This window comes from Mustela erminea, chromosome 1, assembly GCF_009829155.1.
Source record: "Mustela erminea isolate mMusErm1 chromosome 1, mMusErm1.Pri, whole genome shotgun sequence".
Taxonomy (NCBI): Eukaryota; Metazoa; Chordata; class Mammalia; order Carnivora; family Mustelidae; genus Mustela; species Mustela erminea.
The window spans coordinates 161,598,516-161,737,817 of NC_045614.1; the positions used below are offsets into that span (position 1 = coordinate 161,598,516).

The following is a 139,302-nucleotide window of genomic DNA, read 5'->3' on the forward strand; positions in this document are numbered from 1 at the left end:
CTAATAAAAACGAATGTTAGTTGATAAAAAAAATAAATTAAATAAATAAATAAATAAATAAATATCATCTTCAGTTAAAAACAAAAGGTGTTGGGGCTGGAGGGTCTGTTGTAGGAGGAAAAAGCAGAGTAAACAAGGGTCATGCTATTAGGCCAATTTTAATTGCCTTCTGTCTTACAACTTTTCTGGAGACTTAGAGTTCCCTCTTCCTGATAGCCTTACACGTGGAGATTTCCCCTGTCAACGAAAAAGTCTCTTAAAGCAAGGTAATTTCTATTTGATTTTCAGACCTTGTTTTATATCTGAAGTTTTTTTAAAGAAGCCAACTTAAAATAATCAATATGCCGAAGAGGCATATCTTGGGGCCGCAACAATTGTTCCCCTTTAGGGGCTCTGACATTTTAGGAAGTTGTGCACGCGTGAGTGCTTGCCTGCACCTCTGACTCTCCTCCCCCTGGGGTCCTCCTCCTGCTGCAGGGAGGTACTCTTCTTCTTTCAGCTCTCAGCACCAGTGGCCAGAGCAACACGCGGTAAGTCAAGAGCTGACCCCATTAGAGCACCAGGCTGGCTGAGGGGAAGTCACCCGGGAGAACGGAGAGAATGGGGAACGCTCCGCTGGGGGAAAACAGGTGAGTCCAGACTCTCCAGAGGCAGGCAGGGGAGATGGGACAGAGCATTGCAGCCAGAAAGAGAAAAAGAAGTCCTTGGGTGAGGGGAGGCAACTGGGTAAAGAACTGAAAAAAATTACGTTCCTACTGATGGCCATACACTAAGTTCAACTCCTTATAGAACTGGCCTTCTCCCCAGAATCAGAGTGAGCCAGCAGCTGGTGGAGAACTCCTAAAAGGCAGAAGGACTTTCTCAAGGGATGTCAATTCAGTAAACTCTGACTTCAGAAAGGAACACTTTCGGGGGGCTGGCAGGGCCCTGGGGCTGGGTGCAGGGAGGTCTCCTGAGTTCCTAATGCCTGTAGGGAGCTGAAAGACATCACTACTCCTTTACTTACTATTTTAGTTCAAAATAAATAACAAGCTTCTGCCCACAGTGAGGCCTCTTCCTGTATACATTCCCTGCGAAGGGTAAGCAAAGTTCATTAAAATCGGTCAAGAATTTGACTTTTTCTAGAACTCAGTTTCCAAATTTTAAGAGGACATGCTAATACAATGCCTATCTTGGCAGTTTCTAGTGTGTGTGATGCTAGCACAGTGCCTTACAGTAAGGTTCAATAATAATAAGCTATCGTTTTGGGGAACCATCATCTTCATTAACATCAAAGCAGTCATTATAAAAATTAGTACCATCCAAAACAAGAGAATCCCTGGTGAGCTGGTCTAGAGAGGATGAACTCAATGGGACAGGGAGAGGGAAAGATTTTTAAGGATTACATTCGGCATTCCAAGGCTCAGTTCCTGCCACTGGGAGCAAAGACACAGCACTCAAAATGCCACCTGCCAAAAGGAGGCTTGGTGGGCCCATGGAATGTGTCCTGCCCCTCCCTGAAACCCAGTGTTTCCTAAAACTCCTCCCTGGTTCCTCACAGGCCTTGAGCCATCTGCAGCTAGGGCATGTCATCAGCTTATAAATCCTTATTCTCATATCTATGTGTGACTTCCTTAAACGTAGAGACTGTTTTTTAGTCATCTTTGAATTCCTGTTTCCTGGAATTATTTCTAACAAACAGTAGGCACTCAAAAAAGAGTTTGATGAATGATTGGAAATGTGCAGAAATCACTGTATTGAAAAGAAAAATTAAACAAAATACAGGTATAATGTGACTGAGAAAGTCATGATTTTTATGACATTTGTAGGATTTTTTTTTCTTTTTTAGAATTTTGGTGTGCAGGTGAAGGATTAGGACATCAATACATGTTAGCTGTAGAAACATTGAAAAATACATAAAGTATAAATAAAATGGTAAATCACAGCTATAACTATTGACAACATTAGATACATTTTCCTTATTTTTTAAAAGATTTTATTTATTAGAGAGAGACACAGCAAGAGGGGGAACACAAGCAGGGGGAGTGGGAGAGGGAGAGGGAGAAGCAGGCTTTCCAGGGGAGCAGGGAGCCTGATGCAGGGCTCGATCCCAGGACCCTGGGATCATGACCTGAGCCAAAGGCAGACACCCAACGGACTGAGTCACCCAGGTGCCCCAGTAATATTTAATGTTTAGTTTCTTTTTCTCTGTATTCTCAAATCCCCACAAGTGAGAAAAATGGTTACCAGAAACCCAACCTGAGCAAGGAACAGATTTATTTTCTTTATCTAGTCCTTTCTTCTCCTCTTATCCCATGTTCTTTGTCTTAGTGCTGTGAAAAATGATGACTTACACGAGACAAGCAGTACCCTTCCCCGTCCCTGTGCACCATCCCAAAGACTGCACCAGTGGCTAGGCCTCTCCATTCACTGATAGTCTCGTGGTCATCATGAGCAATCCCAGCCATGTGGGAACAAATGATTTAGGACCAGTTGTGTGTGGAGGTTGTCGGAGAATGTTGGTGGGCTGTTGCCATGGCAATGGAGGAACCATCAGATAAAAGGTTGCCATGTTTATTAAAGAGAAGATGTGAACAGATCTGAGAGGAACAGGTGGAAGCTGAGGCGACACACAAATGGAAGAAATGACAAAAGTTGGAAAAATTGGGAACTGAGGGAAGAAGCCCGAAAAGGAAGAACTTAGCTCATTCCTGATTATGTTGGATTTTAGGAGGCAGCAGAACACTCAAGAAATACCCTGGGCTCCAAAAAACCAAAGCTTCAGAGAGAGGACACCCAGGTGAGAACAATTCCAACAAAACTTCTTCCGGCCTTTGCCTATTAAGAGTAAAGTCTGTCAGGTCCTAGACTTCACATACACCACAATGGAACATGCTGCTTTGCCCACCAGCAGTTGTAAATTACAGTAAATGTGAAGACAAGACAAAAGACAAAAACACTTCGAACCTTGGACAGGAGAGGTGCCATTTTGCTAGGAGCCTAGTGTAACCCCCAGCAACCAGAAATAAGGCTGCTAGTTCCTGCTATCTCTGTTCATTTAGTTCAAGTATCTTTGTGCTCCAGCTCCATCCTGACCGTTCCTTTTTAAACTCTACGTTTCTATTTCTGAGGTGACCACATCTCACATCATCATGATCATTGAAAGGTTTATGGAAAGAGACTCTTGTAATTACCCTGATGCTGTTAAACCAAGACTTCCTCATTAATCCTTTCTGACTAGTCCCTTTGAGTGCCAGGGAATCAGTAGACTATGGAACTAGGGTCTTACAGTCCAAGAATTCCCAAGAGTGGCAAAGCTGGGTGTTCTGTGGCCTATAGAATTATTTTCCTTTTTCCCATGGTTTCAGGAGAAGCTCTTGAAAGAATATCAATTAAATTAAAAAGCAACCACTGAGCCAAAGTTTGTGTCAGGAGTTGGGGACACAGAGATCCCCCAACACGGTACATGTCTTCAGGACAAGTGAAGGTTCATATATTTGGGGGACATCCCTAGACATGTATGAACGCATACAATGCAAATGATGAAAGAGACCAGAGCGGTCATGGGCCTTATAACAAGGGAGAGACTGGGTGGACTACAGGACCAAGGAAGCTTTGCATTAAGAGAGAAGAACCTGGAATTGCTATCATAGAGATGCATCTGGTATCCCGCAGAATGCACTCCAAACCAAAACATCTGAGTTGAAATGCAAGAATACGTGGAAAAAAAATGCATGGAACAAATAACCAGCTTAAAAACAGTTTTTGCCTGAATTTAACTTTACATGACCCTTACAATGTGGGTAAGCCGTGTAAGCATCCTTATTTTATGACAAAGAAACTGTGGCTCAAGTTTTCCAGAGATCCTGGTCCAATCAGTAATTCAAAATTGGCTAACTGTTTTCATCACCTGACTCTCCTCAGAGAATCCAGTTTCTTAGCACTAAGGAGGTTCAGTGGTTTCCTTGTGTTTCTTTAGCCACAGAAACAGGAGATAGAAACAATGGCTGAAAGTAGCACGAAGAGGAGCCATGCCTTTTAGTCCTCAAACTCTGGGAGTACAGGGAGCCCCTGTAGCTATCAGAACACTCCACCATGCCAGGGCCTATGACCTCTCCTTCAGAGCTCTTTGCAAGGGAACTCCCTGGGAAGCTCACTGGGAGGGATATTTCTGGGTGGTATTTTCACTGATGCTTTTACATAGTGTTATAGGGACATGGAAGGCTTTCACATTCAACTATGACTCAAGTTCAGAAAGATGCCCGGCATGATAGACCTCAGCTTGGATGCCTGACCGCAGAAAGATCAGACCTTTTCTGCTTGCCACAAAAGAGATCCCAAGTCCTGTTAATTTACCTGCCCGTTGGGTCAAAGAGGCAGATATGATGACCTGAGTCAGTTAGAGTTGCTCTGTCCTCGGCTACTTGTTCATTTATCGAGGATTTATTGAAAATAGATTTACCAGACACTCTGGCACAAGCTGGTGATCTCTGCTGGAGTTGAACAAGATAGGTCTATAGGGTCCCTAACTTTATGAAGCTCTAGTGTAGGATGTGAACAAATGAATTCCATCCTACACTAGAACAGAAAGTTCCTTCCCCCATTAGGAGTTGATAAGCAACGTCTTCACTTTTCCTAAGGGGCAGTTAAAGTCCTAGGAGGAAGGAGTCATTGTAGCATGATAGATGTGTCCAAGTCCTCTAGAATAAATACCATCTTTGGGGTTGTGGGGAGAAAAGAGGTTTTTCACAGAACCGGCAAAAGGAAGGGAGTCCCCCTACTCAAGCTGTAGAAACCAGCATGGTGATTTGTGTCATCTCTCGGTTATTTCAGATGCTGCGGCTGCGTTGCCCAAGGGTGTTTCTGCCTTCCATGGTGAGTGAGAATCATTTTCAAGAGTTATTTCCCTAAGTGTGGTTTCAATGTGGTATTTACTGTAAATCACCTGTAACTGCCCACTGTCTGTGGCCACAGGGGAAGCCTGTGACTCCCCAGACGCTCATCTGAAAGTCAGTCAGGGAAGTGATAATTGGAGCCTGTTGAGAAACAGGAACAATAGTCTTGATGGTGGTCCTTGAACCAGAAAGCCTCAGAAGCAAGGATGAAATTGGCTCCAGTGGAGAGAAGGGACCGCTTCCTCACAGGGCAAGGGCCAGACTCCATGTATGGAAGCGCACGGTTCTGTCCCTTGCACAGAGAACTCACAGCCGGGGTGATCATTCAAGTCATCCACCACAGTGGGAAAGCGTTGAGAGTGAAACACATGCTAAAAATAGTTCAGGGTCCCGAAGTGACTGGTAAGGACATTAACTAGACTCCCTAAGCCAAGCGAGACCTATGGTCATGCTGCTTGGCGCACATGACATTGTCTCCTGAGGTGATAATGAGCTTCCTTTATATCTAGACTGTGTTCCTCTGGAGGACTCATCTCTACAGAATAGTTACCCCTGTGCTCACATGGGCTGTGTTTGCTTGCTTGCTTGCTTGCTTGCTTGGAGATCAGAGAGGGGGCTTGGGGTTGGAATTGGAAATAACCTTGACTCCTTATGTCACATGATATAAAAGAAATTGATATTTTGTTAGAAAAAAATCCCCCCAAATAGTTACCAATGATGTCACTATTGGTTCTCCATTTATAAATCAATTCCACCTCAGCCCAGAAAGGGGAGAAGGGAGGACACACACACACACACACACACACACACACACACACACACACACAGGTGGAGATTTCTACCTGTCTTATCTTTCATATTTCCTTTTATCCATCTTCGTTTTCCTTGATGCTAAAGGAGGTATAACTTTAACAAATGAAAGACTTAAAGATAAGGTTTTAGAGTTCAGTGTCATTTTCTCGGAGAGTTTCAGAATATTGAAACCACCAATTTTCCTTCCTTTTCTTTTTTCAGGAAAAAAGGACATATTTGTAAAGCAAAGCCAGATTCCTCAGAGGAGAGTAAGTCATTGCTTTCTCATCTTTTCTACTTTGGACAGACTTACATTTCCACACTGTCCCTTCTCTGGGCTTCGCAAGCTCCTTGGGCATCCTTCCAGTGTCATACTTACACATGAATCTGTGTCACTCGTCCAGCTGCTTTTCTCTCTCTCCACGGGACTGTGAGCTCATCAAAGCAGGAACTGGCTACTGATCTCTGTGTCCCTCCCTAACGTCTGGAGGCCAGAGGAGTGAACTGGAAACAATAACTGGAAAGGTGGAGGGGCGCAGAGAGCAACTGGGAGGGGCAGGCTCTTGGGGGCAAGCTTAAGATTGGGGTTTTTGTCTTGAAAACTGCAGAAGTATTGAGGGCCTTTAAACAAGGGGCCAGTATGACGTCCTTTGCATGAAAAGATGCAGCGTGGGTTGCTGTGTAGTGAACACGCTGGACTCGTGCGTGGCAAGAGTGGATGCTGGAAGATCACTTAGGAGGTGAGGCGGTAGTCTCTGGAGACAGAAGAGTACTGCAGCTAGGAAGGACTTCGAGAAGGAGAGGGTGCTGAATAGCAACACATGTAAGAAAGAGAGAAAGGAAGTATAGGCGAGGACAGCCCACTGTGTTTGTAAAGAAGAAAAGGGGTGGAGTTTTGCCTCTGCCTTCCTGGGTCTAAAGAGCAGAGCCTAATTCATTCACTCTGAGTCTTGCAAACTAGCTCTGTCAAGTGTGTGAGGGAATAATCCGGCCCTCCCACCCCTAACGTCTCCTCCGGGAATCGGGAATCATGGATCCCAGGAAACCCCAATCTCCATCAGAGCAAAACACGGTTGAAACAAAACCTTTAGGGATGCCTGGCTGGCTCAGTATGTTAAGTGTTTGCCTTCAGCTCAGGTCATGATCCCAGAGTCCTGGGATGGAGCTCCACATCGGCTGCCCAGTGCGGAGTCTGCTTCTCCCTCTCCCTCTGCCTCTCTCTCTCCAGCTTGTACTACTATCTCTGAAAGAAAGAGAAAGAAAGAAAGAAAGAAAGAAAGAAAGAAAGAAAGAAAGAAAGAAAGAAAGAAAGAGAGAGAGAGAAAGAGAGAGAGAGAGAGAGAAAGGAAGGAAGGAAGGAAGAAGAAGAAAGAAGAAAGAGAAGGAAGAAAGACATCTAATGGTAAATCCCACAGACGTTCCTTATAGTGATACTCAGGGACGTCATAGATGGCCATGGGAATTTATGGAGTTGTGAGAATCTGGGATGTCAGTCCTTGGGGAAGGTAAACCCGTAATATAATAAACTAGAGGGCCTGCAGGGGCACACCCACCTCCTGTGTGGGAGGGCATCCTGGGACTTCCATATGAAAGCTTACGTTGGCGTATTGAGTTGGTGTGTTTGCGAGGGTTTAGCGAGTGTGTCCGTTTGTGTCTTTGCTGAGAGACTAGAGCCAGTTGCTTTTAAATAAACTGGCTTTTGAAAAACTGGCCTGCTTTTGTGTGTCTCTGCTAGCAAATTCAGGAATGGGATTGCTCAATTTAAGAATTTCGTTCCCTTGAGCTTTTCCTGAGCACTGGCCCGCACGCCTACCATCCCCTGTCGCCTGCAGTAGACAGACAGTCCTCTTTCGCACTATGGATCCGTGGGGTCCTTGTGTACTGCCTATGCTAGCCTGTGAGCCCCCCACTAGACGAGAACTGTTTCTGATTTTTCTTTGTCTCCACAGTGCCTGGTACAGGGTAGATGTGCAATGAATTTTGCAGGAGGGCGGGCGGGGTGAGGGGATGGAGGGAAGTGTGGTTTCTCTTCCAAAGCCCCACCGAATGTGTCTCCCTCCACTCAGACTCTCAGCCTGCACAGCTCTGCTGTTTCTTTAGATGGTCCTGTCACTCCTCAGGGATGTGTCACAGGTCATGATAACCTGCTCCGCTGCTGTTTGGGTCTCCGACTGCTCCTATCTTAGAGTCCAACCCTCCCCCCCACTCTCCACCCTCTCTCCTCAAATCTCCCCATGATCTGAAATTGATTGTATTTTCTTTCTCCAGATGAAAGAATGTCATCTGCTCCCATGCAGGTAATGCAAACATCTCTGAGCCTTTTTCCGAGATGCCGGTGGCAATGCAGATACCCCAGATGGCAGAAGTTGGGCTCCAAGACCCCTTCAAACCTCGATATGAAAGAAGGACCTTAGATGCCAGTGCTTGTTAGCCCAGGGCCCTGTACGGGGCCTGGTGGCAGTGGCATCAGCCACCTCTGTTGTACATCTTACTGAAAGGAGCTAATATATATGGAGTCTTTTGCTGATGCTAGGCAGTATGCTGGGAGCTTTGCCTGTAGTGGCTAATGTCACTGTTACAGCAACCCTGTCAGACTGGAACTATTATTTCTCCTGCAGTACAAATGAGAAAACCGAAAGATTAAGTGATATTCTCCCCCAAGTCAGACAGCTGACAAGAAGTCAGGGACATGATTCAAAAACCAAGTCCCAGTTCCAGATCCAGACTCTCCCTCTTGGACTTTGCTTCTTTGCTTTTTACCTTCTGAGATTCCATTGCCTGGGAGCTTCTCTTGAGGGCTTCCTTTTTGAATAATGCCAAAATCTCTAGAATAAGTGTTAAATATCATAAGTCATCTGAAGGTGGCCTCAGATTATTCTCTTATATAAGAATGGGCTGCCCTCAGGACCTGAGATTTGGGAATTATATGTATGACTGGGGATAGTCAGGGGTCACTCTGGAACATGGACCAGAGAGGACATGTCTGGGTAGGCTGAATACTCTGGACAGCATGAGCTCTCTGGATGTCTGGGCTAGAGGTTAGGGTAGGGGCAGTCATTTAGGAAAAACAGCCAGGGGGTGGAGGAGAGATGGTCATGGAAGACAAACTTTGGCCAGGGTTGGGTCTGTGTTGAGCCTGGAGCATATAAAGAGAATGGCACAAGGCCCACACTTGATCAGATTCTTCTTTGACCAGCAGGACAATGCTGACCAGAACTCCTCGGATGATCTCTGCTACACCCTCATTAGTCACAGCGTCCTTGGGAGAAGGCCATCAGGGATCTCTGCCGAGAGGTGCTATGAGAATGTTTCCCCTAAGACCGAGAAACCCAGGAATTACTTGAGAGAAACTGAGACTTCGTATGCACTTCTCCGGGTGCATTCCTCTCCAAGCAATTTGTCTTCCCCAGAAGATGAATATGAACTTACCTAGTAGAATCTCCTTCCATGCCCTGCAACAGCCACATCTACCTCTGCTACCTTCGAAGGCTCAGGTTTCCTATTTATGATGAAATAGTTGGACCAGCACTTATCTAATAGCAATAAATAAAAACCGGGGGTGCAGGGCTCTGGTTGAGGTAGGTGTAGGGTCTAGAGTCTTTCAGGCTTACCCCCACTCCACACACACAACAGCCTTTGCTACAGGGGTCTCTGCAGAATCTGATTTGCCAACCACAGGACCTCTTAGATCCAGCTCAATATTCATCATCCAAAGACCAACCATCTATCCTGAACACCACTCTTTGAGAACAGAGTGGCCATCTTTGATTCCAAATGGCTTTGGAAATGGGTTGCTTTGCTCAGTGGCAGATGGGGGGAGGGGCAGTGGGGGGGTGGGGGGGATTCTTGGTGCTCTACAACTTTGAACATCACAAAGGCAGACCCTTCTCCATAAAATGTCCACATGATTGTCTCCTAGAATCACAAGGAAGCTTTATCTATTATACTAAGTGTGCCAAGAGAGGGGTCCACTGGTTCCACCATGTTCGAAGGCCTAACCCCTCACTCTGAGCCTTCCAGGTGGGCACCTGTGTGTTCCTCTCACCCTGTGCCACTTTGCCATGTCCTTTGCATCATGTTCTTTGACTCGTTGACCCTCGTGGCTTTGTTGGTTATGTGAATGGAATCACTAAGTTCTACATCAGGTTTTTATATAATTTTTCATATAATTTTAATCTATATTTTTTAATTTTGTATTTCTCTCTAGAAATGTTAACAAGAAAATCATAGCATTAGAGAATGGTAGTGTAGAAAGACCTGTGGAGACACTCTAATCCACTATCCTTTTTGCTCAGAGAGAAGTAGCACAATGTACATTGCAAGTTATTGACAGAACGTTATTTAGAGCCTGATTTCCCGGCTTCCAATTCAGCACTCTTCCAACATACTACATAGAAAAGGCTCTACTCAACTGTATGGTGTATGTCTGGATGAACTAACATGTCATGTATAAAATTTGGGGGAAAAAATGTCCACATGGGGAAAGTAACACCCCCACACCTCCACACCATACCCCTTCTCAAATGAGCCTTTCTCCATATGTTCTGATTATTTTTCCTAAAGTTTTCTTCATTGTTCCTAGAATTCCATCTATCCCCTAAAACAGGGGTCAGCAAACTGTGACCCACAGGCTAAATCTGACCTACTGTCTTTCTTTGTATAAATAAAATGTTATTGGAACACAGCCAGTCTTATTCACTTACACTGCATACATGTTCATACTGACGATGGCTGCTCAGCCACAGAAGAGTTAAGTAGTTGTGACACACACTGGAGGTCCTGCAAAGCCAAAAATCTATATATATTTTTTGCCCTCTTCAGAAAAAAAAAAAAAAATTAGGCACCCAGGCCTAAACGATGATACTTGGAGATAACGATAACAGAAATGTGTTTGAGTATTGCAACTCTTAAGAGCTGGTACCAATAAACTGGCAGGAAAATATTAAACCACAAACGATATGAATGAGACCAAGAATAATCAGCAAATTAGACTATTTCTATCCTTTATTTACACCTGTGTTCTCCACTTCCTGTTTTATTTAACCCGTGGTAACTGTCTTAATTTTAAGGATGTTAAAATAGTAGAGGTTTGTTGATGAAGTAGTAGATAACATTATGTGTTTAATTACTGTTTTGTCCCCAAAGGCACCTAACATTAAATAACTGTTATTTAAAATGCACTAAATGCCAGCGAGGAGAAATGTGGTGACAAGAGGTTGGATGAGTCCACACGTGTTTGCTGAGACTTCAGGCAATCGATGGTCTTCAGCTAAGAGCCAGTCACATCTGGGTATCTTGTCCTCTGCCAACATTCCATTTTCAGCCATGGAACCCTGTGGAACTCTAACCTTCACCCTTGGCCAGAATTCACTTAGGGGAAAGAGTGTGGACATGAGAGTCAGCCTGTGATTGATTCCAGTCCTGGCTCTATCCCTTCCTCCCTCTGTGACCTTGAGCATATAAATTGAAGGTTAGGCTTTATCACGGGCAAACGGGAGGGTGGCATCTAGTGTATGTAATTCTTTTACTGCGGACCTTGAATAAATGATATCAAGGAGCAAAGAGGAACGAACACTTTCGCGACACGTGGAGGAAAACGTGTTGACGGGCGTGATGACCAGGGTCATCCAGCGATCTTCAGTGGGTTAGAAATGGCACCACTGGGTTTTAGACTGGAGTTTTTCATTTGGACAGTGAACCCTTGCTGGAGTTGACTGGTTTAAATACCTTTAGTACAATATAAGTCATACTAGTTTGAGTCTTCGCCTGTGAAAATATTACTTGTCCCAAATAGTATATGCCTCTTTCCTGCAATGTATTAAATACAAATGCTTAGCCAGGGACATTTGTTCTTATAATGAAAGCCAGAGAGCTGAGGGAAGGGAATGATTTTTGAGCAGGAGAGCCCTTCGGGAGTGCTCTGTCTGCATATAATGCTAATCCTGTTTTCCAAACACTTCAGGATTTTGGTGAAAGCCCTTTAACCCTCTTCACAGAAAATGCACATTCACACACACTCACACACACAGTATTTTAGACAATGGCTAGTGGTCGGGGATGCCACCCATCCGTGGAAGAATTCCTGGGTTCTTTTTTTTTTCTTTAAAGACTTTATTTTTTTTTTATTTTTTATTTGACAGACAGAGATCATAAGTAGGCAGAGAGGCAAGTGGGAGGCGGGGGGGGGGGGCAGGCTTCCTGCTGAGCAGACAGCCGGATATGGGGGCTCCATCCCAGGACCCTGAGATCATGACCCAAGCTGAAGGCAGAGGCTTAACCCACTGAGCCATCCAGGCGCCGCATAATTCCTGGGTTCTTGATAAGAAATGGAGGCTGAGGATTTAAACTGCTCCCTTGGGACATAGATACAATCAGGAAACTCCCCTCCCCCATGCTCTCCTTACACCTGTACACAGCCAGTTCACAGAGGCACACTTCATGCGGCAACGGCAGGCTTTGTGGTTTCCGTTTTACCTTCATCGTAGCATCTATAAATAATCCCTTAGCCTATGCATAAATTCCTATTCAGAACAGAAGAGAAGTACAAGAAAAGGGCAAAGCTAGGTCAGAACAATCTACCAATGATAACAAATAAATTCAAATGCTGGCGTTTTTAGGACAACCTTGGGTGACAGGTGCTTCGAATATTCTCAGGAATGGAATGGAAGGGCATAGGCAGAACAGGGCAAGATATCACAGGAGCCTTCAGACAAAAGGAGATTCTGTTTACATGTATCTGACTCTGTCCTATTTCCAGCCAGCCTCTTGTGTTCAGAAAGCACCTGGAAAGTCCCCGATCTGAGTGTACCTCAGTTCTGCCATCTGTTAAATGGCTCAGTGTAAGTTCTTCCCACTTTCCCGCTTTTGTAAGGCACTCGGGGGGAGCCCTGCGTGATCATTATCATCCAGGGAGCCTTCTACAGTCTGATGATGACGTCTCTTAACTCACCCCGTCCCCTCTCACCACCTGTGCTCTTTGGGGATGGAGTCAAGCCTGATCTGAACATGACCCTAGGGTGCCTACCAAAGTCAGAGGCCATTGATGGTATGAGTTTGCCTAGTGGGCTGGACATTGCTCCCCAAGACGGTGGAAATCTAGACTCATCGTTTCACTTCTCCAGACCTCAGTTTCCTAATATGAGAGGAAGGGACTGCTTGTGGACACCACCGCCAGTGACGCAGGAACAATGTGGAGGAGCCTATTGTAAGGCAAGGAACCACAGTGGGAGCAGGGAAGGGAAGACATCCAGAGACTTCTCTCATGTTTCTCAGTACTGATGAGACTCTGAATGGGGCAGGGATCCATGCAGAGCCCACAGCTAAAAGGGAAAAGAGTGGCTCAGTCGGTTAAGCATCCAACTCTTGATATCAGCTCAGACCTTGATCTCAGGGTCATGCAATCAAGCTCCACATTGAGCTCCACATTGGGCTCCACACCGGGCATGGAGCCTACTTAAAAATAAAAATAAATAAATGAATGTATGAATGAGAAAAGAAAGAACATGATCTTATCCTAATCAGACACAAGTGTAAAGGAAAGCAAATCTATTTATTCCAACCCCACCACAGCTTCAGGCTCAGCTGTGTCGTCCTTCCTAGGCAAGGCCTTCTCCAATGAAAGGACACTGACCACTCTCTTCTCTGACTACCCACACCCCCACAGTCTGTCTCCATGTTTACACCAGGCTGTTTTTTCCTGCTGTTTCCTATCTGCTCTGCACAGTCTCATTGCCTAACGAGACCAGCAGCTTTTCTTTTCTTTTCTTTTTTTAAGATGTTATTTATTTGACAGAGAGAGAGTACAAGTATGCAAAGCAGCAAGCAGAGGGAGAGGGAGAAGCAGACTCCCCGCTGAGCAGAGCACCCGATGCGGGGCTCAATCCCAGGACCCTGGGATCATGACCTGAGCCAAAGTCAGCCACTCAACTGACTGAGCCACCCAGGGAGCCCTTCTTTTCTTATTATTGTCCTCCCCTTCACCATTTTTCCTGGACTCGTTGCAAAACACATCCTTAAAATGATCTATAGAGCTAAGTTAAATTGAAAAGTAGAAAAGAATTGGATGCATGGACAGAATTTCTCTGGGGATGACAGAAGTGGCACATGCCACTATTCTGACTGTACCCCTTCTGCCTGAATCTAACGGACTTCCAGAAAAGACCAGTGTCTCTTCTCAAATCCTTCAGTGATATCACAGAGAGCTGCTGAGACCTCATGATGCACCAGGCATTATGCTCATCATGAAAACGTATGACGACCAGTAAACTCATCTCCTACAGCAGAACAGTGTAGACACGAATACCATTTTTTTTTTTTTCCAGACACCTCAAAAGGCTTTAGGCACAAAGTTACAAAGTTCAGCTCTTCCCACAGCACCAGAGCCAGAGTCAAACCTATGGAAAGTCTTCATATGACTTGCAAGGGGTCAAGATAGTTGTGTTTTAGTGCTTTCCAAAGGAGAAGGGAAAAGCCCACTGTCCTGGCACTTCCTTCCAGCCCAGGCCCTTCGTACACTTGGGCCTGCCAGGAACGTGCCCTGGAAGGAAGCAGAGGGGAGGAAGGAAAGACCGGGGGGGGGGGGGGGGGCGCTCCCTGCTCTCCCTGCAGCAGAGGAGGACCGAGTCCACTCCAGCCCCTCCAGCTCAGTCTTACTCAGAAGGGGAAAATGCCCTCCAGGAAATGAAAAATCAGTTCCAGCACCATGCCCTGCAAGAACATGCCAGCCCCCATCACGCCGCAGAGACTCCACACCGTGAAATCAATGTGACTGTGACCATGCCCGCACAAAAAATAATTTATTGTAAATAGTTTTAAATCCTTCCCTGTGAAAGTTATTCGTTACATTCTAAAAAGTACACACACACTATGATTTACATTGGACACATAAAAAATAAAGAGGAAGACGGGAAATGCACCTATTTGGCTAGTTTGAGGAACCGGCCTCAAAATGAGACACCAGGTTACAAAAAACAGATCCTCTAGTTAAATAAGAAAGCAAATTCACATTATCCAGAGTCCTGGTTCACAAAAAGACCAGGGCAAATCTAGCCCGAGACTCACGCTTGGACAAGTCCCCATCCACGGCAGCCCCTCATACTGACGTCCACCTACGACCCATTTAACTGAGATCCTGGGGCTAAGAATCTCTTGTGATAGGACCACCACACTCTCCCCTGGAAAATTCCCAGCAAAACAATTTTCCCAACGAAACAAATCCTCGGTTTCTTCATGCTAGGCCATTCTGTGTCTGCAGATGATCAATACAGTTTCTAACATTATAGCCCCTCCTGTTAACAAATTGGCATCAAGCCTCCAACAAGAGAGCTGCTCTTCCTGTTTCAAACCCTCTTCAATAGGATACACATCCGGGCGCCTGGGTGGCTCTGTGGGTTAAGCCGCTGCCTTCGGCTCAGGTCATGATCTCAGGATCCTGGGATCGAGTCCCATATCGGCTCTCTGCTCAGCAGGGAACCTGCTTCCTCCTCTCTCTCTCTGCCTGCCTCTCTGCCTACTTGTGATCTCTCTCTCTGTCAAATAAATAAATAAAATCTTTAAAAAAAAAAAATAGGATACACATCCAATGCCTGAAGACACTGAGTTTTAGAAGAAGGCTAGTCACATGAGACAAGAAAAAGCCAGGCACCAGCGTGCACATGGTTAGCAGCCTTAACAATCCTCTGATGAAGTCTAGAAACTCTTAAAGGTCAAACCATCCCCAAGGACAGCAGTGTGTCCAAAACTCAAAACACACAGGGACCCATGTTTCCAAAGGCAGTGTTCAAGAGTCACCAGAGCAATGAGGTGATGAGAAGTAAGAAACACACACCATATTTCTGTAGCCACATGTGACACAGTAATATTGGATGATGTGCCTGAGGCTGGTTTGCTAAGAGAGGCAGCTCCAGTTTATGGAATTAGACACAGAACTTTGCTGCTTTGTTGGGTAAAGTGCCTTTCTCACAGTCTTGCTCAGAGGTAGATCAAATACCACAATGGGAGTGGGAGGAGGCCTTCATCGAGAGATTGGCTCAGTTGTCCCTCACCTCCTGCCTGCCCACTCTTTCCACCAGCACGGGTTGGGGGATCCTGCCTGAAAGGTCACCTTCGCCCTAAAGAGAAAGTATGCACCTGTGGGTGGAGGCAACTGGCAGTGATCCCGCACTGCAAGGCCCACCCACCTTCCCCGTCACCCCCAACCAAACAGGCTTCCTGTCTTTGCCAAGACTAGACCCCGCGAGGGGAGCTCACAGAGCTGGAGCTCACAGAGTCCAGACTTCAGAAATGCAGAGTCAGGAGAAAAAGGATGGTCTCCACCCCTCCAGGCATTGCCAGGCCTTCTGTGGTAATTTTCAGGATCTTCTCTGGAAAACAATGTAAATTCTCTCTTCCCCAAACTCAGTGGAGCACTGCCTTTGGACACACACCAACATCCTCCCTTCATTCTGAAAAGAGAAGACAGACAAATGGAAGTCACTAATTTTTTAATATCATGATTATTTTAAAGATTTATTCTTTCATTTTGTTTCACTGGGTTTCAATATAAACTATTCTGCAAAATTGAAATGCCTGTAAATTCTTAACAGAGTTAAATTTCTTTTCAGTCAATATATAAACATACATGCATACCTCTGAATGCTTTTCAGAAAGCAAATAACACAATGGTCATTTGTTTTGGCATAATTCATGATAAATAACATTTTGATGAGGTCTGTTGGGTGCCGAGGACATTCAATATTCAGTCCTTCTTCATAATCTCACTACTAACCTCTAAATTTTCAGTTTGTTAAAACATATACAGTAGCTTCCGAGAAAGTCTGCTGAGGGAAATGGTGTGGACCTGGCCTGACTGAGGAGAAGACATCTGTGCAAGGACCTAGGGACACCACACCACAGACAGCCCATGCTCTACCACAGGGTCCTCGTGGTTGACATTATGGGCTGGATAATTCTGCATAATAGAGAGCTGTCCTGTGCTTCGTACGATGTGCAGAAGCCTCCCTGCTCTCCACCCACAAAATGCTAGCATCTCACGTACACACCCAGTCTTGAGGACTACAAATGTCTCCAGATGTTGCCAAATACCCCAGGGGTGCGGTGGGGGTGCAAAACTGCCCCACTTGGAAAGTAGTGGTCCTTGGCTAAATGTTCCAAGTTTCCTGGAGAATCTATAAACAACCCAAATCATTTTCCTTGATACCAAGTAGTCCTTTCAAGGACAGAACTCACACATGGGTTCCTCTACCAGCAGGCAGCTCATCGGTTCACCACAAAAATGTGCAAGCAAGTTTCACTCTTCTCTCCGCCTACAAGTTCTTCTCCTCTTTTCTCTCACACAAATCTGGTGTTTGCTTAGTTTCTCATTTAGTCTACAAATTGACTCCTTCCCATATGAGAACACAGCACAAAATAACGAACTCAGGTCAAGATGTTTAAAATTAACTCATGCTGCCATTTTAAATTTGTAAAACAGAGCTCCCCTCCTCATTCCTGGGCCTCCAAACATCCATGAGGTGAAGTAGCACAAAAAAACAGGGGAAGAGGGAGGTGAGATCTAGTCCAAAATTCCCTGAACATTGAGGACTTCGTGCTGCATGAAATTAGTCTGACAGAGGGAGACAATTGTTGCATCATCTCACAGGTGGACTCGAGAAAAAACAAACTCCTAGAAAAAGAAATTGGACTGGTTGTGGGGCAGGGGGTGGGGGAGCTGGGTGAAGGTGGTCAAAAGGCACAAACTTCCAGTTATAACATAAATAAGTTCTGTGGATGTAGTGTACAAAGTGATGGCTGGTGTTACCATTGCTGTTTGGTACAGCTGAAAGTTGCTAAGAGTCAATCCTAAAAGTTCTGAGTATATGGAAAATTTTTTAATTTCTTAAGTCATTGCTCTTCCATTATCAACAACAGCCAAACTATGGAGAGTCTAAATGTCTATCGATGGATGAATGGACAAAAATGATGCGCTATATACAATGGAATATTATGCGGCCATGAAAAAGAAGGCAATCTTGCCATTTGTAATGACATGGATGGAGCAGGAGGGTATTAGGCCAAGTGAAATACGTCAGTCAGAGAAAGACAAATATCATATGATCTCACTCATATGTGGAATTTAAGAAAAAAAAAACAGATAAACATATGGGAAGGAGAAAAAAGAGAGGGAAGAAAACCATAAGAGACTCTTAATGACAGAGAACAAACTGAGGGTTGATGGAGGGAGGTAGGGGAATGGGCTAGATGGGTGATGGGTCTTCAGGAGGGCACTTGTGATAAGCACTGGGTATTGTATGTCAGTGATGAGTCACTGATTCTACTCCTGCCACAAAGATTGACTGCTTAACTAACTAGAATTTAAATTTTAAAAAAAAAAAAATCATTGTTCTTTGAAAAACTGGAATATTATCTCTGTAGAAAACTACCTGCCAGGCTCACCACTAATTGCCCAGATGACCACAGCGCGGGGTAGGGGTGGTTACTGGAGGGGGAGGTTAACCCTCAGGCCCACACTGCATATGAACATGGAAGACTGGCCTAAGGGTCTCACCAGGCCCCTCCCAGGATCCTCTACCTCTCCTGCCTATCCCTGCCTGAGTGTATCCCCTCCCTTGGCCTGCCTGCCTTTTCTAGATCTCTCTTCTTCCTTCCACATTTCCCAAATGGTGACAGTGTCCTCTTCCATTTGACTGATACTCCTAGTCCTGAAATTACCAAATGGCTCAAATATTTCACAAGCATGTTCTAGAAAGTGGACATCGGGTCATAGAAACACTCTCTCCCCCAAAGCAGAAACGTCTCAGAGGAACAGTAAAACCTCCTATTTAGCTCTCGGATACATTCCTGGGGCCCGATGCCGCGTCAGGGCCTGGGCAAATGTCTCCAGGGCCATCTGCTCAAGGTCTTCTCAAGGTCTTCTTGAGTTCTCCCCGGGTTCACAGGCCACCTGCCTTTCCGAACCCCATAATCTTATCAACCTTTTCTCACCATCCTCCTCTACCTTCCTCACCTACATTTGGAAAAAGCTGGTAACCACCGTAGGACAGAAGGGGCTCAGGAAATCAAGACCAGTCACAACACAGCAGCTGCCACCACACCCAGCTCAGGCAGAAGCACCTCCCCTCTCTCACCTCTTTACACAGGAGGGGGCCGAAGGGCTCGCTTGCTTTCTTTTCTTCTTTCTTTTTCTCTCTGGCCTGCCTGCCTTCTTTCCTTCCTTCCTCCCTCAGCCCCTCCCTCTTTCCTTCCTTCTTTTCTTTTCTTTCTTCCTAAAATTCCTGTAAGGGGAGGTGTAACCTCTTCACGTTACAGATACATGCCCTCCATCTGACCCACAGGCGCGATTTATTTAATTGATCTGTGAGGAAAAAAAATTTATTCCCAGCAAACTAAGATTTGGCCTTCTGAACATCATCCTTTCTATCTATTTGGGAAAAATAAAGGTTTCAGAACGGCTTTATATAACTCTTTGCCTTCTTAGACAAGGATTAGCCTACTTTCACTTCCCATCATAAATAAGTGTCACTATAACAAACTCCTTCTTCACATAATGTGGTAACTGGGGTGTTTTCCAATCTCTCAGGTCTATCTTCCGATGTGAGGCCGGCTGGCACTGTGCCTGTTGCTAACCCATCCCCTGACTGGTCTTTTTCATTCATTCAACTAGCATTTACTACTACTAGTGTAAGAAGAGTATTTCTGATGGATCATGGATAACGGAATATCAGAGACGGTTGGCATCAGCGGCGGCTGACATGCCTCTCCCAGCGAGGAATCAGGGTGAGGCACGAGGCCAGACACCCAGCCAAAGTTCTCGTGCAGACGCAAGGGAGGCACCTGTCTGAAGCTTGTCACCAGGTTTTGCGTGAAGTCTTAAAAGTTCTCAGATTCTAACAAGCGGGGTGTCCTCCAGGCTTATTATATGATGTGCCAATTTTCTCATTGCTCTCTTGGTTTCAAAAGTAGGTGGGTGACTTTACAATACCTTTCTAAAGAAAGAGGCTGCTTTGCCTTATTCTGCCCTCTACTAATGTAACAGACTCAGTGGCCTTCAACATAAAAAAAGATGGGTTCCCCATGTTGGGATCATTATTTGTTTCAAATTCAATACTTACTTCTCTTGTGAAACCAAGATATTTCCATGCAGCTTACAAATGATATTGCCAAGCTTCAAATGTGGGTGAACAGCAACAAGGAAACATTTAGTCATCCTCATCTTTACAATTTAATTGCTTTTTCTCCCCCCGCAAACACTCTGTCGGCTTGTGGAGGGCAGGGGCTGTGTGACCTCTACAGAGCGCAAATCTCACCAGCGCAGGCAGCAAACCCCACCCAGCTGCCCTCAGTCTGGCTCACGTGCTGACACCACAACCCACTGTCCTGACTTCCCCCACTTACCATAGAGCAAGAGGGATGCTGGGTCCAGTCCCAAAGTCTCACAGCCAGACACTCCCTGATCATGCAGATTCTGTAGTAAAACGCCCCGCACCAACTCCTTATTCATCCTGTACTTCATAAAATCGTCATCTTCCGAAGGAACCCCAAATTGCAGGTGGAAGGCTACCGTGGCATTTTCACCGCTGAAAGGCACGCCAAACAGAGAAGCCACAAAGATCAACAGAATCCCACTGCAACTCAGGAGACGGACTTATGTGGGACCATATTTGTAGTTCCTCGTGTTCTTTCAGGACAAAATAACAAAGTGTACACTGTTCTAGGAGAAGCTTCTTCTGTAGTTTCCTCACAGAAAGTTGAGGTGACCCTAACTTCTTCCTTCCACCTAAAACGCAGCCTCTAGGAGTCCACCAGAAGAGGCCACTGAAGGGAGAGTCACCACCCAGCTATTGTCAAGGAAGATCCAAGGCTGGCCCACCACTGGTCCCCAATGTCAGCCTTTTATTCTCCCCAACTCCCCTTCCCCAGGGCAGGAAAGCCTATTGTCCTCTGTATTCCCTGCTCCTCTCCCTGCCCAGACAAGCCCGTCAGAGCTGTTGGGTTCAACCAGTTCACTCCTTAACCTATAAAATGTTTAAGGCAGGACGCAGCCCTCCCTACAACTCGCTCCTTGGAGAACTCCTGAACTCCCACAGACCTTCCTGTGTAGCAGCAGCGAATCAGATGCCCCTGCTTTGTCTCTAGAGTGAGAAACTTGTTCTGTCCCATTTCCACCTTCCAAGCCTCTCAGTTTTGCAACTCTCAATAAAGGGACCTAAGGAAAAGGGGTTTTCATCTTCCCAGAACATATTTTTCATTTCCAAAATAAAAATAATCATAGGGCTATCCTCAGTTAATTAGCAGCTTATACTGTTCTTTAAATGCTAGCTCAGCATTTAGGTGTTTCAAAGCTATCCTGTTACTTTGGTTCAAGGAGGCCCAGATCAAAAGCCAGCAATAAAATAATTAAGAAATGACCACATCTGACATTCCCCCTGAAGTGGTTTTTGAAAGACTGGACACACTCCCAGAAGCCAGAATCAGGCCGCTGTTCCTGCTAAGGACAGGGAAGGAGCTCCCTCTTGTGGCCGGAGGTCACATAGGCCAATATTCTGGTCAATGGGGGGCCGACAGTCCCTTTGAGCTCTGCGACAGCCAAGCCCTTTGTCAAACCCTGCCTTTCCAATGAACAATATACCACCAAGACTCTGGAGAGATTCTCGGATTACGGTTGCATCCACAAGGAGGCTGGAAGTGTAGGTTCACACTGTTAGCAGGTGTCCTCATTTGTTCCCTGTGCTCCACCTTCCATTTATGGCTGCCCATGGTCACCATCTAGACGCGCAGCCACCCTGTACTTCCACAGGTGGGTGGCCAAGGGCTCAGGTTGCCTTATGGAAATGACCGGAGGCTGACTTCCAGAAGACAGGCCAGAAGGTGAAAGACAGGGCTGCCCTGCCTAACCCAGTCCCGCTAGCCCAACCTAATCCCACTGTGTCTGGTCACCCACCAAGGGAGTTTACATTACGGCTAGATTTTGAGGGGAAAGGGGGGATTTTCAAGAAAACAGAGAACCCAACAGGCTTTGCCTCCACCGCCCACCATTAGAGTGGGCCCAGCAGCTGATGAACCAATGGGCATTTTGACAGGTTCCTGTAGTGAGATGGCTGAGGCAGAACGGAGGTCCATATGCCCTGGGGACACAAACCCAGCCGCCAGGGGTCTGGCGGTCTCCTGTCCTCTAGCGGCAGCACATTTTGCGGGGGCAATGGCTTTTGCTTCTCAACTCAACATTGTTAAAACTCTACCTGCACCTCTTAACATGAAACAAAATCCTTCCTGGACAGAGCTTCCTCTATCCCAAATTCTAAAACCCTTTGATTTTTCTTTTAAATAACTTTTAAAAACAAATTCTCTAACATTAAGTCCTCAGCTTTCTAGCCATGTTTGACTCAATTTTCGGAGGTTTTCTCCCCCCATGTCAATCCCAACCCATTATGCAATCCCACCTCCCCTGGACCCATAATATGGGGCTGGATTCTTGGAAAGACCCTTCTGGTTGAACGTCTTCCCTTTCTCAGCTCTGTCTTGAAATTGCACATTGGGGCAAGTATACCGAGGAAACTGTGTTGGGCTTTTTTTTATTGGCAATTTAATACCAGTAATTTGTGACTAAAATGAGCAATGTCAGAGACATTACCATAAGCACAGTAGGGGGTCCATAAAAAGGATGAAGAGTGTTGTTGCCAAGGCAACCTGCCATTGTAGGCAGTTTCAGACTTCAGGGCCCTTTCAGTCCCATCCCACTGGGCTACTGCCTGCTTTCCATGCTTCCTCTCTCAGATATATAAAGATCATGGTCTGGGAAATGCATAGTTTGGGAGGAGGGATTGCAATCCAATACTATCTTTGATGGACACAGTTAAAAGGTATTTTAGGAATAACGGATGATAAAGCTTTGTCATGTAAATCTTGTCCTAACAGTACAAAAAGACAATCAAATGACTCCTCAACACGTATACACCTTTGATCTAAGTTCTATAGACAGGGACAAGAACATTTAAGATTAAGAGATGTAAAAAGAAAAATCATATGCATATGTATAAGCTACACATATTTAGTATATAAAGTCTGGGTGGTAAATACGCATATAAAAAAATCACACCAAACCATTGATGGCAGTCCATTCATTCAGTAGAAGGGAGTGAAACGTATTCTGTGTATGGAATTGACTGGAACCTCCAGCATCCAGGGGTAGTAGGCTGGGGAGAAGGGAGAAGGTAGACTTTTCCTGCACGCATGTCTTTACATTTTTAATTTTATACAAGGAGCATGGACTCCTGTATTATGTTCCTCAAACGCAAAAGCTAGTGTATGAATTATATCATTTACAGCACATCACGATCTGAGAACTGTTTTGTTTTTTTTTTTTTCAAGCAAGCTCTATGTCCAGCATAGAGTCCAATATGGGGCTTGAACTCATGATGTAGAAATCAAGATAATGGAGACCTAAGCTGAGATGAAGAGTCAGATACCTAACTGACAGAGCCACGCAGCCACTCTCTGAGATCTCTTTCTAGTCCTACCCCTAGCTTATCTGAGCATCTGCTGTGAAACAGGAATGGTGTACCTGGGACTGGCTTTTCCTCTCTTCCTTGTGACCTTGTTGCAGCATTTGATTAATCTGGGCTTCACTCTGCTCCTTTGTAAAATCAGGGAGTGGAGCTAGTGGGTGTCCAAAGACCTTTCCAAAGCCAACAATCTGTGATTCTATCATCAGATCCTTCTGTGCTCTGAAACTCAAAAGTCCTTCTAGATAAACGGTGATGGGGGTCGCGTCCCAGGGAGAGAGATCAACACGGAAGGCTCCACACTCTTACCTGAAGTCCGTCATTTCCACTGAAGTAAAACAATGGCTCAGCGATGGGGATGACGCATACACATGGGTCAGCTAAAACAAACGGCAACACATCAAACACATGGGTCAGCTAAAACAAACGGCAACACATCAAACAACCACACGCATCACAGATGGATTATCTTGCATATCACGTGACAAAGCAAAACCATTCATAGACAGAGATTCCCAGCTAGCTCGGAATTCACTTATTCGGAAGCTCTAAATGGAGAAGTAGGAAGGTGTGGGTCTTACCTATCCCAACAAAAACTCAATGTTCATTTAAAAGAACCTCATTTCTAAGGAGCAGGTGAGCAGGCTGAGAGTTTTGACATCTCTCACATATCATGTGGACACCTGCAGCCTTCGTGGTGAGCATGGTCACCATAGACCCTGGAGCCCCCATAGACTCCGAGGACCCTGGGAAGGAGACAACACGGAAGTAGCTTGGAAGGCAGCACAACAGGCTCCTCAGGACCTGGCCCTTCACCAGACAAGGGCTTGTTCTCTCCTTTCCGTAAAGCTTCGTCGTAGGGAGACATGGCCATGGAAGCCCCGGGTATGGCACTTTCCCCAATGAAGGGACCGAGGGGGGGCTGGCCTGTAATCACAGAGTTCTTATTTTATGCATCAGATTCTGCAGACACACACCAAAAAGGACACCTGTGTACCCAGGTTTCACACCCACATGTTCTACCGTAGTTAGTTCAGCCTTCTACTCCAAGAAACAAAGCAAAACTAAAGCTACTCCTACACACTATTTTTCCTCATTTTTCTCCCCCCTCCCCGGCACTAGCCATGGTCCTGAAGTTGGCACGTATCCTTTTCATGCAGGTTTTTATAAATGTAATACTCCCTCGTGTAATCACAACAACTCATAGTTTGTGTTTTTATTCAAATAAAAGGTGCCATATTCTGCATTCTTCTGTGGCTTGCTTTTTTTTTTTCCACCCAAAATTACATTTGATAGTTGCTCACAACAGTACGTCGAGACAGAGGTCATTCCCTAACTACTGCAGAGATCCTATGAAATGATTACACTAAGTTTTCCATTCCCCTACTCTAGTGATGTGCAGCATTTGCAATTTTCTCTTATCACAAACTATGTCCAAGTCATCTTCCGGGAACATTTCTGTGCCTCTCTTCTGATACTGTGACAGTTTCTCTTGAGTATGTGCAGACAAATGGGATCACTGGGTCCAAGTATGGGTGCATCTCCAATCCACCTAACTCATGCCAAATTGTTACCTCAGCACTTGGCAGTGTTCCATTTCCCACAGCCTTGCTGGCACTTCCTGTTGCCAGATTTTTAAAAAATTACTGCCAACTTAAGGAGTATAAAATTGTTTTACATTGTTTCAATTTGCATTATTATAAGTGGGGTTGAGTATCCTTTCAGATGTGTTGATGAACTCCTTTGGGATTTTTCACCTTTGATTTGCCTCTTGATTTCCTGTCTTTCTCTCAGGTTGTCTGTTCCTTCTGTATCTGAAGTGTTTGGTGTTATATTCTGGACACTAGCTGCTCTTCTGTTACCGGTCTCTTGTTATCTTTGATTAGCCTTTTCATCACCTTTCGGAGGTGGGAATCCTCGCCTGGTAGGACTTGAGGAGAAGTAGTTGAATGTACTTACATTGCACTTTTGTGAAACTAGCATTTGAAGGTTAAATGCCTTGGTCTTCTGCACACAGCTTCTAGCATAAATAAGGAGGACTGCTCTTGGATTTGACTACACTCTCTGCCAGGGACCCAGCTCTGGGGCTGGAGTGAGCCCACTGCCAGGCTGACTCCTGCCTCGGCTGCAGTCAGTCAGCCTTAAAGGTGTTTTGGAAGGTTCAGTGGCCTCCAGTGGTACCGTGGTGCTGAGGTGAGTGGCCCAGCTGCACCCATGACGGCTCAGTGCCCTCTCACCCCAATGAGTAGCAAGCAGCAGACACACCCCAAAAAGCAGTGCCTGAGGGCACCTCTGCTCATTTTGTTTCCCACCCAATTCCAAACAGAATCTCAAGGAGCTTCCATTCCCACAATACATTCCCACTGAATTCACCTGGAGACAATTCAGTACCTTTAAGGTGGAGTAGAGGGGCTCAGAGGACCTACAGTAAGTACACTTTCAATCTTAAATTTTTGCTGTGATCCTTATAAGAACCTGACATAAGAGGCATTACCACCCCTTCCCTTCTTACTAATAAAGAAAACAGCATGCGGGAACTGTATGAAACCTGCTCAAGGTCACTCTGCTCATAAGGAATTCAGTCCTAGGGGTTATAAACACTAAAATCCACTTTCTTTACATTGGAGGATGAAGTGAGAAGGAAAGTGCCCTGAATATCAAAGAGGAAAGAAGCAGAAAGTGGTAAGAACTTTAGGGAAAAAAATGACTGAGTCATCTTATAGTTTTTGAGCCCCCGAGAAAAGAACCCTGCCAGAGGCGATGCAGGAATAAGAAAGTGGCTCTCACAGGGCTGCTGAGAACATCGGGGAGGAGGAGGAGGAGGACGTTATAGATGGGATTTATTTTCCCAAGCACTTCCCTACATACACACACATACACACATATACATACACACACGCACACATACACACGTACGCACATACGTACATACGTACATGTGTGTACATGCACACAGACATATACATACATACATTTGCTTACATAAACAAATGTGTTATGGCAGGGGTGATGTCCTTCCAACCTTCTCTATTCCCATTCTCCTCTCCTTTTTTAACCTTTAGGGTCTAGTATTGTTTTGCACATAGTCCTAGTCTCTCAGGAAAAAAAAAAAATTTAAGCTAAAATTTAACATTAAGAGCTGGAATGACAAACCAGATCACTTTCAGTGTCCACTCTGATTCTTTTCAGTGACACGGTCCCCTGCTGTCTTTGAGACATGTCCACATACCTGGGAACAGCTAACCACACTACTATGGGCCCAAAGACATGAAAAGGGGGTCTTCTCTCCCCTAGCTCTGGAGTCCTACGCCGTGCCTACAAGGCTGGATGCACACTGAGCTAGGCACCCGTTGAGTTGACTACTGGAGTTGGGCAGAGTGGCTAATTTGAGACCGTATCTTCCTGGCGTTAGCAAAGGAGTGATTGTTAACGCCTCCATCAAGCACATGGGCCAGGGTAACACAATCCGCAGCTAACCTAACCGACTGGTTTAGCAGAGCAAGTGCCCCAGTGGGAAGAGAAAACTGGCAGTGGAATAAGGGAAGGGCTAGGAAAACTGTTTAGAAGAGAGGTGGGGTGGGGGTGGCGAAAGCCTGGTGGTGGGTATTAAGGAGGGCACGTACTGCATGGAGCACTGGGTGTAGTTAGTGCATAAACAATGAATTTTGGAACATTGGAAAAGAAATAAAATAAAATAAATTTTAAAAACAAAACAAAATACAATGGGAAGGGTATGTGCTATGGTGAGTGCTGTGAAGTGTGTAAACCTGGAAATTCAGAGACCTATACCCCTGGAGCTAATAGTACATTATATGTTAATTAAAAAACATTTAAAAATTTAAAACAAAACAAAGGATTTCACACTTAACTATTAAAAAAAAAAAAAAGGCAAGACAATAATGCAAAAGCGAGGACATGTGTTCCACCATCCACTCCCATTTACCTTCCATATCCAGAAATTCTAGAAGTTGGCCTGAGTGAATGAAAGAAAGGGGCTCCTGACCCGACAGTAAGACTAATATCCCTAAGTTCTCACTTCTGTTTCTGAACATATTTGGTTGGGATCCCAGAGGGCAGAATCTTTGTCCCCTCTCTGGGCCTTAACTTTTATAATCTGTAAACTAGGCCATTCTTTAAAAAAAAAAAAAATGTTGTACAGAGTTCTTTATATGCATCCCAAAGGCACTTGTGGATATACAGGGAAAGTGTAGCGATTTCCATTTATCAGAGAAGGAAGCAGCTCGAACAGGCCTGTGCACTTGCCTCAGGGATCATGCCATGCCTTGTTCCTTTGCCACTCCACACCGATGAGCTAAAAATACCTACAGGATCTGCTCCTGTCAGGCTCTGAGCAAGAGATAGGGCTCTACAGTGAATGATTAACCTCCACTCCCCTTTGACATAAAGAACTCAGTCTGGAACACGTGACATGTGTGAATGTTGAATCATCTCATTTCTGCTCAGCAAATGCAAAACCCTGGGATGAAAAAAGCAATCAAGAGGGAAAAGGCAAGAGGCTATTCACTCAGCAACTTGCTCCGGAAGCAGGTGAAAAAAAGAGGAAAAGGGGCTCACAGGTAAGATTTAAACACGGAAAAGAAGGAGGAAGAAACGCCCAATAATCATCCCAGAACACAAACCCCTGTGACCAAAGCCGCAATCAAATAACACGCCTCTGGGTGTCCAGAAACTAACTCCGGGGTGACCGAGATGGACTTGACTCCTGGCGAAGCTTTCATAGGAATCCGATGGAAACCAGAAGGTGACTCACACCAGTCCACCTGTCAGCTGCAGAGAAGGCTATAAGAGATGGCAGGCTGGTCTTGCTTAGACCCTTACCAAATACTTTTCTGGGTCTGGCTGTGAACCCAACCAGCCCTCATGCAGAGGCTGCATGCCCTCATCTTGCACCAAGGGCATTGTCCTACATTTCCTGCTCTAAGAATGAAGCCACCATCTACCCATTCACCTACCAGGAGCCTGGAGTCGTATTCTCCTGCCTCCCCACATGCAATCAGCCATAAAGTCCCCTTGAGTGAGAAGACCTCTTAAATCTCGCTGGAATCTTCCTTATCCACCCTGCCATTGCCCTGGGTCAAAGCCCCCCATCTATCACTGGAACTACTGCTGTACCTTCTAACTAAGCTCTCAGCCTCCAGTGTTTCTCCACGACCACCAGGAAGGGCTAACGTGAACAGCTGACCATGTCAACAAGATGAAAATGTTTCAGTGCCTTACCAAAGAGTAGGAAAACCTTCATGCCTCACCCCCGAAAGGACCCACCACATAGTAGGCAAGAGGCAACTGGACACTGCAGGACAGATCCCCTAGTATTACCAAGAACACTCCTACCTCATATTTTAAGACTCATCCTGAGTATCACCTCCTGCAAGACGCCCTCCAAGCTTCCAGCCACACCTCAGGTAGTGTAGATGACCCTCCTTTGAGCTTGCAAAATATTCTGTATGCTTCTCCTCTAGAGAAGTAGATAGTAGAATATACCCCACTGTCTAGAACTGTCTATCTATCCACGTCCTCTCCTGCCACTGAGCCCCACTGATGGCCCAGACTCTGTGACTGTGACTTTCGGCACACCACCAGTCCCCCATGACATGACAGGTCAAATCAAACTTAATACCAGAGTGAGGGGACCCAGCACTGTCCTCCAGGATGCATTTTGCTGGAGGGCAGGGCTCCTTTCTGATGCTTGGCACCACAGAAAATCCATTTCTAAGCATCAGTTTCTGCCAAAATGCAGACAAAGAATCCAAGCCTGAAGTTACTTACGTAATCATTCGAAGAGCCCACATTCTACTGTTAAGAACTCTGTAAACAATGCTTATGATATAATTACCCTCTCCATGAGCAGGTGAGGCCATTCTTCCTCAGCAGCGCACTCCTCCGGAATCTTGAGCACGACCAAGAAGGTTTTATTCGATGATAACTCAAGTATTTCATTTTCATCTTCATCAATGTAAGTTACTAAAGGGCGGAGGGAGACAAAAAGTAAAAGTAAAGTAAACACATGCTTAAAATAACAATTTGTTCCACTGGCTTCTAGAAAGGACACTGAACATTCATCAAGGATAAAGACTAGACACGGGAAGCAAGGACAGGCAGAAATGTTCTGTCTTCTTGGAGATACCACATAAAGACAGGAGCCGGCCTCCATTATGATAAAACTTGTTTGTTTTATACCATACGAGCTCCCGGATCCCACTGAACACCAGTGGGAGGGAGTGGGAAGAACATGAATTTCTTGGTTGAACGGAACCTGCAGCCTTAGCTACGTCCACAGGTATCTGTCAAGGCAGGCGCTGGGCTAGGCTCCAGGAGCGAACAATGGGTGACGGGGGCCAGGGACTGGTAGCAAGGAGCTTCAGTGAATCACCCTAGTTCCAGGCTATCAAAGACCCTGAGGAGGAAGAGACATCATGGATCAGAACCAAATGGGGACGTGGGGACTAGACATAAGCACGTGAGCCATGTCCAGACATCTCCTGGAAGACGGAGGACGGGCAGGGAAGCCACCACCACTCTGTCCCACAGGAGAGAAATGTTGACACACTCTTTTTTTTTTTTTTTTTACACTCTCTGTTTATAGAAGGGAAACCAAGCTGCACTCAGAGCCCTAGGGCCGGAGGGCTTTGCATTCCTGGCACCGTGAGTTCTGCGTGGCTGCGGGTGCTCTAATGATGGTGAGCTAATTGACTTTTAAGCAGTTAAAGCTAAAGGAAAAACACACAAGGCCAGGAGCCAGGAGCTAGAAGCTGGCACTCGTGGTAGCAGCTCTGCTCCCCTGGCTCTCCGGTGGCCTCCCCGCCAGGCCCACACAGGAACCACCTCTCCAGCCCTGAGAAAGGCGTGGGTGGCCGAACCAGGAGCTCACCTTGTCCATAGCCTTGACTCTCAGACCTCATGCTTCAGACAGAACACAAGCAGCCTCTCTGGCTGGACTTAGAAAAGGCCCTCAGTGTTTGATAGAAAGGCAGATGAAAAGCACTAAGAATCCTAGTACTTATTCCCTGGGAAGTATGAGGAGAAAGGGAACATGCAGAACAGAATTCCCAGAGCCTGAGATGACCAGTTCAGAGGGGCCGGCTCAAGGCTGGACCCCGGCTGGCCTATGGGAGCCTGGATCTGGGGAGGGTTCCCTCCATGAGGGCATGGAGGGCATGGTACCTATTGGTACCTCCTGTTGGTACAAACAATGTAGCTTACACTGACCACCGTGCCTTCCGGGGATCTGGAATTTTAGCATGTGTAGGGCAGAGGCTGCCTCCTGGACCAACCCAGGAAAACGCTGGGCCCTTAGCCTCTGATGAGCTTCCCCGGTAGACAACACTTCTCACGTGTTGTTACATCTCATTGCTGTGGCAGTTAAGGGGGTCCTCAAGTTTGTGCCTGGTTTCCTCTAGATTTTGCTTTATTTCATTTTGCTATGATAAATCGCAAGTGATGGGATTTGACGTGGGGTCCGGGAGCAATTGGTCAAGAAAGAATTCTTGATACTTTTTCAGTGTACAAAGGGTAGTTTTATTAAAGCAGGGGGACAGGACCCAGGTGCCCTGGGGTTGTGAGGAGCAGTTCACGAGATACTTTTAAGTTGGGAGGGGTAGAGACAAAGGAAGTTTCCAAAAGGATTTTCATATGTCAAAGAGGACTTCAGGAATCCTGGAGGCCTATCAAGCTTAGGTGTTTTTTGTCTGTTTGTTTTGTTTTGTTTCCTCTAGAAAGGCATTAACTTAAAGACACTTGGGAGTTCCTGGAGGGGTGTCTTACTCTGCCTTGAGTCAAGTATTTGTCAACAGGCTGCAAGTTTGAAGGAATTTAATTTTATCTGCATTTCCTTTTGCCTTTGTTCCCCACATCAATAATCATCTCTATGACAATATGCTGAGTCCCATGAATTCTCCCAGCAATTCCCTGCATCTAGGAGGGATCCTGAGCACCTCAAACACAGGGAATTATCCCCTGCACCCTTATTTGTTGTAAGTCGTGATATGATTTCCTCTGACAATAAGTTATGTCTTCATAGCTGAAACCTTGCCAAGTACAGGAAATTGTAGCAAAACAAGAAAAAAAAATACTAATAATCCTTTAATCAACAAGTTTCCCTCACATTTTATGTTATATATTTTAAGCCTTGGGGTGCCTGGGTGGCCCAATCGGTCAAGTGTCTACTTTCTGCTCGGGCCGTGATCCCAGGGTCCTGGAACCCATGGGTAAGGAGTGAGCAGGAGGCAAGACCCAAATGCAGACCTCTGTTCCTAGAAGTCCGCCAATGAAAAAAGAGAAAGAGAATAAACATTTCTAAAATGTCGTAGCAAGATTCTGATGGAAGAAGGTTTTGAAGGACAAACAATGCTAGCACATTTCAAGGGGCCCAAGTTGAGAAAAGCCTGAGGATGCTTAGTGAGATGTGGACAGATTTGATGGTCCATGGGTCAGGAGAAGCTGGGGAGGCTCCTGTGGAGAGCACAGGTGAAGACATTGGTCCTGGGAAGGTGGAGAAACCTATGAGAGTGGAGGGCAAGAGAAACAGGGGACAACACAGTGAAATTTCAAGGACCAGGGCCTACAGATTTGCTACTAAGTTCCTGTCCCCCAAAACCTTGCTAGTTTACAACTTGCGAATGCTGTCTGCTGAGGATTTTCCCATGAGTCACCCTACACTAGGAGCATTGCCTTGTGCAACACGTCTGCCTGCCAACATTCCGTGACAGTTCGGCTCTTCCACCCAAGGCAAAGACAAAACAACCTATTCAACATATGGCACTTCTAACGTCCCTGCTTACGTCTCAGGACCATAGCGCTCCTATTCACGGAAACACCTGTATGGAAAGACAGTAAAGCAGTCAGGCAGAAAGCTGTAATGTTGGAGAGTATCACATAAGCGTCCTTAGAGTGCTAAATCTGATCACCTTTAAGTTCCATCTCTAAGTATCCATCTACTTGTCACCCTTTGGCTTGCATAATACTTAAAATTCTTTGCTCCATCCGACAAGACTTTCATTAGTAGCATGTTACTCGGGTCTCTCTCTTCCCCTGGCTGGGGTAACTCAGTGAGAAAAGCAGAACCCCTGAAGATGCTTAACTGATCTTCTAAATTGTCCAGAAAGAAGATGACTTTGAGAGAGAATGAAAGAGAAAAGAAAGCTCTTTTACCATTCATTTACATCAAGGAATTTATGCTTCTTTAGGGAGAAGAAGAGACTCCATCATTATCTTTTCCCTGAAGTATGGAGACAAAACCAAGCCTCCAGACCCAACAGGATTCCCTGGGCTCTGTTCCCCAGATTGGCCACTTTAAAAAGATTTCATTGTCTGCCATGTGTGTATACAGCCCTGGATCCATGCCTGGAGCTCAGCCACGATCCTGGAGTTGCCATCACCTGAACGGCATGTCAAGGGCAAAGTGACGGGAGACCCGCCCCAGATGCAGGCAATAAAGTCTGTACAGTCTGTAGAAAATTAACAGTAATAAAACATACCACAGCTGACAGTAGTTCTTAACAATGTCAGTGACAAGATATACCTCCGTGCTGAACACCCCACCCTGGGTACCCTACTGTCCCCTCCTCAATGCATTACCCCTTCTACACTGGGACCTGTTGATTGTCCACATCTGTGTGCACTCCAGCTCCACAGCTATTAACATCTCTGCCTCTGAGCCTCGATCTGCTGGTAGCAGAGCCTGGTGCCAGGAGACTGAGGAGCTGGCGGGGTGGCGGGCGGGGTGGGACGACGGAGGAAAAAGGGCGAAGGTAGCTCCTGAGGAACCTAGCTTCTTAACAAAGCCAGCCCTACATGCAGCCTTTGACTCTGTCAACCCTGCGCTTTTCCAGACAGCAGTGTTTTCCCCCACTGTGCCCAGGAGTTCTGTGAATTCGGTTCCTATCGCCGGCTTGGCCATGAGGCAATGCCCAATTACTGCACATGCTCATCCCACAGCTACCTACAGAGCCGCTCTGGGTGAGGAGCCCTGTCCCTGCCCCTTTCACCCAAGGCATTTCCCCCACCCCACACTGCCCAGACCCCTGAGGGCTGAGGTGCCAAGTGAAATCAAAGTAGTTCTCAGATTTGAAAAATCAAAGTAGTTCTCAGATTTAAAAAATATGAAAGTGTGCAAATCTCTGTACAGAATTAACATTTGAAAATATAATTTTTTAGTTATTTATTTGAGAGAGACAGTGAATGAGAGAGAGAGAGAGTGGGAGTGTGGGGAGAGGGAGAGGGCGAAGCAGACTCCCCACTGAGCAGGGAGCGCAACATGGGGCTCGATCTCAGGCCCCTGGGATCATGACTGGGACTGAAGGCAGACGCTTAACTGACTGAGCCACCCAGGTGCCCCTAAAAATACAATTTTACAACAACATTGAAAGTGAAGTTTGCACTACAAGCATTACAGAGAGTTCTTCCCTGAATATTTTCCGATGAACTCTCATGTCCCTTGAGAAACAATGGAAGGAGAGTGAATCCCTTCCTCTATAGATTGCTGTTGGGCAGCTGAAGAGGTCGGATGATTTTTGAGAATGGAAGACAGCTCTTGGGTCTTGAGTTTTAGAATCCCTAACATTAAACCAACTGGATCTGCTGCATGCTCCACTGTTCTAGGCTCCAGAGGCCAACAGACAAATCAGCCAATGTTCAGGAGAGCACCACCTAATTGTGATGGGACAAGTTTGCATGGCTCAACTTCAGTTTCAACATCCACGTGTGGGAGTTGATGGGAAGAGAGAGTATGAAAGCTCACACTAAAACTCCTACCCTCTGCGCGTCGGAGGAGGTGCAGCACCTCTTATCAACGTCTTCCTAACTCGAAACCAGCCTGTGGCCTCCATGGATCACCGTCCCACCTCAACTATACCCGAAGTAATTAAGCAAATAAGGCGCCTGCCTGAAAAACTCACATGCTGGCGGTTGGTATAAACCATCAAATTTCCCTGTTCTTTCAGGGACTTGAGACAGGAGAGGAAGAGGCTGGGAGAAGGAACAGGAAATGAAGAGCAAATGTAGTTTCTGAAGAAAACTCCCAGGACCCCTTCTGGAGAGACTCTGGGACTCCTCAACCAAGACTGGGTTTATTAAGAAGAATCTGACTCAACCCAAATCCATGCAGAGACCAGGTCGTCCTCAAGAGTATCCCAACTCCAGAAGAAAAAATAATTTGGATAAAAATTAGGGTTATTGTAATTGCAATAACCCTAATTACAAATAAAAACAATTTTCTTTTTTCTTGTTTTAAAACTGAAATGACTGCCCACTGGAGGGTGCTCTATTTATGTATCATGAAAACCTTCATATCAATAATCATAGAAAATTTAAAAAGCTTTAAAATGGCATGGAGGGTTGTATCATGCAGTCATTTTTTAAAAAGTGCCACAAATAACTTTTAGTGGATTGGCAAATGGTCTCAATATAGCCTTAAAAATCCTAAAGGTAGGGACACCTGGGTGGCTCAGTGGGTGAAAGCCTCTGCCTTCCGCTCAGGTCATGATCCCAGGGTCCTGGGATCAAGCCCTGCATTGGGCTCTCTGCTCAGTGGGGAGCCTGCTTCCTCCTCTCTCTCTCTGCCTGCCTCTCTGCCTACTTGTGATCTGTCTGTCAAATAAATAAATAAAATCTTTAAAAATCCTAAAGGTAGGCTCCAAAATGATTAAAAAACAATGATCGGGGTGCCTGCGTAGTTCAGTCAGTTAAGCATCCGACTCTTGATTTCAGCTCAGGTCATGATGGCAGGGTGGTGAGATTGAGCACCACAAAGGGTTCCACACTGGGCGTGGAGCCTGCTTAGGATTCTCGCTCCCTCTCCCTCTGCTTCTCCACCCACCCACCTTGGCACATGGTCATGCTCTCTCTCTCTAAAAGAAATAAATAAATAAAATTACATATATATAAAAAAAATGAAATACAATCACATCTCAAATTATTTTTAAAATACAAGTAAGAAAAAGAAGAAAGTATAGTGAAATATTAATAATTTGGATGTGTTTTATGGGTAACTGAACACATATTATTTTTAAATTCATAATAAATAATAAAAAAAAGGGCACCTGGGTGGCTCAGTCAGTTAAGTGTCTGCCTTTGGCTCAGGTCACCATCCTAGGGTTCTGGGATCGAGCCCAGTATTGGGCTCCCTGCTCTGCGGAGAACTGGCTTCTCCCTCTCCCTCTGCTGCTCCCTTTGCTTGTGCTCGTTCTCACTCTCTCCCTCAAATAAATAAGATTTTTTAAAAAACTTTTTTTATTTTAAAAAATAAATAAATAGGAAATAAAATAATATATGTAAATTACATAGTTAGCACCATGTATGGTTTTGGTCTGTAAACACATACAACACAAATATAATAGTTACTTCCAAAATAAGTTAAAGTAATGACAGCATATAGAGACATGATTCTACAAAGTTTTTAAGATGCTTTCAAATGAGCTATTCAGTATTATAATAATGTACTGGGTATATCAGATGAAGTGCAATAATTATTTTACAAAACAAATGATAAAAAATTTCAACTAAACAGGTGTAGAGAAGCAATAAAATATAAATTAGTGTCTAAGTAAGTTAAGTTAAGAAATTTTCAGGATCTGGTGGGCCGAGTTTAAAGTAAAACACTGGTCTCCATACTTCAGTCAGAACTTACTAAGCAAAGAAATGAAATAAAACAAAGAACTACAGGATAGCTACCATCCGCACAACAATCCCAAGCCCGTTTGCAATTCATATTATAAGTAATGAAATAGCAATGAGCACATCTTCCATACCAATGGAAGTCCTACACAAGCATTAAACAAGTTCTTAAAATGCATCGACTTAGTCCTGTTTAAATCACTCTTACCTCCAATAAGACATAAGCTTATGATGATGACTATAATGAGACCTAGGAAAACAGAGGCGATGACCATCCACAGTTTGCACTCTCCAATCAATTTCTTATTACAGGAACTCCAAGGGTTCTCCTCCTTCTCCTGGAAAGCAGAGGGATACTGTGAGGCAGTCACTGGTTTCCAGAAGCACTTCCGTACTCTCGCGAAGGCAGCAGGATCCTGCCCTCTCCAGGCCACACTTCACGGAGTCAGGTTTACAAAGAGGCAGAATGGAACCTCACAAGATGCGGGGGGGGGGGGCCACCTGGGTGACTCAGTGGGTTAAAGCATCTGCCTTTGGCGCGGGTCATGATCTCAGGATCCTGGGATAGAGACCTGCATCAGGCTCTCTGCTCAGCAGGGAACCTGCTTCCCATCTCCCTCTCTCTGCCTGCCTCTCTGCCTACTTGTGATCTCTGTCTGTCAAATAAATAAATAAAATCTTAAAAAAAAAAAAAAAGTTGGCAGTGGGGGGGTGGGTGTGCGGTTCCTGGGTGGCTCAGGTGGTCGACTCAGGTAATGGTCTCAGGATCCTAGGATCAAGCCCTGCATTGGGCTCTCTCTCTCATAAATAAATTTAAAAAAAAATTTTTTTTTAAATGAGGGGGAAAAATACCCTAGGGGCTCTGAGGTGGGGAGGTGGGGGCAAAGCAAGACTTTGGAGGATGGACAGAGAAAGGTAGATGGACAGAGCAACCTCAATGCTGAGTCATAACCAGGCTGCCAAGACCGCGTGGGTTCCAGAAGGAAGTCATGGTCGTTAAGATTAGAGACAGTGAAAGGTCGGAGCATCCTTGGGAGGGTTTTCAGTGCCGCCAGAGCAGTCTGCACTTAACTGGGTGTGTGCTGGGGAACTGTGAAAGGTTCTGGAGCACAAGAGCTGAGTTGAAGATGAAGAGAAAAATGATGTGTGGTTTAGAGTGGGCATGCCAAGGACAAGCAAAGAGACTCCTGCTGGGCCCTGTGCTACATAATTAGGGCCTGGGAAGGGAAATGAAAGGAAGGATGGAAGCGACACCAGGAAGCAGGCTGCAGTGGGTGTAGTGAGGCCACAACTTGGTCGCTTGGTTGGTCGCTGACACCATTTCCTTTCAGTCAAATGGTCCTGCAAGGGAGGCACTAGCCCGTCTCCAAGATGCTGTCAGAGAGAGCAGGCAGGACGGATGCCTGCTGCAGGTCACGGCAAAGCTGGCACCTGCTGTCCACAGCTCCCCCCACCCCCACCCCGCGTCATAGCGCAGAGCTCCAGGCTAGGAGCGTGCCTGGCTGTCATGGGGTGTCTCCACTGGGGGCCACCCCCTGTCCCCTGCCCCTACAGGCTTCTGGGACTCTGTCCTTGCTTCCCACAGAGCCGTCAGGGAATTCTCACACAGAGACCACGGATTCCGACGGGGGGACAAGGGTGGTTCTGTACCCGCATTCCCTTCCTATGCCTAAGGGCAATGACTGCCTCATTCAGCAAGTTCCAGAAGCTCCCTAGCCCCAACATCTTCAACTGTAAAAGTAATAGATCCGGCTCCCAGGGCTGTTATAAAGACTAGAGACTGTGGGCATGAAGCGCTTGCTACACAAATGTTAGGCACCCCACACATGGGAGCCATCGTTCTCCAGGCCCACAGAGCAGCGCCTGGTCAACGTTCTCTCCCTCATGCTTGTGGTGATGGCCACCAGAGAAGGAAATCGTTCACTTCAGGATGACCGTTCAGATGGGCTCAGTGAGAGGTTCCCAAGCCTGGCAGCATGTCCAAATCAGCTAAGGAGAAATTTAAACCGCGCACACCTAGGCCCTCCATGGACATGGGAGACCAGATTGTAGCGGAGGTGGGGGTAGGCCCCAGCCAGCCTGTAATATTTTTTTTTTATTATTCATTTGAGAGACAGAGAGAGAGCATGAGTTGGGGGGAAGGAGGCAGGGACAGAGGGTGAGGGAGAAACAGACTGGACATGGGGCTCGATCCCAAAACCCCGAGATCATGACCTAAGTTGAAGGCAGATGCCTAACTGACCTAGCCACCCAGGTGTTCCCCCCACTCCACTAAACCCCCCTCCCCAGTGTGTAATTTTGAGCCACCCCAAGTGAATCAGTTGCTTTATCAGGGTTGAGACCTGTTCTGAAGCCTTGTCACTCTCTCCAGGAGCCAGATCAGATCTCTCCTCTTGCTGAGACCTCCCTGCCATGTCAATCATGGAGAGATCCTCCAGAACATGAGCTGTCCACACAGCTCATTTGTCCCTGCTTTGTCTGGTTTCAAATATAAACAGATACCAGCCTATCTTCCAAGGTAAACTGAAACCAGAGAGAAGGAGGGGTGTCTCTTAAACTTCCTCATTCTTTTACCCCACGTTTGTGCCTCAGTCAGGTATTAGGCTCTTAATATACTGTAGAAGGTTCTAGAACTTTTAAGAAGGTACTTGGAAAAATTCTAGAGTAGAGGTCACACTTTGGAGACCCTGAATATATACTTTACACTGACTCTTCTGGTTGGGTGTGAGGGGAGCAGTAAAAGAAACATCTGGACAGAAGAAAATGCTTTTGAGCTAAGTGTGTTTCTGGAGTCCAAGGACAGAGCCATCTCTCACCCCAACTGAAGACTGAAAACTCCAAAGCCACCAAAACCAAGGGCTCAATAAGGCACATGGAAAGTCCCAGGACAAGGAATCTTCAGCCTCTCAGGGGACAGAAAGAGATCTTCCCACTTACAGAGTTCCTGAGAACAAAATGACTTAATGCCATTTTCAAACCTGATACAAGAAGCAGTCGGGACCATAAGACTGGTACAAAATGAAAGGGGCTAGAGTCTCAGATAAGCCACAAAACAAGGGTCAGTGAATTTGGCCTCTTGTGCCTTCACTTATGATTTCCCTTAGAAATAATAAATTAGGATCCTGGTGCTATGAGGAGACCATTACTCTGACTTCCTAGGGAGAGTTACCTCATAAGCACACAGCCCTCGCCTATAAGAAAAGTCTCTTCCTGTCCAGCCTGATGCTGCCAACATACAGCCTGGCTCCTTCATTGTCTCCCATCAGACCTACGGGAGAGACACTATCCTGAGCTAAATTAACCTTCACAGACTTTAAGTCATTGTGAAATAGTCTACCAGCTTCCTCTCAAACCCAAGAATAAATTAACAGTGCTTCTCCACTCCTTGCACATTAGAATCAACCAAGAAATTTGTATTTTTTAGAAGTTTCCCCCAGGAGATTCCACTGTACCCTGAATGGGAAGAGCCTCTGATACAGTAGGTATATGCCACCTGTGCTGAGACTCCCCTAAAAACCCAGGACACAGGACACACTGCCTCCTTCACCAGCACCTTCTTTCTCTCAGGCCCAAATTCCAGGTCACGGGGAGCAGCCACAGACAGGTTTTTCTACAGGGTGCTTTCCAGAGATTTTTGCAAACTGCATCTTATAGTCGACGATTGCATTATATGGCTGGAGAATTTTCGTGGCTTTCCTCTGAACAGGCTCCCAGATAGTCGCATCCCTCTTCAGATAAGGATCTAAATTCACGACCTAAGGCCCTGGACAATGGCAGGACTCATTCTCTCTCTCTCTCTCTCTCTCTCTCGTAAATACAGAAAGCTTTTCTTCCCTTTGGCTCTCCTAGGAGCAGATATTATATACATCTGGAAAATTTTTTTTAGCACGTAGGAAAATCTGTACTTTGTCATCTCATTGCGGGATTTAATCCACTTGTCCACCCACATAAAATCCAGCTGCTGCTTGATCTAAATTCTGAGAAATGCATAGCAATGGGGCTAATTTCCCTCAAGCTCCCGGCCTAGAACAAGCAAGGGAAAGTTTTTTCTACTGCCTTTGTAGACTCGCCCACATCCGCCCTTCCAACTAGGAAGTCAGCCATGAGGTGGGGTGTCCTCTTCCCAACAGTCTCAAACTGGGCCTGGAGCCTGCTTGAGATTCTTTCTCCCCTTCTCTCTCTGCCCCTCCCCCTACTGCTTACAGGTGCACGTGTTCTCTCTCGCTCTCAAGAAATAAATAAGTAAATAAATATTTATAAAAAATAAAATATGCCTCAACTTATTCTATGTAACCAAAGAGAATGATTAATACATTTGGATGAAAATGCTCTTAGCGTTTGTTTTGTTTTGTTTTGTTTATGCTCTTAGCATTAAATGAGGATGTTTCTCTCTCTTTCTCTCTCTCTCTCTCTTTTTAAATGTTTCCTGTTCAAATATTTGAATGCCCTCCAAGTGCTCACATACCCTTTACCTTCAGGCCATTCTGTCACTCCCCATAATTTTTCTATTTGGTGACCTACAAAGCTAATTTATAAGGAAGTCCAGGCTATCAGTGTAGAGCTGGCTGATGAGGAAATAATTAGAACATGAAAGAGCCGTCTCTCCTGGGCAGGTACTAAACAATTATAAAATACTGATGCCCTACATGCGTGTGGCATGTTTTTCTACTCAACTGTTTTCAGAAAGGCATTCCCAGGCCTCCCAGAGAAGCTCAGTTAACCACATTAACGACCATTTGACTGCAGACCTTAGCACCTTGCCACAAGGTACACCTTCTAGTGGTGAAACTGTCATCAAAAACTCCTATGTCTAGATTCAGTCCCAGAAGTCACTGGTATGTCCTGGGTCTATCTAACATGAAGCAAGTATTCTCCAATCCACTCTGAGATCCTGCCTTGGAGGACTGACACAGCCAGCCATATATATATGGAGAGCTCCAAGCACCCTGTAAACCTCAAGCCAGCACTAGGGGTTAATCAGATGGCTGTGAATTCAAAGTCTCTGCTGTTTTACAACCATTTAATGAGAATGAATAATGTTCCCATCTCTGCCAGGGCTGGACCAGAAAAGAGCTCAGCCTAAGCACCACCATGACTTCCTTTAGAGATTGAGAGGAGGGAAAGCAAAGGAGGCATCGTGTAGTTCTTTGGGACAAGAACTTTGAAATTACTTCCCATCAACGGAGCAGAGCAAATCCACCCGCCTCTCCCGGTCTCTTTTCCTACCAAATCAAAAGGCCTGATCAGTAAAGGACAGAAAGTGTGTGTGTGTGTGTGTGTGTGTGTGTGTGTGTGTGTGTGTGTCTGAGAATGTGAAGCGGGACAGGGGATGATGGGCATTGGGTGAGGGATAGCAGGGGACGGTGGCAGGTGGCTGGAAGTGGCAAGGCAGCAAAGCTAAGGCAAGGAGATTCTGAAGAAAGAGCGACGACTCCATCTATCACTCTAGTTCTTCCTCCCTTCTTGAAACAGAAAAAAACTTCATTTAAAGTTACAGAACTTATGAAAACCACCTCTATCCCCGGGGATTTGCTCTGAAGAGGGGAGCCGCACACCTCCACGCCAGGGTTCCTCCAGTTCCTTGGAGGTCAGAGGGATGGAGGGGTCTCAGGGGCTCTGGCGGGCTCAGGCGGACGCGCACTCCCGCGGACGCGCACTCCCGCGGACGCGCACTCCCGCGGACGCGCACTCCCGCGGACGCGCGCTCCCACGTCCGCTCCATTCCGAAGATTCCAGGACGCGCCAGCGCTCTGCGTCCGCGACGCGCGGAGAGCTGGCTGGAACCCCGCAACGCTGAGGGTGCCAGGCCCGGGCCCTGGCCGGCAGCCCGGCTCGGAGTCCGCTCTCGGACACCGCCCACCGCGGGGCCCAGCAGGCCTTACCTGGGCTGGGCAGGGCTCCTCCACCGAAAGAGGGATGACCTGGACGGTTCCATTGAGAGGCTTCTGCTCGTCGGGCTGCCCTCCTCCGAGCGCCAGGAGCTCCAGGTCTTCCCGCGGCGACGGGGCTCTGGCTCCTTCCATGGACAGGCAGAGAGGAGCGCTGAGCGGCCCGCGGGCAGCAGGGCGGACACACGCAAGGGTGCAGAGTGCAGAGGGGACTCCCGCGCGGCTCGCTCTCCGCCCCCCGCGGGCGCGGCGCCGCCGACCTCGGGCGGCGGGCGGGGCGGGGCGCCGCTGGCGCTGGGGAGGCGCCCCAGGCCCCTGCGGGGTAGAGCCGCCGCGCCTACTGTGGGCTCGCGAGCGGAGCAGAGGAGGGCTGTTTTTCTGGTTTGTTCAGGGCGCTGCCGGCGCGGCCTTTCCCACTTCGCGCAGATCCGGAGCAGAAGCGGAGCCGAGGGCCCGGCCGGGTGGCGGCTGTGGCCGGGATGGGCCCGGCAGCGCGGTGCCCGCGGAGGAAAGTGGACGTTCCGCCTCCAGGAGCCACCTGCTGCCAGGGCTTGCCCGGCTTTCTCTGCCTAGCAGAAGTTCATTCATTTCATCAGCAAGGAACTCCGAGGCATCTCTTGCGTGCCAGGCATCGTGCGAGGTTCCGAGCGGGTGGAAAATAAATGACGCCTTCCCTGTATGAGTCCAGAGGCAGGCAAAGAGACGGGATGGGGTGCAGAGCACAGGATGGGGTGGTGGAGGGGAGGGCAGGCTCTGGACCCAGGCTGCCCGGGCGAATCCCCTTTCACACGGTGCCTACAGGGAGACCCTGGGCTTCACCCTTCCTGCCAGCTTTCTTGTCTGTAAAGTTGGCAGCGTGTTAGTGCCTACGTAATGGAGCTGTTGCCAGGATTAAAAGGGCTGATGTCAGTAAAGTCCTCGGAACAGTGCCTACCAACATGTAGAAAACATTCACAAATGTTTATTATCATCTGCCTTTGAGAAGACGAGTCACAGACACCCCTCACCCCCAACAACACACATACACGCACACACACACACAACCTGAGGGACAGGCATAGGCACTCACACAAAAAGCATAGTTCAGAACTTCTGCTCTGGGGAGCCTGGAATAAGGTTTGCTAAGCACTGTTTGCGTTGATCCTCTCAAGGTTCTGTTCTGAGCTGGCTTGCCCCCAGCACAGGGATTGAGACCAGTGTGAGGCCCCAACAGGATGCATATAAATACGTTTCACTTCAGAAGATGCTGACTTGTGTCCCAAAGTCTGGCATCCTTGATACCTACTGTTCAGCTGCTTCGTAAATATTGGATATCTAGCTGTCTCTTGCCTGGAACAGGATCATCTGGTCATCTGGGCTCTATCTGGCAGCCTTCAGGGTGCCTGGGCGGTTGGGTTCATTGAGCCTCTGACTCTTGGTTTTGGCTCAGGTCATGATCTCCGGGTACTGGGATCTAGCCGTCCTTGGGCTCTGTGCTCAGCATGGAGTCTGCTGGAGATTCTCTCCTTCTGCCTCTCCTCCCTCCCCCTCTACCCATGTACTTCCCCGGAGCTCGTGCTCTCTAATAAATAAAATCTTTTTTAAAAAAGAATTGGAGCCTTCAAAGGGGGCCCTCCCAGTAGTATCGAGAGGACTGCAGCCCAGCAAGGAGGAAACAGACGGGAATAAATACTCCGACCTCGCTCTCCACCTGCCACTCTCCTTTCCATGACCCCCTTTGGGAACTGGTGATAGAAGTTGGGGGTCGGCCTCTTAGAGCTCACAGAAGAAAATGAATATAGGGTGCAAAGAGAAAGGAAGCCTGCACCTTTCTGCACCTTTCCTTACTGACATCTTGTCTTCTTTCCTACTCATAGGACACCCCTCTTTTCTGATCAGATTCCTCTTCCGTGCTAGCCCTCACCTCTCCCATTCTATCGCCACCCCCACTTCTTTGTATATGATGTTCCCTCTGCTACCAATGCTTTTCCTACCCATTTTCTGCATAGACCGTTCCCACTCATCTTTAGCTTCTAGCCAAGATATACTTTTTCCACAAAACCTTCCCTGACTTGCCTCCTCCACCGGAAGTTATTCACAGTCTCTTCTGAGACCAATACACGTTGTACCTGGGCTAAATGCATCCGATTCAGGCCAATTTAATTCAGCAAATTGTACTGAGTGCTTGCTCTGTGTGTCACACATTCTTCTGGGTGCTTGAGATATGTCTAAAGAGATAGCTAAATAAAAGTCATGGCCATTGTGAGGCTTATATTTAATGAGGGGAAATAAGCTTAAACAACGTTTCTAAAATATTTGAAATGCCTTGTGTTATGGAAAAAAAGCAGAGGATGGGAGTCTGGAGTGTCTAGTGGTGAAGGTTAGGGAAAGAGGAGGGGGGATTACAAATAGGGCAATCACGTCAGGCCCCATCGAGAAGGTGGAATAAACAGGACATGGGGACACAACGTTCAGCGTGGCAACTGTAGTTTAGAATATGTGTTGCATATTTGAAAGTTGCTCGGAGAGTAGATCTTAAAAGTTCTCATGGGGAGGGGAAAAAAACCTATAACTGTGTAGGGAAAGACATGAACTAGACTTATTATGATGATCATTCACACAAATATAGAATCATCATCTTGTATACCTGAAACTAATATCATGTTAAATGCCAATTATTCCTTCAGTTTTTAATGGGCAGTTGGAACAAAGAGTTAAAGTTGGTAAGGACAGTAGCTGTGCTGTATCAAAAGAAGAGGGACATTCAGGATGAGGACCGTAAAGTGGGGTCCGTTTGACTCTTACTGTCCGAGAATCAGTAAAGCAGCCTAAAGAGCTAACACAAAGGATCAGCAGTAATTTTTTTTGTTTTTGTCTAAGCTCGTTGAGGTACCTGTGAAGTCCCAGTGCTTAGCTCTGCGTGGAACATGGTGTCCTATATAAATGTCGGTTAGTTGGAATAATAAAATTATATTCTCAGCAACAATGGTGTGTTAGGCCCAGGGCCCAAGACCCTGGCTAGAATCACCAAGGCCTCTCAAACCCAGACCCCCAACCTTACCCAAGGCCCAGACAACCTTTCCCACAGTTGCCTGGCTTGACTGCAGGAGCTCAGTCTCAACGGGAGAGTCCCTCCCTGTGTTGGATGAATCGCAGCTGTCTTCTGAACTCTGTTTCTCCTCGAATAGATGCTTAAAATCTTCTTCACCCTCCAGAGGATCAAAAAACTACTGTTAATGGTCACAAACACACTCTCCACCAGATCTCCTAATGCTTTCTGAGTAGTGGGGAGCAGGGTTTATGTAATCTCTAAACTAGATTAGGATGCATTTCTAGAATTTCATAAACCTATCCCTTGCACACTGTTGGCAACTCTATGGTAATATAGGTTTTGAAGATTTTTTTTTTAATGTTTTATTTATTTATCAGAGAGAGAGAGGGGGAGAGAGCGAGCACAAGCAGACAGAATGGCAGGCAGAGGCAGAGGGAGAAGCAGGCTTCCCGCCGAGCAAGGAGCCTGATATGGGACTCGATCCCAGGGCGCTGGAATCATGACCTGAGCCGAAGGCAGCTGCTTAACCAACTGAGCCACCCAGGTGTCCCGGTAATATAGGTTTTGAAGACAAACAGATTTAGGGCTCACCACTGTATGTTCTTGAGCAAGTTGTTTAATATCTGTGAGCTATTGCTTCTTTTTAAAGAGAGAGAAATAGAGAGTGTACACACAGCAGGGCGGGGTGGGAGCCAGAAAGAGAGGGAGAGAGAGAATCTTAATTCTCAACATGGGGCTCGATCTCACCACCTGAACTCATGACCTGACTGAAATGGAGTTGGAATCTTAACCCACCCTCCCAGGAACCCCAAGCTTTTTTTCTCATTATAAAATGATTCCTACCCAGTAAAGACAATTAAATGAAGTAATTAGAGTAAAGCACTTAATCCTATGCCTGACAAATAACAGGGTCTCAGTAAATGTTCCCTTACTTTCTGTGACTGTAATCATCTTTGTAACTAATAGCTACCCACCCCCAACCCTTAGCAGCCAACAATATTCCTTGACTCAATAGATTTTCTTTTTATATTGATTTGTGTTCCTGTCCTGTTGCATTTTTTTTGATCACTGACACTAGCTGACACCTCCTAAGATTACCTGAACTACTTAAATTCTTACTTGCAACTTGTTCCTGATTTCTGATTACTGCAAATTTCTTAATCTCCAGAGAGCTGATCTAGAATGTAGGTAAGTGTCCCAATCTCTTCTTGAGGACTTTTTCATCCTGCCAGTCAGTCTGACTCTAAACTAAGGATTCAGAATGAGTAAGAAAGTAATGTTTCTCCCTTCAGGTAGAAACAAATTTAGATTAAACAATTGTTGATGGAAGTTGAAGATTTTAGGACGAGAAAACAAATTCTATACAGATTTGTTTTTGCCATTTCTTTAAAATGTCTTTCTATAGGGGTAGCTTTTTAAAGGGTATCGTTCTTTCATGAAGTTGTTCAAACATGTTTTTTAAAGTATACGGTTCTTGCACAAATAGTTCTTTTTAATACAATTTCAAGTTATTATTGACTCAATTGCTTTAGTTTCCTTAAGGAGTAAAATGTAAATAACATTAAAAAATTAAAGACTTGCTGACCAGTATAAGATTTTCAATTTTGCTTTTCTTGTCATAGTACTTGGTCTTTTTCTTTATCTCTCCTTTGAGAGCAAATAATTTCCCAAATGATTATTGTATAAACCAAAAAATAAAGTAACATCATCTAAGTGACATCACCAAAGCACCCACGGATCTCATTACCTTCAAAGAGGCCTGTACTTCTGGAAAGCACAACAATATGTATCCATATGGTGTCAGGTGACAAGCACTTCTACTCTAAACATAGGCAACTGGGTCAGCCTCTCAGAGTAATCAAGCAGGAAACAGTTGAGGAAGGGTTGGTTTGTGGTGTTGCATTCTGCAGATTTGAAGACACTGTGAAGGAGGGCAGTATTTCCCAGTAGTCTGGCCCATGGAAATGTTCCGGTCTTGGTTTAAGGAGGCCATTCCAGTCTACCAACTAAACCAGTCTTTGGATTTGCCTCTATCCACACTTTTACAAGAATGAAGTATATAGTTCCATGTCATCCTGTCATTTAGATAAAATATAGCCAAGTAAGCTAGGTGGGTGTTTCTGAACCTTTTCCCCACCCCTGCACTGCTGAGGAACATGGTATACTCACATTTGTGCAACCAAGTGTGTAGAATGGTAGCATGTATGTGTGGTTTGGAAAAATTCCCTGCGATGAATCTGATAGATCATGCTAGCTCTCCTCCATCTCCTAACTGAGATCAGAGATCACAAACTTATTCAAGGTGTTGGTGATGTTTTTAAATAGTAAATCTCCTTAGAATTGACCATGAATAAAAAGTACAATTCAGAGATTTCTGGGTGGCTCAGTCAATTAAGTGTCTGCCTCCAGCTCAGGTCATGAGCTCAGGGTACTGGGATTGATTCCCACATTTGGCTCCCAGCTGAGCAGAGTCTGCTTCTCCTTCTGCCTGCCGCGCCCCCTGGTTGCAAGCGCTCTCTCTCTCTCTCTCTGGCAAATAAATAAAATCTTAAAAAAAAAAAAATTATTCACCTTGTACCTAGGTCATAGCAATCCCAGGCAAAATAAACCTGGTTTTTAAGAACTGTCAGCCTAATTTGTTCTTCTACACAGTGAATTTAGTAGCTAAGTCCCACTTTGTGAATTAAGGGGTGCACTTGGCACTCTGAATTGTACTATGCTATAGCTGGCTTACTGAATCCTTAGGGACCCATTCAGAAAGGTATCATTAAAATGTTGTCTTTTGGTGGGAGGTTGGGGGAACCAGGTGGTGGGTATTAGAGAGGGCACGGATTGCATGGAGCACTGGGTGTGGTGCAAAAACAATGAATACTGTTACGCTGAAAAGAAATAAAAAATTAAAAAAAGAATGTTGTCTTTTACCTGATAGAAACAATCTTTTGGCAAATTAAAATATGTTCTCTGAACTGGGAATCATTCACTATTTCAGGGATATTAAATCCATATTTCAGTTTTTCTGTCTGATCCAGAGAATGACCCCTTTTGCTCTCTTTCTCTCCTTTTACTGTTCCATTAAGATCCTCTGAAACCCCACAAAAACCATTTTCATTATTCTGGATCCTACTTAAAAATAGCATTATTACTTCTTTGACTTTGTCCCAGAGAAAACAAACGATATCATTCTTCTCCTTCCTGCTGTTTTCAACTAGTCAGTGGTATTGTTAAGTGAGGCCTCTGTTCATGGAAAGCCTATTCCAAGATTAAATATGAAACCTTCTAAATCAAGACCAAATAAATCAATAACTATGATGTTTTGAGCATGTACTACAGGTTTACAACTATGCCAGGTATTATAATGCCCTGAAAATAGAAATAAGTCTAAGCCATCAGAGTTTTATTAAAAAAAAATCAGAAGCCAAATGATAATATTTCTGAAAAATTTGACTTTCAAAACAACCATCTAAAAATTCCCTTCTCATTCAACTGATGAACAGGATTATCACAATTCCTTAAATCCCACGTAAGTGCTTTCAGTCGAACTACCATGATGCTTCATTCCATGATTTTAGTGCATATAGTTGAATGTCATCCTGACATCCTGAAATAGCCAAGTGAGTTGGGTTGTCTGTTTTGTTGTTTAGTTGATTGGTTTCTCTGTACACAATATAACCCTTTGCCATGGCTGAAGAAAGTCTGTTATTACGTGGTTAGACAAAATTGGATTGGAAACCAATAATATAGGTACTTCCTTTGTCAATAACTGAGATTGGGTTCATTTGCATTTATAAAAGAGACAGTTGGTGCATTTACTTTTATTATAACACTGAAATCAGGCATTTTTAATGGAATTTTTTATTTTAATAAATTAGATTTGACTAAATCCTTATAAATATCTGTACCTTGAATAGAAACATAAAGAATGGATTCCTGAGCACCTTGCCCATTTTTTACATTATTTAAGAGTCTTGATTCATGACATTAGATTTTCCTCCATTTCTCAATCAATAGCCCCTTGATGTTTAAGAAGGAATACAACTCTAGCCTTGAGGCAATTTTTTATGGAATAAAATACATATTAATCTCTCTGTCTTTCGATAAGTACCAAATGTAAGCAATCTGAAATTTACAGAAGAAAAAAAATTGGGTTTCCTTTAAGGGTTAATTGCTCCTTTTTTTTTTTTTTTTTTAAAGATTCTATCCCAGAAATCACAGTCAAAACTCCAACTTGTACTTTTACAAAAGAGAAGGGACATATCTATGAATCCAGGAAACAAAATTTGACACTCTCGTGTAAACACCAGGAAAGTTTGGTCTTCCGCATCCATGTCCCCAGCTAACGATGCCAGTCAAAATCCATTTTCCATCACTTTTTCTTCGACAAGATAAAGGTCCACCCGAATCTCCCTACACAAGAAGATAATGTAAGCAGGAAGGATCATCAATTTTGTCATTAATGTGTCTAATGGATTGTATCAAAACTCTCATTCTGGAAAGTTTTCACTTGACCAATTATTATGTAGTTTGGAGAAGGAAAATAATATGAAATAATATGAAACTTCTAATGTCATTTGAGAATTATTCTTCCCAAAGTCAAAAAGCTGCATTTATCACAAGAAATGTAATTTCTTAGTCCAAGAGTATCTTCACAATATTCTTGTAGGGGAAACAACTTCCACACACCCCAAACGAAGAAAAACCTCAATAGTAGTGGAGGTAGCCAAAGTAGTAGGAGTAATGATAATAACTGCTAACATTTGTTGAGTGTGAGCTGTCTGCCAAACTCTGTTTTGGGATCATTTAGCCCTGACAACAGGGTTATCTTGAAAAGTTGACCTCTGCCTTGGGGCCATGCAAATTCAGTGGTTGACTTTGGATTCTGACAAAGAACAATGAAGAATGACACCCTGAGGAAACCCCCATGGCTTGCTGGCCCACAGCTGTCAAGGACAGATCACCCTCATTTGAGAGTCCCTTCTGATATCTCAACTCCAAAAAGCAAAGATGAAAATAATTCAAAGTGTAAACATAATTCCTACAGTATCTATCCTTTAAATTATAACATCTGGACTTTATTTTTCTAGTTTGGAGAACAGGTAAAACTGCAACTTAGCTAGAGGCAAAGATAAAAAAGCATTCCGAATTTGCCCCCGAGTCCCACCCCCCAGTTCCAACCCTGCTTAAGTGAATTCTGGCTGGTGAGAAACTGGGCTCTTTTTATTTTAATTATTGCCATACCAGCTCTACTAAGTCTAAGTTGACCTGTAAACTCTGATGGCTAGGTGGAATAGGACTATATGACTGCCTAGCCTCAGGAAGGAAGCAGCCAAAACATAGCAGTTTTAGTATTAGACAGATAAGGGTTCACATTCCAGCTCAGGTATTTATTTACTAGCTGTGTGACCTTGGATAATTTGCTCACCCTCTCTGTGTCTAGTTTCCTCTTCCATAAAATGGTCGTGAAAGAAAGACTTAAATGAATTTATATAAAGGATCTAGTGCTTGCCACAAATTAGGAGTTCAGAAGATAAAATCCATTATTACAATGAGTATTTGTGGCATAGTGGCTAAGGTTTTAGAGAGATGTGGGAACAGCTCCCACTGCCCTCTTCAGCCTCAAAAGCATCTGTTCACCTTTTGGCAATCATACAGTTATCTGCATAGATTGGAATCTGAGACTTGGAAACATATCCATGAACATGAACTCCAACTTGACCCCTGTCAGGAGGCCTAACCAGAGGCATAGGAACGAGTGTCCTCTGTCGCCTCTCCCACTCCTCTTTCCCTTTCCCCAGCCTATGCATCAAAGGAGCAAGTGAATAAAACCCTGGTATTTCAGTAGAGAAATGGCTGCTAACCATCCTAAGACACTGTGTGTGTGTGTGTGAGAGAGAGAGAGAGAGAGAAATAGAGAGAGAGAGAGAGAGGACTGCTTTGTTTTTTTTAGTTCTTGGTTACAAGAAAATAAATCATGGCAGAACGATAAATCCAAATCTCATTTTCTAAATGAGGAAAATACATGGGAAGCAGAATATTGAGTTTTAAAGACCTAATTATTTAATCGCCTTTCCCTGATCTTAGGCAATTAGATTATAATTAGTCTCTGAATTAAGGGAAATACCTGTCCTAGTTCTTTCCCAGTGTTGTGCAAACTACACATGAAAGCACGTATGGAAAGCATGGCATCTTGACAAAGGAAAGGTGCGATGACTTACCCGGCAGGCATCTCTCTTGCCTGACAGGACCCCTGCGCACAACATCCGTGAAGTGATGATCCCATAGGTGGAAACGCAGAGGGTTTGGTCGATGAGCTCTACCTCTGCTTGCTGCAAAACAGGGGAGCCTTTATTGTCTGGAAAACACATGGGAAGTGGAAATCAGGGTAATGATTACACTTACTCGGGGTGCCGTCAGACCACCTACTCACATTATCTCCTCATCCTCAGAACAATTTTTTATGGAAATTCTTTTATAATCCCCCTTTTGCTGATGAAGAAATAAAGGCTGAGGAGGTTAGAGGTAGTGTCCGACCTGACGGCAAGTAATAGAGCAGGACTCACACCCAAGGTCTGACTCTATCTCCGGCTGAGCCACACTCCCTCACTACGTACTTCCTGCTTCCAGTAGGACTGTGAATCCCAATAGTCACTAATACTGGTTGCGAGGCCTACCTTTTAAATGGAGCAGCATAATCAGATATAGGAGAGAGAACTGGAAACCATAAAGACATAACAGTTTTGTTATACCCTTTTCACTTCCTTTTTATCCTGCCTGGCTAAAATGATTCCGAAAAGTAAGTACACTCACACTCATGCTTATAAAGAGATGTCCCATGATAAGCTGGTTGAATCGACTCTTCCCTCCTGTGATCTAAGATAATGTCATTAAAGCCCTGAGCACAGTCCTGATAGGTTATGGGGATTGGAGCCATGAGCCGCTCTCCGTCATTAGAGTTCTGAGATCCCAGCAGGCCCCTGGGACATTAACTCACACGCCAGCAGTGAGCCCTGCAGAAGCTGCCCGCAAGGAACGTTTAGAGAGTGTCAAAAGAAGGGCAAGGATAAAAGTCAAAGTTGGCAGAAAACGCATCTGTCCTTAAACCCTTGGAAATGTCTGCCCGGGAATCTGAGATGTGGGGGAGACGAAGGAAAAGCGTCAGCCCTGGGGCGGTGCTCACAAAGCTGTGGCTTCTTCCTCTCACTGCGTATTCAGAATCAACCTTTAATCCTAGACCGTGAAACATCTTGATGGAGCAGATGTGGGGACATCAGGACGTCCCAACCACTCTGATCTTTGTGCATAATGATAGAGATGCCAGCTAGGGTGAAGGGATTGTACAGAAGTATCCCCTCTGGGCGGTCCAGTTCTGGGCTGATGTACCCTCAGGCCTGAATTTGCACTCTGGGGAGCTAAGGACCGGCTGGCTTTCAGCCCTGACTCTCATCTACCTGGCTAGTTGCCCTTGTGATGGACAGATCTGCACAACCCTCCAGATAGTTGCCTCTGACTTGACATAATAGGGTTTGTTGGGGGGAGGGGTGGTGTGGGTGTCCTCTTCTTTAAGAAAAGGAATCCCTTCCTTCTTTGGGTGAAAGGGACCCTGAGTAAAGAGAAACTCTCTTCTGTAGTGGAAAACTTAGCAAAATTTGGAAAAGGCCCATACCGTCTCTCCAATCTTGCCCTATTCAGAACCCGCCCTCCCTGCCGCCCCTGATGTGGTGGGTCTTGCTTCTTTTTGGGGCAAAGGAAGAACGTCATAAAATAGAAATAATTAACACTGCCTCCATTCTACTTCTTAGAATTATCAGGAAGCTCAAACGAGAACATATACAAAAAACCCCCATGAGCCCCAAAGCACTACATCAACGCAAGTTAGTATTATCCGGAGGGGGAGGGCATGACCCTTCACCCATTCACACACCTGCTTCATGCCTTCGCCCCCAGCCGGTCACCCAGCACTTCTCCCCACCGCGCACTTTCTGGCCAGCAGGAGGGATGCATATTGGCTGAATGAGCTGTCTCAGGGTCTCAGGCCAGGCTGTACTGAGCTGTAGCAGAGCAATGTCATAGTCAAAGGTCTGACTGTTATAGTACTCATGGACCACAATTCTCTTCACTGGGGAGATGAACTTGGCATTCCCCTGCACGTACATCCCGAGGTGAGCAGTCCATGGCGTGGGGTCTGACAACCTGGCAGAAAAGGAAGGAAGCATGAAGTCAGTGGCCAGGGTTTGAAGAACCATCCAGGGTTTGGACACAAGCCCTCTGCAGCCTGACAAGTGCTGAGAAAAGGAGGCCTCCCTTCCAGTCCCATTCTAGTCCCTGGCTCTGTCCACGGACATGGCGGAAAACACAACTTTTCCCAGCCTCCCTGTCTCCTAGTAAACAGAGTTGAAGGAAGGTGTAGTAGGGGTGGTGCATGATAGCCATGTTCCAGAAAAGTCCCTCTGCCATCCTAAAGAACTGGTGGAAATTCTGTTGCCCATGCTATCTCATGAACCACACGCAGGTCAAGAATGTGACTATAATTAATTTGTTACATTCTTCCTATTCATGCTGACATAGGCATCTGATGGGGACAGACAGGGCCGGTAAGACAGTGATCTGGGAATCCTTTTGCCAAATTCAAATAATATGAATTCAAGAGAGTTTAGAAATCAAAGTGCAATAAGGAGGAATTTGATGAAATTCCTTCTTGTCATCCATGTACCAGAAGCCTGAAAGATCATGGCTACAACTGCTCAAGCATGACCATTCACAAGGACCCCACTCTTTGCCAGCCCTTCCAGAACTCTACTTCTGACCTTTGTGCCCTTGCGCAAATTTACTGAGGGTCTTGTGGTCTCCATGTGAGGTGTCCATCTCCACCTGCACAGCAGCCTTGTTCTAGTGGGATGAAGAGATTGTTCTAGCGGGGTGAAGAGATTGCGAAAGCTTTGCAAGAAAAATAAGGACAGAATTCAAAGAGTGTGGGCCCGAATCTGCTGGCCTGACATCTCATGGTTGGCATCGGGGACCTGGGGGAGTATTAAGGTTAACATGTTACTTGGAACAGTGTCATAGTGTAAAAGACTAATGATCGAAGACAAGCATAGCCATTTTAATCATGAACGTGAATTCTGTAAGTTCCACAAGAAGCACATAGTTCAATTATATAAAACCCTTAGAGGTTTTATATTAAATTATTATTTTATTTTTACTTTATTTTTATTTATATTTCATTTATTTTTATTTATTTATTTATTTTATATTTTATTTATATAAAATATAGGGTATTTATATAAAATATAGGATGTATCTCATCCCTCAGGAACAACCAGAGGGATGAGATACACAGGACAAATAAATTGTGTTTATTGTACACAATAAACCAGTGATCTAGAAAGTAAACCACTTTTCTCAGTTCTATGAACTGCTCTAGCAAATTTATTAAACCCTAAGAAGAGATATTTAGAACCTCTATAGCTGTTGAGCCAGAAGAACAGTGACAACCTGGACTTAGAATAGGTGTCTGAGGTGGGGAGGAGGGAAATGTTTCCTAGGTCTGAGCCCTCCACCTGTTTAATCTGATGCTATCTGCAAGCAGACAGGGTCAAAATTGAGTTAAATTGCAAGACACTAGACTGGCGTCAAAGAGTTAGTTGCCTGGTGATGTGGGAGCCCCCCCACCCCTGCCAACCACCACTTTGGAAATTACCCTTCCTCTCCAAATAGAAGTCCAGTGCCTGTTCTACACACACACACACACACACACACACACACACACACACACACCATTTGAACTGCTCGAATGTTCCCAGCGGGCAGCTTCCTTCCACAGCTTGAGGGCAGATGTATGGTCTGGGATCAGAGAGGGTGCCCTCTTAGACTAAGAAGTGAGATGCCCTACCTGTTTCCGTGGAAACAGTGGGCTGCAGAAAGAAGCCACTCCCTGGAGATGACCGAGGCTGCGCAGTAGGCCGAGCCGACAAAGTGGAGGCTGACTTGCCACGGCCAACCCCCTTCCTGTGTGTCGCTGCCCCCAATGATGCGGTGGAGGGCGGAGGAGCCCCTGCTGCAGCCTTCGGAGAAAGGAAGGGCCATGTGACTTAAAAGCAGACCCGGGGTGGGGGGGTGAGGGGTGGAGCAGACTTGGAAGAAAAACTGGAAATTAAATCGGGTTTCAAGCTGCACTGGGAACTGAGGCACCAGGCAAGCAATTTGAAACCTCTTGCTTCTCTAGAGAAAACGCACCCCCAGACCACTTCCTCCGGAGAACAGGCAGGCGGGACACAGAGTCTCTGGACAATAAAGCACATTGATTCAAGGCCTCATTAGCAACAGCTGCGTGATAGGAACAGTAGCCTTGGGGCTTAAATGATTGGGGAGGAAAAGATTAGTTCCAATCGCAAGAGAAGGAGTGCGTCTTTGGGGGCGCGCTGATTTGATAGAAAGACATATGAACACCTATTAAGACAAAGTAGTTACCAGAACAATTATTTTCCAGTTATGTTTTGATAAGGATGCGTAACTACCCTGCTGCCTAGGAGCCAGTTAGAGACCACAAACTAACATATGGCAGACTATAGTTTTCAGGGCGTAGCCAAAGAAAGCAGCAGCGCTTGGCATTGATTCTAACACAAGGCTTAAGTCACAGTCACCCACTGTGTTCCAGTTTCAGTTTCTTTTCTCGGGGACTTTTTATTCAGAAGCCTCTCCCTTGATTAGAGTTACCAGAAAGTGGAAGTTCTCATTATAAGCACCTGAGGCTTTAATGCTTGTTGTCGAGAAAACAGAGAGGATCCCCTCCAGAGGTTTTTATTCTGAGAAACCATTTCAGACGCAGTTCTCCAATATTTACTATTCTTCCCAGGACCCCAACTTTTGCCAGGGGGATTGACCCCAAGAAGGGAATGAAAATGAACAACTAGAACGCGAGGAGGGACTACAGGGAGTCGGAAGGAGAGTATTTCTACTCACTGCAGCCTTCCTCGTCGCTTCCGTCTGGGCAGTCCACGGTCCCATCACACTGTGCGTTTTGTTTCCTAAAGCAAATATCATTGCCGCATTTAAAAGTCCTGTGGCTACATGGAATGCCTAAAAATGAACAAAAGAGGGTAGAGTTTTTCCTGCCCAGAAACAGACTTGAGGGAATGACACTCAACTCCGTCCTCCAAGGATGGGGTTGCCCGGGCATTGGTATTTGCCACTCTGGGCAACATGGCAGAGGGCGATGATGCGAGGCCCATGGTGACCAGCCCCCTCACCCCAGCAGAGCCATTGGAAGCCAGGCGGGCAGGCAGGCCACCTGTTGAGAATCAATCCCATGGCCTCTCCTTTCTTCTTCCAGACATGCAAAGCGGTTGGCCTTATTGGTTTCTTTAGGCCGTGGCCTATTGATTATTTTGTCGTGCTCTCCAAGAAAATTTTGAGCAAAGGTCAATACCATATCCAGTCCTTTCACAGCATTATGGGGGAAAAGGGCAGGCTTTGGGAATCCCAGCACATTTGTTCACAGCTCTAGTGGTGTGTGTTTCTGCAGGGGCTAGAAGAGAACATGCCCATCACGGTATCTGGCAGGTCCCTCTAGATCACGTCCTCAGCATCCTTTACTCTCCGGCGGCATTAAAAGCAAATAAGCAACGAAAATCTTCCAGTAGTCACACGACACACACGCACGTGCACGCACACATGCACACGCTCAACACACACACTCAACTCAAACAGTGACCAACTGTCCCATTTTGCCTGGGCCCAGGAGGAACCCAGGGAACTGGGATTTTCAGTGCTGAAACTGGGTAAGTCTCGGCAACACCAGCACACATCAGTTGTCCTACCCCCCACCCCAGGGGTATTCAGTTCCCACTTAACGGAGTACACAGGAAGAAGGGCAGAGCACAGAGGACTCTCCCTCACTCTGAGTGCAGTTCTGCTCATCTTGGCCATCCTCACAGTCCCTGAAGCCGTCACAGACCAGAGGGCTGGGCTGTCTTAAGGAACTGGCATTACAGGCAGGCTTAGAAGTCACTGGAAGGAAAACAGACAGAAAGCTCATGAGCTGAGTCATCACCGGCCTTTGAGAACCAGCAGTGCCCTTCTAATGGTGCACATGGCTAAGATGACTTCCATAAAATACAAAGTGTCTTTTCCTCCAACCTGACACCTGCCAGAGAAAAGCTGAGGTTGAAACTTTGCTGTAATCCCTAGTGCTCCGAGTTGGTCAGGTCTGGTTTTTGCTTTTGCCAAAACACATTCAACTCTGGCAATTTGTGTACTTAATTACAACTAAATGCATCCTGAGATTTTCTTTTAAGGAAAAGAAAAATCATAAGTTGTTATCTAAATTGAACTTGTCTGGGGTGCCTGGATGACTCAGTTCAGCTCTAACTCTTGATTTCCGCTCAGGTCACTGTCTCAGGGCGTGGAAACTGGTTAAGATTCTCTCTTCCTCTGCCCCTCCTCCCTCCCTCCCTCTCTCTCTCTCTCAAAAAAAAAAAAAAAAATCAAATAACTAAATACATAAAATTGAACTTGTCTGCCTTCCTAAAAAAAGTGGGAGTGGCCTTAACTTGAGGATTTCTTATTCATTTTTTTTTTTTTTTAAATCTCAGGGCCCTAACTACATATTAGGTGCTCATTAAAGTTTTGTTGAATAGATTAACAGCTATGAGATCTTGAAGGACAATAGGCTTGTCATCTGTGTATAAGGAAAACCGTCTTTTAAATGATTTGTCCTGGGTGATCCATTTCCTGAATTAAGAAACACCATTGTAAATTATCACAAGTTTTCTTCTTTGGAATATTTTCATGAATTGCCTTTGGACAAGGGACAGGCACACTTATATTAGCAAGCACTCTTGGAAGATATGATTCCTTTGACATTTCTGGTTTTGTGAAAAATGATCCTTTTTTGTTATTTGCTCTCGTGTTTTCAGTGGCATCTCTTGTTAGGGGCCAGAGGTAACAGGAGAGGATATGACTGCCCTGGAATGTTCATTGAGGCTTCTGGGTGTACCTAGCTGACTCCTAGGGAATATTTTCCAAAATGGCACAATGAGAAATAATGATTACCAAAAACAGCCCTTTTTATACAATAACAATAATCATAGCAGGGAATGATAATAATGTAAAAAAAACACCAGCAACCTGCTCACTATATAATAGCCAGCATTTATTTTCTTCAGCAACAGAAAACCCTATAGATTGAGAAGGTCACTGAGCCCTAAGTTAAGAGAGTTTTACTTTTTTATGTCAAAAAAATAAATAAATAAAGGTGTAGAGCCACAGGTTGTTTTTCAGGAATATAAGTTTTTCATAGTTATATTAACTATACTTTTTCTCCAAGAATATGAAAGGAATTAAATAGCTTCACCATCACAGTTGTATTTGAATGAAAGTCTGGATCTTTAGGAGAAAGCATTGCCGATGGTGTCATATGGTCTGATGAACCATCCCCTCCATATGACTCCCTAAAACTGGAGGTAGATTCAGGAATGATGTGTAAATAGTAAATGAGAAACCAAGAGAGAGAATCGCTGTCCAAAATAGGAATTTCCAATACCCTTCCCCTTTGTCATTGCAAGTGTGACGCTGTTGCAAACTATACAGGCAATAATAGCAATAACAGTAATTCTCTCCTTCCCAACACCTATGCTCCATGAATGAATGGGCTGAAAGTGGTGACTTCTCTGTTAGTTGAAGATTGTGGTTCATTGAATTACTGGCCTCAGATCCTCACTCCCTGTGGGACTGTTATACACTATTATACACCTCCACTCTTGCATGACCCCAAAGTGTGTGTGATAAGCTTCCTGCCCCTGGACTGTAGCCTTAGCTCTAGGATTCGCTTTGAGTGATGGAATATGATGTAAGTGATGGTGTGCCGGCTCCAAGCCCAGAACTTAAGAGGAACACTGTGGTTTTGCTCACCCCTCCTTTGCTACTACCACTGCCATGGCCAGCCCACTGGTTCAATGAGAAAAGAAGCCATGAGCAGTAGATCTGACCCCAACCTGGAAAGAACCAAACTTAAGAGGACCTACTGCTTAAAGCAGAAGGACCCAGCTGAGGCCAGCCTAGATCAGTCCTATCTCAAACAACTCACAGGTGCGTGGTCTAGAATACATGATTATTGTCAGTCACTGAGTTTTGGGTAACTTGTTATGCAGCAATAGCTAACAGCTACAAAGACCCAGGATATACATCAGCAGCAACAATGGCCCTGAGAAGTTACTTGTTCCTAAGAAAGCCACAGAAGAATTCAAATACCCACCACAGAAAAGCTCATCACTTTCATCAAAGCAGTCATTTACTCCATCACATCGCTGGGCTTGAGGGACACACAAGCCAGAGGAGCATCGAAAAGATCCAACGGGACAGGCTAGAGACAATAAAACACGAGAAGTCTTGGGTGAGTCCCTAAAAGTTGTCAGACCACATGAACAAAGAATGATGAAGTATTAGGTGGTTAAGGAATTGGCCATGTAGAGACAGTAATTCTACAGTTTCTCCATCAAATCAAGCTAGAGGTGACAACTGAAAGACAAAACAAGTGACTTTAGGAGAGCAGAGAAAGTAAACTAACCCACCAGAGGCTCTGAGTGGACACTGGCTCCAGGTCACAGGTATAGTCAAACTTCCATTATCTCCATCTTTCACTCAGCAGTCTGGCTTCAAAGTGAAAGCTGGAATATGCTTTAGAGAGTCCAGCAGTCTTGGGATGCAGTCTTTAGACTCCCGAGGGAATTACAAGTGGCCTCCTGGTGTCTCTGAATCCTATATGATCACAGGCACTGTTCTAAGGACTCTGTGCTTTTAAGTCCATTTTCAAGTGATCACTGTCCCCAAATACATTAGTAACCACTGATCTTTGACACTTGGACCTAGAGAGATTAGTGACTGGCCTCAAAACTTTCTACCTCCCAGTCCGCTTCAGCTGGCTACTCATCAAAGATCCATCTTCTGCCTGATCTTGAATTATAAGTCCTGGACTTAAAGCTAAATATATTAGAAATAATAAACCCTTTGTTGCTATCGTCTGAAGGTTGGTGGGCCTCACTAATTCTTATGTTGAAATCCTAGTGCCCAATGTGATGATACTAGGAAGAAGGGCCTTAGGAAGGGAATTAGGTGATGAAGGCAGAGGCCCCATGAATAAGATCAATGTCCTTATAAAAGAGGCCCCACAGAGCTCCCTCAGCCTCCTCTACCATGTGAGAATAGAAGTCTGCGACCCAGAGAGAGCCCTCACCTGACCATGCTAGCTAGCATCCCGATCTCTGATATCCAGCCTCTAGAACTATGAGAAATAAGTTTCTGTTCTTTATAAGCTATCCTGTCTGGAGTACTCTGTTAGAGTAGCTGGACAGACTAAGATACTCCCCTTGTGCAAAAGAATGGGGGGAAATGCATGGTCTGGTCAACCCCTATCTCCCTGGCACACAACAGAGAGGGTAGGTTTGTAGAAAATATTCATGTTTGAAAAAACAATTGAAAATAAGACGATTCACTATTTACCTGTTATTCTTGCTGGAAATTGTAATATTCTGATATTCAGAAGTATAATAGCCCAGATCCAGAAGCAAGTATATTGGCAAAGAAGGAAGGTTCTAAATGAGCTTTCTCTCAAGTCTTATCCTCATGGAGTGGTTAACCCTTACTTTTCCCCTTTTAAAATGGGCCAAGAGTTTCCTGAGTCAATATCTAGTCTCTCCAGCTCTGAAGACTTCCCCCAAACACTGCTGACTACCTCCTGGCCATTGTCCCCGTGGTTCTCAGTGTGGAGAGTAACATTTTGAGGCCTGCTGTTTGAACTCTCCTTGACCAACCAACTCTCCCTATGGGTCATGGGCTGAAGTGAATCACAACAGTTGTCTTCTGATCCACCAAATATTCATATAAACATCAAATGTTCAAAGACTTAAGAGTAGCAGGGACAATAAATCAAAGAAATGGGTCTGTCCCATATAGCATAAGAATAACATAAGAAACAATTTCTCAATTGTAACAGAGAATTATGTCATTTCTTCTACAATTTAAATGATAGTAGTAATAAATACATAAGTTTGTGTCTTATTGATTATGTATTTTGTTTATATTATGTGTATTTATAATATATTCATTTACACATTAGTAGTAACGAAGCAGAAATAAATCTGTTTTTATTCCTTAATTTCTTAAGTTTCTTAAGTTTAGTTTAGCTTAATTTATAAATTTATTAAGTTTAGAGTTACGAAGTGTGAGACTCTGTTTAACCATTTATTAGAGTTTTCTAAAAAGCGAATTCCAGGCTTACGTTGACTAATGTTGTAACTTCCATACTCCACCAGAAGCGGCTGGTCGGAAAGCCTTGAACTGCACTGCAGCTGAATGCGAGCGAGCGGACTAGGCACACGGAAAATCGTCTGGTGATCCATGTACGAGCCACAGTACCTAAGGAGGCAAGAGTCAGGGAAGAAGCGTGGATGAGGCTCTGTCCACCCTTCCCATTGACAGTGAACACACAGACACTTTGGCACTTTGGGCTTTGTAAGCAGAGATGCTCACCGCAGAGCTAACGGTAGTTCTCCAACGTATGCTTAAGTGACTGAGTAACTTCTGTCGCCTCAATTTTCTACTCTGCTAAATACAACAGCAGTACTCTTGACTGTTATCTAGTATTCTCCTCACCAGTACTTGTAATCAGAAGAAATATGGGTCCTCTCTTTCTTTCTGTGTAAATAACCATATAACAAGAAATGCCTGCTTTTGCCCACAAACCTCGCCATGGAGCAGAGTGGAATCCATGAGCTCAGGATGAAAATATGGAAAGAACCCAGCAATAGTTAAAGTAAAACACAACGATATTTTTTTTCCAAATGAAATTGAAAACCGATGTGCACTTTGGGGCTTGTCCTTGGTAGAATTTCAAAATAAAAATGTCTGCCCACAATATTTCCTCACCTTGATTTTTCTTACTTCTTGTACCTATGAGCAGATGCCCCTCCTGTTAGTAATTCTTACGATATGAGTACTGTGGTTAGTAGAACATGAAATATTACTGTGCTCTCTGGGGGCCCATGGTAAGTTAGGTCTCTGCCCTGTGTTGGCGAAGCTCTTCCCAGAGTGAAACCCGCAAGGTCTCAAAGGGAAACAGCAAGCACACGGGCTGAGGAGGGACATCCTCCACTGGAATCTGTGAATGCCAATCGCTTCTCACCCCCAAGGCCCTTGAGCTGGAGTTTAGAGGGGAACAGTAAGGAACGGGGGCATAGTGGTGGCTAATGGAACTAAAATTTAAAAAAAAAAAAAAGAAAAGTGAGAAATCAGAGAAACCAGCAAGAGTTGGTTTACAGATACAGACACATGACAGGTAAGAAAACCGAGAAGTCGGGACGCCTGGGTGGCTCAGTGGGTTAAGCCTCTGCCTTTGGCTCAGGTCATGATCGCAGGGTCCTGGGATCGAGCCCCACACGGGGCTCTCTGCTCAGCAGGGAGCCTGCTTCCCTGCTCTCTCTGCCTGCCTCTCCGCCTACTTGTGATCTCTCTCTCTCTGTGTCAAATAAATACATAAAATCTTTAAAAAAAAAAAAAGAAAGAAAGATAGAAAAGAAAACTGAGAATTTAAATAGGTGAAGTAAAGAGTTCAAGTTCAAAGTAGTGAGAAAGTAGAAGAAGGATTAGGACTCAAGTCTGTTGATACTAAGCCCTAGAACTTTCTAGGGCACCAACAGCTTTCCTGTCAGGAACTTTGCTCTGCAGAACTTCCTAGGAAGGACATCCATTCCTTCAGGGCTTATAGGCTGCCTTCTAGCTGCTCTGAGTTCGCACACCCCATCCTCACCTTCTCTGAACTCACGAGCACTGGGCTTCCTTGTGCCAGCATTACCTTTTCCTACTTCCCCATTATGCCTTTACGCAGCTTTTCAGCAAGGTATCAGAAATTAGTTCAGTTAGACTCCTTCCTTTTTAGATGAAAATAACTGGTAATGGAAAGGGCTGTCATTTTAAATCCTAAGGGCACAACTAGCATCAAAAGAATCTGATAGGGTTTCTCCCAGCTGGCAAGAAAGAGGGAAGAGCTGGCCCTTTGGAAAAAGTATTTAGGGCAGAGAGCTCTTCTGGTATTGATTGCTTGGGAGAAGATCTTGTTCATACTTTGGCAGGAACACTCCGTGGGTGGTGGGGGTTGTTACTTAGGACAAAAAAGAAATAGTATCATATTTTACAAAAGAATTGTAAAGATTTGTTTTCTGGACCTCTAATGAAATACCAGAATGCAATATTCTTAAAACTTGAAGAGAAAGCACATTCCATAGTATTTACCCATCCAATGTCATTTCCAAAGCAATTTTTTTTAATACAGTTGACACATAATGTTACATTATGTAACATTACACAAAATAGTGATTCAACAACTTTATCCAAAACAATCATATTAATTATAATAATGGTTAATATTTTTTGGTATGTAGTATGCATTATTTAATTGAATGCTTAGCAAAAAAAAAAAATCCCTCCTTATCTCATTTACAGACTGAAAATCAAAGAGATTAAATTATTTGTCCTAGTTAATACAGCTACTTAATGACATAGCTAGAATTTGAACCCAGGTATTCTGCCTCCTACATAATAGACCCTGATTCAAAAGTACTCCCAAAAGAAGTACAATCCACGTCTTAATAATGGATCCAAGGATGGTCATAAATCAGGTAGGATTTATCCCAGTGAAGACAGAACCAGTGACCACTTTAGCTCATAATCCGAGAGCTTAAAGGAAATGAAAGAAGGTTGTTCAGGAAAATCATTTAGAAAAGGAAAGCCTCATTCATGGATTAACAATGAGCACAAAATTAGCAGGTAAATTCCTTAGGCTAACTTCACAAAAAATAATCTTACCTCAAAGTAAACTTCGAAGCTATTCTGCTATAAAGACAGGACATTCTATATTTTTTTAAAAAGATTTTATTTATTTACTTGACAGAGATCACAAGCAGGCAGAGAGAGAGAGAGAGGAAAGCAGGCTCCCTGCCTAGCAGAGAGCCCGATGCGGAACTTGATCCCAGGACCCTGAGATCACGACCTGAGCCAAAGGCAGAGGCTTAACCCACTGAGCCACCCAGGTGCCCAGGACATTCTATATTTTTTATTACAAGATCTGTTACAACTTCAGAAGCAAATAAAGAATAAAAACCACTACAGGACAAATGAAAGGCGAGAGTGAAGAGCTCCTCGGTCAGTACAGGAAGCTCAGTCATCTAGATTTCTCTCATCAACCTCAACCCATGTCCCAGCCTCAGGATACAGCCAGGCCAGTGTAGCCTCTCCTCCTGCAAAGAACTGGCTAAAGGTTTCTACCTTTCCTATCACCAAGATTCCTATTTACTATTTCCTCCAGGGCTGCATGGTTTGAAAGACTTCATCTGCCAAGCTATTTTCGTAAAATGTATAGTATATACACCCATAGCCCAGCAGCAAGGAGCAATGAGCCAAGGACTTGGGAGTCATAAGACATGGATTTGAATCCTGGCTTAATCACATATGACTGAGTGACCTTGAGCAAGTTCTTAGCCTCTATACCCTTCTATTTCCATATCTGTAAGTAGTAAACTGCAAACTCTTTGGGAACAAGGAATCCAAGTCTTTGAACTTCTGGGTCAGGCCTTTTATCAGATTCCTTACATCCAGAAACCACTTACATGTGCTCATTAATTTCCCACCATCCATGGTCACAGCCTTTCGCACTCTTCTTGGTTATTGAATAGTTATGGAATTTCAGTGCTATGCCAAGGGTTGAGAGCGAAGTCTGTGAAAAACAAACATAAGCCAGAAAAATGTTTCAGTTGAAGGACACATTTCAGGCTGATTCCTCATTCAGAGCTCATTCCCTTGACTTGCTGTTCTCGGGGCATTTTATTCTTTGTGCCCTGTGGCTTCTGGTGGGGTAGACCCAGCTCCCCTCCCCCAACACACTGGAATGAGGAGAGCATAATAGAGAGGGTGGCCCGTTCCCAGGGAGCCGCTGTTAGGTCCCAGTTTCAGTGAGCTGGGTGACTTGGGACACATCAGATTGTCCCTAGGTGTCAGTTTCCTCCTTGTAAATGAGCTTGAAAACACTCCTTTGTTAATGAGTGCACACAGTTTCCTCCTTTGCTGACAATAACGACATAGTTTATTTAAAGCACTACTCAGATTATTTAAATAAAGGAGAAATGAATCAGCGTCCTCTTCATATCCAACCTGGGTATTCCTGAAGGCAGCCACTGAGTCACTCCTAGGTCTGCCCAGACAGGATCAAACAAGAAAAGAGGCTGCCTGTACAGCACCTATGTGAGAGCATGTGTGTGCACATGCACACACACACACACACACACAGAGCTGACCTTTTGACAACATTGTATGACATACACATACATTATGTTTGTGATGTCATGATTTTAGGGTTTTTTTTTAAAGATTTTATTTATTTATTTGACAGACAGAGATCACAAGTAGGCAGAGAGGCAGGCAGAGAGAGAGGGGGAAGCAGGCTCCCCGCTGAGCAGAGAGCCCTATGGAGGGGGAGACCCTGAGATCATGACCTAAGCCTAAGGCAGAGGCTTAACCCACTGAGCCACCCAGGCACCCCACAAATTTAGTTTTAATTTTCACTTTGTCCCAGAAATTATTTAGAGAGAGTTTACACACTTCCTGGGAGTGGAATTTTTGTTCACCCGCTCTCAAGCTTTCTAATTCTATACTAATTAGACAAGAGATTATTTATTCATTGCGTGTATGGCTTTTTAATGTTTTTATTTATTAAGGATTTTGATATGATCGGATATGTGAACCCTCCAAGATCATTTGAAAGAAAAGGGTAATGTATGTGTGTGTGGTATACTATCCCTCGTTGCTGTAGTTATTGTCCCCACTACCTCTGTCAGGAACCAACGGAAAGGAACTAAATCCCTCAGTTAAGCATTGTCCATTTCTCTTTGTATTTCCTATAGGTTTTGATTTATGAGTATTAATGGCATGTCCTTTGGTACATAAATAATTATCAGAAAGCTTCACGTGGTTCACCCTCTTTATCATCATAGATCACCTTTCATTTCTCACCCAGTGTTGTTGCCCTAGTGTTGATTTCCACTTTTTTGAGTGCTAAGGTTCTGATCCCAGCTTTCTTTTTGTTTATGCCTGGTATGATATTGCCCATCCTTTTACTTTCAGCTTTAGTAAATCACTTTTTATGCTGCCATCTTTTGTAAATAATATACAATTAAGTTATAATTATAGTTTTAAGTTATTGAATCAATTTGTGATTCAATACTGCTGTCTTTTTGTTTAAGAGATGGATTTTACCCATTGATTTTTTTATTGCTGATATTTGGTTTTTTTAGAGATGTCATCAAATTTGATGTTACAATTTCTTTGTGTGTATGTAATTCTTTCTAACATGGACTTAAATACAGCAGCCCTCTTCTCTCAACCTGTCTTCGAGAGGGAATGAATCAGGTTACTTATGTCTCTCATTTAAACATCACAACAACTCTGTTAGGAAGGTAGTATGAGTCCAATTTTATAGAAGAAATCAAAACTAACCAAAAATAAGTGACATGCCCAACGTTACTCTGCATTTCCCTGAAGGCCACGTGGTGGCCATAGTGTGTCATGACACCTGAAAATGGACAGTGAGGGCTTAAGAGGAACCAGACTTGGTAAAAACCAAGGGTTCCTGAGGGCACAGAGTGACTTTTTTCCCCAGTCTTGTTATCTAACTTTTATTTCACATTTAAAAAAAAAAAAATGCCAAAGGATAGTGAACATCTTGAGTGATCACTGTAATTTTATAGCTTAAGGACATATTCCAATGCAGTTCTCCTTAGGAAGCTTATGTAGGCATTTTCACTGTGTTCCATCATTCCAAAATAAAACAGATTTAAGTGCATCACTGCCCGCCCAATCTACACAGCCCCAATTAAGTTCCTTTGCACACCAGATTCTACTGACATAGATTCGTACACAAATCTACATTTGTGGCCAGATTGGCCAAGACACACTACTGATATTAACCAGCATGACCAGTGGGGTCAGGAGGTTCAGGTCCACAAAGCATTGTGAAGTGTTTTGTTCAACAAATGAACAAAAATGGAAAACCACTACGTACGCTCTTTCCTTCTATGTCCTGTGTTCTCTGTTCCCACTGCCCAACCCGTGCCTTTGCTTTGGGAACTTTTACCAAGTAAGGGGGAGGATTTCTCCTGATCTGGACCTGCTCTGTTGAAATATTTCTCTAGTCAGTGGTAGCAACAGGATGCAGGACAAGTTTTATGCATGTCCCTTCTCAAGCACGAGTGGGTATGTACATACAGCTCAACCCATCTCCAATGGGCACTGGAAACTTCGGTGTTTCATGTTTGCTGGGGAAGCAAGGAAGACCCATTTCCAAAGTGATAATGAGGAGGGGAATCGACATGGCCCACAGTAATCTCGCGTGCACCTAAATTGGTGGGTGCTAACCTGATGGCATCAGTGATAAAACAATCCAAAACCCCACTCTATGTTTCTCTTCTGAGATCGCATCCCAAAATATGTTAGTTGGAAAACAAAAAGAAGGAAGAAAGAGGGAGGTAAATATTCAACTAAGTATCGTTACGAAACATAGGGAAACTGAACATCTTTAGGAACCAGGAAAAGGAAGGGGGATGCGGGATTTGCTCATAGAGAGCAGCTTGATTCCTTTGAATGCTACCTGGGTCACTTTCTATTTGAGTAGCCTCTGGCCAATGGCTTGCCCCAGCTCTATTTCCCCACTTATAAAATGTGACAAGTTTCTCTCCTATATCACAGGCATGCTTTAGGAGCAAATAAAAATGTGTGTGTCTGAAACAAACAGATGACATGCTCTAAGCCTCAGTACTCTTTTACACTTTTTCTTGTTTCACCACACTTCTTCCCCTGCAGTCTGTAAGCTCCAAGAGAGCAAGGACTTTACCCTATGGTTATGCACCTGAAACTGACATTCCATAAACATTTGTTTATTCTTGGGAGAAAAATCACAGGGACTTCAAGTTGGAGTGGGAGTTAATCCTTCTCAGATAAATGAGACCATAAAAACTCAGCTGAAAGGGAGTCTGCAAAAGTGATTGATATTTGGAAATCAGACTAGGCACTAAGAAAGACTAAGGATGATAGAAATCAACTCTTGTGTATAAAAGGTTTTATCATGCCTTGAGCTGATATTTTTTATCACTTAAGTCATTCTTCTCAGTTGTTTGTAATAAGTTCAAAGCTACTTTACAGGTCACCTTTTTTTTTTTTAAGATTTTATTTATTTATTTGACAGAGAGAGACACAGCAAGAGAGGGAACACAAGCAGGGGGACTGGGAGAGAGAGAAGCAAGCTTCCGGTCAGCAGGGAGCCCAATAGCGGCTTGATCCTAGGACTCTGGGATCATGACCTGAGCCGAAGGCAGACGCTTAACGACTGAGCCACCCAGGCGCCCCGACCTACAGGTGATAATTTTTTTAACATAATTTCCATTTGCAGAAATATGCTATCACGCAATTTTAGGTGGCTGTTCAAAGCTATCTGAGAAAAGGACAGCTTTATTTAACATCCACACTGAGGGGGACCAACCTTGACCTCTGGGAAATGGTGTGTCACCAAAGTCTGTCCCCAATATTTCCAGTCTGTCTCCCATCTCCCATTCTCACTCCCTCAGTGGTGTGCTTTTTCGCTTTATAAAGAGTTCTTTTTACTCAGCTTTTCTAACCCTTGACCCCTAGTGAAACAGAATCTGATATTCCTTTTTACATCCTGACTAGAACAATGTTTAGGGATCTTCACATTAGGTCTTATGGATTACCATGGAATCGATGTTTATTTTACCTCAAAGGAACTTCAAACATTTGACAGAACTTCAGGGAAGGGGTCAATCTTGTTCTGGCTGTCATAGAGAAGATACACTTGTTTTTTGGAGAGATAGAAGAGACAGATTTGATGTCTCTCTTTTTCCTTCCCCAACTCATGAGTGACCTGAGGCACTGAGATTCTGCTGCCCTGAGGCATTAAGAACTGGTAGTGGGCAAGAGTCCAGAAGCTTTGAGTTTTAATTATTTTGGAAATGTTTTCAACCTTGATGAAAAAAAAATAATTTAAGGATGTATGCCATCAGGAAATGAAACTAAGTACACATATGAGTATAATAAAATTATTTAAAATATTTAACTCTTAGGGTGCCCAGGTGGCTCGGTTGGTTGAGCGACTGCCTTTGGCTCAGGTCATGATCCTGGAGTCCCAGGATCGAGTCCCGCATCGGGCTCCTTACGCGGCGGGGAGTCTGCTCCTGCTGACCTCTCTCCTCTCATGCTCTGTCTCTCTCTCTCTCAAATAAATAAATAAAATCTTTTTAAAAATAAAATATTTAACTCTTTGTGTACAAACAACACAGGCAGCAAACATGCTCCTGCTTCAGGGCCTTTGCCTCAGCTGTTCCCTTTGGCTGCAACACTGTGATTCTAGGGATGCATAGGGTTAGTTCCCTCATGTCTCTCAGGTTTCTGTGCAAATGCCAGCTTGTCGGTAAGGTTTCCCCTGGCCGTGCTATTTAAGGTAACAAATTCCTCACATCCTAGCCTTCATACTCCAGACTGCCCACTCAGCTCCAGAGCCTCCTTCCCTGGTTTGTTCTTCTCCATAGCACTGTACCACCATGTACCATACTCTACATATATTTGTTCATTTGTCACCTGTCTCCGCCTCTTATATGGTTAAGCCCCATGAGAGCAGAGCTCTCATGCGTGTGAGTCAGATATCATGGATCCCAGTGTCTAGAATACAGCCAGACACATAGTGGGCATTTAATAATAACATGTTGAATTAATGCAAACACTAAACTTCTTGTCACTTACATCTAATTGCTGTGCCTCACAAAAATCATTTTATACATACATGCTGAAAGAGCCTTGCCCTACGTCCCTCCACAGGACACTACAGTTAGAGAAAGAAGAACAGTTATAGACTAAAACTTTAAAGAAAAAAAAAAAAAAAAGAAGGAACTCTGTTAGGGACCAGATAGAGATGTATATATTTTATATAAATTTGCAAAATTTGGTTTGCTTATATAAGTGAAATATATGTTGCCTAATTCAATGTATTCTTTCTTTATTATTATGGTGATGCTGATAGTGAAATAATTAAAAATTAATAAGTGAGCTCTATCATATTAAAATAAAAAACTGTTTGATCCCATAACAGTATCTTTGCATTTTTTAATACAGATGAAAAAAATAACAATTGGAAAAATAAGCCTGTCGGCAAAGAACAGTTAATTTATGGGCAGATAGTTGAAATTACAAGGACCTTTCATGGTCTAGGAAATGTATTTGATTAAGGCTTAAATATTAAAAAATTAACTCACATTCTTTTTGTAGTAAAAATAAAGGTAATTAAAAATAGATTCTAAACACAAGATAACAATATTTTTCTAAAGTAGTGGTAAAACTAGGCTACCTGAAATTTCCAGGTGCACTTGCACTTTGGAGGATAGTAGCTTGGGTAATATGGACTTGAAATTTTCCCTTCAAAGCCAGTGATTTCTTTGATCAATACTGTGTTTTCACACTCTGAAAAAAATATCCAGTAACACACAATGATTTGCAGTTGTGAGATTATGGGAAATGCATTGCATACATTTCTTTAACTACAAAAGCACACTCCTTAATCATCAAACTTATATACTTTTTGAAGCTTAAACCAGTTTTTCCAAAAAGAAACAGCACCCTATAGATATATAGCTAAACTTCTTATTTAAATTCTATATTTCTTTTCAATCACATTTTGACTACAGATCTATAGGATGCTATTACTCTCTGTAAAAACATAGCTCAAATATATTTTTAAAGCTTCTAAGCCTATTTGTTCTCATTAGTGTATATTTGTTGTTGAAGAAAAATACTCAGTTTACATAACATGTTGTTCTGTTTAAATAAAACAATCTAAACATCTATTTTTACTGTAGGGGCATCCTTCTGCTAAAATGTAATTTCCTTTATCTATTTTGTTTGCTATTTTCCCTATCACCTGGAATCATTCCTAGCATATAGTACAAGCTCAATAAATGTTCACAAATTCCACTGCAATACTTCTGAGCTAATCGTATTTTTAATCTTTGGAGTTAGAGATAATTTTCAACTCAACAAAATCTCAAATAGCTTGTTCAATTTGGCTCGATAAGTCAACTTTGTATTTAGTTTTGTAATAATTTGACCAAACAAACCTATCAAAATAAGCCACTGCCTTAAAATGTAGGTGGACTTATGAAGCTCTGACCATCTAACTTAAGCCAGCTCCACTGCCCTCCTCACCCATCTCATTCTGATCCTTTGACCTTGTCAGGGCTCATAAAGATGTTACAAAAAGACTAGACTTTCAGTGAAGGCTCACTTTTGTTTTGTTTTACTTCGCCAACCCAAGTCAAAAAGAGAAGAGGGAAAGGAAGCTAGGTCACTTTTTGCTCACTCTCTGACCTAGGAAAACCTATCAAATCTCTGGGTTTTACTTGCCGTGCACTTTCTAGGATGGCATTCACACGTATTGCTATCAACGAGAATTCACGGAAGACAGCCACTGTAGTGTGCTAGGTCCTGCACCGTTATCACTGAGCCGCGAATGTGCCTTTCTCTGGGGCTGTGACAGGGACTTTTCCAGCAGCTTCTGTCCTTTGCCACCTGGCTTCCTGCCAGACCCTGCCCATAGGGGGCGCTGCAGGAACACTAGAACCCCGGAGGAGGACGAATGGGGCTTCCTGCCGTTCTGTTTCCTCTTCCCGGCACAGTCCCCCGAGCAATCCTCTTTCCTTCCCTTTTCTCCCCTCATTCTTTCCCACTTTCCCCCCCCCACTCTCTCCCGCCCCCCTCCGCGCCGCTACACTTTCTTCCTGTGGCAGAGCTGAACCCTGTTAGCAGTTTTCCCAACTTGCGTTTTATTGCATCTTCCTCAAACATACAGCCCAGGCTGTCTGGCAACCCCTCCTCGAAGGTCTGAGTCCCACGTCCGTGAACACTCGCCCCTGAACTCTGAGACACTGGCCCCAGCTGAGCAGCCCCCCCCCCCCCGCCAGGGGTCTGAGTTTCAGTCCACAGACCCCCTCCACATTATAAATTGTCAGCGTTGTCACCGATTTCCTTTGTGCCCCCTAGAACTACAGGGGGTAGTTGCTTCCTACAAGTATTACACCCAGAACACCTTAGGTTTTCTTTCTGCCTTTTGAGTGACCTAGCTGACACCTCCATGCCAAGTTAACAGTTGTTCACATCAATGTTCGCAGTTTAAATAATACAATCTCTCTCCTCTGAGTGGACCCTGAGTCAAGGTCCCTGACTAATAGGACTGGTTTTACAACACAGCCTCAGGAGAGATAAGACTGGACTATGATAACAGATATTTTTCAAGGTGACTTTTTTTCAATTAAGAAAGACTTACGTTCTTCTGGAATGACCTCGAAAAATGCCCGGATTCCTGATAGACTCCGTATCTGAGGAGACTTAAATGACACCAGCATGAGATTATTTGTGGAGACGAAGGACATTAACGTTCTTGTGGGTTCACAAATTCTGAAACCAGACAACAAAACAAAGTCCATGAGTAATAACAGGTTATTGAGCAGTGAGCCTCCTCCTACCACTAATTCCAGCCATCTCCCCCCGCCATCCACACAGTTCTTGTTAGGCACACTCCACCAGCCAGATCTTCAGCTGCCACAGGGCACGACAGAGGGGAGGTGATAAAGATACAGAAACTTTTGCCGGGTAACTATCAGAGAATCCTCCTGGATGGCTGTCACTGGACCCCCCTTGAGATGTAGCAAGGCATAGGCAACTACTGAAACGGCTACGGTCCTGAGTTCTGGCCTCAGGAAAACTGGGTTCAAAACTCAGCTCCATCACTTAACTGGCTGAAAGAGCCTGAGCAGTCAAGGAACTAATCTTCAAAGATGCCAGCTCCCCGATTATGAAAGGGTGGTAGTACCAAGAGTCTATGCCTCACAGCACTGGGGTGAGGATTAAGTGTGATAATAGCAAAGTATGTCTGGAAGGATGAAAAAAATAATAACTGAGGAATCAGAGCCAGTGACCAACTTGTGTTTCACTGTAACCGTTACATACTGTTGACATCTCTAGTAATGCATATTCATCACCAAAATATACATACGTAGAACACAGTTGCATACATATATAAGCACTATTTAAAATAATAATTCATGTGCCTTTTTAGCACAGTAACAAATACTAAATTTTTAATAAATTATAACTATCATCATTAAATCATTAAGATAATACTTAATGAGCACTCACAAAAAGATGTCTGCTAGTAAGTAAAAAATATTAGGGTATGTATATATATGTGTGTGTGTAATTACATATATATATATAGGAATGAAAATATTTGTGCAAAAACATAACAGACAGTTGTTCTAGGTAATGGGATTGTGAAATATTGATCTTGTTTTTCTCTGTTCACTTTCACAATAAACACAGTCTTATCTTTATAATAAGGGAGAAATTTTAATTGCTTTACTAATGGTGTGCAATCATCAGAAGATTTATTCTCACACGCTAATGAAACAGTAGATTTCATTGCGGTTGCAATAAAAGTAAAATTAAACAGAAGAGTCAGCTAGATTCCAGAAATATTAGCTGACCTTCCTGCTATACTGATTTTGACCCTTGTATGCGGCAAGTAAACAGTGAACTTTGTGTCCCATAGGCTCTGGCTCATCCAGGGGATACTAAATAAGGCATGGGTCAGTTCTTTGATCTCATGAGCGCACACAAAAATTGTTTTAAAAGTCTAAGGGAAACAAGATACGGCCCAAGAGAGACACTGTAAAAAGTCTTTACTCGCCAGAGTACCTATACAAGATGGTGCTCCGGATTGGCAAGAGGGAGTCATAAATGGTCAGGGAGTCAGTGACACAGTTGTCAGCTTCAATCTGGACGGACTCTATTGAGAGACGAATCAGATAGCCCACGATGGCCACCAGCTTGAAGTGACACATCAGCCTCCCTGAGGTTGCAGAAATCTCCACAGGGTAGCGGAGAGACAGATGATCTGCATAGAAGTACTGAGAGCAGCCTTTGTCTGTGGAGACAGCACTTTGTTTTGTTTTAGGAAATTAAAAAAAAAAAAAATTTTTTTAAGATTTTATTTGTCAGAGAGAATAAGAGCAAGCAGGAGGTGCAGCAGGCAGAGGGAGAAGCAGGCTCCCAGCGGAGCAAGGAGTTTGATGTGGGACTCGATCCCAGCAGCCTGGGATTATGACCTGAGTGGAAGGCAGGCGTAGACGTTCAACTGAGTGAGCCCCCCAGGTGTCCCAGGAATTACTTTTCTAGATATCTTTATAAAGAGTAAGGACCAAAGAGTTCATATGGAGGACGTCTGCTGTTTTTGACAGCCTGGAATCTGCTCCACTCTCTTCTGGTAACAGCACCAAGACTTCACTTTGAGAAACTACCCCTACCCTGCTTGTATGGTTTGGTTGGGGTTAAACTCACCTCTATGACCAGAGATGGGCACATGACCCAGACTGGCCAATCAGAGTAAAAGAAGCTGGTTCATGAATGGGCAGGCCAGCCAATCTGAGGCACTAAGTTCAGCCCCAGAACTTCTGAAAAAATTCTGGAAATTTGTGTGGGCTTTTTTTTTTTTTCTACTATTGTTGCTACTGGTAAATTCTAAGCTAGGATCTACTGGTTGCCATTCATGACACTGAGTTAGAAGAATAAACTCGAAGCTTCCACAGGGAAAAGCAAGGATGCAGAGTTCTGATGATATTTTATTTTGCAACCTGGCCCCAAACATGCCTGAAGACAGCACATTCCATGTATGTCCCAGTTATAAGAGCCAATCACGTTTCTTCTGGGCTTAAGCCAGTTCAAGTGTATTTCTGTCATAGGCAACTGAAAGAGCATTACCAAATACCATCATTTGAAAAAGAAAACTACAGCCAAAAAGGATACTGATTTGGAGACAGTGTAAGAGAAACTGCATGTCATACTTTACCAGATCCTATGGTTGAAGAATAATCTGACCGAAGCCCAGCTGCATTGAAAAAACATGGGAAAAAGAGACTGTCAGGTCCAGCATTCCATTTGGTTGGACTTTTGCTTAGTGAAAATTTCTTTCAGTCCAGCAATTCATCATTTCTGGGATTTGCTTTAAAATAATCCAGGGAGGGTAGGGGAAGTTGTCTGTGTATTTCAAGAGCAAGTGGGACGGCCGTGAGTTCATAGTTGTTGAAGCTGAATAAAGGGTATATGAGAGTTCATGGCACTATGCTCTTTACTCTTCTTGATGCTTGAAATTGTCCATAGTGACACATTTTAAATATCTTTAAGGGTAAAAAGCAACCAAAGAAATATAATAATAATTAGTCCTAGATCTGAAATAGTATTCGTGGTACAGACTTTTCCACTAGAGATATTTCATTCATTCATTACTTACCGGCCTCATACTACTACATTACATGCCTGGCATATGGAGATACATATATAAAATTTAATATGATTAATATGATTGTAATAAGATTTTAATTTACATTTTAATGATTTGATATGATTTAAATCAAGAGAGAAAGTGTAGTTTTGGGGTCACACAAAGTATTTTACTGGCAAATCACACTATGAAGTTTGCATTTTGGCAGAGCTACTCAACAAGCCATTGTGGAACACTGGGCAGCACTCTGTAGCACAGTTGTAGTTCTGTCTGGACAAGGGAAAAGACAAGATAAGCTTCAGCAAAATTCTCTCTTTTTCAGGACTTGGAGACTTACTTTGAAGATTCATGAATTAAATATAGGGCAGGGGACGCTTGAAAAATTCAATCTCACATATATTTTGAACCCACTCCTATTGCCCAATCATTGTATATAACATCTAGCAATTTCCTTTATCAACATCCTCAGCTAATCCTGTTTCATTGGGATTGTGGAAAGAATACTTCATTATAATATTGACTGTGTTTAATGGCAGTTTCAGGAGTGCTGCAGGAAGGAATGCATGAAGGAGAATTACCCAACAATCACCATTTAGTACCACAGAGTCCATGTCAACAGCCAGGCCCTGCAAGCTCCCCACAGAGGTTCGGTTTATGATGTTCGTCTGGATGGAGTCCTTCAAAATGGCAGCCACACAGTCCTCACAGAAGATATGGCCCTTGGCATTTGGCATGACAAACACAATCCAAAAGTGGACAAGGAGGCCACCTTTGTTGTTGCCACTATAGGGAAAAAAAAAAAAAAAAGAGGAATGTTCAGGTATATGTCTTAGGAAGTGGACTCTCATAGAAAGCCAGTGACGCAACTGAATGATTCAAGGTAAGTCAGTGAGGACATCCTTCAACTTCCAAAATTTCTTCTTTAAGAAGTCACTGATTCCTATTGTGGGAACTGGGAAGGGAAAGCATCATAGTATGTGTCTTGCTGTGTTGGGTTTTCATCTAGAATCATTCGTGTATAGTTGCATTTCCCTGGAAAATACACTATTTTTATGGATATCAGAGATTCACTTCTATTACAAATAAAACCAACTACAATTTTTGACACTTTACCATGTCCAGACACAGTGCTAAATTCTGCTTTATCCCACTTAATCTTATGGGGAAAGTCCTATTATTGCAGTTTTACAGAAAAGGAAGTCAAGATCAACTACAACTGAAAATCATATGGCTAGTAAGTAGCAAATCCTGGAATCCAGTCCAACTTGGTTTTCAGCCAAACCCTGGAGCAAGAGCTCTAAGTGCACAAATACTGTCATGTTTTATGAAAAACAAACCTTAAGTGTTCTATGGTAAATAATGCAGGAAAGAGAAAGTAAACAATCTGTTCTACTCCCAGACTTCTTAATGTCTTTGGTATGCCAAAGCAAATTGTGAGTCTCAGCAGATACGCAGGAGGTGGGGGGACATGGCACACAGTTTGAGAAATAAGTTTTAATAAAACAAATCAATTAAAAATTCATAAATTTTTAAATTCTATTTATGAATTTAAAATTCATAAAAATTTTGACACAAATTATTTGACCATGAGATCCTTTATTTCCTCAGAAATTCTCCAGTGATCAGCTTTTAGCTGAACATATTTTGAAAAATCCTGCACTGTGTTTTGATTTTACCCCCACCCAATGGTAGCCATGTTTGTGGTCATTGTGGCCAGGAGCATTAATATGGAGGGGCCCAGGACCCCAGCTGTGGGGAAAGGACAGGTTTTAGCAGATGCAGAGAAAAACTCAGCATGACAGCAAGGGAGAGTTGGGCCGCCCCCAGGAAGTTACTGGAGAATGGTCATAGCTGAGCCCTTCCACAGCCTTGAGAGGAATTTACAGAAGTAAACACAGACGTCCCAAAGCAAGGGACATACATTACCTGACATCTGCAACGACAGACTGCTTATAAAATTTAGAGAAGGCAGATGTTGTATAAACCAGGTTTACCTAAAAAAGAAAAAAACGAGGTTTCTGAAGTCTTTCACATTGGCTTCATCTCATGGTACCTAGCATGCTGTGGGTCCAAACAGCTAGCCAGGAGAAAAGCAGGGCTCTGGCTGAAGCCTCAAGAGCTGAGTTACCTACTGTCCCTGGGCTCTCTATGAAGAATAATCAGTTATCTTCATTCATTCACTGCTGTCTTGAAACACCCTAATTAAGCTTAACTTCTGTATTCTGCCTAATCCAAAGGTTAATTACCGGGACGCCTGGGTGGCTCAGTTGGTTAAGCAGCTGCCTTCGGCTCAGGTCATGATCCCAGCGTCCTGGGATCGAGTCCCGCATCGGCTCCTTGCCTGGCAGGGAGCCTGCTTCTCCCTCTGCCTCTGTCTGCCTGTGCTTGCTCTCTCTCTCTCTGATAAATAAATAAAATCTTTAAAAAAAAAAAAAAGGTTAATTATCTCCTCAATTAATAAGTCAAACTCCTTTAAGTACATTTTCAAAGTACTTGACCTAACCTCTTTCTAGCAATGCCGTCTAGAAAATGTATATTCTTAAGGACACATTGCCGTCCGCGCCACTAGGGGGCAGGCGGTGCCTTCCGCCGGGTCCGGGCTCTATCGAGGGAAACACCCAGCCCTTTTACAACGCCGGAGTTGGAGCCAGAAGAGAACTACTTCGGTTTACCTTCTGGGCCCTTCCTTAGCATTTCTAACGCCAGACTGGGTCTCTGCGAAATCTCCGGCTCCTGTGTTCCCCTTCCTACCTAATGGCAAAGTCACCCTCCTAATTGTGAGGCTTAAATTCACTGTGCAGCACGGAACGTGTTATCGAAAACCGCTGAGCGCCCCCCTTTGTGTTTCTTCTTCTTTTTCTTTTTCTTTTTCTCTTTCTCTTTCTCTTTCTCTCTTTTTCTCTTTTCTCTCTCTCTTTCTCTTATTCTCTTTTCCTCCCTTCCTCCCTTCCTTCCCTCCCTCCTTGCTTCAGGATCTTAGGACTAATTCAAGGAATAAGTGATACACAGTAAAGGTGAAAGCTTTAGCCACCTAGTCCGTGTGGGGGTGGCCTTCAGGAAGTAGGAGTCACCTGCCCGCTGTTTTCGCTCGCCCTCCCGCGCACACAGCCTCTCCCCAGTCTACAGGGCAGGGCGCCTGTCCTGGCAGTAGGGGCGCCCCTGTGTAGGGCACCCTCTCCATTACTGCGCAGATACAAACTGGCAGCAGCTTTGTGGTGGGTAATGTATATCAAGAACCGTGAATAGATTATTGTATACACTTTTAGGGGATCAGTTAAGGAGGTAATCACGGATATACACAATCTACGGAGCAGTTTCGTGTAGCATTACCCATAGGAGCAATAGACAGCTTGACTATCCAATAGGAAGGGATTGACTCTGCCGTGTACAACGACGTGGGTGGGACTAGAGGGTCGAGGGTATGACGCTAAGCGAAGCAAGTCAGTCAGAGAACACAAATACCGTATGATTTCACTCCTATGTGGAACTGAAGATACAAAACATGAACATAAGGGAAGGAAAAATAAAATCAGAGAGGAAGGCAAACCGCAAAAGACTCTTAATTGTAGGAAACAAAGTGAGGGTTGCTGGAGAGGAGGGGGTGGGGGGATAGGGTAACTGGGGGGTGAACATTAAGGAGGCATTTGATGTAAGGAGCCCTGGGAATTGTATGAAACTGATGAGTCACTAAATTCTACCCCTGAAACTAATAATACCCTATATGTTAACCAAATTGAATTTAAATTAAAAAAAAAATATTTAAAGGGATTGGCTAACTTTGTAGCTATTAAAACTTACATTTTTTAGAGAATGTACTTGCATAGAAACATGTAACCTAATGTTAAGAGGAAAAATTCAGATTATAAATCTGAACATCTACTAATATTCCAATATTGTGCTGTCCTATATGTCTCTGTGGCCCAGAATAAAAAGGGCTCTATCTTTGCAGATGATGTTAAAGAAAATTTTATTGTTCCTTTTTGTAATTTTCTGAATTTTATAATTTTTTATGGTTAAATACATATTAGATCTATAAAAAGAGTTTTTATTTTGGGTTTTTTTTTTTTTTAAGTAAAGAGATTCCAGTGTATTGGGGTTGATATAAATGTGTACAGCTCCTAGAATTAAGCAGTATGATTATAACTTTAGTTCTGGAAGGCATTTTAAAGATCAACTGATCCAATTCCTTTATTTTACAGATGAGAAAAACTGGAGCTCAGAGAGCTCTTCTTTCACTTTCAGCAATAAATAAAATACATGAGTAAACAAATTAAATTAAATTAATTAGCAATTCTATCAAATAAGCAATTACAGCCAAGATGAGCTAAATTCCACTTTCCCTCTGACTACTTCCTTGATCTTCCCTGCTCACCTGGGAGCACGGTCACCTTGTGACCCCTCCACCCCAAACCCTCACCCCCTGACCCCACTCTCCCCAGCTTCCCACACAACCCTCCCTCCCTCCACCCCCCCAACACCCTCCATCATCTCACCACTTGCTGCACAGTCTGTGCCACTGACAGAAATTCCCTGGACTCTTTCTGTCGGTATTCAGGAAGAAACTCAATGTTGGTGATGCGAAACATCCCAACAAAGTAAAAAGCATCTCTGCTTTCTGTCTTACCTGTAAGACAGGAGAGAAAGCGGGTAAGGGACTCTTCCCTCTGTGTGGCAGTGACGCACTGTCTGATATATGTCAGCATCAAGCTCCTCAAATGTTTGTGTCATTTATTTACTTATTTTAAAGATTACATTTAGGTATTTGTCAGAGAGAGTGGGCAAGCACAAGCAGGTGAAGCTGTAGACAGACAGAGAAGCAGGCTCCGCGCTGAGCAAGGAGCCCGATGTGAGACTCGATCCCAGGACCCTGGGATCATGACCTGAGCTGAAGGCAGCTGCTTAACCCACTGAGCCACCCAGGCATCCCTGTTCAAATGGTTTTATTGGACAGCTACATATGTTCCTGGCTCATAGCCTGGGAAGGCTCTAAATGAAGTTAATAACAACACTTCCATTATCAGTAGATCACCATGTCTCTTAGGATAGTCTGTTCTCTCTACTGACTCCTGGTAAATACTTCTGAGCAAGACTAAAAGGTAAAAGATAGAACTTGTTGACTTTATACACATGCTAGAGTCACTAAGGGACCAAAAAGAGCATATGCAGTTTCCATGGATCCTGAGTCTGAAGACAGTAAGGAGGTAAGAAATGTCTACTCTGAGGTCAAGTGAGCATAGTGGGGGAGAAGGGAAAGACCCTCCGGCTGATGGTCACTGAGCTCCTGGGGGCTCGTCCTTATCTGACCTGTGAGGTTGATACGCAGGATGCTGGGCGAGTCTTCAGCTCTGTGCAATACATGGAGAATTCATTCTTCCTCTGAGCCACAAAGCCTGGTTCTCGGCCCAGTGTCAGGTCACTCGTGTTTAAATACTCTGCCCGGTGAGGACCATGGGATTTGGTGTCAGGTCTGCCTAAAAACCACTGATGACATGACACGAGCAAGAACACTGCTGTGTCTGACTTGCCTTAAAGCACCTGACTATAGCTTGGGGAACTGTTGCGGGGGCGGGGGGACGGGATTCGGGGCTCTTCTTTCTGCCCTTTGTTTTTGTTACCACAGTTCTTACTCCTCGGCGGTACCCTTCGCCTGGCTCCCGCGGCCGTGGTACATTTCTCCCCTTTGATGTATGTCCAACTATATGCATAACTTCTGTCTGTATGTCTGTCCTTTAAGAGTAACAGTAACTTCTTTTTGTCCCTCAGCGTCTTTCGTAGCTCTGAAGCTCAATAAATGTTTGAGGGAAGAAAGAGAGAGAAGAGTGGTAGAGGAAGAAAGGGAGAAATTTTCTCTGCTAGAGTAAGGCCCAACATTGAATTAGGCTGAATTAGGAAGAAGGGGCACCTAGGGGAGTGACAGGAAGCCACCCCCTTGTGTGAACCACCCAGGGTCACAGTAGCCCCATGTGGGGAGTGAGGCTGTGTAGGTGTGGGGGAGGGGCACATTGGCAGAAGGCCTGAGCTGATGGGCTAGATTTGTCTGTTCAAGCTACGTGACCTTGGATGGATCCCCTTGACTCACTACCCTCCCAAATAAAACAATGTTTGTTTTCATTTCTGATTTTCAAGGAACTGCTTCTTAGATTTTTGTTGTCGTTGTTACAGACTCTAAAATTTGAGTGAAAGCCATGCCTTCTATCTAGAAGCTCACACAGTCTTCCTGCATCAGTAAATACTCAAGGGTCCGGATAACAACAACACAAGTGAGATCCATTTACCCTCGAACTAGATTACATTTACCCAGCTCTTCAGCTCAGCCCAACGTACAATAATCTGCATGGTCACAATATTGTTGTTTGTTGAACAGTTCTCGGTTGTTCATACCTTTTGCTTATACTGCTCCGTCTTCCTGAAACGTCCTTCTCTGATTTTTCACACAGACAACAGACTGCTTCTACACAGTGATGTCCCAAATCTTTACAGAAAGATGCTAAGGCCATTCAAATTTATCAGTGGAGGGACGGCAGAGAACCGATGGGAAATAAGTTGGTTTGTTCTGGGTTGGGATTGTGTTTTGTGTTTCTTTTAATTGCCTGTTTACTTGACTTCCTTCCCTAGTCTTCAAGCTCCTTCAAGATACAGATTCTGTCTGCTCTCCAGCTCTGCGTCCATGCCGATCACAGGACGCAGCTCACAGTGGGCATATCAAGATATGAAAGAAATAAATTTTGAACCACCAGTTCATGAAGCCTTCCCTGGACCCTATTCCTGGGCAGATTAGATGCCTCTCTTCTGTGATTACAAAGTAATTGCTTCAGCAAAAAAAATAAGATTTTTTAAAAAATTAAAAATCAACTTGCATCCCCTCTCCAGCACTGAACTGAGTTTTCTGAAAATGGAAAACACGTCTGTGAGCTTTCTGAAGGTAGGAGATATATCTTGGTATGTCTGATGTCTTACATTGTGCCTTGCAAATTTTAAGTAATCTGTGTGTATGTGTGTGTATATATACATACATATGTATATATAAACATATATATATGTATATATATATATATATATCCTGAACTGTTTAATACAATATTCATTCATCCTTTGCCTATAAATCCTGCCTCACAACCAATTTTTAATATCCTTGAGAGTACATGTATCTTGTATCAAACATATAAACATGTACGGGTTGGAAGTTGAGCATCAGCCACCAAATGCTATAGGTACTGAGTGGCATGGGTAAGTACTCTTTAAGAAGAAGCTTAGTCAGAACTCCTGTCCAAGGGGCACCTGAGTCTCTCAGTGGGTTAAAGCCTCTGCCTTCGGCTCAGGTCATGATCTCAGGGTCCTGGAATCGAGCCCCACATCCAGCTCTCTGCTCAGCAGGGAACCTGCTTCCCCCTCTCTCTCTGCGTGCCTCTCTGCCTACTTGTGATCTCTGTCTGTCAAATAAATAAATAAAATTTAAAAAAAAAAAGAACTCCTGTCCAAAAGGATCAATCAGATAGACCAAAGCATAACCAATCAGCTTGACAAAAGCATAAACACGGCGGAGAGAAAGATGCATGAGTAAAAGGAAGCTCGGGAGCTGGAAATGTGAGGTTGCCTAGAAACCAGAAGTGGGTGGGATGAGGAAATGAAACAACTGAGAATCCCATTCACTTCTTAAAGCTAAAAATGCAGTACATTTCTGAACTTACCCAAAGCTCCTGAGCGCCTCCGCAGCTCTTGTCGTCCTATCCCCCATCCCTGCTCCTCCTGCCCTCCCGTGGCAAGAAAGCAGTGGTGGTAAAAGAAGGAATGGCAAGGACAATTCTGCTCTCTTCCTTCCTAAATCCTCCACAGTCTGGGGAGTGGCTACCAGTCAGGGAACTTGGCAAATTCTCTCAGACATACCCCAGGCAGCTGGGGCACGCAGTGCCGATGCTGATACCACAGGACAAAGCCTAGCCCCAGAAGAACACAGATTTTCACTCACTGATGTAGAGCCACAGAAGTGTCCAGGCTATGACTGCGAGGATGAAGAGAAATACGGTGAAGACAATGATTTTGTTTTGGACATTCCAGAAGGGAGCTTTCTTCTTGGATGGCTTCTTGGGTTTGGCTTTGCTGATGGGTTTTCGAGGTGCTCGTCTACCTGGCAGCTTCCCGTGGGCACTGACCACCTGAACTGAGATATTGGATATCTAAAAAAAAAAAGGAGAGAGAGAGAGAGAGAGAGAATAAAAAAAGAGAGAAGATAAGAAAGAAAAGAAAGGAAAGAAAGAAAAGGAAAGGAAAGAAAGGGCGAGAAGAGAAGAGAAAAAAGACAGTCTAGAACTCATGTGGACTGGAGTCACCCAGTCAGGAGAATCTTAGTGCTAAAAGGCCTCAAAATATCAGTCTACATCATCAATACAAGTGTAAAAATGACTTCCATGAAATCATGTAATTGAGAAAAATCAGACATTATATGAACCCCAGTGAATTATTCATTGTCTGAATCCTAGATCCTCTCCTCAAACTCTCCAGTTCCACTAAGTAGATGCTGTAGAGGATGGACCCGAATTCCCTGGAGGGTGGCCCAGAGGACCCGAAGGTCAGGAGGTCAGGAGTCTAGAAGGGCCCTCTCAAGTGCACACAGCTCACTGTGGGAATAGGTGGGTGTTTCACGTATTTGTATTACGTTGCCTTTCTCCCACCATCAATTTCTTCTGTCTGAGGCAGGACTGAAAATAAGAATATAAGTGAGTGCCTTATAGAAACAAATTGATTTCTCACTTATGGCTTCCTGACTGGGTGCTAGAGGAAAAAAAGTTGACATTCCGGTTTTCGTGCAAGGCTGTGGAATAGAACCAGGGCTTCCTGTGTGTACATAAGACAGCCAGTGTGCTGGTCAGGGACTCAGCATCTCAATGGCAAACGAAAGAATTATTTAAAAATAAAGAATGAAATAGAAGACTCGGAAAATTATTGGTTTTAGCATATGGATCTGCGAAGTATCCCGTGCAAGAGGAAAAAATGCATTATTTAATTGTTTCCCTCTCTCTTTTTTTTTTTTTTCCTCCTCTACCCTCTGTCATCTGATGCTGTGAATCCTTTAATAATGTATGCAAGAGTTTAGCTTCTTTGAAGGAGAGATTTATACATGTCAGGGTAACTAAACTCCAGTGATGAAATAACTTTTAACCACACATTCCTTTAAAGGCAACAATCTAGCACACCAGTTCCAAAGAGATCATCCTCTTTTGAGTGTTCTTAAAGAGTTCTCTCATTCTCTTATACTCTCCCTCATTCTTCCATTCAAAGTCCATGTCTTTAATCCTACCAGTTAATGGGATAATATGTGGCCAAGTATATTCTGAATTATTCATGGCCCCCTCATTCTCTTTGCCAAACACCCTTGTCCACCCCTGGAGTGAAATGTAGCTTATATCCCTCCCGGTGAAACTGAACTAGACCAAGCTTCATTGAATGGGATGTCCTGCAGGCTTGAGGCTGGTGTTTCTCCAGAGAATAACATTCTCTTGCAGGATGAGCTATGGTGCCAAATTATTTTCAAATATTTGCCCAAAGAAGTCAAAAAGGGAAACGCACAGAAATGCTGGCGCGCGTAGGACTGACAAGGCCAAGGTTGGGTCCTTCGGGGAAGGAACACATTATAGGCCGTTTCAGTTAGCACTGATTAAATTTTAAAATGGAATTTGTATAGAGATCAGTACAATTTCCCTGGAGTTTTAGAAAAACAGTTGCAAATCAATTGCCAAGTACAGCACTTTGAAACAAGCTCACATCGGTCAAAATCCATTAAGTACTGTAAGAAGATCAAGTATGTTATTATTGCTGGCTTTATTTGCATAAAGTCACACAGTCTCATTTTACTAACCAGGTCGCCAATAAATGGCATTCAAGCAAGAGAGAAGGCTTCCCATGCTGTACTTACACTCACATCCGCAGGTTTGGATGAAACGTCAGTGTTTTCTTTGTCCATTGTTAGGTTTTCCCTGTGTGAGCACAGCGGGGTCTCAAAGCTAGTTTTTATCCTCTGACATTCTCTCTTGAGAATGGGTGGCTGCGTTCAAGCTAGCTTTCAGAGGGAAGGAATCAATTTACCTACACCCGTCCAGTTCAGAAACTGAAGCTCCCTCATTACTATATAGTGAGCGTTAAAGGGACCTCGCACCCCAACTTGGCACCCCAAACCATAGGCTTCTTGACATAACTCCTTACCAGTCAGGCCCTCAGAGCAGAGCCTCAAAGCAAGATCGTCTCAGGGACACCTGCAACAATCTGAAAATATTTACAAGTCTTTAAAATAGTGCCTCTCAGTTTTAAAATTAATAAGAGATGAAAAGTTAAATCAAATGTTTAAAAAAAATTTTTACCGGTATCTTCTAAAGAATTTACTAAGAAATCCAACTTATAATCCCCCAGTCCTGTTCTTTAGAAATCTCCACAGCCCCATTTCTCCTGCTTGGATCCTGGAAGGTTCCAAAAGCCTCGCTCTCTGACTCTGCTTGTGACCGTGCAGCTACAGGCTCTGAAAATCCCCCTTCAAGGGGAATTTTTCTTTTTTTCTCCCCGGCCTTGCCGTCCTCTGTCAACATGGGCCTTTTCTGGTGAGAAGGCTCTGCCCTCGTCTCCCTCATTCCTGCCCACACCAGCCTGAATTAGGCTCAAGGGTGGGAAGTGGGGAATCAAGAGGGGCGCTGTCCTTAGCAGGCAGGGGAGGAAAAGGCCAGGCTTGCTCACGCGTTTCATAGCTCGTCCCTGTGACACAAACAGGCTTTCCTGTGAGCACAAAGCATTAATGGAAAGCGGATCAATGGCCCTTTAGATGAGAAGCACTGCTCCGGACACAATCTCCGGCCTCACTCAAGGGCCGTTTGTAAGAAAGCACACGAGAAACTGCCGATGGAAAGTGGCCAAATGTTAGTCAGGTGAGGACAGAATGACACACAAACTATGTCATGTACTAATTCATTTCCTGGCTTTGCAATTTATTAATAACACTGATGAAATAACTAATAATGCTTTAGGCTTTATAAAATGGGGAAATCCAAAAATAGAGCTCTGTTTAATTGTCCCTCTTTTCTGTATTATTTCCCTTATTTCTAGAACTACTCCGTCCACCTGTGTAAGTAAGCTCCATGTCCTCAGCAGTGGCCACTGACAAAGACTCTCTCTTTGAAAGTCAGCCCTGAGACAGGCTCCTCTGAGCCCTCTTGTTGACGAGGCCTCATCCCTTGCCCCTATCCTCAGTCTACCCAGCCCAGCTATAGCAAGAACGCTGCTGTGAGTTTAGTGAGAATTCCTTCTGCCCCACAACCTTGACATCTGATCACCCTTGATACCCGATCAAGGTCCTCATCCCCCACCCTTGACGTGTAAATCCTTGGCCTGCCTTCAGTGAGAATCTCCCTACCCTGATGTCTTCTTAGTGATTTTCCACCCACTGGCCCCTTACTCTGCTCACTAACCACAAATCACCCACTGTCTTTGCTGTGTCTGGAGTTGGGCTACGTCCTGTCCTACAGTCTCTGTCCCTCTTGCAATGGCCCTGAATAAAACCTGTCTTCGGAGCCTTTCCCTGGGTGTCCAGCTGCTCTATTTTCTCTTTGACATCGCCATGACAGGGAAGGGATAGCAAATCACAGGAGGCTACGCTACATGCACAGGATTTTAAAACAAGCAGAAAGCCAACCAACGTCTGCTTTATAGTATTACCGTATACCAGCAATTCTAAACAATGTCTAAATAATAAATACTCCTCCCTGAAAAAAGCTCTGACTGGGATAAGTTTGAAACAATCGCCGCCTGTTACTACAAATGAGTTTTAAAAATACGTATATACAAGCTTCAAATGAGCTCATTTTTATTCTCATCTTTCAGTAAATAATGAATGACATGTGGACGTTAACTGAGAGACTCCCATGTACAGCTGGTCTCGAAGTCAAGGCTCTGTGACACATGCTTCTTTCAGGAGTAAGTTTCTAATGGTCTGGATTCATTTGAATTTACTCGGCGCAGAATCCTGGGTCTCCGACAAACCCTATGGAGCTGCATATTCCTGCATTTAAAGCATTTGTACAGTAAAAAGGTGTAGCATAAGCAACAAGAGTACCATGACAAAGATGAAGAAATGTAACTTCAATATTTCATTTTTGTTAATCCATGTGACCATTGGGAGTACATTTACATTGCAAATTTAAAAGAGGCATACAAGGGCGCCTGCGTGGCTCAGTCAGTTGGGCGTCTGCCTTCAGTTCAGGTCATGATCCTGGAGTCCTGGGATCGAGCCCCAAGCCAGGCTCTCTGTTCAGTGGGAATCTGCTTCTCCCTCTTCCTGCTGCTTCCTTAGTTGTACTCTCTCTCTCTCTCTCTCTCTGTCAACTAAATAAATAAAATCTTTTAAAAAATAATAAAACGGGCATATAGGGTATAAACTGCAAAGTGTAAAAATTTGTATATAATATTTATATGCGATTCTTACTGACTTTATTTTTTACTATCATAATTATGCATACAAAAGTGAGTACAATTTTTCAGTTTTTTCTAGTTATTATTATTCGTGTTATTTTGTGATTATTACTGTAATGATTTTCATTGTATAAGAGAAAAGATTGTTAAAAAACGATCCACTCTAGATGGAGAGCTATACGATAAAGCAAGTATAGCAAATGTTAATGGTTTACTCCAGGTGTGTGTGTATATGTATTTACAGTACTGAATTTTTTCTGTTGTATGTTTGAAGTTTTTCCTGATAAAATGTTGGAGGTGGTGTGGAATTATCATTTTTGGGATTAAAGACTCTAGACAAGCCACTGGTTTTGAGAGACAATGATGAAGAAAGCTGGGATGCAAGATAAAGTCTGGGCGACTGAACCTCCATCCATCTCCCTGATGCCTTTACTGGCACAGAAGTTCTGCTACAGAGCCCCTTCCTTCAATTCCAAAGCACATGATCAAATCACAATGCCAGATAGAGGTTGGTGCTTCTTATCCTAAGCCGTGTGAAAGTGAAGAAGTTTCTATCCCCTTCCTGGGAACAGAAGTCCCTGTGCTACGTGCTGACTGACAGGCTAGGGAGATAGTGTGCAGTGACCTGCATTGAAGGAGAAACACTTCTCCGCTGGATTCAGCAGTGGTCCTTGGGAGCCCACGACTGACCCAACATATCAATTCAATGCACGCAAATATTTTTAAAGTGTCAACCTTCTATCAAATGGCAAGCCTGGTGCATCCGAGGGTCTGAAGGTAGGGCCAAGTCATCCATCTAACCTGAGAAAGGTTCTGAGCCCCTGGCATAGAAGGCAAGTAGCAGGTGCCACCTCCATCCTTGCGCTCAATTCAGTAAAAACATAGAGTTGGGCTGAAGAGCACTTGAATAAACTAGACCAGAAGTGATCTACAATTCGGCCCTAACCAGATACACCTAGAGGGCTCAGACTGACCCACGTTGGTAAAAAGCATTTGTACAGAAAGCAATCCCTGTTTTGACTTGGTCGAACATCTGATTCCCTGTAGATGCTGAATCGGCTCAGCGCTTGATGAAGGAATGAATCTGCCCCAGCTAAAAAGTATTGACTTTGGAAATTATGCAAAGATCACTAGATTATAAAGGGATACTTTGTTTGAAACCAACTTTATAACTCAGATTAATCAGATTGAAAGGCTAGGATTGGGGAAATGACAGAAGTGATAAAACATGAAAACAATATATAATAGACTGAACTAAAACAGAGAAACCAAAATGAACTTGACGCAGGAAGGCTTGGAGCAAAAGGAAGAACAAAAACAAGAGGAGGAGAAAACAAAAAGACAAGAGCAACAAAATCATTTTAAAGGTGTATCCCATGGCATGACTGGGCCTGGAGAACATCTCTCTTCGTAGCAGAGTCCAGCCTTACACCGTTCTGCAAAGTAACATTTCCCCACCAATTTCCTTTGTCACGCTGTGCAGCACTCTGAACTCCAGCGTGTCCTACCAGCTTTCCCAGAGGCTATGTGCATGTTCTGGAATCTGAAATAAATCCCATTCAACTACTTGCTCATTATCCTAAATCATTCCCAATTAGAAGCCCCGATGGCCTTGATGTAATTTACAAATGACAAACAAAGAAATATCTCAGCATATGGTTGGGTCATTTCTGTCAAAGATCAGAGGCTTGGGAGCACAGCTAACATCCAAATAAACACATTAGTGATGTGGTAAAGCAACAATCCTACCCTCTACTACCCCCAACACAAGAGAGCCTTCTGATTTTCATAGCCTGATATTTCCAAATTGACTTAGGCCTTTTTTCCTAAAACACAGTTTGGCTTTCCAACATTTCCTATCCTAATCAGGGAAAGTTATAGAGCACGGAAGCAGGTGTTTCTCCCCTTCTTTTTCCAATTACAAACCTGCTGTAGGTTTCGTTCCAGCCAGTACATAGCTGTGTGTGGTTTCTGTCACAGTGGTTGCTAAATTCTTTTTTACTCATTTCCACTGGTATCTCTATTTGATTAAGGTTTACCTAAAGCCTCAAGGGATCTCAGGGAGGGGTTTATTCATCAGTGTCTCTCCTGGGCTGTCCCACTGTGCCTGATCTCACTTTAGAGTTCTAAAACATGGTTGGCAATGATGGTGTCTAACAGAACATCAAAAAAAAAAAGTCACCAATTTTCAGAGTTAGGTCACATTTGCTTTATCTCTTTTTTATATGAACATATAACTTTTTTCTGAAACATTAAAAATAATTAATTAGTTAGTTAATTAATTAATTTTAAAAATATGGTTGGTGGCACCTGGTTGGCTTAGTTGGTTGGGCATTTGCCTTTGGCTCAGGTCATGATCCCAGGGTCCTGGGATTGAGTCTCAGGTTCCCTGCTCTGCAGGGGGTTGGGCGGGGGCTGCTTCTCTCTCTCCGTCTGCCCCTTTCTCTGCTTGTGTTCTCTCTCTCTCTCTGTCAAATAAATTTAAAAAAATCTTTAAAAAGTAAAGCATGGTTGGGGATATCCTTGGACCTAGCAAGAGGTGCCATCAGAGTTTTATTGTCTTTCCCCAACAAGCTAAGTGCCTCTGACTTTTTGAGGACGATTGTTGCCATCCTCTCCCTTTCCCGTCAAGCATAAAGGGCATATGAGTGGATGTCTCTGCTAAGTGATCATTTGCTACATCAATGTGCTCCAGAAAGATTCCATGGTATCTTTGCACTTCTTTCACAAGGTGAATGTTACCAGAAGTCTTTGACAGCGCCAAATGCCAGTTATCCGCAGCTGTCAGGTGCCTCAGTCTCACTGCAGAAATTAGCGTTTTACCAAACCAGGAGAGGCTGGACTCTGTCACCTGGGCTGGTTTCGGCGGTAATCCAGAGCCGTGAGGCAGGGCTGCGCCAGTAGGGGGCGCCAGTGCCTGACTCTCCCAGTGATGAACTCAGGTCGGCTGAAGCAGTCTCCCTTCTTAGAAAAAGCCCAAGGGCAGCATGAGACTTGACATATAGTAAGCGCTCAGAAAATCTTGGCTAATGTGCTAATTAATTAGTAATTAAGAACATCTACTAATTATCATGGATTAAGGAATACAACATTGTCAAAGACCTAGTTTCCCTAGAATTATTTCTTTTTGCCACACAGGGCTGGGTGTATTACAGACTAGTTTGCTTCTCAAAAATAAAATATTCTGCCCCAGCGGAGAGCCTCACTCACCTTAGTCTAATCCTGGCCTTAATTAAACGATTCCAAAGAAAAGGGAAAATCTACGTAACATTGATATAGCTTTGCAGGAATAATCCTAATGAAGAGTTAGTTGTATGTTCAATGCTCACATGTAAGACAAGCTATATTAAGTATTGGTGGCTCCTCTATACACCAGGGCACTCTTAATTCAGGAAGAAATTAAACACATCTTTTGAGCTGGGTCCAGAAAATTGTACATATTTGTGTTTTCCTGAATTACAGTTGTGAGTACTTACTCCGGAAAGATTAAATGCTGGTTGAACACGGGAGGGGGGGGGCAAGTCTTCACCTGTGTATCTCCCAGAGCCCAGCAGTGTGTCTCAAATGTGGAAAGCAGCTTAGTATAATGGAATTCATAAAACTCTGGAATCATCATATTCAGAGATCAAATTTCTAGCTTCCCCATAACTAGCTATGAGAACTGGGCAGTCCTTCACATCCTCTGATCCTCACTTTTCTTATCTGGAAAACTATGTAAACACTCCCCTTGCAGGACTGTTATATGCATTTGAAGAGATGAATTATACAGAGTGCCTGACACTTAGTAGGTGCTCAATAAATACCTTTCAAATGAAATTCCCTTAGCTCATTATTTTTTTCCTTCAGTTGTTTTGAAACAGGATTTCTTCTCAGGCAGACATTCTCATTTTGCAATCTCTGGGAGCCAAGCTCATTCCATCATAAGACTGATGCAGTGTTCTCCCAAAGAATTATTGATCCAAGAATGTGGAACCAGCATGGATCTTTAATTTTATCCGACAGAAGGCAATTCAATATCTGTTTCATTAAAATAAAGGTCAATAGAGCAATAATCGCTCTAAACCCAGTTGAACCATAGTGACATTTATCCTTGCTCTTCAAAATAGCTTTGCATTCTCTGCTCAGGGCCATAAAAGTTGACATATTTATTTTGTGAGTATATAATAGGCTGATAGCCACATCAGATCTTTGATTTTGCTGAATGACAAATTAACCACATTTTGCTTTAGTCCTCTTGCATTAGACATTCAAGTTGAATTCTAGAAGTAATAATTTCTGTTCTGGTCTGATATTTTGCCTTAATTATTATTTTTTTTAACCAGTTGACTCTTCTGTCTTACCAACCGTGCATACGTCAGAGTCAGTAACAAGCATGAACAGCTCATGGATTTAATGTGTTCTTTGGCAGAGATGAAGAATGTTGGGATTTGGGGTTAAGACCCAACAATCTTAAAACTCTTTTGCAGCTGCTCAGGAAGAACACCAGGTTCCACTAACATCTTAATTCGCAGATGGTGTCTTTCAAGACATTCGTGCACGTATTTTTTAAGTGATAATGCTGATGAGAACATAGGGAAATGGCCACACTTATCCTTCTTCGGGGGAGATAGTGACCTGAAGCTTACTCCTCATTCACATACCATGAGGGCATTACCAAACTCATGTGAAAGATGACCTTGACTCTGCATCATTCAAGAGGCTGACTGAATGGGGACAGTTAGCTTTCGAACCGTCCAGGCGAACCAGGCATATAAAACCACTTGCAAGAATGTTGTGCTCATTTCTGCCAGTATTGCTACCAGAAGTTACTCTGTGCTTCTTGTTACCATAGCAGTGAAAGATTCATAGTCAACAGAATTATTTTCATTTTAATGACTGGTGAGATGAGCAGTTTTGAGGCGACGGCAATTACATTTATCATCAACAATAATGCAGCAATCTATTATGTCATTAAAGCTTTCTGTAAAGGATAACTAAAATGACAGCACGCATAGAAATAAAAGCACAAAACAAAAACAAGGCTTTATGAAAATTGAGCTTTGCATTTCCTCTGACGTAAGACCAGCCTCAGTCGCTGTTGTTGGTGGGAGGGGTGATCGGAAAAGCAGACAACTCTGGCCTAGTCTGTCTGCCTGGAGTCAGACATTTTCTGAAGTCATCTTTCTGTGTCTGACATATTAGACAACCAGAAATGGGACATATGGTCACACTGAAAGCAGGCACAACACTGCAGATGTCACTAGCCATTAGTAAATCTTTTTATTTCCAGGATCACCAGGAGACTTGATCTTGGCTGCTGGGTTGAAACTGATGTGTGAAGCCAAGAACTCGTGGTGGACTTGAAACCATCACCAAGGAAAGTTCTACAGATTCCACATCAAGGGGAACTCTAACAAAGCTGACCGAATTAGTCTTTTGAAAAATAACTTGAGAACAAACAATGTTGATGCCTTCTTTTAAGATCCAGACCTTTAGCTCAGTCTCCTGGAGGTCTAAGATGGAATAAGGCTCTGAGGTGGTGGGTACCCACCATGACCCTCCCTGTTCAAGGACACCCAACAAGGCTTTGTCTGGAAATGCAAGCCCGTTCCTCATTATTTTAACTCTGTGGGGTGCAGGCAGATTGGGGCAAATGATAAGGAAGCCCATACATTCCCAGGATGGCACAAGGCAGAGGTTCCTGGATTCAGTCTCCTCAGCCCAGAGAATTTTCCTTCAGAGAGGCCAAGTGAACATGGCTCTCATTTGGCCCTTAAACAAGCAATGGATACAAGGAGCTGCAGAGTGATTCTGTTTGTTCAACTGGACTACAAAGTCATCCAATTAAAAGCCATGGTCGTATTTCATTATCTCCCTAATTTGTTATACAATTCCATAAATATATTAGGGACTCAGTAAATTCTTGTTGATTGATGGCAGGAATGGTTTTCTAGTCATTTCCATACCTTCAGCACATAGGTGGCTTTTGCTAATTCCCAGGACAGTTTCTGAATACATAAATGAAGGAAAAGAATAGAATGCTACGTTAAGACATGACTTAATAAAGCTTAGGAAGAATTAGGATTAGCAGAAATGCTAAGTAATAAAAATGAACAAGTACTTCTCTGGAAGCTTCTAAAGAAGCTTCTAAAGATTAATTAGCCAAATGATGAAGGAGAAGTCATTTCACTTTTGGTCTCTAGTATTATTATACATAAAACTCAGGGCTTGGAATAGGTGATCTCTCTATGATTTTAGAAGAGGAAAAGGCAAGGAATGGAACATGAGTTCAAGTTTCTACTCAGGGCTAGCCAGGGATAGGTCCCCAGGAAGCCCATCCCCCAGTTAAAATATTTTAAAAAGGGGCACCTGGGTGGCTCAGTGGGTTAAGCCTCTGCCTTCAGCTTGGGTCATGATCTCAGGATCCTGGAATCTAGCCCCACATTGGGCTCTCTGCTCAGTGGGGAGCCTGCTTCCCTCCCCCACCCCCACCTGCACCTGCCTACTTGTGATCTCTTTCTCTGTCAAACAAATAAATAAAATATTTTTTAAAAGAAGTTCTCTTAAAAAGAGAGGAAAATGTTCATTCTAACAGATTTTTAAAATTCATTGCTAGAGTTGGTTAGATATTATTTTATATAGAATTTTTCACATCTATGTTCCCAAGTGGAATCAGCATGTAATTTTCTTATTCTTGTTGGGTTCTGGAATCTGTTAAATCAACTTCATGAAGTGAGTTAGACTCAATATATTTGTCTTTTCCTAACAATTTCTTAAATTTATCAATATCTCTATATTTCCTCCAAACAGGACACTTTCCTCTTCTTTCTCCTTTCCTGGATTGTTATAAATAAGCTTTTTCTTTAAGGAGGGCACGTATTGCATGGAGCACTGGGTGTGGTGCATGAACAATGAATCTTGGAACACTGAAAAAATAAAATTAAAGAAAAAGAAAGAAAGAAAAAAAGAAAGAAAGGGAGAAAGAAAGAAAGATAAAGAAAGAACTTTTTTCTCTCTCTGCTGTTTAGTCCTGGTTTTCTCATTAACTTCTCCTCATTTCAAATATCAAATAGTATTTTCCTGGTAAGATACTTTTCAAATTGAAATACTTAATGCAATTATGTTTTCAGGTGGTCTTTGTTAAATCTTTTTGCTCCGTTTTTGGGCTTAAAAAATTAGTTGCTATGTAGAAAATTACATGTTCAATGTTTTCTTTTTTCCCTTCAGCTCCTCGAAAATATCACCTTATGTCTCCAGGTTACTGTTGAGAAGTTCAATGTTGATATGATAGTCCCCCCCTATAGGTAATGGGCTTTTACTTTTTAAAACCTTTGAGAGTTTTGTATTTATTCTTAGTGGTCATACATTTTACTATAATGTTTCCCACTGAGGACTCCTATCATTTATTTTTGGTATCTTTGTCTTTTAAAACTGAGTCTTTAAGACCCCCCCCTTTTTTTTAATTTCCAAAAAATTCTCAAAAACATTTCTTAAGAGTTTTCCTCACCTATATTGATCTTTTTCCTTTCCTTCTAAGATTCCAATTACATGATTTTTACCCATATCACTTAACTTTGTAAGACCCGCGGATCCCCTTACCCAAGAATCCAACACTGCCACTGGATGCAAACAGCAAGAGGTTTATTGGGGCGCAGGTACTGGCGGGTGGTCGGCAGCTCCAGCTAACCGAGCACACCGACCGAGGGGAAAGCGGGGTTTTTATAGACAGGTACAAACAAGTTTTGGGTGGGGACGGCGCTGATTGATTGATCCTTTGAACAGGCATACTTGGCGTCAGTGGATTGGGTCAGGGGACCCCGCGCGAAAAGCAGACAAAGCAATCTTACAGAAGCAGAACTGGCCGGTTAGCCCATGCATGCGAAAAAAACACTACCAGGATATTGAAGGCCTGGTTACTTATCAAGTAAAGACAATTGGGAGTCTCCTGGTGGAGTGTTACATTCCTGCTATCAAGCATCCTTGTTAATGAGATTTAGGTTTAGAAGAAATTGAACTTTATTTACTTTTCCTTCTACCTCCGCCCCCTTCGGTGTTTTATGGAGGGGAGGGTGACATTAGGGCTATTGATAAGGTAACTTCTTTGTTGTAAATCTCAAGGACATTTGTAAACCAAGAGAGACTCCTGCCTTGCAGAACTGTGATCTCTGCAAGTTAACTATTTGTTCTTCTTTTAGGGCAGTCAGGGGTGCCTGTGGAATGTCACACATATTACCAAGGGGAGTGGGTGGAGAGGGGGTGCAAGGCGCCAGCTTTTGCTTTGTCCTCAGCCATCCTCCTGCTCCCTCATCATTCCCCCCTGAACAATTTTGACCCTTAAATCTTTAGGGTGGTTGAAGGTGGAAGGTCTCATCTTCTGTAACTTCTTCCTGCTGAATAGGGGCGTAGAGCTGTCCCTACCTACTCAGGTCAACATTGATCAGGGTAGGAATGTATAAGGGAGTTACGAAAGGTGGAGGCAGCTGAATCCGGCGCTGACAGTGAAGAGGCGTCCTCGCGTGCGATAAGGATCGTCTGTCGTGGTGTAGTCATTGTAGCAATGGAGTCTCGGCACCAAGTAGAGAAACATGGAACAAAGCAACATATTAAGGTTAATAAGGCGATAAGAATGAGAAGCCCGAGAAGGAGATTTGGCCATAGTCCTCCTTCAAACCAGGAACTTAACCATTCACTGAGAGAGAGAGAAGGATCTTGTAGGGCCTTAATCTGGGTATTCATGTCTTTTATTAGTCCTGTGACATTTTTGTGATAGTCTGGGATGTACACACAACATTCTGTCTTGATAATTGCACATGTGCCACCCTGGGCTGCTGTCAGGACATCTAAAGCCATCCTATTTATCTCTTAAGGGAGGGGACTCTCCAGGGCAGGGGTCTTTCAACTTCTTCTGTGTTTACCATTTATTTGTGCCTATCTTTTTTAGAATGCCTTGTTTTGATATTCCAACTTTTAGCTTGTTCATTTTATCCATTCTACTCTCAATCTTTATTTCACTTTTTTTTAAAGATGTTGTTTATTTGTAGAGAGCAAGTTCATGTGCAGGAGCGTGGTGGGGGGGTGGGGGGGTGAGGACGGGTCCCGGCAGGTAGGGCAGAAGAAGAAAGAGAAGCAGACTCCCCACTGAGCAGGGAGCCTGGCATGACTTGGGCTGGAACCCAGGACCTGGAGAGCAAGACCTGCTCCAAAAGCAGCCGTTTAACAGATGGAGCCATCCAGGTGCCCCATTTTTTCATTTATTTTTTTATGTTCTATATCCCCAGTTGATTTTTCTTCATGATGGGTTATTGCTTCATGTTTCCGATATTTTCGCTTATCATTTTTAGTATACTTATTAGACTACTTTTAAATGATTCTTCTGTCTGGTCCATGGATTCTGCTTCTTGGGGTAACAGTGATCAGGTGTGTCTTTTGATGGCAGATGGTACTTTTGTTCCTCAGGAGTCTTCCGGATGCTGCCCGTGAGCTCACATTGCCCTTAAGTAAATTGCTACCTTGATTACAAATACAAAGTTAGGAAAGGGGGAAAATGCCTCATGCCTCAGGCCCCAGTTTGGATTGCACAATACTGTGTTGAGGCAGGTGGTCTTTGGAATTACAAACTGGGCTCTGTTAACTCCTACCCCTCCAGTCCACCTCCTGCCCCTAGGCCTCAATTTTTGTTAACAGCCTCATCTCCAGGCTGTCATCATGCAAAGAGACTCAGAGGTGGGAGCCTGAGGCCGCTGGGGCGCTCACGCTGAGAGGAGGAAATGCCTGGGTGCCTGAAAGTCCAGTCAGTGTTATCTCGGGCTCCTCACTCACTGCCCTAGATTTGGTAGGCTACTTCATTCCAGCTCTGAGCTGATTTCTGTTGTTTTCCTGCCTCTACGTGTCTCTGGTACAGCAGTGGTAGCCCAGGGTGGTGTGGGGAACCGAAGAGGCAAAGCCTAGCAGCCCCCTTGTAAACCTATGTCCCCGCTCCCACTCTCAATCCCAGACAGGGACCTGACCACCTTCCATCTCTCTCCAGGAATTCCCTCCCAGTTTTATTTCAGTTTTTTGGTTTTCATCAACCTTCCTCTCTTGCTTTTGTGGCGACTTCGAGGTAAGTGTTCAGCTGCCATGTTCATGTGATGTCTTTCCAGAAACAGAAAACTCACCAGTGGCTGTTAGTCAACAGGGCTCCTACAGGACACATTAGCCCCTTTAGGAGACTCAGGCTCATTTCCTTTACTGATTCTTGTTTTGTTTTGTTTTGGTAATATTTAAAGTCTTTAAAAATCATATGCTGAATCCTAATATATAAAATAGATAAGATCCATGATGCTCTTACTGAAGAAGGAATGGAGACCCAGGATTTTGCCTCTTATAAGCAGTGCTGCCCCCTCATGGGGATCCCATAGCAATCTCTATGGAAGCCTAGAACTGCAGAGAACAGTTTGAAAGCCACACCCCAAACCATTAGAGGGTGACAATATCTACAGTTTCTTTTGTTTTTGTCTTTCCTTGTTAATTAACAATGCATTATATGGATATGACGCCTTATTTCTTTTCTCACTAAATGCATGACTTTTTTTTCTTGCTTCTGCTGGTAAGAAAGAATAAGATTAAGTTGGGTGGTCCCAAGGTTTATTAGCCTTCGTAATTTTTATATGGTTGACAGAATCTGTAGAACCTATCCCATCTTAGCTAAAGCTCAGCCTTAGGCAATATCCAACCGTTTTAGGGATTTAGATCCTCTAAATGAGTGTAAGGCAACAATCAACACGGGCCTCTAACTCCTGGCTTCTGAAAACACTGTATCAGTGTGGGCATCAGAGCCAGGGTCTCTCTGCTGGGGGAAGATTATTGGTTGGGAAGTGACAACTGCTCTTTCCTTCAACAATCACCCATCCATTTGATAAAACCACCCATCCAGCAAATACTTCGTGGGCATCCATATGCGAGCCCTTAAAAATTTGGGGTTTGGGTTCGCTCATTCCCATGTCACCCCTCCCCTCGTAAACTTCCCATCCCCCCACTCCCCTACCCCAACCCCTCTCCCACCTGCTGCTCAGATTCTAGCATCTTAAGCACAAGATAGGAAATTTGGCCCAGGGGATCAAAGAGCTTGTTCTTGAACTCATGGCTGTAGACTGTCAGAGTGGGCAACACTATCCCTAAAAGCCCTAGACGTCTACTGCCATTGCCAAGATAAACAACACAACCTTCTTAGGGCTTCCTCAAAGCTCCCACCTAACGGCTTCGACTCCATTCCATCCTGCGGGCCCCGTGAGCGAATGAAAGCCAGCCCCGCCTGCCGAGACGCTGCCCCGAAGAACGAAGTTTACGTTTGAAGCCACAAGACTAATTTGTTTATTAGGTGTGTTCTAGTAAGTTGAGGAGGGGGCATTTTTTGGCAAATAAATAAATAAATAATCAGACAAAAGGCGACTTTGGGGCCAAGGAGGAGCTCAGGAAGAGGAGGCGGAGTCTTTGCATAGTTCTACATGAACGCAAGGTGGCAGCAGTGGGCAACGCGGGTTTGCAGCTGAAATGCGGCACTTGCAAAAACCAGGAACAGGAGGCTTCGAGAAAGAGAAGGTCAGAAGGTGACTAACTATTTCTTTATCACAGAGACTGTGGTGTGGAACATTCGTCCTCTCTCCTGGGAGGCTGGAGGCGGCATCTTACATGATCTGCCTGGGCATCCCGTAGCCGGTCATGCCTGCCTGGGAGGCTCCCTTGTTGCTGCCCATCTGCAGGCCAATTACGTTCTGTCCCTGGCGAAGCTGCTCCTCTGAAAATCCTCTCCGATTCTGCTGAGCTTTCCTGGGCAGAGGAAGTGAGGGGAATCAGGTCATTCTGACAGTCTTCAAACCCTTTCCAGGATATGCAGTTACAATGGCCAGGGGTTGGGGGGGCGGGGGGGGGGGTGTTGTCGGTCACTGGCTAGAACACAAGATCACCAAATAGAATAGTAAGCCTTGTACTGAACTACAGTACTGATAGCAACTATGCTCCTACTCTGGGCTATGCTCCTACCCTGGGCTATGGTCCTACCCTAGGCTATGGACCTACCCTGGGCTATGGTCCTACCCCGGCTATGGTCCTACCCTGGGCTATGCTCCTACCCTGGCCGTGGCCCTATCATGAGCTACGTGCCTACTCCAAGTAAGCTGCATGATACATGAGCTCTCTATTCCTTAGAACCCAGATGATCTTTTAGAATTTGCATGAAAGAATTAGGGGTACCTCCTTGAAGACTTCACTCTCAGATAACTTTCCTGTCACCCACTCCACAGTTACCTCAAGCCCTTGTGCAAATTACCAACAGCCCTTCTTACAAAGCAGGTCATTAATCCCAATCCACCTTTCCCTGTGTCGGTCCAAGTATTCATGCTCCCGTTTTAGAGCCACAGGATCTAGGAGTCAAGGAGAAAATGCTTCGTACTCTTCACCAGAGGTCAGCAAGCTTCAGTAAAGAGCCAGATAGTAGGTAATTTTGGTTTTGTGGGTCATACAAACCATGGTATGTCACTAACAAAGTGGAGACTAAAACCAGAGTTTCCACTGGCCAGTATCTAGGAGGTTTTTGGGCCAGATTCATTTAAACTTGTACTTTTTTATAACTGTCTAGAAGAAGAAGGAAGGAGTAGGGAAATGAAGGGTCAGTTATCTTCTACAAAGTGCTCTTTTGTCGTCATCACGCACTGAGCTACTGGGTTGAGTTTATGTTCGCTTGCTTCCCCCCACCCCTGAAAATAGCAACAACAGCCGCAAAATAAATCCTTTACTGACATGACCACATAAGACGTTATCCAGACCAGGCCACCCTTGAAAGTGAAAGTGACCATTATCAATAAGCTCACTGGGACAACAGGCACAAACCAGGACACATTCTCTCATCGAGAGCAAGAATAAATGATAGATAATAGATAAATCGATAAATGAGTTGACTTGGGGCTTCTTAGATCATAATAAAACCAAGTTCAGAGCTCAAGCTCTCTCTGAGAAGGCCAGCCAGTCCTGCTCGGCCTCTTGAGAAAGAGCATGGCCCAAGCCCGAGGGTCCCAGTATCTAGCAGGAAACATTCAACCAAGTCTGCCCTGGGTGGGCTGTTGGCCTCATGGCAGCATGGGTCTTTCCTCACTCTCAGGAATCAGCTGGGGGACCAGGAGTGCTTGCCCCTAAGGACTTTATGTCATAACAATCTCTGAGGCTTCAGATGCTCTCTCTGGTAGGATCTTCCTCTGCTGGGGGTCAGCGGGGTACAAAGAGGCAGGAAGTGATACTCACCTGTGAAACCAGGATGGCTCTCCCCGATAACAGCCATCATCCTTGGTGACCGCGACGCTGCCGAGAGCCATCAGGGTCCTCTGCACAGCTGCCATGTCCTTCCCTGCAAGCCAACAGAGAAATGAAGGCCAAGCCTGTGTCAGGGCTGAGGAATCTGGAAGGATGGGGCTGGCCCTCTGGAAAGGAAGTTCTGAAGGAGGCTGTCGGCGATCCCCATCCCAGGGAGGGGGACAGCAAACACTTCTCCAAGCCCCGACGATAACTGTAGCAGAACTTCCCAGGAGGGATCAAAAAATCACCTTCCTACTCTCTGTGTGACTTGCCCAGTTTCTCATCCTTTCACAGTTGCCATATGAGTAAAACATTCCAAACTCCTCTCTGTTCAGACACAGGGAGGTCCCTGCCCTAGGCAGAGGCCCTCGCCTCTGTGGGTTCTAGAGGCTGTGGCAAGGGGAAAGCCTGTGGCTAGGCTTGCGAGCTGGTCCAAAGAAGAGGATTTTCTTCTGGACTGAAAGGGGGGGCGGGGAGGAAACTAGAAAGAAGTTGTTTTGGATGACTTAAATGCGACAAACCCCACGTGGCTCCTCTCTTTCACCTTCTCTGGGTTAACCGGGTCTAAAGTCACCCACGTGCCTCCCATGGAGGACTCACTTGGCTCGGGCTGGAGACGCGCATGCGAAGGAAAGCCAAGCAACACAGAAAGCGCTCGATGTGACACAACCGAGAGGCCCTTTACTTTGTGCAGCCTGGAAGGACCTCAACGGAGATGATACATAGCTGGCTTGTGGGGCGTGTGTGTGTGTGTGTGTGTGAGAGAGAGAGAGAGAGAGAGAGAGAGAGGTGTGTGTGTGTTGTCCCCCTTCACACAGTGGGAGAAGGAATACCGTTATCTGAAGAGCCCAGCGGCCCTGAACCCACAGAGAAGGCCACTGGCCCTATAAGTCAGCCTGTTCCTCCCGTCTTTCCACCTTTCCTCCCTTCCAGCTGACTGCCAGGCCCTGGACTGGGAAAGATGCTACCGTGCGGTCAGCGCCGACTGAGAACCAGATCTGCGGAGTGTGGAGAGCAAAGCTCAAGGCACAGGGTTAGTTAGAAAGGAGAGCAGCCTTCAGCAGGGCAGGTAGGGGGGCGGGTCATGCTATGAAAGCTTGTGATCTCTCTCTCTCCCTCTGTCAAATAAATAAAATCCTTTTTTTTTTTAATTTTTTTTTTTTTTAATTTGACACAGAGAGAGAGAGAGATCACAAGTAGGCAGAGAGGCAGACAGAGAGGGGGGAGGAAGTAGGCTCTCTGCCTAGCAGAGAGCCTGATGCGGGACTCGATTCCGGGACCCTGAGATTATGACCTGAGCTGAAGGCAGAGGCTTAACCCACTGAACCACCCAGGCACCCCAAATAAATAAAATCTTTAAAAGAAAAGAAAGAAAGAAATATTAGAAGGCCCTCCTTGGGAGCCCCTGGGGGGGCTCAGTCTGTGAAGCCTTTGATGTTCAGTCTCAGCTCAGGTCGAGATCTCAGGCTCCATGCTTAGCAGGGAGTCTGCTTGAGATCCACTCCCTCTGCTCCCTCCTCCATTCATGCACTCACCCCCTCTCACTCTCAAATAAATAAATCTTTAAAAAAAAAAAAAAAAGGCCCACTTTGCACTGAGTGAACCATCTGTGGTCTTCCCAGCCGGGCTGCTGCAGCTCGGTCACCAGGGAATACAGAATTACAGGGGAGAGGCAGACGGAGAGCAAGACCGGAGTAAAACTCTCATGAAACAAACCATTAAGGCCCACAGAGGAGGCTCCATTCAGGATGTGCATCTATTCCACGAGGAGAGAGAGACAGCAGATCCTCCTTCCCTCACTTTTCTTCTGCACCCCATTAACCGCAGGGCGATTTCCGGGATTCTGAGGCCGGGGCGGTTGGCAGACAGCTGCCGGAGGCAGAGCTGTCAGAGGAGAGTCCCTGGGTGCAAGGAGCGGCTGGGGGTGGGGGTGGGGTGGTGAGGTCAGAGCGTGTGGCAGCAGATGGGCGGAGGAGGGCACGGGGAACAGTGAGACACGAGAGCAAGCCCGGAGGTGGTTATGAGAGTGACTTCTCTCCACAGATAAAAAAGCTTTTCTTTAGTCATCACTGTGTAATGCGATCCTTTTTTTTGACTAGAGCTGTAGTGATAATATTCTGAAGCATCACTCTGGAAAGAGATAGGGAGAGGGTCTGCTTTTTAAATAGCGAGCCAGTGAAGCGAGCCTAGAACAATGATTAAACACAGGGAGATTCAGGAAGGTTAGTTCCTGAAGCACTTAGCTCGGCTCTGTGCAGGGAGCACACAGGATGTCTGTTCCTGCTGGATGGAAAGAGCAGGTCTGCTGGGCCCTGGCGCTGGGGCACTGTGCAGCCTGACACCCAGCAAGTCAGCCACAGATACGTCCCCGCGGCCACGGGCACAGCCGCGAGCTGTGTTCATCCACACACCCAGCCCCCTTCCCGAGTCACTAGCTGGTGTGCATACCGCATGGACCCAGGCAAGAAAGAGGGAAAAATGTTGGGGGCAACGGTAAGACATCCAGTAGCCCACCCACCCTCACCCTGGAGAGTGGAAGAGGGAGCAACAACATGAATGGGGCAGAAGAAGCTAGAGAAGGAGTTCCGCATTTGACAGGGACATGCTGGAGAAGTTTTTCTTTTTCTTTCTTTCTTTTTTTTTTTAGTTTGACAGAGATCACAAGTAGGCAGAGAGGCAGGCAGAGAAGGAGATGGGGAAGCAGACTCCCCACTGAACAGAGAGTCCGATGCAGGGCTCAATCCCAGGACCCTGAGATCATGACCTTAGCCGAAGGCAGAGGTTTTAACCCACTGAGCCACCCAGGCGCCCCTGGAGAAGTTTTTCTCAAGAAAGTTCCCAAAGAGAGAGATTTGCTATAAATTCAAGGCTAGACACCTTATTATACATGACATAAACCCAATGGAATGGATATTATTGCCTCTGGCGTACGGATGGGAAACCTAATTCAGGGAGGTTATTGAACCTGCCCAGTCACTCAGCAAGTAAACCAGAGCCTGACTCTGGCTCAGGTGTCAGAATGCAAAGTCTGCAAACAGTCCACCAGGCCACCATCTCCCGTGGGTCCCCATCACAGGCTGGTTGGGGTGCCACGTTCCTCGGTGATCAGAGATGATCTGAAGGGGTGGCAGTGGCTGCTTCAGTGCCAAGGCTAGAGGGAATGCACAGGGGGACAAAACTGGGTCACAGTCCTTGGTCCCTATTAGCGCAAGGGTACCGACCCTTGGTAAAGACTTTCAGTGTTTTTGTCTGGAACAATTTCTCCAGGTCTCAACTCAAATAAGGTTATAGCAAGAGGAAGAGTTGGCGGGGGTAGAGTCCCCCATCAGCGTGCCAGTCAAGTTCCTCATTGCCAAGATTCTAAGTAACACTATGAACAGAAATCTGCCTCTCTACCTTGTCTAGCTGGCTTTCCTGACGTGTCTGGTTGGCTTTCTAACAGACGTTCCTTATGAGGAGCTCCAGCATTCTCGGATTGGTGGAATGGTCTGAGGGTCTTTTTCTAGCCTCCTGTCTCTTATCAGTTCAGAATTCCAGATCCCATGCTGCTGGAGAGAAGGGGCCATTTGCAAAGACTTTCTGTAACTTGGGGTCACATACTCAATGTCTAGAGGAACAACGAGGTCAAGGAGCATCTGTGAATCTTGTCACCACCTGCCTAGAACATGACACTTCAGGAGTTTTTCCAAGCCTCTTGGACTACTTATGAGATGCTGTGGGGGAGATCTCCTCAAAAATATGAATTTTGACATCACTCCCCTGAGAGATGGGAAATTCGGCAGGCATGGGGTGGAAGCTCTGGAATTTCATATTTTTAATCATCTCCCTAGGCAGTGTATACCATCGGATAAGTTTGAGAAACATGATGACTCTCAAACTAGACTGTTCTTAACAGTTCAGATTCTAGAGCGATCTCCTGGGATGATTCTGATACAGCCAGATGGATAGGCACCCCTGCCCTGGCACTTTGGTTTTCCTTTTTTTTTTTTAAGATATTATTTTTTATTTATTTGACAGACAGAGAGAGAGAGAGAGAGAGAGATCACAAGTAGGCAGCGTGAGAGGGGAAGCAGGCTTCCTGCTGAGCAGAGACCCTGATGCGGGGCTCGATCCCAGGACCCTGAGATCATGACCTGAGCTGAAGGCAGAGGCTTAACCCACTGAGCCACCCAGGCGCCCTAGTTTTCCGGTTTTTAAAAAACATCCTCATGTCTGGCACATGGTAAGTTACTATGTAACATTCCTTAAGCAATAACTCCTCCTTCAGAGCTATCTTCCACAAAATCAAGTGGTAAAGTCAATAATTATAAGGGCTCTGATCGAAGTCGGGAGCCAGCTCAGAATCCTGGCACCACGCAATCTCTTTGCTCCCTGATAGCTACCAAAGATATTTGGCAAGACAACTTGAAAACCACTGCTGAAGGCTTTTCTTCCAAGAAAAAAAAGAACGGTCTTAAAAGTGCTGGGGATTTTCTAGATGCTGAGTCCTTAGTGGTGACCTAAAAATGAGACCACTGGTCATTAAAAGGGGAAGTGACACAGGGAGTACGAGGCACCAGGTCCACGAACATCTCAGCGTTGTTTTTTTGTTTGTTTGTTTTTTTAAAGATTTTTATCTATTTATTTAATAGAGAGAGATCACAAGTAGGCAGAAGGCAGGCAGAGAGAGAGGGGGAAGCAGGCTCCCCGCTGAGCAGAGAGCCCGATATGGAGCTCGATCCCAGGACCCTGAGATCATGACCTGAGCTGAAGGCAGAGGCTTAAACCACTGAGCCACCCAGGCGCCCCACATCTCAGCATTTTGATCTGGCAACGAGGACTCTTCTAGCCTCCTCTTGTGGGAGGGGCTGATATGAGAGTTGGAATTGTGGAAAATGAGACAGTGGTGCGGCACAGTAGCCTCCCTCATCTCAGCTGGCCAGCCTCTCCTCAGAGAGTCTCCACATCTGCATGTGCCCTTTCTCCTGCCTTATCACAGAATGTGTTTCCCCAGGTGTGGTCTTGCCCTCCTGACTATGAAATGATAACCTCTGAGGGCCAGGGCCAAGGGTGCTGTATTGTCAGGTCCCTGCCCACCCCCAACTGGGATTTTTTTTTTTTTTTTTTAAACCCAGTGTGGGGCTTGAACTCGAGACCCTGAGATAAAGACCTGAGCTGAGATCAAGACCTGAGCTGAGATCAAGAGTTGGATGCTGGGGCACCTGGGTAGCTCAGTGGTTAAACCCTCTGCCTTCGGCTCAGGTCATGATCTCAGGGTCCTAGGATCAAGTCCCACATCGGGCTCAAGCCTGCTTCCCCCTCTCTCTCTCTGCCTGCCTCTCTGCCGATTTATGATCTTTGTCTGTCAAATAAATAAATAAAATCTTAAAAAAAAAAAAAAAAGAGTTGGATTCTTAACTGAACCACCCAGGTGTCCCATCACCAGGAATACTTAAACAAGGATTTTCTCTCTCTTGATTTTTGTTTATTACTTTCATGATATCTTATGTATGTCTTTGGGAAGAAAAATAATTGGAAGGGTGAAAGAGAAATAAAAATGACCAGAGAAAGGTCATTTGGGTGGATGAAATCAGACTGGACATTCTACTTTCAATACTGAAAGGTTTTTTTACAGTTTATAGTCCAAACTCTTTGCTTCAGAGCTACTTCCATTTTTTTTCTTTTCTTTTCTTTTTTATTTTTAATTTTGTTATTCCTGGAATCTTTGTTATTCCTGAAATACTGACCTTTTTCATCTTTCTGGAACCATTTCTTATTTCCCTGAGTAATAACTTAGGCATGACCCCAGTTCTCTACTCAAGGTGGAGGTCAAAGGAGAAATGTCAGAGAACAGAAAGGGCCTGCTCTGTGAGTTTTATACATTTTTGTTGCTTGCCTTCCTGGGGACACCCTGTCAGGCGGTGGTTCTCAAAGTGGGGTTCCCAGGCCAGCAGAAATAGCATCACCTATGAATTGGTATGAAATCCAAATTCCTGGGTCTTACCCCAGATTTAATGCCTCAGAAATTCTGGGGCTGTGTTTTCCTAAGCCTGCCAGGTGATTCTGATGGGCCCCGGAGGCTGGGAACCACTGCTGAAGAAAAACCCTGCCAAACAGGATCACGAGCAGCGCTTGTGGGAGCGGCGCTGGCGGCTGTTCCGATGGAAAAGGAAGCTGCTCGCAACAGGCATGTGGGATGACTCGGGTCACTACAGGTACCTCATAAGATCCCAAAATGTCTCTCAAGTTCAGTGAAATCTCATAGCTCTTGCTGTGAAGGAATGACACACACAGCAGCACCTCCCCGGAGAGTATATGTGGACATTCCAGGCAGTCCTACCCCCAATATACACCACACTCCTCCCTAACTCCTTGTCAGCATGAAAGGGAAACAGAGAGCCAGGGCAGAACCACACGTCCAGGACTCTTGTCAGTAGGACGGCTGAGAAAAGTCATCAGACTGCATTGATCTTTGAGTCTTGCCTGCTCGGGCATTCTAGAATTCTCCCTGCCTAAGGCTTGCTCACCCTGTGGTGATGCCAAGAAACCAAAAGGTTAGCTGCTGGTGGGCTTGTAATAGGGGAAGGAAGCCAACATGTATTGGGTGTCTATTAGCCAGGCATTGTGCTAGGCATTTTACACATTTAGTCCTTACAAGAAGACACTAGACCTACTTACAGAGAAGGAAACTGAGACTCTCAGAAGCGAAGCACTTAAACAAATTGACAAAGCTGGGATGTAGAAGTAGTTTCAACCCATCTGCCTGACTCCAAACCCATGCTCTTTCCACAAAGATCTCTGGGGTCTTGGGGCACCTGGGTGGCTCAGTGGGTTAAAAGCCTCTGCCTTCGGCTCAGGTCATGATCCCAGGGTCCTGGGATTGAGCCCCACATTGGGCTCTCTGCTTAGCAAGGAGCCTGCTTTCCTCTCTCTCTCTGCCTGCCTCTCTGCCTACTTGTGATCTCTGTCTGTCAAATAAATAAATAAAATCTTTAAAAAAAAAAAAAAAGATCTCTGGGGTCTGGAATTGGCAAAGCCACATACTGCATGGAAAGACATCAGGAGAGTAATGACCACGAAATGGAAAAAAGACAAAAAGGAGACGTGCAAAGCCAGCTCCTCCGTGATGGAGAATGGCCGATGCAGTGAAGACACCACCGATGACAGAGAGAAAATGTCATCCAGGCAACCCCACCAGCTTCTGCCTGAAACCATTCCCAAACCATCTGTTCCAAGACAGAACATGCGCCTTTCTAGCCTTGCTCCTCCCGCCCTCATTGTCCATTTCTCCTACAAAAGAACAGGCCAATGACAACAGTATTTTCTTTCTTTTTTTTTAAAGTTTTTTTTTTTTTTTTTTAATTTGACAGAGAGATCACCAGTAGGCAGAGAGGCAGGCAGAGAGAGGGAAGCAGCCTCCCCGCTGAGCAGAGAGCCTGATGTGGGACTCGATCCCATGACCCTGAGATCATGACCTGAGCCGAAGGCAGAGGCTTTAACCCACTGAGCCACCCAGGCACCCTGACAACAGTCATTTTCACACTGCCACCATACATTATGTTCAACGATCACCCGCCACTACACTAAGTACTTTGTAATACATCACCCCATTCCATACTCATGTCAACCCTGTGAAATAGACACTATTACCCCATTTTACAGCTGAGAAAGTCGAAGCTTGGAAAAGTTCACTGAGAGGTGGTGGAGCTGAGATGTGAATGAGGCAGTCTAATTTCTGACTCAGAAATCTATATTCTACCAGCTTCCAGGGTAAGTTTCCTTTGAGTCTTTCTGACCAGCACATTCCCTAGCTCTCACATGTTCTCTCTCATTCTCTCTCTGTCTCTGTCTCTCTCACACATCTCCTTTTCCTGCTCCTCCCTTTTCTCCTTCTCACTTTCCCTCCACAGGAAAGACACTGACGTTGCTCTCCTGAGTCATGGGCAGCTGAGACACCCCTTCCGGGTGCCCGTGGCAAATCCGGAACCTGCCAGGCATTGACCTTCCATCATCCAAGAGAACGACTTCTCCCGTCTTCTAAGCGGCCCTCAGCCCTCGCTTCTTCCTCAGCCCTGAAAGGGATGGCTCACCCCCAGCTTCCTCCCAGGGGAACCTTAGTAGCTTTGTCTCTAATATCCCTGTGCTTGGGTTGTTTTCTGGGCCATTCAGCCTTGGGGTCCTTTTCAAAGCCCTGAACCTTTTATTCTGGTAGCTCCCAAGTCCATTTCAAACATTCGACTGTGCCTCTAAAAGGGGTTTCAGGACAATGGGTCCACCCGGGGCCCCTGCCTCTCTAAAAAACAGAACCCCAAATGAGAAGGCACTTGGCAAGCCTGGGCTCCTGCGGCTTTATTCATCTACAACATCAGAGCCCCATGGAGTCACTGGGTGGCCAAGGAGCAGGAGGCAGAGGAGGAAAAGAAGTCCCCAGGCGAAGAGCGCTGGACTGGCGGCAGCCACAGCCACCACAGCCACAGGGCATGGAATCAGTGGTGAATAGCAATAAACTGAAAACCACCAGCAGAATGCTGGGAAAATGTGGCAGGGAGCTAAGCAAACGGCTAATTCAATAGCTGTATATATAAACACGCACACCCTCATAGGCATGCAGACATATGCCAGCCCTCCGGTTGCTCCTGCCCAAACATGAGCCACAGTGGGCTCAGGCAGAAAGGACCCAGTCTCATCCCTCGGTCCACTCTGCTGTCTGACGGGTCTCACCCTGGCTTTTCTCGAGGCAGCTCTGCCCCTCCCTTCTCTGCCCGGAGCCACCTGCCTTACCACCCCTCGCCCAATGGTACAGTAACCAGCCCTGGCCTGAGCCTCTGTCAGTGATCCTGAACATCCCCTATAATGCTTAGGACTCCTCCTGACCTCAGTCCTCAGTGCCCCATGGAGGGGGCTGCCGGAGGCCATTTGGACACCCCTAAGCATCCACTTTCCTTTGTCAGCCATGCCCACCTACATACCAGATCAGCCACAACACCTCAGAGGGAGTCCCCTTCTTTGCCTCTTGAGGTCCATACATTTTCCCCCCAGGGATGAGACTCCTGAGTGTCTGCCTCATCTCCTGTTTTCTAGCAGCATTAACCTGGCCTGGAGGCCGCCTGTCCACTACCCTACCTTCGGCTGCCACAGTCAGTCTCCCTCTTGCTTCTCGGCCTCCCTTTCCCTTCAGAAGTATGAACATACAGGGCTGGGGCCGGCAGTGTAGACCGCCCCCTGCTTTGTACTCAGGGATCCAGTGCTCCCTCGAACCCTTCTCTTCACTGCCAGCGCCTCCTGGAGGTAAACTTCCCCTGCGTGGTCTTGGATAAACGTGCAAAGGCAAGCCTCAGTCACGTAAAGACAGTGACGCACACTTGGGGTCCCCGTCTCCCACAGACCTCCCACTTTCTTCCTCTTCCTACACACTTTCTGTACCTGGGGGGCTCACTCTTCTATTCACAAGAACTGCCTAGTGCGGGGGCTCCATCCTTCTGTCCCACAGACCCCTGACTCCACCCGCTCATGTCCGTCTTCCTCAATCACTGTTGGGACTCAACAACCTGCTCCTGGTGCAGGTGAAGGAGACAGAGACGGTCAGAGCATGGCATGGCTTGCGGGTTGAGGCCCTATCCTCCCAGCACCAGAGAGACCAGCTTTGAGTCCCCACTCTGCTGCTAGTTCCTGGCCATATGGTGGAACAAGTAATTACAGGCAAGCTTCAGCATCGTCTTCTAGGAAATGGGAAAATTAACAACACCCCATAGAATTGTAGGAGGACTGATTGGCAATACACAGTAAAGGCCTTGCACCTGCTTCCTGCGTGGGAATCCGTCCACAGGCACCACTATCTTTATTGCTGGGAAAATCATCCTCGTTTTGATCTAAAGAGCAGAAACCAAGCCTCATCTGTGACATCCATGCGGACGTGGAGGTGAGCATTCCCAAAGTCCCACTCCAGTCCCAAAGGACCGGATATCTGAGTTCCTCCATAATGGCAAACACAGGTAACCTGACGGGGGTCTTGGGATTCTAATAACTGGATTGTGAAAGACACAGGAAATACCACTGCACTGGGTGTCCTATGGGTAGAACCACTGATAACACCTAGGGTCAGCGAGCACAAGGCTCTGTATCTCCAGAGCCTGGCTGGCTTCGCATGGGACAGTTGCACGGAGGGGCACACACATTTGGGCTCAAGGGGGACACGAGGCCCTATAACCATGGGTCTCAAATTCTCAGACACTGTCTCCAGTCACAACATTTTCCCTGATCACGGTGGTTAGTTAAATATGTCCAGAAATGGGATTTGATTTTTAATCCTCATAAGACTCCTTCAGTCAAGTCACAAATGTGAAAGAAAGAATCATGTGTCACACTTCCTGAGCGGAATATATATCTGGAAGGTGAGTCCCCAAGCCCTCTGACAATAGTTTAGTAAAAGGTCGGGGTGCTCTTGCTTTCTCAGATTGAATGACACAACTGCGCCTGGCGGCTTTGTCTGGAAGCCTGCCGCTGGTGAGTCAGAAGCATGCTTACCACCCCCCTTCTCTTCCAGGAGCTACCATTTGTTCTGCAAGAGTACGTTGTGGGAGGGGTCACGGGAACAAACGACATCCATGTAACCATTTTAGCCCTAGTTTGCTGAGGTCCCTGCCATGTCCTCGGGGTGTGTGTTCCCTCAGAGGAGGGGACTCTTTTCAATAGATCATCACAAAGGGGTAGGCTAACAGTGCCCCTGGGTCCCCAAAGCGAATAATCCCACCCCCCCATGCTCCCCGCCACAGGGGCACACACAGGCCTAGGGAAGAACACTGGGAGCAGGTTTCACAAAGAGAAGGACAAAGTAGAGGGGGAGGGGGGGCAATCCCAAAGGCCCAAGGGCTGTTTACCTTCCCACAGATCCACCGTCTGAAAAATGTCCGTGGTCCTGACGCCGTAGATCTCTGCAGCTTTTAGGAACTGGGAGATTTGCTCCATCTGCTTAAAAGCCATCTTTGACTCAGAGATCTTGGGAATGGGCTCCTGTCCTGGTGGGTATAGACTGTTTATCAGCTTGCACAGGACCTGAAAGGAGAAAGGGGAGACAAAATCAGGGTTTCCTTTTGTACGTATCCCATCACCGATGCAAGTGAATCCAGGCCCTACAGGGCGCAGCTTAGAGGTGTGGGCTGGAGCAAGTCTTGCACCCTAGGAAGGCACTGGCTCAGGGCTGGGTGGCCGAGTTCCCACGCCAAATCCCCAAGACCCAGGCGGCCTCACTCCCTGAGCTGCTCCAGACTAGCAGGTCCTGCAGCCTAGGAATCCCCTTCCCTCCTCGCTCCTCCCCTCCTTCCTCTGGGGGAGGGAAAGAATGTTTACAAATAGGGAAAAATGTGTGGTGAGACCGTGATTGCAGACTTTCAAGGGAGGGAGGGGAGGTCAAATAATAGAATCTATTACTATGTCTTCTATCAAAAGGCAGATCAGAATCAGGCTTCGGTAATTCGTCCTGTATGCGCCAATGATGTATAAAATAACTGAACCGAGTACCATCCTCCTAGTTACCCCTAACCCAAGTCCTGGGCAACCCGGCAGAAGCGGGGAGCAGCTGTTACGTAACAGTAAATCACAGCCTGCAGGGAAAAGCGGAGCTTGTGGGAATCAGCACTCCCCAGCCCCCAAACACACCAGAGCCTCTGATCAGAAAAGCAGTTTTCAAATAAGGATTCCCTTCAGTTTCTCGAGAACCCATGCATTCAACAGACATTCGGGAACCCCAGGGAGCAGGGCTCCCAGGCAGAAGGGAAGGATGGGAAGGTGTTTAGTCTCCCTGACCTCTTCCTTTGTTGTACTTTGTAACTAACCCATTTCCTGGGCGGGGAGGGGAAATAACCCTCCAAGAGCTGAGGGACCGAAAAGCTGGAGACAGGGAAGGGAAATCCTTATCTCTAGTCCCACTGGAAAAAGCAAAAAGGCTTCTAATTTGGCAACAACTCCAAAGGAAGCTGCCCTGTATCCGGTGGGCGCAGAATCCTCTAAGCCAGCTGGGGGAACTGTGCGGGAGCCGGCTCCTCAACCCTGAGGAATAAAGGCATGCCCGTGCCCACCCCGGGAGACACAGAGATTGGCAGCCACAGCCCCTCCCGCAGCCTCGCCTTGGAAGAGAAAGCCCTGGAGGGCTATCCCAGCCCACTGCCCCGGCAAGCCAGACCGCTGCGGCCTTACCGTCCCGTCCATTAACCATTGCTGAAAATGGGCCCGGCCTGGGGGCGGGTGCTCTATGTCCTCGGCGCACTGCAGGATGATCCAGTCCACCAGCTTGTTCTCCAGGTCCGCGTCGTACTTCTGCTCGATCTTCTCCTGCACCTCTCGGCTTAAGCCGTAGCTCGGGCCCCGGTTAGCCATCTCTGGAAGACAAGAGAGGACACGCGCGGCATCCACACAATAGCAGCGGCGGCCCCGGGCTCTCTGCGAGCGGGGCTGGGACGTGCGGGGCTGGGCGGTCTGGTCCAGCGGCAGCGGGAGCGGGCAGAAAAGCCGGGCGGGGTTTAAATCGAGGAGCCAATGAAGCCGCTGGGGTTTCACCTACCGACGCGAAAGAACAGCGCAGCCACGCGCGGGTGACTCTAGAATAAAGCCCCTGCTGGTCCAGGGGCGCCGGAACGCCCCTGTCGGTCCCGCCTATCGATGGGACGAGATGAGATGATATGAGATGATGCGCTCGGACTCACAGTCGAGGCCGAGCCCCCCCACCCCCGGCAGCCGCGGGGTGGGGGTGAGGGGGGGCGCTGGGTGGTGGTCGTGACTCCCCCTCTCCAGAAGCGCTTTGCAGAGGCAGAGACCCTGGGATGGGAGAGAGCAGGTCATTAACAGGCAGGAAGGCAGGCCGCCTGGACGTTCAGCGTCTGCTGCTGCGTGGCGCCTGGAAGAAGGGGGCACTGATTCGATTTTCTCCTGGCTGAGGAGGGTCAGGCCCGGGCCGTTGCTAAGAGCCGTGCAAAAAGCTCCGGCCCTCTCCTGTGTCACTCAAGCCCGCCCGCCTCCCTCCCGCTGAGAGCCGCACAATTCTTTCCCCTACTCTGGGGGAGAAGGGGCCGATTGTCTACACCCGACCAGCACACAGCTGCGGGGGGCCTGGGGGAGGGTCCATCCTGTCAGCTGTCCATCTGTCGGGATTGCCAAACCACTTTTCCTGTGCCCTGAGGTAACAGTTGTCGGGCTGGACCGGAGGGAGGGGCGGAGAGCCGCAACCATTCACTTGTGAAGCTGCCAGCCAGATTCCATCCAGAAACTTCCATCCTTGTGCGAAACTGTGGTGTCTCAGTTTGACTTATCCAAAGAATGTACCTTTTTAATGCTATTTTTAATCGAAAGATACTAGGAGCATGTTTCATCAATTAAACAGAGCTCAATGTCAATGTGCTAAGAGACTCGTGGAGTGAAAGGTGTTGATAAAGTGTGAGCATTTCATCTGTCTATTGTAGTTAAGGACCTGGCAGGCCCCACTGGCATGCTCCCCCCCGAGGGACTGAGTATTGGGTCAAACAAGACCTCAGGACAAATCAACTTAGAACCGGGTTGGCCTGAAAAAAAATTTTTTTTAAAGATTTTATTTATTTATTTGGCAAACAGAGATCACAAGTAGGCAGAGAGGCAGGCAGAGAGAGGGAGCAGAGAACCCAATGCGGGGCTCAATCCCAGGACCCTGAGATCATGACCTGAGCCGAAGGCAGAGGCTTAACCCACTGAGCCACCCAGGCGCCCCTGAAACTTTTATAACTGACAAAGAGCTGGGCAATCAGATTTCCTAGACTGTAAAGCACTTAGGCGGGTAAGGTCTCATTGGCGTTGTGTAGGTCTCTGGGTACTTTTCATGAGAAAATCACCCAAAAATATGTTCTTTTGGTTCGTTCAGCAAATATTTTTTGAGTGCTTAATTGTGCCAAGTACTGCACTGGAGAGGAATCAAATAGAGCTCTTTCCCCTGGAACGGTTTGCTCAGTTGACTCAGGCGTATTAGAGAAAGCAATTCTGGTACATGCAAAGATAATCTCAGTCCCAGTACAAAACTGGTTGGAAGCTCGGCAGGGAATGACTCCTTAAATAATACAGGTATTGAGAGAACTCTCCTGCCGGCTGGGGCCTGGACTAGTGGAAATGCAATCACTTGGTAGACATGTGGGCAGTCTGCCTGGGAGAAGACTTCGTGGTCAGTAGCTGAAGGCGTAGAGAGAGAACTCGGAAACACACAGGGTTGTAAGAGAGCCTGCTTTTAGAAGAGCACTGGGTTTAGCAAAAGGCACAGAAAGGACGGACTAATGCAGATCTTGGTGCTGCATGGAATCTTCAGTTGAAGCTCTGAAGACAACAAAAGTGTCTCTGTAGACTTGGGGGTTGGGGAGGAGTTTAGAGCAGGGAAATTTTCAGCGGAATTTCGGGAGTCACTGAGTTGTGTCTTGGGTGGAAGCAGTGGGTTCAGTTCCAACTTGCCACTAAAGGAACAGAGGCCCAAACAGAAGGCATGTCACTTTCTCTGTGGCTGGAATTGCTTGAAGGAAGAGGTTGGTTTGTTGTATAAAACTAGAAATAATTCTAAAAGATGTACATGTACAGTTACCTTCTTTCCTCTTCTTCCTTCTTCCCTTTCTTCCTCTCTTCCCTTCTTTTTTCTTTCCCCCCTTCCTTCTTTCCTTCTCCTTCTTCTCTTCTTATCTCTTCTCTTCTCTTTCCTTCCAGGTAATTTATACCCAAAGATTTCCTTCCAAAACAGATGGGGGTGCTTTAAGCAAATGATTGAGCTCATAGTTCTGGAGAGGACACAGTGGCAAAGAATGGGGTTAGGTTAGAAGTGTCCCGCAATCTACCAAAAGTCTTTAGAAAAAAAAAAATGTTTGATCCCTGAGGGAAATAGGCTCAGCTCTACATTTACTGAGGTCTACTAGCGTTAGAATTAATTTTCTCGACAGCTTTTTAAAAGGGCCTATGTATCTGAGTACAAAAATGCATGGCACATGGCAACTAGGTCTAGTAGCAAAGTTAAACTTGCAAACAATAAATGCCAGCAAGGTGTCATGCTAAAAATATGCACAAGGCACTGAGGTACAGTGATAGCTAGAAGAAGGGGGTAGGGATTCGGGAACAGGTTTCTAAACGAGATGACTTTAAGCCTCAAAAGATGAGTGGGTGTTTATCAGGTGAAAGGGGTAAGATGTTACCAGGTGGATGGGGTGAAGCGGGAGGGGTTGGGAACGTCAGGAACATGGCAGGCAAAGGCAGCTTCGTTAGGCAGGTGAAAATGTTCCAGTATCAACAGAGCCTAGGATCAAAGAGAAGAGACATACAGGAAGAAAACTAAGGCGTGGCTGGCATGGAGGCTCTAGACCATAAAGGAGTCTGCTTGCAAGGGCCCATGGTTAAATTTTCAGGAGTTGGGAAACCCAGTTGTCACTTAGCCATTATAAGCAATTAAATTATTTAAACTTAATTACAAATGTTAAATACTCAAAATAGATTACTTCCTAATTTATTTTGCTACGTTTTCCTATTACATGTACTTTTGAGAATATTATTATATTTGCTGTCTCTTTACAGAGTATTTACTGTATAATGGTGTGTTCCTAGCCATTTCTGCCCAGCTTGGTTGAGTTCAGTGACATCACCGTGATAGCTTCAAACCAGTCATTAAAGAAATATTTATGCCATGGATGTTGCCAAATTTATAAATCAGGGTCTTTTATTTATTTTTTTTTTCTGGAACGCTGGCTGTTCAATATTTACTGGCTTTGCCTGCCACTGGACTTATGCAAAAGAATTCTGAGTTGTTTTATTAGGGAAAGAGAATCATCCTGTTGATGTGTGTGAAGGAAAAGGAGATGATTGGAGTGCCTCCAAATTTGACTGGTATAACGGGTTAATGGTGCCATTTATTGTAAGGGGACTCATTTGGGAGGTACATATAGGGGAAAGGTAACAGAGTTTGTACTTCCTACATCTGGGAGGCCCATGATCCATCCCAATTCATTAGATAGCTGGTTTAATGGGTCTGGAGCTCAAGAGGAAAGTCTGGAATGGAGGAATGGACTTGAATCACCTGCATGCAAGGAGCTGTTAAAACTAGGAATGTGGCGGGGCACCTAGGTGGCTCAGTTGGTGAAGCCCCTGATTTCGGCTCAGGTCATGATCTCAGTCAGGGTTGCGAGATCAGGCTCTGTACTCAGCAGGGTGTCTGCTTGAGATCCTCTCTCTCCCTCTGCCCCTCAAAAAACTAGGAGCATCAGTGTGGTTGTTTAGGGTAAGTATCGAGAGAAGAAGGCCAAGGTCAGAATTCCCCAGAACGTTAATGTTAATGCAGTGGGTAAGGAGAAGTGAGCAACGAGCTATCAGGGCATGGTCAGAGATGCCTGGAGGGCGAGTGTGTTAAAACAAAGCTCTTGACCTCAGGGAGATTGGTACATACATGGGAATAGTAAAGCACTTAGGTTCTTTTTTTTTTTTCTTCTCTTTTTAAAAGATTTTATTAATTTTTTTTTTTGAGAGAGAACAGCATGAGAGAGAGAGAGCATGAGCTGGGGAGGGGATGAGGGAGAAGCAGACTCCCCTCTGTGCAGGGAGTCCGATGCGGGACTCGATCCCAGGATCCTGGGATCATGACCTAAGCGGAAGGTACACACTTAACCAACTGAGCCACCCAGGTGCCCTGTAAAGCACTTAAGTTCTATCAAAAAGAGAATAGAATGCTGTTCTTGAGAGCGCAGAGGACCCGATGACAAACCTGTTAGAAGCAGAGGTGTGGGAACAAGTTGGGAAAGGCTTTCACTGGGCAACTGACACTTGACCTTTTTATTTCTTTTTGTAGTAGAAGAGAATTTTTCTGTCAGCAAAACCCTGAAAGCCCAAGAAAAGGGAGAGTCCAAATGTTTGGAAGGATAATTTCCTCAAAAGATACAATTGGTTAAAAAAGAAAAATTGCTTGCATTTTACTAGGTATATTCTCTAAATGTACAAAAGCATCCATTTTTTTTTAAATCAAAAGAACCATGCACACCATGTGATTACGTCTCTAAATTAAAAATGACTAGATGTGTATTTAAAGGGGATCTTTAAAAGGTGTATCTAAATTCCATCCATCTACTTTTCTTCAGAAAATAAAGAGTTTCTTAGTTGTTTGGATTTTATTTTATCAGTTTCAAATTTAATGAAAATTAGGTGTTTTCCCTTTCGGCAGGGACCCATTCTGTGGCTGGTCGTATTCCCCTTGCGAGCTCCTTGCTTTGTGAAGCTCAGCCTTGCCCCAGGCTCTTTCCCTCCTCTTCTCCACACAGAACTTTCTATTGGCTGCTCAGAGAACAGCATACTGTTTAGATTTGTGTCTGGAGATGCCTCTAAGCTCAGCGGATGCAGCAAAAGCAAATTTATTCTGTGGCCTCACTTAGGTTTCCTTACCATTGGTGTCTGCCTTCTCTCTCTCCATTGCACGGGCTGAGGTTGTTCAGAAGGCTCATGTCGCTGTTAAAATAATGCAGGGGTTCCAGAGGATAAGGCACTCAGGGGCTGCTGCTTGTTCAAGCGTTTTCCGTGTCACCGGATACATGGCATGGAGTGGTTTTAGAAAAAAAAAAAAGAAAGAAAGAAAGAAAAGAAAAAAGAGGGCTTTAGGGGAAAACACTGGGGAAAAACTCCCACTAAAGTAATTAACAATGCACTAGAAACATCTCATTGATACAAATACAAAATCATTTGGAATTTGGAATTTGTGATGTTACCCTCTGCAAAGCTATATGAGATTTCAAAATGGCTTTTCCAGGGACATCTGGGTGGCTCAGATAGCTGGGTGTCTGCCTTCAGCTTGGGTCATGATCTCCAGGTCCTGGGATCGAGTCCTGCATTGGGCTCGTAGCTCCGTGAGAAGTCTGCTTCTCCCTCTCCCTCTGCTTGTGCTCTTCTTCTCCAATGAATAAAATATTTTTTAAAATAAATATAAATAAAACAGCTTTTCCTATTTTCAGATAGTGAAGGTTTCTCCTCCTCCCCTTTGCTAACCTTTGAAAGTTTGAAATGATACCACACAACTAACCTTCTTCCAGCTTAGCATCTTTTTTTTTTTTTTAAATATTTTATTTGTTTATTTGTCAGAGAGAGAGAGAGAGCAAGAGCGAGCACAGGCAGAGTGGCCGGCAGAGTCAGAGGGAGAAGCAGGCTCCCTGTGGAGCAAGGAGCCCGATGTGGGACTCAATCCCAGGACGCTGGGATCATGACCTGAGCCGAAGGCAGCTGCTTAACCAACTGAGCCACCCAGGCGTCCCCCAGCTTAGCATCTTGAAGAGAAGGTGCTTTGAAAGCCCTGCCGGCTTCCTTGCTGCTTTTTCTTCCTAAACCCCACAAATTATGTCCACCAGTTTCTCACCAGACTGTGCTCAGTGCATTATAAGTGAAAAGATAGTGACTCCTGTGTGTCATTGTTCTAAAGGTACTGTACTTACTGAATCCTTATGCTTTATTACCTAGCTTTATGTCATTTTACAGCTGACAAAACTTCAAAGAGGTTAAGTAAATTGCTCAATTACAGGGTTTGTAAATGGTGAGCTAGGAGTTTAAACCCACACCGCATACTCTGTCCCTAACCTGAATGCACATTGTCTCTACAGGTATGCTACAAATCTCTAATCGCGCTTATTCATTTTATTACGAGTTTAGCTCCAGAAAAGTACCATGGGCAGGGCCACTTTCTCTTCGTCTTTTGAATCCTTGTGACTAGCAGTGTCTGGGCGGAGCAGGCCCTGGAATACACACCCTACTATCTGCTATCAACCCCCGCTGTCACTAGGCACCAGGACACATGCCCGACTTGTGTATTTGAGTGCTCCTCTTCAGTATAAGAGAACTCATAGATCGCAGTCCTGTAAGGCATTAACCTTTTTAGTATCTGAGTCCGGGACCACCCACCTGTAGGTTCGGTAACTTGTTAGGACTCACAGAACTCAGCACCTACTTCTCCTCAGAGCGAGGACTTCTTAGTGAAAGGGTACACAGTAAAATCTGCAAAGGGAAAAGATGCAGGAGGCGATGTCTGGAGAAATGAGGCAGAAGCTTCAAGAATTCTCTCCCAGTGATCATGACACATGAGCTGCAATTCCCCCAGTACGGTTGTGACGATACATGTGAAAAGTGGTCCACCAGACCAGTGCCCGAGTAGTGGGAGCTGGCCACTTAGGCAGCCTCTGCCCGCCACTTACAACTGCAGACTCCCAGAGGGAAAGGTGTTCAGCACAAACACTACTGTTCATGCAGTATAGACAGTTTAGGCAGAGTGAGCCACTTTTATCCGTTCTGGGAGTGGTGGAAACCTGCAAAAGCCAAGTTCCCAGATGCAACCATGGGCTCACCTACAAGCTGGTCTCTCTGAGGCTAAGCTGTCAGGCCTGCTGTTAGCTTTCTTTGGCACAGGAACTTTATCCCAACGATTTTCTCTGTGTCATGTTGTCGATTTGTTTTGCCTTGACACCAACTCAGTAATATCAAGGCTCACTACTGCACAAGCTCATTTTAGTTCTTAAAAACACCTATGTATTAATTGCATTTTGTATTTTCTTACTATCTCTACACTTCAAAAAGCCCTCTGACATGGATAGTAGTCACTTGGCTATTTGTACTTAAGGCACATATTAACAGAAAAGGAATGTTTCTGCAAGCAGGCAATAATATATAAAGATTAATTACCTCTTTAGAATATACTACATCATTAAGATCACATCCCCCCATTTAAATGACATACAAGCCAACATTTAAAAGTGATATATTTCCTTTATATTACTGTAAAGTTTTGAGCCTTTAAAAAAGGATAACTTTAAGTTCAAATATAATATGCAGAATATAATATATAAAGTGGTATCCTTACTTTTTGAACTTTATTATGCTTCAGGATTTTTTCTGGTCATTTCAGATTTTAATAAAGACTGTCCTATATTTTGTGAAATGCATTTTAAAATCAGAAGCAATTTTACAAATCTCTGTATATGACCAACACCAAAAAAAGACAAAAAATTCCAGCTTTATTAACAATTCTAAGTAGACAAGAATACAACAAATTAAGAGCTGTCCCGATTTAACATAAGCATTTAGCAGGTAAACATCTCTTGAACAAAAAAGTAGGAAATATTTTAATGAAAAAAACAAAACAAAACAAAACAAAACAAAAACCACAAACAACCATGCAACATGGATACATCTAGAAGGTATTAAATTAAGTGAAATAAGACAGAGAAAGACAAAATATGGTATGATTTTACTTATATGTGGAACCTAAAAAGCAAAACAAACAAAGCAGAAACAGACCCACATAAACAGAGAAATGGTGGTTGTCAGAGGGAGGGGGTGGGTGGGTGAACAAAAATAAGTGAAGAAGAGTGGGAGCTACAGGCTTCCAGCTACAGAATGAGTAACCACTGGGATGAAAGGTACCGCACAGGGAACAGAGTCAGTGGTATTGTAATAGCGCCGTATCGTACAGACAATAGCTACGCTTGTGGTGAGCGCAGTGTAACATATAGGGCTGTCGAATCACTATGTGATTTGACGTAACACTGGTGTGTCAACAATACTTCAATTTAAAAAAATCAAAGATTGAAGGAAGGAGAAAATTTTCCAAACAGCAGCTTGTACTTTCTTCACGATCTGCACCATTTGTATCCTACATCATTGAATAAATACTCATGTGATATTTACAAAGTAGAGACAAGAGGAAAAAACCCAAGTATCGGGGTCTTTCATTTGTTATCCCTCTTCCAAGCTTCTGGATCTGTTAGTTTACATACCAACTAAAAATGTGATTCTAGTTAACTACAGTTGAAAGCTTATCAATTAAGTCATCAATAGTGTAAACAAGGAGTTGAATGTCTGCTTTTTCCTTCATTCGGTGATCACTATGCTTTCGGAGGATGACATCTACATCTGCACTGACCACTCGGTCAGCAACCTGTATGGATGTATGCCAAGGTATGATGTCATCTTTCATGCCATGGAGCAGTCGTACCGGGCAGGTCACAGGGATAGGGCTATGTAACAAGCAGTGGTGTTCGGCTTCCTTAATGAAACTGTACTGAAGGTGATAAACTCCGTCTTCACTGTACCTTGATGGCATGGCCCACACGCCTTTCGTCTCTACTTCCTTTTTGACCTATTGGGAAAAAAGAGGATAAGAAATGTATGCAACTCTAACACACGCAGTAGTCTTAAAACAGTCTAAGGAAAGCAGTCCTAGAGGAAAAGGAAAAAAAGAGATAAAAATGTATTAATGATAATTATCAATAATTAAACACTGTGTAAGGTACTCTGACAGGCACTTTACACACAGTACCTCATGAGATCCCAATAAAAGTTGTTATTATAGCATGTTTACAAAAGAGGGTATTGGGAGTCTAGAGAGGTTAAATTTCATGTTTAAAACTGAAAGGTGGGCGCCTGGGTGGCTCAGTGGGTTAAGCCGCTGCCTTCGGCTCAGGTCATGATCTCAGAGTCCTGGGATCGAGTCCCGCATCGGGCTCTCTGCTCAGCAGGGAGCCTGCTTCCTCCTCTCTCTCTCTCTCTGCCTGCCTCTCTGCCTACTTGTGATCTCTCTCTGTCAAATAAATAAATAAAATCTTTAAAAAAAAAACAAAAACAAAAACAAAACTGAAAGGTAACAGCTGTCAAGGCTAGGATTCACACTTAGATTTCGCTTTATCAGGTAACATCTTAAATCAGGTGCTGCTTCATCCCAAATGAAAGGGAAAATGAAGGGGAGAAAAAAATAATTTCTTGGAATAAGTTCAGGTATCATTCATAATATATAAAACCAATTCTTAGGAATAACAATTGTTCAGATTTCAAAAAGTACAAAACTGAGTATCTATAATGTGAAGTTAGTAAAATGGGGAGGGGATAAGGGAAGTAAAGAATCAAGCCTAAAACTAAAAATGAAAAATACGATAGTAGTTACTCTGGCATAATCAAACATAGAATTTCAGGCTGGGAGTGTCTGGGTGGTTCAGCTGGTTGGGCATCTGCCTTTGGCTCAGGTCATCTCAGGATCTTGGGATCAAGCCCCATGAGCCCCAACAGGGGACTCACAGCTCAGTGGGGAGTCTGCTTTTCTCTCTCCCTGTCTCTCCCCCTGCTTGTGTGCTCTCTCTCGCTTACACTGTCAAATGAATAAATAAAATCTTAAAAAAAAAAAAAAAAGAATTTCAGGCTAAATGTTACCAAAAAAAAAAAAAAAAAAAAAAAAAGAGGAACTGCTTTTGCCTTTCAGAGTCCTAGGGAATGAGAAAAAAGAATGTGTTGTTTTGGAAGACAATGAAGTCTTCCAAATACTTCCTGAAAACTGAACAAGGAAATCATTTCCACGCTTACGCTCTTAAAATGAAACACTGGGTATCTTTTGATTCTTGAAGAATTTTTTTACTTATTAGCTTATAATTTGCCTTACTTTTTAGATTAGAGTTTGTCTTACTTTTTGGATTATAATTTGTCTTTACAATTTTTCTTTTTCTTTTTTTTTAAGATTTGATTTATTTATTTGAGATAGAGATGGAGCAGGAGCAGGGGGAGGGGCAGAAGGAGAAGGGCAAAACAGGCTTCCCAATGAGCAGGGAGCCACAAGCAGGGCTCAATCCCAGGACCCTGGGATCATGACCTCGCTGAAGGCAGACACTTAACAGACTAAGCTACCCAGGAACCCCTTAAACAATTTTTCTAATTAAAGTAATGTACACACATTAGAGAAAACATGGGGAATATAGAAATTATAAAAAAGAGTGATTGCACATAATCCCACCTCTTAGATACAACACCCATGAATATTCTGGCTCATCTCCTTCCAATATTTTTCTCCATGTATTTGGTTTTATACATGTAATATGTAAAACGGATATCTATCACACATTCATACAGAGTTTTCTACATTGCTTTACTTCTACATGTTATCTGGGTTTTAAAAAATTCTATGAAGTTTTCAAAGGTTGCACAGTAGTCCATTATACTGGGTCTAAGCTAATTAAATATTCCCACACTGCTGGGTACTTCTTTTTTTTATTTTGTATTTTTAAATTTTTTTTCCTTTATTTTTTAAATTTTAAAAATATTAAAAAAATACAAACCCTCGTGACTTTCAATAGATTGCAGCAAGGGAGCTGCTCTGCTATGTACGAAACCCCAAACTGCTGGGTACTTTTATGAACATCTTGAGCACAAAGATTTATCTGTATATAGTAACTTATTTGGAGAGATTATATTTAACTAATATATCAAGATATAAATGTTTTTATGGCTCTTGGAACCATATCATATTAAGGACATTTCTGACTAGAAAAATAGGTGGAAATCTTATCAAAAATAAGGAAAAGTAAAAAAAAAGAAAAACCAAATATAATATATTGAAAATTTTTGTATTTAAATTTTCAGTGAAGATATGGTTTTTCCATATTTAAAATACATTAATTTACTGCAAATATGAAAGGAAAACAAGAATTTTTTTTTTTTTTAAAGATTTTATTTATTTATTTGACAGACAGAGATCACAAGGAGGCAGAGAGGCAGGCAGAGAGAGAGGAGGAAGCAGGCTCCCTGCTGAGCAGAGAGCCCGATGTGGGGCTCGATCCCAGGACTCTGGGATCATGACCTGAGCCGAAAGCAGAGGCTTTAACTCACTGAGCCACCCAGGCGCCCCGGAAAACAAGAATTTAAACAGTAAAATATGTATGCTATAATCTGTATGTATTTAGGCATTTTAATGTATTCTTTAAAATTCCAAAATGATATACTGATGTGAAAAAGCTGTGTATCTGAAAGCTATACTCTTAACCATGTCTTCAAATGATTTGAAATTAATAAAATTTAAAAAACTGTGAGATACATGAGTCTATATTAATATCAAGGTATTTTTTTAAAAAAGATTTTATTGGGGCGCCTGGGTGGCTCAGTGGGTTAAGCCGCTGCCTTCGGCTCAGGTCATGATCTCAGGGTCCTGGGATCGAGTCCCGCATCGGGTTCTCTGCTCCGCGGGGAGCCTGCTTCCTCCTCTCTCTCTCTCTCTGCCTGCCTCTCTGCCTACTGGTGATCTCTCTGTGTCAAATGAATAAATAAAATCTTAAAAAATAAATAAATAAATAAATAAATAAAAATAAATAAAAAAGATTTTATTTATTTATTTGCAGGCAGAGAGGCAGGCAGAGAGAGAGAGAGGTGGAAGCAGGCTCCCTGCTGAGCAGAGAGCCCAATGTGGGGCTCGATCCCAGGACCCTGGGATCACGACTTGAGCCAAAGGCAGAGGCTTTAACCCACTGAGCCACCCAGGCGCCCCATCAAGGCATCTTCTTCATTAAAACATGGGAACTGAATATTAAAGGCAAAAATTGATATTCAGGGGCACCTGGGTGGCTCTGTGGGTTAAAGCCTTTGGCTCGGGTCATGACCCCAGGGTCCCGGGATTGAGCCTCACATTGGGCTCTCTGCTCAGCGGGGAGCCTGCTTTCTCTTCTCTCTCTGCCTGCCTCTCTGCCTACTTGTGATCTCTGTCAAATAAATAAATAAAATTTTTAAAAAAAATTGATATTCAGTAATCCTCAAGGTACTCAGGATAATTCCTAAATTTCTAATTTCAGTAATTAGAACTCAGTTTCATTGGTTATTAGATGAAGTGGGAACCATGGTAATTACTAAGACATAATTAAGAACAGCAGCATTTTAAGTATCCCTGCCCCCATCAAGCTGTTATCTGCCACTGAACTAAATGAATACTGTCCAAAGAACAAACTTCACTTTACAGAATGTTATATGTACTGAACCCTCAAAAACAGAAAGTTCAGAATAGCAAAAAACATCATTAACCAAAGAAAACGTACAATATATATTAAGTTCTAGAGCTAGAAGAAACCACATCAAGGTGATGTGGTTGCAAAGCTTATATTCGAAACAGCTGTGCTGTTGTCTGATGGCCTCAAGTGTTCAAAGAAGGAGACATTGTTAGAGTCTGTTCCTACCCAATAAGCAATGCTGAGTGTTAACACTGCCTGGGCTAAAGATGATAGTGACAATCACCACTTTTGCTGCCTTGCCATTGTTAGAGGTAACTGCTTCTGTGAAGAAGAGATAGTGGTCTTAGTGCCCCTGCTCTTCCCTTACACATGCTTTTAAATTAACATGCTTCTATTAACAACCATTTGCTGGTCTGATTCAGGATTAGCAAAGACATGCCCTGATTTGCAGGCCACAGATCTTCTCAGTCACTTAGGTGGTATTTACCATATCCTCCCCGAGTGATGTGGATACATACACATAAAAAGAAATACACAAAGATCCTGTCATTTACTGTAACAACAACAACAAAATTATTTAATCACCTCCTCCTCAATCTGCTATGTTCTTGAAATAATTTCCTAGCAGGAGAACCACTATTTAACTGAGTTAAAGGACGGGGTAAAGGGTTCAAAGTTTATATGCAGAAAGATACAATGGTAGAATTTAGCAGAATGAGGACACTGAGCAACTATGCATGCATGAGAAACAACTAAGATAGCAAAAATAATAATAATAATAATTTTTCCCCCCAGAAATATAAGCGCAAGGTAGACCAGCTCTGTAATCTTAGCCCTCAGAGGAAATGACATAAAACCACATTTGCAGACAATGCCATTTTTTCCAGAAGCTGAGAAGAATGTGGACTAAGAAATAAGCTCAGAACTGTATAATCTATGGTACTGGTATGCACCAGTACAGAACGAGGCAAACGTCAATATACTCTACTATTCAACACTACATGTTCCCTCCTCCATGTGCTCATTTGCTCTCTAGCGCAGTGGTTCTCCAACTTCAGCTGACTAAAGCAGACCACTGGCCGCAAGGGGAAGCTTGGGAATGTGCATCTCTAGCAAGCTGTCAGGTGAAACTGAGGCTGCTGGCCTTGGGACAACATTATCTGAACCAACACACAACTGGTTTTCTTTTTTTTTCTGTGCCTCAGTCCTACCAGGATCATAGTCCACAGGGACATTTAGATCCTTAGGGAAAAGACAGGCAAAGAGAACTCAACTGATTACAAAAGAGTAACAAAATAAATTTAAAAAAATATATACATTATGAACCTAGAGACAGTAGAATAAAAGTGTGTAATTAATAAAAAAAAAAAGAGTACCAAAATATACACAAATAAACAGCCTTGACCCACGATTTCTTTACCCCTGCAGACAAGTGAAGTGCTTAAACATATGCCCAATAATGAAGCATAACAAGTACATTACCTTCATTCATTTCAGAAACCTCATTTCAACCATGATTTGCTGAAAGGCATGCTAATAATGAAAAGCAAAAATTTTTTTTAAGTGAGAATTAGTCGTAGAAAAGAATGCCAACTAAGTGTCTCAGCCAGGAATGGCAAATCTCATCTCCTGTGTGCTAATTCTGATCGACTGATAGTGTGTACTTGCAGAGCTCTGCTGGGAAAAGTTCTGAGGCTGCTTTCAGGCTTAAAAAAAAGTTTCAGAACTGATGACCCAAGTCCAACAAGATCGTAAGTACTATTTCCCATATGCCACAAAGTAAGAATAAGAGGTACAAAAAGAGATCACAATGTATTGTGATTTATAAAGAAAATGTTGCTAAAAAAGAATTTAAGTGTGATTTCATTAACATGGTTCAAATATTCAGCAGAATGATTTGAAGAGGCTGTGAAAAAAAGGGAACCTTGAACAAGAGACCAATTAGTTAAAGAAGGTAGAGATTGTACACAAAAAGGCAGCTAAGGCAAAAAGATGAGCCAGCAAAGGAAGTCAAAGGACAGATGATACATGAACAAATATTCAAAGAGGGAGCAGAATGACAGGAGGTTGCTTGTGACTTACCTCAACAGGAAGCTGATTGAACTGTGTCACCAGGCCATCTACAGCTGTGGCTACACCAATAAGGGCAACAACTCTTTGTGGCCTTGCAATTGCAGCATGAAACATAAGCCAACCTCCAAGGCTAGATCCAACTAGTATCTAAAAATAAAAATTTATAGTTTTAAAGAGGAATTTTCTGGGGCGCCTGGGTGGCTCAGTGGGTTAAAGCCTCTGCCTTCGGCTCAGGTCGTGATCCCAGGGTCCTGGGATCGAGCCCCGCATCGGGCTCTCTGCTCAGCAGGAAGCCTGCTTCCTCCTTCTCTTTCTCTGCCTGCCTCTCGGCCTACTTGTAATCTCTGCCTGTCAAATAAATAAATAAAATCTTTAAAAAAAAAAAAAAATAAAGAGGAATTTTCTTTTCTGTAAGTGGACTGAGTAATTTATGTATGTACTTTTGTCTTCAACATCCATTAGCTCCCAGACTTTTAATATTTGGCACAAAGCAGAATTAAAATTATGACTGCAGTGAAAAAGTAAAATGCTTACTTACATTTTATGAGAAAGTAAAAATGACAGAACAAATTTAAATCAAATACCAAAACTGATGGTTAAATATTTAAACTATTAAATTTTCATAGCTAAAGAAACAGTTAAAAAAGCACGAGGTTAGTCAATAATCATATTTAACAAAAACAGTCACCTGCGGTCCTTCAGCTAAGTCATCAATTATAGAAAGAACATCTTTTCTCCATCTTCCCACTGTGCATTCTTCTAAGTTGCCATCCGAATTTCCAACTCCTGAGTAATCAAACCTAGAAAAAGGGAAAATAAATCTATATCTAAGTATCTATTTATATGTTTGTTTCTCTGATTTTTGAGGGGAAGACAGTAAATTTACCATTATTACAAAGCTTAAAATATATTAAAATGAAACACTGAGGTCAATCTATATGTCAGCAGATCCTACTGGCATAACCTTCAAATATCGCCTCCAGTCACTAACTCTCTCGCCCTCCCCACCACCAGCTGTGGCTCCTTGTTACTATCTTCCTCTGACTGGACCAGTGTGACAGTCTCTGCGTAGGTCTAGGTCTCCTGCCGCCCTTTCCTACCCTCGTAGTCTCTTCCCCATGTAGTCGTCAGTGATCCTTTTAAAACAAAAATCATGTCTTGCACAAACCCTCTGAAAGCTTTCTATAATTTTCAAATAAAATATAAAGTCCATACCATAAACTAGCCTCTGACTACCTCTCGGATCGTTTTTTCTTGTTCCTCCCTCCCAACTGTTATCTTCTCTCGCATTCCTGAAGTTGATGGAATACACCACCCACGTTTGTGCCTCAGGAGTTTTACATCAGCTTCTCTCTCTACACTTCAGACAGCCAGTTCGCTTGCTCCCTCACCTCCTTCAGGCCTCCTGCTCCAATGTTACATCCCCAGCGATGCCTTCTGTGACCAACTCAATCCAAAACTGTGCTTCTTTCATCATTCTCGAATTCTGTCCCCTGCTTTATTTTCTTCATGGCATATACTGCTACTTGACATAAAAGAAATCTATGTGTTTGTGGTCTGTCTCCAACACTAGAATGAAGCACCATATGGGCCCAGACTATTTTGCTCCCCACACTGCTTTCTTGGTGCCTAGATCAGAACCTTGCAAATGGTATATGCTTAGTATTTACTAAATTAATTAAAGGAAGGAGGCAAATCAAATTTATGAACACCAACCCATTCCATTAGTTTGCGTCTCCTTCCAACTTTCGAGGTCTTCAGGCTCGAAGTCTGTGTGATCTGTGCATTTCACCTCTCCTTCAAGGCACAATTCAACAGATCACGAAGTATCATACCACACCTGCGGTTGCCTTTAACCCCAGTCCCTGGGGGAAACCTTCCTTCCTCACCCAAACTCTTACTCAATGTTTAAGTCAAGGCACTTTCCTCTGAAGCACTTTCTTTGACATACATGCCCTGCTTACTACCATCAGTTACTTCCTTTGTATGTACTCCCTCAACACTTTTCATACTATGTTGTAATCAAGTTTCAAATGTTGTCTGACTATGCTGTCAGTTCTTCAAGAGCAGACTGTTTTATTCTAATCTGTTTTTCCCCCAGGGTACGGAACACTGCTTCCTCCTGTACCATTCTCTCTCACTCTCTCTCCTTTCTTCTCATTCATCTCTTTCTCTTCAATTTGGTAAGACCAATATTATGCTGCAAACCTGGCCTATCACAGTAGCCTCCTGTCTCTATGACTAGTCTCTTTCCGAATGGATCCACTTTATACCTGTCAGGTTTCTTCTGCAACATGATATTGACATGGCATAAACTCCAGTGGTTCCCTGTGACATACAACATAAACATTTAGCATGTTAGCTTGTTTTTATAGACCACTAGCTTCTGGTCATGTCGGACTGACCTTTTATAATTTCATCAGAGGCCACTACTGCCTTGGCCCAACTAAACAACTTGCTGTTACTCAACTGGCTCCTGCTCTTTGTCCTGTTTCATGCCTCCTACTATTCCCTTCACCTGGAATACCTTCTCCTTTCACTTGCACAGCTCATATGCTCTTAGAGCTTAGTCCAAATGAATCTTTTTTTGCTGGAAAAACTTCCCAGAAAAGCTGAAGAAAAAATCTCTACCTAATGAAACTTATATAGAATTCACTTTTAGCAGTCACAATCAATTTCTTATAACCTACTCTAGAAGACAGTTTGTGTGTGTAGTGTGCCTCATCATTGCTGCGAGATTGTCAGATCCTCGCAGGGAACACCCTTCTTGGTTTGTCTCTGCATTCAGAGGCAAGGCATGTAATACGCCTCATACACTTGAGTATCACAACACATACTAAATAAATAAAAGTGGAAGATAAAAGTAAAAAGAATCACTTTATTCAAATTTGAAGCATTTTGTTTACTCTTCAAATCTGGTGAAAACTAATCCTAGTGTTTTCAGTGTACGTGTAAGAATATATATGTGATAAATAGTATACAACATTTTTTTAGGGATTTATAAGTCATGGAGAAAGAAGAAATAAACATTTTCTTTAGGTATAAAGTGAAATGATTTGGGACCCATGGGAATTGCATAACAAGGGCACTGCTGAAGCCTCAATCCCAGTTACTACTTCTCACAATGCAGGGGACAGACACAGCAGTGACCCAGGAGAAGAGGAAAGACACTGGCCAATCCTCCTTTTCCTTCCTCTGCTGGGCAATCGGGCATCTCTATTTGCTGCATCTTTTACAGCTGCCTTCCAAATATGCATTGCTGCTTTGGGCTCGGATCATGATCCCAAGGTCCTAGGATAGAGCCCTGTGTCAGGCTCCTTACTCAGCAGGGAGCCTGCTTCTCCCTCTCCCTCTGCCTGCTTATGCTCTCTCTGTCAAATAAACAAATAAAATTAAAACAAACAAAAAACTAACCTAATATGCATTGCAGATACAGAATATACGTAGAGTTCCTCCAAAGAGGGAAAAGCAAACATTCAGTGATACTAAAAGTTATGGGTAAAAAATGCAGTTCACTCTTGCTGAACCCTAATTAAGGGACAAAGATAATTTAAACATATTCGGCTGTTTAGGGCTTTAAGACACAGCAACACACCACTGTTCTGGCAGCCTCAACATTCTGGGACATATCCTTAAATCTACAATTAATTATTCTATGACAAATAACTATGAGAGAATACTAGCCCTAATGCCATGTCCTACATTCTGGAGCTCTAACTCAATCTTATGTTAGGCATGGGGAGAGGACATCAAGAAACCATTTTCCTATAGCCATATGTACCATTTCTTGTACAATATACACAACTATTTCTTTGTTCAAGAACCAAGATCTTAAATAAGAGTTTTCGCCTGGGTGGCTCAGTGGGTTAAAGCCTCTGCCTTCAGCTCAGGTCATGATCCCAGGATCCTGGGATTGAGCCCCGCATTGGGCTCTCTGCTCAGCGGCGAGCCTGCTTCTTCCTCTCTCCCTCTCTGCCTACTTGTGATCTCTGTCTATCAAATAAATAAATAAGATCTTTAAAAAAAAAAAAAAAATAGAACCAAGATCTTACAGCCAAAAACACAACAAAATGAACTAAGAAACTAGAATACACATAAAAGATAAAATCTCCAATAACAAGCTAACATGCAATCAATAATTAATAGTGATTAGATTGCAATGAAGTTTGATAAAAGCTAATAAAAAGGAATTTGGTTAAATTAAAACTTTGTGGTGGGACGCCTGGGTGGCTCAGTTGGTTAAGCCACTGCCTTCAGCTCAGGTCATGATCCCAAGGTCCTGGAATTGAGTCCCACATCAGGCTCTCTGCTCAGCAGGGAGCCTGCTTCTCTCTCCGGCTCTGCCTGCCACTCTACCTGCTTGTGCTCTCAATCTCTCTGACAGATAAATAAGTAAAATCTTGAAAAATATATATAGATTTTTAAAAATTAAAACTTTGTGGTAAAGGGCTATAATTTTATAAGATTTATAAAGATATATTTAGTTTATTTTTTAACACAGTACTACTTAATGGTCTGTGCACATTATAATTCAATCATGTTTATTTACTTTAAAAATGTATTTCAAATGTATCCAAAATGCAGAAAACCCAGAGATGTCATGTCTTATAGGGAGACAGGAACTGGTTACAGAGCTCATAGTCTCAATTTAAATTCAAGAGCCAATAAAATGACAATTTCTTTTTTTAAATTTTTTACTTTATTTTTTATAGAGATTTATTTTATTTATTTGATGGATAGAGATCACAAGTAGGCAGAGAGGCAGGCAGAGAGAGAGGGAAGCAGGCTCCCTGCTGAGCAGAGAACCTGATGTGGGGCTCGATCTCAAGACCCTGAGGCCATGACCTGAGCCGAAGGCAGAGGCTTAACCCACTGAGCCACACAGGTGCCCCAAAATGACAATTTCTTGATTCAGATTCTTTTGGGGACAAAAAAGAATGATGGCAATTTTCCTGATATTATCATGTTTGACCCAGGTAGTCCTCCTTCCTGTATAGCTCTTTCTTCTTACCCACGTCTGAAATATCCTTCAGTGTGCCTTTATGAAGTATTTTTTACCCACTTCAATCCCCAGTTTTCTCTCATTTTGTACAATTAAGTACACTGTTCTTTTGACACAATCACGTTCTGATGAGTATTTTTGCTTTGTTTCTCATATGTATTTTATCTTGTGTTTCCCCCACCTAATCGTTAAGAACAGCCATGTTTTAGAAATCACTGTGTGTTTTACAGCTCCCAGCAATAGTGTCAGAAAAGACAGATACTCGGAAAAGACAGTCTAGACTTCAGAATAACAGTTAAGTCAGAACAGATTTTTGGAAGTTCTGAGCATGAAAATAAAAACCACTCAGTTAATATGATAAAAGGAGTAACACTAAATCCGTATAATTGACATAATCTCAGCTAATATACTGAATAAAATCTAAAAGTTTTTTAGTTTTAAAAATTTATTTATTATCTTATTTCTGAAAGATGTATTTTCTAGACCCACTGACCGAATTTTAGTTAAACTACTAACAATTTAGATGAATATATTTTTAGGCTGTTAGTGATAAAAAGGATTTAGTGATTATCTTTAGTTCGACCTGCCCCTTTTTTGATGAAGAAAACAGTTCCAGGGTTACTGAGCTGACTCATCTTGTCACAGTTATTGCTGGAACTGATTCTAATACCTGTACTTATTGAACCCACGCTGCGTTCTTTCTACTAAACAATACTATCTTTTCTGACAAATCAGGCCCTATATAAATGATTGTTAAGGTAAACAAACCCAGTAACAACAATGTAAGCACATTCTTTTACTAAAATAATTATCAGTATGAAATATTAGGAATTGTGGGATCAAATTTTTGTTAAACAACATATATCCTCTCTATCCTTCTACATAATCAGACTACGGGAGTGAGGGGAAAGAGAAAACTCACTGGAAATGTGAACTATACAATACTAATTTTAGAATACATTCATTTATTTACTTTTTTTTATAGGGGCACGGAACACCAATGAAAATACTAAGCCAGAGAAATAAATTTTGGAATTACAGACTACAGTTAAAACCAAGGGAACAAATGGGCTCAATATGAAGAGGACAGGAAATGAGAACTTAAAATATCCCAGGTAAGAGACATGAAAAATATACAATATTCTTAAATTCATACATTTTTTAAATACATAATTTTAAAAGTAGAGTTATAAAGAATGGCCAAATAAAAGCCTTTACGTCCCCAATGGAAAACCACAATATAATTATGACATTACAAGAAAGCCAACTACTATTACTGGTTTGTTGTCATGTTAGATTATTATACCCAGAGTTTAGTTACTACTAGTTTCCTTTCCTGCCAGCATTGTCAGTGTAGCACAAAGACCATTTTAAAACAGGTCTTTTAAAGGTTTCATTTATAATAACCCTAAATCACCAGGTTAAAGTTTACAGACCATTAAAATAAGTTAATTCATAAAAGCACTGGCATTTGCTTTAATTGGTTAAAGCAGAAATAATTCTCTGTTGCCATGCTAAATGGTAGTAGTATTTTCTCTGAAATACGTTGTTCCTACCTTATATAGGCGTGACCTAGAGATTTGCAAAACTCTTCAATCGCCAATGCTTTTGTACCGTTCATATTAGAAACATAGCCAGGGATGAAGATAACTCCTGGACTTTTGCCTTTTAGCTTCTTATAAGCCAGTTTTGGAAGGTCTGGTCGACTAAGGAAAGAGACTGATGTCTTTTGTCTGCAAGCTAAACAAAGTACACAAAACATAAACTACAGTTCACAAATACCGTTTTTGGAAAACCATATACAATTGGTCCATGAGCAACATGAGGGTTGGGGTGCTAACTCCCCATGAGTTGAAAATTCACGTGTACTTCTGACTCCCCAAAAACACAACTACTAATAGCCTACTACTGATTGGAGGCCTTACTGATAACATAAACAATTAACACATATTTTGTATGTCGTATATATTATGTGTCATATTCTTACAACAAAGTAAGTTAGGGAAAAGAAAATGTTCAGAAAATCATATAGAAAATATATTTACAGTAGTACACTGTATTTATTGAAAAAAAAAATCAATGTATAAGTGGACCTTTGCAGTCAAACCCATTTTGTTCAAGGGGAAACTGTATGTTTTCAATCTTATCTTTGTCAAATTCATGTCAAAACTACTTCCATTTAAGAGGAAAAACAAAGACTTGAAGTACTAAAATCACAAGCCTATGCATGGTTATTTTCGGAACTCGTATCAAAATCAGAGCCTTTGAGCAAGGTCCAATCCTGATTCTTTCAAAATACGAAATGAGGAGGAAATTTCAAGGCAATAAAAGATAAAGACTTGTAAAAAATGTTTTCCTGTTGCTGCTGTATCATCTCTCCTAAATAGTATCAACGTTCAGATTTATCTACACTAATTTTAGCCTTTTCTTGTATGATTTTCTTTTGAATTTTGTCTATGTTTGAGGAGTTTCACATCCTTTACTGTTTGGTATAGAGAGGAAGAAACAACTCTGGTCTGCCCTTGAGAAATTGTTCCAAAGGTGGGGGTGCTGGTATGCTACTTTTACCACTGGCTCCCTTGCCACCCACAAAATCAGGGGCCATGGTTAACAGCCAAGCATGACTCTCTATTACCTGAGGTGGCTTCAATGAGCAGTTTCTTTACAAGTAACCTTGAATAATTTGTAATAGTACCATTTTTGGAAAAAGATTTCTCATAGGGTTCTGCAATCACTGCATGTTTTATTTGTTGGTTTGGCTTTTTGAAAAAGCTACACAGATCTTCATGCAATTTAAGTACAACAGTACAACTGGCAAACTTTACAAAGTTACTCATTGTTTCATCGTTTTTGAAGATTTTTCCCACCATAAAATCTATACTTGCTCTTAAAAAAAAAAAAAAAAAGTAAAAAGGTATTTAAAGAACATTAAGTCATTTACAATCCTACCTCCTCCTTCCAAAGAAATTAGGTTAATGGGGCGCTGGGTTAAGCATCCAACTCTTTGATTTCAGCCCAGGTCATGACCTTGGGTGTGAGATGGAGCTCAGCATCTGGCTCTGTGATGAACCTAGAGTCTGCCCCCACATATGTGCACACACGCATACTCACATTCGTGGTTTCTCAGTAAATAAATAAATCTAAAAAAAATAGTTTTGTGTATTTCCTTACAGTTTTTTTCTGGACCAACAAAATCTCCTGCATTAAATGAAGCCTTCCTCTCCTTTACTGTGGCCAATGAAAACATCTTGGCCCCCTCCGTGTGAGTTAATAAAAGCTCCCTTCATTTTTGATTTGAGACTGATTTTTTTAAGTAGGCTCTTTGCCCCAAGTGGGGCTTAAACACACAAACCTGAGATTAAGAGTTCTACACTCTATCAACTGAGCCATTCAGGCAGCCCAAGAAGTTGAATTTTAAAAACTGAACTAAAGCCCTAACGCTATCCCTATTACATACTAGTGTGTTTCAAAGTTTCCGAGTATAGTGAAATATGCCAAATTTAAAACTTTTAGTGAAAACCAGGGCTAACAGGGGCCAGTTATGTTAGCTGATAGACTGTATTTGCAAAAATGTCAACTTCCCATTCCCTTCCGGTGCTCAAAAATATCCCTCCTACCTTCTTCTTGATATTACTGCCCCAAACAGGAATTTCTTCCAAAGACAATTACAATTTACTTCATTTTGGTGAGTTGTAAGTGGACAGTTCTTAATATGACACCCATAAATGATCTTATTATACTACAAGGATTAGCTCAAAGCCTGAAGCTAAGTCCTTAATGGTGTGCCAAGGAGAGTATTACAATCTAGTTAATGAACTGACACATACTGTACTTCGCTGGAGGAACTTATATACAACAAGCCTTTAGGTTGTATCCAATTAAATGTAAGTTACACTGATTATACACACTTAAAATTTTAACTAAAACTAAGGGTGTCAGCAATGACGTCTCTATTGCAAGCACAGCGCACCCGGCAGCTTCTATGGCAAAGGTGTAAACAACACAGCCGGAGAATAAAAAGACAAAATTCAGAAAGACAGACTACATATACTGAGGGTAGGGTGGTACGGTGAACAATCAAATACAAGATAAAGAAAATACTCAGATGCCCTCATTTTTTGTCCAAATTCTAGTTTCCTTTTTTGAGTAATGATTACGGTTTTCACTGAGCTGGGAATATCGAAAAGGCAAAATCAGAAATTAGGCTGGATGACCGAATCTACACTTTTGCAACAACAAAAAAGTTCATATCGTCAATTCCCTCTAGTGAAGCAAAGGCAGGTCTAAGCATCCTAACAGAGTCAAGATTTGTAAACCCCTTAGACCTGAAGAGAAAAGACAGAAAAAGCAACTAATAAACGCACATCTTAATATTTCCCGGTGTTGGCGCTTAACGCGGGGAGACGGGCAGGGTAGCATCTTGAAACTGCAAAGCGGAAAACGCCAGCAAGGGCCGGGGCTGGGCAGGGTACCCAGGGCCAAGAAGAGGTCTTCCTACTACCTCCACCAGAATTGCTGAAAGTGCCTAAAACAAGGATACTAAGAATGGGGATGAACATTTTTAAATAGGGCGCCAAAAACGCACTAGACAGGAACGGACTAAACCCGATGTTCGAAAGAACGCGTACTTCTCCCGCCTTTCGGCCACTGACCTGGGAGCCACCGTGGCGTCCCCTCGAGCTTCCTTTTGAATAATGCGGTGAAGCCACGGTGGAAGCCAAAGACGGCCGCTTTGCTCCACCTCCGACAAGGTACCCAGGCGCCCAGAGACGCCATGCCGGCTCCGGCCATCTTCCCAGAGGGCCCTGAGCACCGAGCTGACCTACAGAGTCGCTCAGCGCAATAACTAGGCTGCGCATGCGCCACCGGCCGGAAGCCCGGACTTGCTAAAGAGCACCCCGGGAGAGTTTCAACAGAGAGCGCACATGCGCAGAGCGTCGTCCCGCTTGCCCTCCCCTCACTATTGGACAGCTGATTCTCTCCGGCAGTTTTTGCCCTTGATGGCCCGGAATGTTTTGATTGACCTCAGTAGGTGGCTTTTTTAATGAGCAGATAGATATTCCGTCGCTGAGGGTGCGGAGAGAATCCGTATCCAACGTTCCTAGATAGGAAACCGTCTGATCATCCCGAGGACACTGGGGAGCGGAAGCATAAAATGCTAGCTAGACTCCTTGCATTATAAATCGCTCTCCCGCCCTGATAGTTTTAAGCATACCGGAAATGCTTCCAAGATCTGACCTTAATCCTGCTTGCAGAAATACCCAGAGCGTACTTGTCCACCGCTCCTTCGATTTTGCTTAAGCTCTTCGGATGCCTGGCAGTTTTTTTTTTTTTTTTAAATTATTCCGTTCCCTGCCTCGTGTTATGTGCAAAAATAAATCCCAGTAGATAAACGATCTCAACGGAAAAATAAAATTGAGAGGATTTAAGTACAGAGAATATTTTATAGTTTGGGGATAGAAGGGACTCTCTTAAGCAAGATATGAAACTAAATTCATTTAAAAATGTATATGAATTTCAACTTCTTGAATGGCAAAAGTCATCTTGAGTCAAATGGGAGTCTAGAAAAACTGATTTTACAGAACAGGTAACAGAATGTTAATACTTCTATTCAGCCTGCTCCTAGAAAAAAACGGGAAAAAAAATCTATAATTTCAAGGAGTTAGTCGATATCTGTGAATAGGCAGTTCATACGTGAAGATATTCAACTTCACTAATTGAAAAAATAACGTTACTTTTCTCACACATCAGATTTGCAAAAATTAAAAAGAGCAACTATTGGCAAGGACGCTGGGAAACTGGCACTCGCGTAGGGTTTAGGGGTCAGCTGCTAAACTCTTCTGTCAGGTAATCTCGCCACATCTTTTAGGATTTATAAAATATGCATCATTTTCAGTGCCCTTGACCCAGTGGCCCCACTTTGCGACTCTCCTGTAGAAAACAACACTAGTTCATAAGGCTGTATATTATCTGCTAAATTTTTAGCAGATTTTATCTGCTAAATTTTTATCTGCACCAGTTTTAGAAGGAAGCAGAAGAAAAAAATGGAGTAGTCAATAATAGAAAAATAGTTGAATAGTCATTCAATTGCCATGGGGGTTTCTGAATTTTAGCTCTGGGACCCTTCCAATTAATCCTGGGGGTAAAGAGCATCATCGCGTAAGATCTTCTTTTTTTCTACTTCAGGTTACCGTGGTTGGTATAATACTTAAGTAAAGCCACTTTATATGTTGGTCATAAATTTTGGAGCAATGATTGGTCCTAGAGTTAGAGGCAAAGTTGGATACAGTGAATCAGTCTATCTTTGGTATGTCTTGAGAACCTGTCTTATTGGAACATACTGAAAAACTTGGTTAAATAAAAATTAAATACTTTCTTGAGTGGTATAGTGCCAGAAATAGATGCAAGGAGGGCTGCTTGATTTCAGGTTGTACTCCAAAAGCTGGTAAACTATTTCGCCAATTCTCCATTAGGCCTGTTGTAAACTACAGAGGAATTAAATCAGTAAGATAATACACAATGCACATCACTTCACTATCGCTTGTATCTTAATAATCAACATTTCTCACTGTGCTTTTTTTTTTTTAAAAAGATTTTA

General features: G+C 44.0%; 5 protein-coding genes and 1 long non-coding RNA gene across 6 annotated transcripts; 1 reads left to right on the forward strand and 5 right to left on the reverse strand.

Moving 5' to 3' along the window:
• Positions 1-314: 314 nt before the first annotated feature.
• GCSAM (germinal center associated signaling and motility) lies at positions 315-10,829 on the forward strand. The gene is given in 7 exon segments (XM_032349255.1): positions 315-629; positions 2,711-2,779; positions 4,813-4,854; positions 5,889-5,935; positions 7,935-7,963; positions 8,866-9,092; positions 9,094-10,829. Coding segments are annotated over 7 exon segments (525 nt in total). The 5' UTR covers positions 315-600; the 3' UTR covers positions 9,176-10,829.
• A 4,412-nt stretch (positions 10,830-15,241) lies between these two features.
• On the reverse strand, positions 15,242-42,595 carry C1H3orf52 (chromosome 1 C3orf52 homolog). The gene is made up of 6 exons (XM_032349269.1): positions 41,677-42,595; positions 36,003-36,132; positions 29,019-29,146; positions 23,474-23,544; positions 20,058-20,239; positions 15,242-16,108 (listed from the first exon to the last, which is right to left on the reverse strand). Exons 1-6 carry the CDS (start codon positions 41,815-41,817, stop codon positions 16,104-16,106), a joined length of 657 nt encoding a protein of 218 aa, XP_032205160.1. The 5' UTR covers positions 41,818-42,595; the 3' UTR covers positions 15,242-16,103.
• Positions 42,596-48,882: 6,287 nt separating this feature from the next.
• Positions 48,883-82,870, reverse strand: TMPRSS7 (transmembrane serine protease 7). Its single transcript, XM_032349281.1, has 17 exons — positions 82,832-82,870; positions 79,637-79,767; positions 77,070-77,137; positions 75,733-75,926; positions 74,712-74,750; positions 73,562-73,790; positions 72,132-72,262; positions 70,161-70,273; positions 64,366-64,472; positions 60,984-61,120; positions 58,962-59,069; positions 56,606-56,716; positions 55,670-55,786; positions 54,600-54,771; positions 52,632-52,900; positions 50,926-51,062; positions 48,883-49,117 (listed from the first exon to the last, which is right to left on the reverse strand). The coding sequence occupies exons 2-17, from the start codon at positions 79,727-79,729 to the stop codon at positions 48,947-48,949; spliced, it is 2,196 nt and encodes a 731-aa protein (XP_032205172.1). The 5' UTR covers positions 79,730-79,767; positions 82,832-82,870; the 3' UTR covers positions 48,883-48,946.
• A 16,020-nt stretch (positions 82,871-98,890) lies between these two features.
• TAGLN3 (transgelin 3) lies at positions 98,891-113,407 on the reverse strand. Its single transcript, XM_032349292.1, has 4 exons — positions 113,067-113,407; positions 111,752-111,926; positions 100,845-100,947; positions 98,891-99,377 (listed from the first exon to the last, which is right to left on the reverse strand). Exons 1-4 carry the CDS (start codon positions 113,244-113,246, stop codon positions 99,236-99,238), a joined length of 600 nt encoding a protein of 199 aa, XP_032205183.1. The 5' UTR covers positions 113,247-113,407; the 3' UTR covers positions 98,891-99,235.
• A 2,147-nt stretch (positions 113,408-115,554) lies between these two features.
• LOC116594212 lies at positions 115,555-118,691 on the reverse strand. Its single transcript, XR_004287098.1, has 3 exons — positions 118,284-118,691; positions 116,057-116,157; positions 115,555-115,648 (listed from the first exon to the last, which is right to left on the reverse strand). It is a non-coding gene; the product is annotated as an uncharacterized LOC116594212 (long non-coding RNA).
• A 2,178-nt stretch (positions 118,692-120,869) lies between these two features.
• ABHD10 (abhydrolase domain containing 10, depalmitoylase) lies at positions 120,870-138,263 on the reverse strand. Its single transcript, XM_032349314.1, has 5 exons — positions 137,357-138,263; positions 134,261-134,444; positions 128,391-128,502; positions 127,712-127,849; positions 120,870-122,013 (listed from the first exon to the last, which is right to left on the reverse strand). Exons 1-5 carry the CDS (start codon positions 137,493-137,495, stop codon positions 121,669-121,671), a joined length of 918 nt encoding a protein of 305 aa, XP_032205205.1. The 5' UTR covers positions 137,496-138,263; the 3' UTR covers positions 120,870-121,668.
• Between the last annotated feature and the right edge of the window lie 1,039 nt (positions 138,264-139,302).

Bases quoted from the DNA above. Each gene is read 5' to 3' on its own strand.
- TMPRSS7 (XM_032349281.1), bottom strand. From the start codon at position 79,729: ATGTTTCGCATCACCAACATTGAGTTTCTTCCTGAATACCGACAGAAA. The intron at 51,063-52,631 runs GTGTGTGAATGG...TGTGTTTTCCAG, and splicing joins GGGGCGAAGGCATGAAGCAG to ACAATAAAGGCTCCCCTGTT. The intron at 49,118-50,925 runs GTAAGTCATCGC...CTTCTTGTGTAG, and splicing joins GCAAGAGAGATGCCTGCCGG to GGAGATTCGGGTGGACCTTT.
- C1H3orf52 (XM_032349269.1), bottom strand. From the start codon at position 41,817: ATGGAAGGAGCCAGAGCCCCGTCGCCGCGGGAAGACCTGGAGCTCCTG. The intron at 23,545-29,018 runs GTAATTATATCA...CGTTTGTTTTAG, and splicing joins CTCACCTGCTCATGGAGAGG to CTGACCCATGTGTATGCGTC. The intron at 20,240-23,473 runs GTAAGAGTGTGG...CGTGCCTTTCAG, and splicing joins GTGGAAATGACGGACTTCAG to CGGTGAAAATGCCACGGTAG.
- TAGLN3 (XM_032349292.1), bottom strand. From the start codon at position 113,246: ATGGCTAACCGGGGCCCGAGCTACGGCTTAAGCCGAGAGGTGCAGGAG. The intron at 111,927-113,066 runs GTAAGGCCGCAG...TTCTCCTTTCAG, and splicing joins AATGGTTAATGGACGGGACG to GTCCTGTGCAAGCTGATAAA. The intron at 100,948-111,751 runs GTAAACAGCCCT...GTTGGCTTGCAG, and splicing joins GACGGTGGATCTGTGGGAAG to GGAAGGACATGGCAGCTGTG.
- ABHD10 (XM_032349314.1), bottom strand. From the start codon at position 137,495: ATGGCCGGAGCCGGCATGGCGTCTCTGGGCGCCTGGGTACCTTGTCGG. The intron at 134,445-137,356 runs GTCAGTGGCCGA...TACTTTGTTTAG, and splicing joins GACGCCACGGTGGCTCCCAG to CTTGCAGACAAAAGACATCA. The intron at 128,503-134,260 runs GTAGGAACAACG...CCCTTTTTCTAG, and splicing joins CTAGGTCACGCCTATATAAG to GTTTGATTACTCAGGAGTTG.